The 144,179-nt window shown below is 38.9% G+C and overlaps 1 protein-coding gene across 2 annotated transcripts; it reads right to left on the bottom strand.

Annotated features, from left to right (window-relative positions):
• Positions 1-70,154: 70,154 nt before the first annotated feature.
• LOC306846373 (pre-B-cell leukemia transcription factor 1) lies at positions 70,155-142,555 on the bottom strand. 2 transcript variants are annotated; one of them, XM_079379706.1, is made up of 9 exons: positions 141,925-142,555; positions 140,649-140,722; positions 84,940-85,184; positions 84,564-84,754; positions 83,743-83,878; positions 83,426-83,585; positions 80,653-80,762; positions 78,893-78,982; positions 70,155-72,964 (listed from the first exon to the last, which is right to left on the bottom strand). In XM_079379706.1, the coding sequence occupies exons 1-9, from the start codon at positions 142,110-142,112 to the stop codon at positions 72,872-72,874; spliced, it is 1,287 nt and encodes a 428-aa protein (XP_079235832.1). In that variant the 5' UTR covers positions 142,113-142,555; the 3' UTR covers positions 70,155-72,871. The 2 variants fall into 2 exon arrangements, with proteins under 2 accessions (XP_079235832.1, XP_079235833.1); XM_079379707.1 differs by lacking the exon at positions 80,653-80,762 and having other exon boundaries at positions 70,161-72,964.
• Between the last annotated feature and the right edge of the window lie 1,624 nt (positions 142,556-144,179).

Raw genomic sequence — 144,179 nt, 5'->3', positions numbered from 1 at the left:
TCCAGGGAAATACCACGCTACTCAAAGAAACACAGGTTCGGGTCTACTAAAGGAGCAAGAGACATGACTTGCCAAAATAACATTTTTATTTTGCACAAAAATCATTGAGTCTACAACATTCTAAATAATGGTCTCGTCAACAGTTTACCAATTAAATACCCAGTTTTACGAAGAGGCCATAATAAATCTAGCTTTACAGAAGGGACAAACCACACAGCAAATCAGTCCATAAATTACTAAAGCAAGTGACGCACAAAAAAAAAAAAAAAAAAAAAAAAAAAAAAAAAAAAAGACAAATACACTCTTCCCTTCTGTTAAGCTTCATTATCACTGCTCGAACGTTCACACTCAAAGGAGCAGCGGTCCAGCTGCTGATGGCCACAGTGTCAGCTGCATGCACAGGGCAATGAAACCGTAGGATCTGACAGTATACGAAAACAGCCGTATGACCAGCCATAGATGAAACCAGTGTAAGAAACAGCCATAGATATAGGATTATGAAACAACAGCTAGCGCTCTCAGGCCACACCTAAAAGACAAATAAAAACACGAATAGACATTCACTTTAAACAATTTCTCCCCCTTCAAAAGAAAGGAAACCCACAATAAAGTTTCTTACCTCATTCTTAGACAACAGTAAGCTTTACGCTACCTGTGCTTGTCACTTTGGAAACACACACATCCCTAATAACAAACACATATTTAAAAAGTGTAAAACTGCGACTGCAAGGAGCAACAAATCAGGCAACTCAGCAGAGGAAAGGGACCGGACATATAAACCCCTAGACCTTTACAACCCACAAAACAGGAACACAGAGCGGAATGACCATGCCACACTTAAGACTTGCTTCTTATAAAGCCACTGGGCCTCCACTAGAACGCGCCTCAATAATTGAGCCGCCAGGTGTGATCAATTACAAGACGCCACTCAATGCCAGTGGGCGTCTTCCCGTTTGAAATACGCAAAGGTTAAAATGGAAACTGATTCTAATGAATCCACAAACCATAATAAAACTAATTCGGTCACACATACATTGTGTGAAGCCGCTGTTGTGTTTTGTGTGTTCCCTGTGTTGGATTACTCCCTTCTTTGTCTTGCTGGTAATATCTCTTTTGATAACTGAAATAAATCTTACTGCTTATAAATAGATCCTTGCCTCAACGGCTCTCTGGAACAAACATGACACTTGGAGTAAAAAAATAGATATTGTGAGAAAGTTTACTATTTTTATCTTGTTTAATTAAATACATATCATATAAGAGTAAAAATATTCAGAAAATATATATTTTTTTCATGAACAATGCATGATGAATAAATAAAGGCCAATGACATAAGGAGGACTTGATTCATTACCTTATTTTTTCTAGTAAAAAGATGAGCCGGGGGTAATAAATGAGTCTTAAAAAGGGCAAGCTTTGAGATATTAATCTTCTAAGACATCTAAACGGCTGAAACGAAGGAGTCACTCTATTAGAGCTAAAGGAGACGTCCACTCTCCTACACTTTATGTAAGCCACCAAGGAAACATTGCTACTACCCTGAGGCAATTATTTCATCCCTGTGTCCACACAGCTGGATGGCAGAAAATAGAGATAGGGGTTAAAACTTTCTCATTTAGTGAGGCTGACTTCATACTTGGGGTCTGGAACAGTGAGAAAAGAAAAATCGAAATGCGTGACCTTTAAGAGGTGGTGGCATGTAACAACAATGGCTGACAAATAGCAATGAGGATTAGTGATGGGGTGACCTTCTGCGGTTAAGGTCAAAACTAATCGGCTAAACCAAGAGAATGCCATGAAGTGCTCGACAATTGCCAGAACTGCAGGGAAAGATCACAGAAGATGACTTCAGATGCAAATATGCCTGGAATTCCTATAAAATAACAGATAAACATACAAATATTGATGAACATGACTTGTTTAACAGTAGGGGTGTGCTCAAAATATCGATTCTTAGATACATACCGATATAATAAAAAAAGATACAGTATCGATATTCTAGCCCTTAGTATCGATACTCCGCCCAGCCATTAGGGGGCGCAGCGGCGCCCGCGAGTTTCAAAAAAACTCATGGAAAATGTTAAAGCAAGATGTAGCATTTAAAGGTGCCATAGAATGAAAAACTGTCTTTACCCTGGCATATTTAAATAATAACAGTTCTGTACATGGAAATGACATACAGTGAGCCTCAACCACCATAGTTTTCTCCTTCATATGTAAATCTCGTGATTAAAAAAGACCACTGAAAAACAGGCGAATCAGAACATAACACCGACTGTGACGCAACAGTCGGGATCACTACGCCCCCAACATTTGCATAAACCCGCCCTTGTTCTAAGCCGGCCGAACCATCAGAAGCTCTGCAGGTATTGTAAATAAACAAGCGCGGACAACAGCGAAAATAACAAAATAAATGTTATGTTCCAGGCCGTGCAGGGGGTGTGAAGTGCAGGGATGGGTTCGTGTCTGTATTCAGAAAGGCACAGAAAGCAAATAACGCGAGCCACTAAAGGGACATGGTTAGCTCCTTGCTAGCGGTAGCCTGTTACAGTACATAAGATTTCACTCTCAGTAAGGAGAGATGAGGATGATGGCGAATGACTTACAGATCCTGAGCACCACTGACAAGCATCTGATCTTATGAAATATGTGGTAAGTACTGTTGCTCCATAATGTAAACATAGTTTGTGTGATCGCGTCTCTTGAAAGTGAACTATAACGCGATCGATGGATCGTTCAAAAGCAGTTTCAATGCCTCGCATATTAATAACGGCTCCCTGATGCCCGCGTTTTATATACAGTATAATTACCCGACGATATAACTGCGAGAGAAAGTATTTAAATATATATTTTCCTCCCTGTGCTTCCTTGCTGATGAGCTGTACTGTGAAACAGCCAATCAGAGCAGAGCTCATTATTATTCATGACCCTGCCAAATAAGCCAATAACAGACCGTTTCATTCTAGGGAGAAATCCTAGGGTTGTAAATGCACATGTAAAATCGTTTCTGGAGATTTTTTGCCCTTACCTAAGCCACATACCTTCTGTGTAGATATCAGAGAACAATTTAAAATACTGTATCAATGCATTCCATGGCACCTTTAAGTGATTTCATAGTGAAATATGTTATGGCAGTACATGGTGTCACAAAAAAGAATTATAAGAAGATTTAATAAGAAGTTAAGAATAATAAGAAGAAGATTTTGTGCTTGTGTGAGCTCAGACTGTACCCTTGGAAAGTTAAATGTTGACGTGGTAATTTCCAGATTAATACAATTTGTGTACAATTAATCAGAGCACTTAAAGTTGCAAATATTTAAGCAAAATGCACTTTGTTATAATGCACTTTTGTCTTCATTAAATTGAAGAAAAATGCAGAGTTCTGTTTGTTGAGTAAATGTGTTCAGCATTAACTAATTGGCTCTGGCCCATGTATTTTTATTGAATCGTATCGAATCGTGTCACATTGTATCAAATCGTATCGAGACAGCTCTGTATCGAGGTACATATCGAATCGTGACCTGTGTATCGAGGTATGTATCGTATCGCCAGGTTCTCCAAGGTATACAGCCCTATTTAACAGTATCTATGAACATAACTGGGTTTCTGTGATCTTTCCATGCAGATCTTCAAAGCATTTGACGTTAGATGAAGCTACATCTGAATTTCCCCTTTCTTCTCAGATGAGATATATTTCACATGGTGTCAGTCTCTCAGCTTGTCAGCCAGCCTGCAGTGTCTGAATCTGCTCCTGAAGTCTGTGGAAGTGCAATTAGGGAGCTGGGGTCCACCCTTATTACTTTAGGATACAACCCTGTCAGTCTGCTGCTATGTTAACTAATGAGTCTGGCTTCTCTCTGCAGATTAAATGGGCAGTATAATCTCCTGACCTTCACGTCCATCTCCACAGTCTTCCCACACAATAATTAATTAACACTTCTATCTTTCAGACGGCCATGATATAGGTAAACCTGACTTGAAATGTATATTTGACAGATGAGTAATGGGTTCTTACAAAGGGGATGATTATTCACATTACATAAGTATATACTTAGGATGCTAAAATAATCAATCATAATCAAAGGTGTTTGTATGATTGTTTCAGAGGCATAGCACATTTTTGTCTTTCACCGGTTTCCAAAAAATAGTCATGCTTTGTTCACAAATGGCAGAAGATTTGCAAGTAAGAAAGATAGATGTGTGTAAAATGAGTTAAATTGGGTCTATTATTATTTTTAGACTGTGCTTTAGAACGTGGTAAAAGCATTACCATGGGAATTAATCACTCTAGAATCTGAGCCTCTACCTGTTTAATAACAAATTTAATCACTTCCTCCAGAGGTTCATTAGCTCAAAAAGGGAAAGTGTGAGGTTTTATTAGCTGACAGAGCCTTCATTAAGAGCCAATTATATAATGAACACAGCATACCTTTGTCTTGTAAAGGGGTAGACTTGCTGTGAGTTCTCTCTTTTCCTCCACTGCAGAGTACATGTAGTAAACACAGGGAACAATAACAGGAGCAGACAAACTTTGCGTGATGTGATGCTCTAGAGAGCAAAGGTTTGAAAAAAGGTTGCAAAAACAGAAAGATAAATACACAACACAAACCTTCCCTAAATCCTATAAATTGCATGATACAAAATTGTGCCTTCGGGGGTATTGTAGGATAAACATGTACCTTCTTGAATGTTACGGCGGGGATCAGGACAATCACAGTTAAGACCTTGAGCGTGTCTCAGAACCAGTGATTTCCTGGACAGAAACAAAGTAAATACCTGTTTTATTGATTTTGACGATTAAAACTAGTTGCACATCAATGAACTTCTGATTTTGCTTCTGCCCAAAAACATTTTGTGCACAAGAAAGACTCTATCTAGAGGTCTAGAGATTTCTTGTATCAGAGCTAAATAAATTGTAAGCTTCAAATGTTTGATGTTATTCATTATCAAACATTACATAATTCATATAATATATATGTAATGATAATGAATACTCAAATTTATATGCAAAATGGTGCATATATTTTTATTAAAAAAATGTTTCCATATAAATATTGTGACACGTGTCCCGGGCACCTATCAGCGTCGCCCTGGAAACGGAGGAGATTCACCTGCTCCCAATCACTGTGGGCTGGTTGGTCCCAGCTGATGCGGCTTAGAAGAGGGATACAAAAGCCGCGACACAACACACTCCGGGAGAGAAACGACTCCTGAGAGAAGCCGACTAATGTTGTGTTTTTTGTCCCCACATACAGCAGTTGACCGACCAGCCCGCCACCCGAGCACAGGACACAGAGCACCCTGCACTCAGCCGGCCGGCGAACAGGATCACCTTGCGCTGAAGATGGACACGAGACACGTTGGCGTTTTCACAGACTCTTACTCGTTTAATAAACACACCCTCCGGGGACTTTGTTGCACTTCCACCTGTCGTGTGATTCTTCAGCCCGCCACAATATGCATATTTCAAAATGTATAAATGTTTCATGCATATTTTACATAGGCCCATTTTTATACACATTTCAAGTCTGCATTTATTTGATAAAAGGGGTCATTGGATGCCCATTTTCCACAAGTTGATAAGATTCTTTAGGGTTTTAATGAAAAGTCTATTATATACTTTGGTTAAAATTTAAATCTTCTGACCTGCCCCCTCTTCCGTGGGGTGAAGATATATTTCCGTTCTCTGAGACTGTGAAGTTTAGCCGCATTCATCGTGCAACTCATTAGCACATTATTAGGAAAAGCGACTTGCAAAGATTCGTTAAAAAAACTGATACTTCTTTTGTAGGTGAAGCAGATTCACAAATAATATGTGCAAACATTTAGGTAGATCGGGGGGTGCATTTCCTTCAAAAACCAAAGTAAGCCACTGTGTCTTCAGCAGCTCAGATGTCGGGAGTAAATGATGAATGCTATGTTCATTATTACATCCAACAACAAGAACACCTCAATCACTAGGAGCCATTCTTGTCTATACCTGCTCCGGCGACGAAACAATGGCGGACTGTGCTATAATGCCAGTGTCGGTCAACAATCGTGGGAGGAGCTTGCCTGTGTGATGTCACACTGCCAAGAATTGGTGAACGTCTTGTTTTGAGAAAAGGGTTATTTTTGGGGATTACAAAAAAAACACAAAAACACTGGATATATTTTTTTTCATTATAGGTTGGTTGTGTACACACACTGCCAACACACATTTCAGTTCAAACAATATGTAAAAGTTAATTTTGCATCTGATGACCCCTTAAAAAAATGTAGTAAAATAATAACTCCAAATTTAAAATAAATAAGTAGGATCAAGACTAAAACATAAATGACCAAATAAAAGTAACTTCATAAAGGAACACACATGGGCTAAAAATGTGTATGTAAGAAAAACTAGCAATGAAGAAGCTGAAGATAGGATGGAGTTAAGATGTTTTGCCAGAATTGACAGCTTAATGTGTTTTCTATGAGTTGTGTTGATGGCTGAGGGCTGATGTGAGGCCGCATGGAGCACAATAGCCTGCCTTACATCCAAACAGGATAGAGTGAATGACACCACACCTGTTATTCCAAGCAATCTTTCAGCCTGCTGTTTGTTTTCCATACACATTGGCCCACAATGTTGCCAATGCATTCAGACAGCTATTATGTGCTCAATGTTTATAAAGTGCTCTCCAGCAAGGACATTAAGGACTATGAAACCCACTGTAATTACTTATCAGAACAAAAGCCCAAAGGACAGGAGAGCTCCTGGCTGGCCGGGAAATACGCAGACATATGGGATCTTATTCAGCGTTATTGCTGCCATCAAGGGCTCATGCTGTATCTCCATTTCTATTTCAGCACTGAGAGCTATAGTCATAAACAAACTGAGCAGAGTGAAATGGCCTTTTACGTCCAGATAAACAGATTCTGGACAGGTATAGAAAAGGTTTCTGAGATGACATTATGAAACCACCTATATCTAATAATAGAGCCATGGCTGTATGCAAGGAGAAAACAGGCTCATGGTAATCAGTGATAAGTTGCTGAAGTGCCAGTGATGTAAAGATTGAGAACGTCAGACAGGCGAACAGGAGGGACGGACCCCACAGAGCCCAACTCATCTGTGAATCCATAATGACGTGGGTCTCACCGATTTATAAATAGAATCCCTTTCCAATTTAAACTCAGTCATTGGAATGAACGCTATAGAAAAAAAAGGTGTTTGGATGTGCTGTACATTTGCTGGGGTAGGAACTGGGAATCAAGGGTGCTAAGGATTCATATACACTCAAGGATGTTTCATCAGAGAAATCACAGCTGATTATATCCTTTCGCATACATAGTTGATGTAAAATGAACAGTTTACTGTCAAATGAGAGGAATGGTACATCCACAGCCAGATACCTGGGTCATCATATAGTTAGTGCACACCAACTTATAATTTCCTACAAGGAAGAGATTGAGGATCGAGTGAATCATGCTGTAATTACACTAAAGAAGACTCCTCATAGTCCCTTTCCAATCAAGACTCTATCTGAAGTCATTTAACCTATTATTGACTGATAGCAGAAGGGAGACCAAGTCGCACCTTATGAGCTTCGTGTTCACCCCCTGCTTAATTTAGCAGTGTAACTGTTAGCGCGCAAAGCGTTATAATTACCATGTTCAGCAAGCTCTTTATGGAGTGGAACTAAAGTTCATCCTCGTGGAGAGTTCAATGAAATGTAGCATATCAAAACCATATCTATCCCATATTTAAGATGTAATGTATAAAATGCCCTGAAAATACTACATAATCTGTGGTGTTTGCAAAGGCAAACATCAATACTATGACTTTGAATTTGAACATATTTGAGGTTTGTTGACGAGAGGGTGTTTTAATTAATTTTATAAACATATGAACTTTAGATTTTTCATTTGATGAGGATGAAAAAATAATTCATAAAGACTATCAATGGAATTCCCTCATAAATAGAAAATAAGGAATATCTACTGCAGAAAGTGCAATATTATAGCCACTTCACCCCAAAATTAATATTACGTCAAAAGATATAATCTGAAAAACATGTTTGTTTGTTTTTTGTTGGTTTTTTTTTTTCTCCATACAGTTGAAAGTTAATGGGGTTCAAAACAGTGGTAAATTCAGTATCATTGAGATACGATTAGTTTTTTTATTAATATTTTATTTTTAATGAACACACATACACAAAGCATCCTTTTGAGATCTTCTTTTAAGCTCCACAGAACAAATAGTCAGATGGAACGAGAGGAGAGTGAGTAGTTTTTGGCAAACTACCCTTCATGTCAGTATTCATCAATATGCAGTTGCTACAGCATGTTGTTGCTTATTGACTTGAACACCGTGGTGACCATCCACAACACAAGTCTTGACTGAACAAATACCACTCACATTTTCCTCAGAAATTTAAATCTAGCTTTAATCTGATTTTCCACAACGCCTGCAGCAAGACAGACTGTCAAATAGGTGCCAAACAGAAATATAATATTGTACAGTACCGTCTAATAAAAGATACAGGGCTTACTGTAGTTATAGTGAATCTGAACACTCAAATTCCTTCTTATGACTTTACTATCAGAAAACCAACATACACACTAAAGCAAACACAAACATCGGTTTGCAATGAGTTATTGTGCACTGATTTCTCATCTCCCGTTATGTTGTTTTCCTTTGAGTCTGGTCATCATGCCATCTCAGAGTAATATTCTTTACTAACAGCCAGGCGCACAACACTCAGAGGACCTCCTACATTATCAGCATGATACAGAAAGGTCTAGCCCCGTGAAGAGATTTATAGCCAATCTGAACATGTAGCTGTTCGTTTAATATGTTGTAGATATCATAAACAATACTGTAACTATTACTTGGCACCCTAAAATACTTTGATTGGTTAATAGTGTTTATGTGTCACTTTTTAGAAAATGATATATAAATATATATTGCTTTTACATTGTAATAAAAAAATCAATTTCAAATAAATGTTCTTTTGAAAAAAAATCAATGTTCTTACAAAAATAATAAAATAAAAGATTAAATATATATATATATATATATATATATATATATATATATATATACACACATACATACATACATACATACAGTGCCCTCCATAAGTATTGAAACAGTAAAGACAAAATTGCTCTGTTGGCTGTGGAGTCAAGACATTTACAAATATGATTAAAAGATTAATATGAGACAATACTACAGATTGTCACATTTTATTATTAGCCGTTTAAATACATACATGTTTTACCAAATAAAAAGAACAGCACTTTTAGAGTTCATCCCACTCATTAATGTGAGCATAAGTATTGGGACAGTTGAATATAAGGCAGATATAAAAGGTTAAAAACTATTATTTAGTTGCAGATCCCTTGCGCACAATCACAGCAGTGAGTCTGTGACCCATAGACATCACCAGACTCTTGGTCTCATCCTTTAAAATACTTTTCCCAGCCTTTGATGCAGCTAATTCCTATTGTTGCTTGTTTTGGGGAGTTTCTGCCTTTACTCTCCTCTTCAGCTGGTGAAATTCATGTTCAATCAGATTTAATTCTGGAGATTGACTTGGGCAATCTAAGACTTTCAATTTCTTTGCCCTTATAAATTCCTTGACTGAACTGGCAGGGTGTTTTGGGTCATTGTCCTGATGCAATATGAAGCACTTCCCAATGAATCTGGTGGCATTTTCTTGAATATTGGTAGGCAAGATGGTTTTGTATCCTTCCAAATTCATTCTGCTACTGTCATCATACATTAAGTCATCAGTAAAGTTGAGAGGGCCTGTTCCAGAGGCAGTCATGCATGCCCATGCCATGACACCACCTCCACCATGCTTTACAGATGAGGCTGTATGCTTAGGATTATTTGCAGTTCCCTTTTTTCGCCACATTTTTGCTTTCCCACATCACTTAGATAAAGGTTCATCTTTGTCTCATCGGTCCATAAACACAGTTCCAAATCTCTTCTGGCTCACCTTTGTGCTTTTTTGCAAACTCTAATCTTGCCTTTTTCTATTCTTGGTGTTGGTCAGAGGTTTGCATCTTGCTGTGTAGCATCTATAATTCTGTGTCAAAGTCTCCTGAGGACAGTAGATTGTCAGAGCATCACCCCAGCTTTCTGGAAGTTGTTGGTGATTTTACAGACACGTCTTTTAGGATTCATTTTAACAGCTTTTATGATTTGTCTGTCATCAACTACTGTTGTTTTCTCAGCCGATCAGGTTGTTGTTGGTTGCTGATATCGCTGGTGGTTTCCAAACTCTTGATTTCTCCATGCCCATTGTTTTTGCTATAGCTTTAATTGACTTCCTCTTTTCTTTTAGCATCCAAATTGCTTACTTTTCTCTTGAAGTCTCATCCCTCATTCTCATCTCAAAATTCAGAATGCAGAAGTAATGGATATAACTGATACGAAACATTCCCTGCTTTTAATATCTGAAGAATTAATGCAACAGGACACAGCTGATCACTTAGAAAGACCTGTGAGGCAACTGTTCCAATACTTATGCTCACATCAGATGCAGGGATGAAACTCTAAAAGTGCTGAACTTCTTAGTTGGTAAAACATATATGTGTTGAATCACCCAATAATAAAATGTGAAATTCTGGGCCCGTATTCATGAAGAATCTTAGTGCTAAGAGTTGGTCCTAGTAACAAAATTCTAAGAAAATTCTTAGAAATGTGGGTGTTTCCTCTTAAAATTAAAGAAAAGATCCTATTAAAGAAAAAAGTAATTCAGAAAGCATCTTAACCCTTAAAAGAGGTCTTAAGGTCCAAAATTGTTAGGAGTACGGACGAGGACTTTTAAGGGGCTTAAGAGTTTCTTTAGCAGCGGAGAAAATGGACGAAACATGAAGAGGGAGAAGAAATGTGTTGCACACAATGCATGACAGTGAGTTAATAAGACACTACACATTAGATCGTGCAGCAGGGATCATGTTTGTGACCGATCTTATTAGAGACACGCTAACAACTACGCGCTGAACAAACGTAATCACTACATTAACATATTTGGCAACTGGAAAAATGCAACTATACAGCAGTGATGATTTGGGTCTGTTACAACACTTATTAGGCTATGTCTCTGTTCATTTCCTATAAAACACGGTATGCAGCATGGTAAATAAAAAAATAAAGAATATATATACATATATAATGTGTGTGTGTGTGTGTGTGTGTGTGAGAAAGAGAGAGAGGAAAAATTACGCCTGTAATTTCAAAGTGAAGACTTATAATATACCTTACTCTTAAAAGCGCTCTTTTATTTCCTTCTTGACAACCAACCAATCACAGTCTTCAAAAGACTGTGTCATTCCTAGCAACGGGGTCAGCCCTGCCTCCTCACTAAGATAAAAGTTTTTGTCTTTTCCTCGCTCAGAGTTGCTCTCAGATTGGTCCTGAATCACTCTTAAGCTAAGAGTCCTAGTTAGAAATTTTTAAGCTAAAATAGGAGCTCTCTGAGAAGATTTTTAGAATCTTTATGAATATGGGCCCTGTAGTTTTGTCTCATATTCATCTTTTAATCATATTCGTAAATGTCTTGACTCCACAGCCAACAGAGCAATTTTGTCATTACTGTTCCAATACTTTTGGAGGGCACTGTACATATTGTAACAGGGTGGAAGAATCACGCAACAAGGAGAGCTCAAATAAATGCCCCGGAGGGTGGATTTATTAAACAAAAGGTTTAACAGTGGGGAAAAGGTGGTGCTCCGGTGAAAGGGTGCTCTTCGGAAAGGGTCCAGTTGTGGTGGGTCCGTGTGGTGCTCGTAGCGGCTGTGTGGTCACACACTGCTCTCTGGAACGGAATCGAGAGAAAAGGTTAGTTCTCTGCTTCGTGGAGAAATATCTCCCCATCATTGGAGCTCACGCGGCTTATCTGGCCATGGGCTGATTAATGGCAGCTGTGGCCGATCACTTTGTGATGAGCGTGTGCAGGTGCTCCGTGTTTGTTTCCAGAGCAACGCTGATGAGAACTCGGGACGCTCATCACAATATATATATATATATATATATATATATATATATATATATATATATATATATATATTACCAGCAATAAGAAATGTTAATTTTGAGAACCCAACCAGTATATTACAGTCATTTCTGAAGGATCATGTGACACTTGATTGGAGTAATGGCTACTGGAAATTGCCATCACTGGAATACATTTTAATTTATATTAAATATATTAAAACAGAAAACAGATTATATTAAAATAATTTCACAGTGTTATTGCTGTTTTTTACTTCATACATTTGACTGTAGATATTATTAGTCAAGCTGTAAAAAAATGTATCAACTATCAGTTAAACATTATTGATGGTTTATAGATTTACTTCACTGAGCACTCTGTAGCAGTTTGTTGCAAGGATGTTTCCAAATATAAACATCTCTGGAGCACCGAAGGCCTGTATGTGGGCTGATGAGAGCCTGACGTTACATGAGCATCAATGACTAATCATCTCATATCTGAATTAACTAGGAAGCCTGGGCCTGTATTCCTGAAAAATCTTAGTGCTAAGAGTTGCTCCTAGTAAAAAAATTCTAAGAAAACTTTTAGAAATGTGGGTGTTTCCTCTTAAAATTAAAGAAAAGATCCTAGTAAAGAAAAAAGTAATTCAGAACGCATCTTAACCCTTAAAAGAGGTCTTAAGGTCCTAAATTGTTAGGAGTACTTTTAAGAGTCTTAAGAATTTCTTTAGCTGTAGAGAAAATGGACGAAACATGAAGAGGGAGAAGAAATGTCTGTGTAACATCTCCAACACCGTGCAGAAATCCCATAGCGCCAGAAATGGAAGTAATCACTACATTAACTACATGAAAATACTGTATTTGGCAACTGGAAAATTTTAACTATGCAGCAGTGATGATTTGGGTCTGTCACAACCCTCTATAAGCAAAGTGATCATACAAACAATAACAGCACTTTCAGAACCTTATTGTGTAGCTGTTCATTTCCTATAAAATATGCTAAGTATGACAGCATGGTAAATAAAAAATAATATATATAGGCCACATATATTGTGTGTGTGTGTGTGTGTGTGTGTGTGAGAGAGAGAGAGAGAGAGTACGGTATGGTTAAACACCTGGGCCTGTATTCATGAAGAATTTTAATGCAAAAAGTAGCTCCTATAGTGACAAAATTCTAAGAAAATTCTTAGAAATGTGGGCGTTTACTCTTAGAATTAAAGAAAAAATCCTAGTAAAGAAAAAAGTAATTCAGAAAGCATCTTAACCCTTAAAAGAGGTCTTAAAGTCAAACTTGTTAGGAGTACGGACGAGGACTTTTAAGGAGCTTAAGAGTTTCTTTAACAGCGGAGAAAATGGACGAAAATGAAGAGGGAGAAGAAATGTGTTGCACACAATGCATGACAGTGAGTTAATAAGACACTACACATTAGTTCGTGCAGGGATCATGTTTGTGACTGAGCTTATTAAAGACATGCTAACATCTCAGACACCGCGCAGAATTGCCATAGCGCCAGAAATCACTACATTAAAATATTTGGCAACTGGAAAAATGCAACTATGCAGCAGCGATGATTTGGGTCTGTTACAGCACTTATTAGGCTTATATGTCTCTGTTCATTGCCTATAAAACACAGTAAATATGCAGGGCCGGCGCCAATAAGGTGCGTCGCGGGCCGTGCACCCCCCCCCCCCCAAACGAGTTACACAGATTGCAGACCCCCCCCGACACACACACACACACACACAACGTGATTTGTGCCCCACCTAGAAATTTAAATGCCCCCCGATGGAGGTGCCCTGGCGCCGGCTCTGTAAGTATGACAACATGGTAAATAAAAAATTAAGAATATATATACACATATATAATGTGTGTGTGTGTGTGTGTGTGAGAAAGAGAGAGAGGAAAAATTACGCCTGTAATTTCAAAGTGAAGACTTATAATATACCTTACTCTTAAAAGCACTCTTTTATTTCCTTCTTGACAACCAACCAATCACAGTCTTCAAAAGATTGTGTCATACATAGCAACGGGGTCAGCCCCGCCTCCTCACTAAGATGAAAGTTTTTGTCTTTTCCTTACTCAGAGTTGCTCTCATATCGGTCCAGAATCGCTCTTAAGCTAAGACTCCTACGTAAAAGTTTTTAAGCTAAATTAACAGTTTTCTGAGAGGATTCTTAGAATCTTTATGAATACGGGCCCTGTAATTTATTTCCTTCTTGGACAACCAATCAATCACAGTCTCCAAAAGACTGTGTCATAGCTAGCAACGGGGTCAGCCCCGCCTACTCACTAAGATAAAAGTTTTTGTCTTTTCCTGAGTTGCTCTCAGATTGGTCCTGAATAACTTTTAAGCTAAGACTCCTAGTTAGAAATGTTTAAGCTAAATTAGGAGCTCTCTGAGGGGATTCTTGGAATTTTTAAGAATACGGTCCCTGTTTAGTACAGTGAATCCTTCTCCTAAGATGGCATAGTGTTACTAAAAAAATGTGGAAATATTGATAATATTTATTTATTTATTTATCCATTTATATGTGATAAACAGACATGTTGCTCTGGTTGACTCAGAAAAGACGCCCAAGGTGAACTTTAGTTTCCTGTTTACACTGCACGTCAAGAAAATTTAACTTCAGTAAATATAGCTTCACCTCATGTTCAGGACAGTAAAGGTATGATTGTAAACTGACAGCGATTTCAGACTTTAAATATATCTTTTGCCAGTAAAATGCAAACTCGGCAGTTTTCCCCATTGTTGCTCCATTAATACAACTGTGCATCAGATTCAGATCACACACACATACACAGAAAAAAAACCTTGACAGTTTATTCCCAAGAGCTGTTAAAAATGGCAGGCAGACCTTTTTTAGAAAAACATTCCTGAAAAATTTGACATCTTTCTGATTTAATGAACGTTAAATATTGACCCAAATTAGTTTAGGCATTCTGTACACTGTTGCATGGTGAAACACATCCAGTACCTCAAGTAAATTGCTATTAAATTTAAATAATTGATTTTGTGCTATTGATGGAGCTTTGAAAATTGCCTCATCCCTCAGTTATAGAAAAAAAAGTCTGTTTTCCTCTCCTGGCAGTCAGGTTGCTTTCTCTCCTTGGCACTGATAAGTTGATACAGTCATACAACACTGCACCCAACTTCAGTGCTTCCATTCTGTGTGCTGACAGCCTGGTAATTAATGCCTACCTGACTCCTCCAGCAGGCATCTCCCAAGGCTGCTGATTAGGACTCAGGCTCTGCAAAGTATGACACCTGTGTAGATGTTTTACCAGGAGCCCAAACAAAAAGAATATAGCTGAGCACATTACTAATTTGCAGCAATGAATTCCAGCCTGTTTGGATTTGTCTCCACGAGCGTTGTTTTATCATTCCGGTCAATGAGTCGGATGAAAATTGCATTTGCTAATGAAATGACTCCGGGTACAAGTGAACGTATGTTAAATGGAAACATTAAAGCAGCTCACCTGTTTTGCCTTCATCCAAACAAGAATTAGCACCAGCGGTATGACAGATTTTTCCATAGGTTCCATTCTTGCCCTTCCTAGACCACAAGGCCGTGTTCGGCCTCATAAAGAGAAATGACCAAAGAGAACTGAATCCTTTCATGTTGCCTTTTTCCCCTCTACTACACTTGTGATTATAAAATTGATTTTCTTCTTCTCCCCTCTTTTCACTGAAGGAGAAAATTTCTGCTGGGTTATTATTGTACCGCAGTGCTGTAATAACAATTTATCTTCGCTGCTTGTACGATTACTGTACAGCGCTTCAGAAAGGAGGACAGAGGTGCCAAGTCTTTGATTTATAGGAGCAATTTGACTGCTGCTTATTAGAGTGATCCACTAAGGTGATCCAGGTGGTGGAAGACCTCCACAGCATCTTAACGCTGTTCACGAGCACAGGGGCAAAACAATTCAAGACTGTACTTTTGACCAGAATTATGATGCTAACCTCAGGGTTGCTCATGCCAAGACAGTAATAAAACACTTGGAAAATGATCACAGAAAAGCAATTTGTTCTATCACAGTCTGATTTGGTTTAGTACGTACAGAGAGCATAGGGTTGCCACCCGTCCCTTAAAATACGTAATCGTCCCGTATTTAAAGGTAAAATGATGCGTCCCGTATCAAATCAATACGGGATGTGATTTTTTTCACCGTATTTTACAAATGCCAACATATAGTTGAATCAACAAATAAGTATTTTGCCCTGTTTATAATACTAATAGCAATTATAATTAAATCAATTTCATACGAGGTATTAGAGAAGCTCATTTGCGCATGATTGCATTTTGGCATATTTCTTTTCATTGCTATGGAGTCTCCAGAACGCGCACCTTAAAGCCCTTTCACGTGAGCGCAGCATGCACTAAACAAACCTGTGCAGTTTTAAAACATTTAGGAGCTCACATCCGCCCTTTGAACACAAGGCTCTCCAGATGTAGGGCTGAATGGGACAGTTATCAATGGGTCTGCCCAGTAACTAATGATGAACACGCAGTTTGCAGAGAAGCATTTCAGTTGCTCACGGTGAACTGTCTGACTTAAAGGGATAGTTCATCCAAAAATGAAACTTTTGTCATCGTTTACAAACCCACAAGTTGTTCCAAACCTTAATAATTTATTTTTTCTGTTGAACATAAAAGATAATACTTAGAATGTGGGTAACCAAAGAGTTTATGGTCCCCAGTGACTCTGATAATATTTTTTATTTTATTTTTTTAAACTTTGAAGTTACTGAGGACCAGAAGCTGTCTTCTTTTGTGTTCAACAGAAGAAATAACTTTATGCAGGTTTAGAACAACCTGTTAAATTATGACAGAATTTTCATTTTTGGGTGAACCATAAACAGACAGACACATCTGTGTTTCAAGGTATAGGCCTATTGTTTTATTAAAATTTGGATAGTTTGTTAATATAATATTCCATACATTATCAGAGCTTGGTAGACAAAATTATTATATTTTTAGACATTATTAGACAGATGAATTAATGTAATTATAGTATATTATTTATAGTATAATTAATGTTAGAACCTATTTATTATAATTTATATTAATTATACATATATACATGTCATATGTCATATACAATTTGGTATTTAATAATTTTTTATGCTAAATTATTTAGATGAAAATGGGACAAATAAATGTAGCCCTAATTTGAGCAAATTAATATAAATAAATAAATAAATAAATAAAAATTTATCCCATCCAGGTAACAGCTGCAGAACTGTCAAAAAAAGATTAATAATAATTAATAGTAATAAATAATCAAATTTAAAATAACAATATTAATATGTTCTGTTGAAAGTTTATTTATTTATTTATTTTTGTGGGGGGGTCGTGAATGGGTGGCCCTTATTTTGCCGCTGAAGGTGGCAACCCTAAGAGAGCATATTGTTGAAAGAGAGATGCATTGTTACAAAACTTAGAGAGCTTCTTGCTGTCTATGGTCTGCATAAACATGAGAGACTTTTGATTTTAATAGAGTTTGGCTGAAGCCATTTCCTCTAGAACAGAGGTCGGCAACTTTTTTGTTATGAAGTGCCATTTTTAATTTTTCTAGCTAATCACTGTCATACCGATGATATATTACCAAATTCATAACCATTTTAAAAGTTCAAATAAGTTTAATTGAAACATTAACCAATTTTATAATTGAAAACTGATGATCTATGTTGCCCTGCATGTCATGTATTTTGTGACGTGCTTTTAATTCATGGACTTTTACTTTGTTCAGTGCAAACTGCAGATGAGTCCTATGTTATGGTTTGGTTATGTCAAGTCACGTTAATGTAAACGCATAGTTTGTTTAAGTTCAAGTCAAGTCAAACTGCACTGTGGTTCAGTCAGAACTCTCTTCCAGTGGACTTGACATGGCATCCCAGCTTAACATGTTTACGAACTTGTTTATTTTATTAGTTTCTTACACATGTAGAATATAGCACATAGAGTTTATTCTTCAACAAATGAGTTTTAAACCTTTCAAAATCCTGAAAGTTTATTTCCAGGTTTGAACTGCACTTCAATCACAGATTTCCAATGTGACCCTACTGAAACTCACTGTGTGTGAGAAAGAGAAAGTCATAGCTTGCACATCACTGTCATTGCAATTTTTTGTGGGGAATACAACTATGCATACCGACTTGAAAATCTCGGTTCGCAATAGACCAAGATGGCGGCGCGAACACATCGCGAGGCTCAGCGTCTCACCAGTTTTTGCAATTTTGCAGTATTTTTCCTGCTCATCTCGGGTCTGTTCTCACTGAACAGCTTTGCCTTAACATCATACACCCGACAGGAGCTTTTGGATATCGGTCTGCTCTTTTCCAACAATCTTATAACCAATCATCGACTCATCCCGGAGATCTCCAGAACACCCGAGGCAACGCACTCTGCTCGGCCGGGCGGAAGTGCTCACAGGCGGCGCCGAGATCGTAAACAAAGGCGGGGGAAGCGTGGAGGACTAAGAGCTAAGCTAAAGCTAACACCGCACCGGCTCTCTTTACCCAGCATTTTCCTCGCTAATGTGCGGTCATTGGTGAACAAAATGGATGAGATACGACTTCGCATCACCCATAGTAAGAAACTTTTGGACTGCAATGTCATGGTTTTCACTGAAACATGGCTACATAGCGACATACCCAATAATGCTATTGATCTAACCGGACGCTACACGCTCCGAGCAGATAGAACGGCAGATGACTCCGGCAAGACCAGAGGCGGAGGATTGTGCATTTATGTAAACAAAGCTTGGTGTACGAAATCTGACATTGTTGGAAAACACTGCTCACCTAACCTAGAGTTTCTCATGGTTAAGTGTAGACCTTTCTATCTGCCGCGGGAGTTCACTTCCACCATCATAACTGCAGCCTATATTCCCCCGGATGCTAATGCCAAGCTTGCTATGAACGAACTGCATGCGGCCATTAGTAAACAACAGACTGTACACCCGGAAGCTGCATTTATTGTTGCGGGTGATTTTAATCACTCCAACTTAAAGACAGTGCTCCCCAAATTCCATCAGCATGTCTCCTGCCACACTAGAGGAGAAAAAACTTTGGATCATGTTTACACAAACATCGCAGGAGCTTACATCGCGACTCCCCTCCCCCACCTCGGACAGTCTGATCACCTTTCTTTGTTTCTCACCCCCAAGTATTCACCCCTCATCAACCGTGTGAAGCCATCAGTGAAGACCATCAAAGTGTGGCCAATGGGAGCAGAGTCTGTACTTCAGGACAAGTTTCAACACACAGACTGGAGTATGTTTGCTTCTCAGGCTGCCAGTGGCTCTCACACGGACATTGAAATCTATACCACCTCTGTACTGGACTACATCAATACCTCCATTGACAGTGTCACAACAGAGAAACAGATCACAACGTACCATAATCAGAAGCCATGGATGAACAAGGAAGTGCGGCTCTTGCTGAAAGCCCGCAACACTGCTTTCAGATCAGATGACGCTCAGGCCTACAGCATATCCAGGGCTAACCTGAAGAGGGGCATCAAGAAGGCCAAGCACGGCTACAAGCTAAAGGTAGAGGAGCATTTTTCCAACTCTGACCCCCGGCGCATGTGGCAGGGCATCCAGGTCATCAGTGACTACAAGCCATGCAACTCCACTCCAATGGTCACAGACGTCTCCTTCCTTAACGAGCTAAATGACTTTTATGCTCGCTTTGACAACAACAACAAGGAGACAGCCACAAAGATCACACTCTCAGGAGACCATCAGACCCTCAAACTCACCTCCACAGATGTCTGCACAGCATTGAGCCGGATCAACGCATACAAGGCTGCTGGCCCCGACGACATTCCTGGACGTGTGCTCAGGACATGTGCAGAGCAGCTCGCAGGGGTCTTCACAGACATTTTCAACCTGTCACTCACCCAAGCAATGGTGCCAACATGCTTTAAGTCGACATCCATTGTGCCAGTGCCGAAACACTCCTCCCCAACGTGCCTGAATTACTACCGCCCCGTAGCACTCACACCCATTGTTATGAAGTGCTTTGAGCGACTGGTCCTGGCACACCTCAAGAACTGCCTCCCACCCACACTGGACCCACACCAATTTGCCTATAGAAGCAATAGAAGCACTGAGGATGCAGTAGGCACAGTACTGCACTCGGTACTCACACACCTGGAAAACAACAACACATATGCACGGATATTATTTGTTGATTTCAGCTCAGCATTCAACACCGTCATTCCCTCCAAGCTGACCACTAAACTTGGAGACTTGGGTGTTAACACCTCCCTTTGCAGCTGGATTATGGACTTTCTGACCAACAGACCTCAGCATGTTAGGTCAGGCCTCACCTGCTCCACCACCATCACACTCAACACCGGCGTACCACAGGGCTGTGTGCTGAGCCCATTTCTCTACTCCCTCTACACCCATGACTGCAGGCCTGTGCATGGATCCAACTCCATCATCAAGTTTGCTGACGACACCACAGTGATTGGCCTCATCAGAGACAACGATGAGACTGCCTACAGGGAGGAGGTACAGCACCTGGCTGCATGGTGTGCTGACAATAGCCTGCTCCTCAACACCAGCAAGACAAAGGAACTTATTGTGGACTTCAGGAAGAAGAAAAGTGGAACGCATGACCCCATCCACATTAACGGGATGGTTGTTGAACGTGTCTCCAGCTTCAAGTTCCTGGGAACCCACATCTCGGAGGACCTGACCTGGACCACCAACACATCCAGCCTAGTCAAGAAGGCTCACCAACGCCTCTTCTTCCTTAGGACACTGAAGAAGAACCACCTGTCTCCAATCATCCAGCGGAACTTCTACCGGTGTGCAATTGAAAGCATCCTGACCAACTGCATCACAGTCTGGTATGGGAACTGCTCAGCTGCTGACCGCAAGGCACTACAGAGGGTGGTGAAAACCGCCCAACGCATCACAGGGACACCACTCCCTGCCATTGAGGACGTCCAGAGAAAACGCTGTTTACGTCGAGCTTGCGGCATTCTTAAGGACTCCTCTCACCCTGACCATAGACTGTTTAACTTACTGCCCTCTGGGAGGCGCTTCAGGAGCCTCCGAACAAGGACAAGCAGACTCAGGAACAGCTTTTTCCCTACAGCTGTTTCCCTACTAAACTCTGCCCAATGATACCCCCCTCACACACCACTACAAACTCTTCACCCCTCCCCATCATTAAATCGATTAAAAAAACAAAAAACAAAAAAAACAACCAATCTACACTGAGTACTATGTACTGTAAATTTTTATTTCTATGCACTTTCAATGTTCATTGCACTAGTGTTTATATATCTTAATTTATAGCTTATTCATATCCATTTGTAATTATTTTCATAGTTTTTGCTCATAGTGTACATACATTTACTGCACAACCCATCTGTATAGTATGTTCATATCACCCATCTGTATATCATACTGATAGTATTTAAAAACTTGTAAATTATGTCCATAGTACTACTGCCTTATCTGTATATTTCTGTACATATGTAACATATTGTAGGCACTGTATATCCTGTACCTCTGCTTATTGCACTTCTGGTTAGATGCTAACTGCATTTCGTTGCCCTGTACCTTACATGTGCAATGACAATAAAGTTGAATCTAATCTAATCTAATCTAATCTAAATAGTTTATTTCTGAAAGCTAAGCTCAACATATACAGCTTTGAGGAATGACCTCAAAATGTACATCAGTTATTATGCCTCCCTGTACCATAGGTTGCCAACCCATGCTCTAGGGTTTTAGCGATCTTGTGATGTTTACAGGTCACTATACTCCTACTGATTTTTAATAATTATATTTTCATTGCAAAACAACATAATTCAAGAACCCTTTAAAAAAGTAATCATGCATTTACTATGAAAACCATAGTTCAATTATGGAATTTGTAATAAAACCACAAATTTACCATTGTTTTACTACAGTAACCATGTTTTAGGGGAGACCGGGTATGGTTGTAACCCTTTTTGTTTCAGCATCTGTAACTCGCTGAAAATTTGACCTAGAGTGCTCAAACTTTTATACAAAGCACCCACATTTTTTCACTACAAAAGGCACCAATTCAAACCTCTGCAAGAATATCACAGACCTTATAAATTGATGTTGAATACATGGAGTGTCTCTGTTACAATCTACCCCGCTGCCTGGGTAGGATGTAACACTTGCTGGGGTAAGTTGTTACAGTTAGACAAAAGAAGCAAAAACAGCAGCCACCTCATAAAGTTTGCTTCAAAAACAGGTTTATTGAAACAATCTAAAAGAAGAATACAAAACAATGTCTCACTTTCTACGAATGACTACATCTCCAATCCACTTTCTGTTCAATGCAGGAGTGTTGTGTCTGTGTGTAAATTAGACTACTAGAACAAACCTCCTTAACAGTATTTATGCTTACTGAACACTCAACTCCAGTGTACCGAGGTAAAGAACATGTAGATCTAACAAAAAAACTGTGTAAATTTGTGTGTGAAATTGTGTCTATGTATGAATTTTCTCATTCAGATTCACAATGGTGACAAATCAATGTTTTTAACCCTAAAGTGCAGGCTTGGTGGATCCAGAAACTGCATAGGGCACATTTTACCCACACTTCCTTTGGCTTTGAGCTGCCAAAAAAGCTCCATATGGACAACATGAAAGTTCTCAGTTCTATGTAAGGGAATGCTAAAATGTGCTCCAACTTACCCCACCCCTGTCATCCAATGTTTAGTTCGCTGTATTAGCATAAGTGTTCGAAATTATCCGCTTAAAAATGCATCACATTTTGCCTGAGAATCTACAATTTATTCAAATGTAAGTTATATGATTTTATCTGCAACAGTTTAAGTACTAAGCAAAATATAGTTTTGGTAAAAAAATTCTTACACCAAAATCTATTTTTTTCTTTATAAAATCTGCATATATTTATTTACAGCCTTGACAACCATTCATATAAGATCTTGGAGGAAGTGGGTAAATAATGAAATTATCATATAGGACTCCTAGCTTATACCTGATAGGTGGAAATGGTTCTGTTACAAATCTCCCCATGTTACAACCATACCCGGTCTCCTTACCATACCATAATATTCAACCTAGGCTCATTGGAAACATTTCTGCAAAATGCAAAATATTCAGTAAGTGGGGATGAACGTGACTCTGGAATTTTTTTATTATTTTGGTTGTTGTATCACAGCAGTTTGGAAATGAAATGTTTGCTAAGTGGTGTTAAAAGGTTAAGTTTGGAAAATAGCATAACAAAAGCAAACTTGAGATAAAAACACATTTTCACAAGCAACCATACTATTTCATATGTGACCTCTAATATAAAAGCTGTTTTATCAAGTTGCAGTTATTTAATAAAAACATTCTGAATGGACTTGCATGTTGCAAAATATTTTCAGCATAAAAATACATGATACACACAATTTTGGGGTAAATTCAACTACTTTTAACTACACTGACATGTTTTTCTCATCTAATTTCTGCCATATTGGATTTAGGTTTCCAGTGCATTCTGGGATTGCCTTATCTGTAAAGGACGATACAGTATGTAATGCTGTCTTATTTGGCTAAGATAAGGTAAGTTGCCTAGCTTTTAGAAAAGTCTTGGTCCTGGGATTGTGTTTATGTTTCCCTAAAATTTAGCTGATTTTTGACTGATTCACAAAGACTGGCATTTATAGAGCCATTTTACAACTTCACCTGTCTTTTCTAGTTCTGCAACGCTTTCTCCTGTGGTTTACGATAACATTTAACAGCTGACCTTATCTCCGGGTGCCATCGTCTTCTTTCTTCCCACATGCATGTTACAACCACATTTCTGTCCTGATTAGAGATGACTATCTCATACACATTATGTGGCTGCCACATAATGCTGATGACCCCATGACGATCCTAAACTGCACTGAGAATTGTGTCACGGCTGTACTAAGGTCATCAGTACATATCAAACATCAGCAAACCTGTATTCATCTCCAGTGAGACTTTTGTACCAGTGACATAAGTAGTGAGCTGTTTGTTTGCTGGCTACAAGATAATGAGTGTCAATGAATTCACAGTTAAACTGTTGCAAATTGACTGGAGGTCAATTTTTCAGCTGCAGATGTGGTACAAAGTGTCTATATGGCAAAGCCATGGCTTTGGTTTTCATGCTGTGTCCCATCAGTGTCTGTCAGAAGCATGGTCAATGGGCCATGAAACACAGGTCACACAGTCACACTGAATGGGTTTTATGGCACAGCTGGTGGTTGTTTAGAGCTGGGCCACTCTCCACTTCCATTGCATTCACCTACTGTACATCTTCAAAAAAAAAAAAAAAAAAAGCTGAATTGCTCCTGGAAAAGTTAACCTTAAACAATGACCATGAGTCCGTCTAGGGCCTGTCCAGAAAAATGTGACAACAGTGGTGGAAAAGGTCCTTGCTGAGGCTGCATAAATACAAACAACTCAGAAATGTGCAGGACATTTTTAAACTTGCTCAAAAGAGGAAGGTTCGTGGCCTATTTTTCCCAGTGGACCATGAACACATTAATTATTTTGAGTTTCAGGGCCACAGTAGCTATAATATCTCATGAGAAAACCTTCCCACCTCCTGCTGCCTCAAACCTAAAAGCTTCAGGCCTGCCAAGACGCTTTGCTTTAGCATAGACAGAATACTAATAACCCCTTATCAGTCCAACGTCCCCATTACTCAAGCAACATGCCAAAAATGTACAAATGCCACATACAGGCACCAAATTGGGTTCACCACTTCCTTTGTCTAGACACATTGAATAAAGTAATATTCAGAGCGGAGAACAACTATATTGCAAACTATGACTACAAAACTACAATACATAGATCCTCTATCGAGGAAAGTGTCAAAAACCATGTGGGAAGTATAGAAGTTATTTCAACTATTTTTTCAAGACACATAAAAGCCTAAAAATTTACGATTGAGGTATTACTAATGTATGTTGCAAAATAAAACATGAAAATATCTTGCGTTTGTGTTAACTACAGACCTTATTTCATGCAATTAAAAAAAAAACTGTACGATTAAGCCAGAAGTGCTAAACGCGTTTTTCGGTTTTATGCAAAAATACCTCTTAATTGTAACAGGACAAACTGAAGTGGTATGAGAGTGAAAAGTGTATATTTGAGAGAAATGTGAGGTGCACCATACTCTATATAGTATGTCTGAATTAATGGCTGCAGTGCATGCTTGATGCTTCAAACATAATCAAGCAAATTGGAAAAAAGTTTGAGTTCTTTCAGAGCTACAGAACAGTCCTACTGAATTTCCTCATTTATGAATGTATTTGGTATGTGACAGGACAGGTGGATCGACAATGGGGTCTGCGTTCAACAAAAAGGTTTAAACAAAGTGTGTTAACATTCATTGAGCATGTCTAGACAGTGAAATGAATGATGTGTCAATACAGCTGCCTTAAAGCTTACTAGCTAGCTTTCACCGAAGACGGTCATTTAGCAACTTTAATCCCTTTGTGGTGAAAACTGCCTTTTCAGAGTACAGACTTTAAAATCTGAATGGCTGATTGAGTCTTGCTTAAACCATTAAATAACCTAAAACCCTAACCAGCCTATAGTTTGCAGGGTTGCAGAGAGTTGTCAGGTATATTTTATGGCCCAAAAATATTTTTTTCCGAAGCAGCTAGTAATGAAAAAATAAAGCATGATTGAGACCAATTTTGCATTTTTGAGCTTGTCTGTATTCTTGTTCGGGAGGTTTTTTTTGTTGTTGTTGTTTTTTTTTATAAAATAAAAGAATATGTGTAAAAGAAAATGCTAAGCATATTTATTCACATGAACAAAATCCACATTTATTTATTTAAAAAAAAATCCTAACTACTGTACATGTATTTTTTTATATTTAATTTTGCACAACAAATGCAAAAAAAGAACCACTTATTTTTTTCCTCTTAGACCAAAGGGTTAACAAACTCTTAAAGATTACCATCTTTAAGGAGGAAATAATAGGTGTGTTGACACCTCAAGACATGTAGCAACCATACTGACAAAAAGGTGTTGCTTTGTTAAAATAGAAGCTAAGAATGTATGATCCCTTAACACTCCAGAATGTTCACAGATAGATTCTAATGATCTGTCAGTTTCATCCTGCAAATATCAAATGCAATTATTGTCTAAGCGCTTTAATAACAGTGTTATTTTCAGAGCGCTGATACAAGATTAAGAACTTAACCTTATCAGAAGCTATGGATTTGCAGCTTAATGAGGATTCTTGCCCCTTGAATCAATGGCGTATGGTGTGAGCAAGGTGCAGCTGAAATGCTTAGAAGAGCTTGATAACTTCACAGAATCTCAGCGAGGGCGGCATATTATTCTGCTGCTTTGTGTTTGAGAATAAGGAACACAACATAAAGGGCGGCAATCGTTCTCCTTTCATCATCGACTCCCAGCGATATCATCTCAGAAAGCTGAGAGACTTATCACCGAGCCATAAAGTTTCATGAAGCCACAATAAATGATTTCCTCCTTATTTCAGCGGCCCTAATTTCCATAAACCATGCTTTTGCTTTCCCCTCTTGCCCTCCTTCCCAGCTATAATGGCAGAAAGGGAGCAGAACATATTCAGAGATCTGTTTTCATTCAGCGTTATTAGAAATTCAATTCTGTATAAATGACTTTGGAATATCATGGCAGTCGCTTTAGCTGTTCAGTGTGACCCATTTTCGAGTTGCTAGTCATGCTCTGGGTGCCGTACCTGCGGATTCAGCTCTGGCCTGGAACAATGGGTACAATGGTTTCATTTAAAATGATCCATATAATACTCTTTCACTTTCAAGCCCACTCAAAGTAGATCTTAATGGTCAACCAAAGATAATGTCAGCCATGTGTTTGATTAAGGTAGGCGACTACAATGAATTCACAGTGGTACTGTGTGTGTATGGTTGAGGAGGGGGCTTATTTTAGCAGTATTTATATGCATTAATATTTTGAATCAGCTTTTATTTTCATATTTTGGATTTAAAATAAAAGTAATAATAATAATAATAATAATAATAATAATAATAATAATCTTTTGTCATTTTTATTTATTTATTTTGCTAGCTATTTAGCTTTGTTTTTATTTATTTATTTATCTAGCTAGCTATTTAGCTTTTTTATGTATTTATTTATTTATTACTTATTTTAATTTTATTTGATTTGTTCAATTAGTTGTCAAGAGAGTATTCTAACTTTTTCATCTATTATGAATGCTTTATTTTATTTCCACCTTATTTCAGTTAACAAAAATATTTTTTTATAGTTTTAATTTACAATAGCAACACTGAACACAACATATCTAAAGGAAAACTACATAGTAAAATGTACTCGGTTACGAACGTTCCCGTATCTCAGGGAACCGAGGTTACCTTCGTAACCGAGTACGTTCCCTTTCGATACTTCTGCATACTGCATCTTGCTAAAGATGCTTTGGGAACACAGTACAATCACGCCGTGCTAAAGTAGAGGAACGACCACATATATAATCTTTTCCTAGACACCTCAGGGTCCAAGGGAACAAGAACAGCAAACACCTAGCCAAGCGGGTTAAGCTCACAGAGGTTACACCCGACCTTGGATGATCGTTCAAAAAGACTTGCACAGCCTCAGCACCCATGGGGCCAAGACAATCCTCTGATGGGCTAGTAGAATAGCGTCAACTTCGAGGTGTGTGAACTTGCAAGTACGATGTCAGACACTGTAATATGCTCTGGTCCGCTCCCTGCTTACCGTGGTGATGAGATTCATAGCAGACTGTCGTCACTCAATAGCTGGATGTCTAAGTGGTGCCCGCAGAATAACATAGACTTTATAGACAATTGGACGAGTTTTTGGGGCAGACCTGACCTGTTGAAAAGAGATGGTGTTCATCCCTCCTGGGGGGTGCCGCTCTTCTCTCTAGAAATATGGCACATAGTCTTACTTGACTAGTTTGTACTTGACTAACTGGGGCCCAGGTCAGGAAGCAGACAGACTGGCTAAACCGACCGTCTGCTGGCCGCCCCACATCACAGAAGTCAGTTAATTCACAGCACATAGAGACTCTTTCACCTAGATATCACATTATAGAGACTGTGTCTGTTCCCCGAACTAGAAAATACAGAAAACGTCCAAACCAAATTAAGAGTAACAATTTAATTGATGTTCAACAAATAAAAAATGTTTACAATTCAGAGAAACAATTGATAAAGCTTGGCTTACTGAATATCAGGTCCCTTTCTACAAAAGCACTTTTTGTAAATTATTTGATTAATGATAATAATCTAGATTTGCTCTGTTTGACAGAAACATGGCTAAAACCAGATGAATACATTACTTTAAATGAGTCCACTCCCCAAGATTGCTGCTATAAAAATGAGCCACGTCCAAAAGGTAAAGGGGGAGGTGTTGCTACAATTTATAGCAATATTCTGGCTGCAGATAAAGTCTTAATTGTTGGCGATTTTAATATCCATGTCGATAATGAAAAAGATGCATTAGGATCAGCATTCATAGACATTCTGAACTCTATTGGGTTTAGACAACACGTTTCCGGACCTAATCATTGACGAAATCCTACTCTAGATTTAATACTGTCACATGGTATTGATGTTAGTGGTGTTGAAATTCTGCAGCAAAGCGATCATATCTCAGATTATTATCTAGTCTTGTGTAAACTCCATATAGTTAAAACTGTAAATTCTACTCCTTGTTACAAGTATGGTAGAACCAGCTGTTCTGAGGTCCTAAAGCTCTGAGTTCTATCCACGTAGTGTCGCAGTGCGCGTACAGGACAGAGCAAAGCTAGGGCTGGGTCTGCCTCCTCCAGGGGCAGCGCTTGCAAGTTCACTACCTGGTCCCTGAAGGGAGTGATAGGAACCTTGGGCACATAGCCGGGCCGGGGCCTCAGTGTTGCACTGGAGTCAGCCGGCCCAAACTCAAGGCTATGCCTCGAAAATGCCTGCAGGTCCCACACCCTCTTGATCGAGGCCAATGCAGTCAGGAGTAGGGTTTTCATAGAGAGAAGCTTCAACTCGACTGACTGCAAAGGCGCAAAGGGGGCAGTTTGTAGGGCTCTTAGCACCAATGCCAAATCCCAAGAGGGTAGGGAGGGCCCCCCTAAGAAACCTGACAACTGGATCGTGCTTCCCCACCGACCTCCCCTCCACGGGGTGGTGGTGAGCGGAAATGGCGGCAACATAAACCTTAAGGGTGGAGGGGGACAGCCTACGCTCCAACCCTTGTTGCAAAAAGGAAAGCACGGCTCTGATCGAACATCTCCGGGGTCCTCATGGTGAGAGGAACACCAATCGACGAACAGGTTCCACTTCAGAGCATAGGCCTGTCTTGTGGACGGTGCACGTGCTGAAGCGATAGTCAGTGCTACCTCCTGGGGTAGGTCACCTAGAACCTCCATGTCCCATCCAGGGACCATACGTGGAGTTTCCACAGGTCCGGACACGGGTGCCAGAGGGTGCCCCGTCTCTGAGAAAGCAGATCCTTCCTCAGAGGAATCGGCCAGGGAGGGGCTGTCGCGCCTCGTCCTCCCTGACCTTGCACAATGTCTGTGCTAGTAGGCTCACTGGGGGGAATGCATATTTGCGCAGGCCCTAGGGCCAGCTGTGTGTCAGTGCATCCGTGCCGAGATGTCTTGGTTAGGGAGTAGAACCACTGGCAGTGAGTGGTTTCCGGAGATGCAAACAGGTCTACCTGAGCAACTCCGAACCGACTCAATCAGCTGGACCACCTGGGGATGGAGTCTCCACTCACCTGGACGTGCTGCTCGAGACAGCTCGTCGGCTGCCCGATTGAACACTCCTGGGATATGGATGGCCCGAAGGGACCTCAGATGCTTCTGACTCCAGAGAAGGAGGTAGCAGGCGAGTTGCGACATGCAACGGGAGCGTAAACCGCCTTGCCGGTTGATATACGTAACGGTCGCAGTGTTGTCCGTATGGACCAGAACGTCCTTGCCCTGAAGGCGCCCTCTGAGGCGGCTCAAGGCAAGGCGTACTGCCAGCAGCTCGAGGCAATTGATATGCCAACGCAGTTGGGGACCCGTCCAAACCCCTGACACTGCGTGCCCATTGTACGTGGCTCCCCAGTCGGTGGCCGAGGCATCCGTGAATACCACAGCATGCCTGGATACCTGCTCCAGGGGCACTCCTGCCCAAAGGTACGAGGGATCTGACCACGGGCTGAAGGTTTTGCGGCAGGCTGGTGTAATCTGAACCCGGTGAGTACCGCATTTCCATGCCCACTTCGGGATTCGGCCATGAAGCCAGTGCTGAAGCGGTCTCATATGGAGCAGACCGAGCGGAACTATGGCTGCAGCTGCAGCCATATGCCCCAAGAGCCTCTGAAAGAGTTTCAGTGGGACCGCTGTCCTGCCTGATAAAGTCTTGAGGCAGTTCAGCACCGACTGAGCACGTTCCTGGGTGAGGCGTGCAGTCTGGTTGACCGAATCCAACTCCATGCCAAGAAAAGAGATCCCCTGCGTTGGCACGAGTTTGCTCTTTCTCCAGATAGTTGAGGATGTGCACACCCCGTTCTCTCAGGGGAACAAGGGCCACCTCTGCGACTTTGGTGAAGACGCGAGGCGAAAGGGCCAGCCCGAAGAGCAGGACCTTGTACTGATATGCCCGACCCTCGAACGCGAACCGCAGGAATGGCCTGTGTCGCGGGAGAATCGAGACATGAATGTACGCGTCCTTCAGGTCGATCGCTGCAAACCAATCTAGGGGACGGACAATGCGTTTCTACGTCAACATCTTGAATGGCATCTTGTGAAGTGTACGGTTCAAAACTCGCAGATCCAAGATCGGTCGTAACCCACCGCTTTTCTTGGGCACAATGAAGTAAGTGCTATATAACCCCGACCTCATATCGGCTGAAGGGACCGGCTCTATCGCGTCCTTCGCCAGCAGGACTGCGATTTCCACACGCAAGACAGGGGCCTTGACTGAAGTAAACCGCATGCCCCTGAACTTGGGCGGACGCCGGGGGGAACTGAATCGCGTAGCCAAGTCTGATGGTCCGCAGGAGCCACCGAGACGGACTGGGGAGCGCTAGCCAGGCTCCGAGAGACCGTGCCAGTGGGACCAGCGGGGCCACCGACGTATCCGCGGAGGGACAGCGAGGTGGAACACAGGGACCCGCCCTGGGGCCTGTGACGGCAGGGGGTGGGGTCTGGGTGTGCAGTGTAACACTCACCTGATTCCTCCTCGTGCGGGAGGAAACACAGGAACCCGGCTTGAGGCTTGTGACAGCCTGGCGTTTGACGACCTGATGCGGGGACTCGAGTGCAACCACCCATACCTGGTTCCACGAATGGGCAGGAGGGGTGCTCTTGGGCAACCACCCACTGCCTGGAGAGAGAGGAGAAGGGAAGCGATCCTGTGATGCACGGTTCATCACTCTCCTCCTCTTGAGATGGATGTTTTGGATACTGTTGGCTGCTGGGCCAGCGGCAGAACAAAAACAAAACAAAACAAAAGATTCTCCACCCGGCCCTCCTCCTGGGGAGGGAGTGGTGCGGTCACCATCTCCCGACGAGCAGTCCATCTCTGGGTCTCTGGGTCATCTCCACCTCTTACACCGGCTCCACGACGCTGCCTGGTGGAAGGCTGCTGCGCGGGAGCGGGGGCGGCCGCTGGGGTGCTCACACAGCGACGAACAGGCTGAGGGGCTGCAGCTGGGGTGGAAGCAGCAGGTTTCCTCCAGCGCATGATGTGTTTGATCGCCTCAGTCTGCTTCTGTGCTGCCTAGAACTGCTGGGGAAAAAAGAGGCCAGTCTGTGACACAGGAGCATTCAGGAACTGTACCTTTTCCTGCTCCTTCATGTCAGCGAGACACAGCCAAAGATAGCGCTCCTGGACCACTAGCGTAGACTGTGCGGTCACCTTCGTCGCTCGAAGCGCGTGGTCCGTCGCAGCACGCAGCTCATGTAGAACCGCCAGGTCGTGACCACCCTCGTGCAGGTCTTTCAGGACTTTGACCTGGTGGACCTGCAGTAATGCCATGGCATGGAGGGCAGAAGCCACCTCCCCACAGGCTCTATTAGCACTGCCAGTTAGACCTGACGAATACTTACAGGCCCGTGAGGGGAGACACGGGTCACCCCGCAGGGTGGTAGCGGCTGTTGGACATAGTTGCATGGCCACAGACCGCTCCACCGAGGGGATGCCTGCGTACCCCAAAGTGGCCCCACCATCGAGGGTGGTGAGGGAGGAGGAGCCACAAGATTTGTTTCGGGCAGTAAAAGGTGCCTTCCACGATCTTGTAAGCCCCTCATGCACTTCCGAAAAGAATGGCACCGGAGGGGGGCGCTGAGAACCAGCGCGACCCCCCCCCCGAGAAACCACTCGTCCAACATTCTCGGCAGCCCGGGAAAGCATAGCCGTCATCTCTGGGTCTGGCTCGGACAACGCTACCACATCCAAAGGGGGCAACGCAGCCGAGTCGTCATCCCCAGAGAGAGAGGGCTCGCCCTCCGATGCAGCGATCGACATCTGGTCGTCAGAGGGGGCACCGAAGGAAACGCGTGGTGCACCCCGTCCAGCAGAGGGCCCAGCACGCTACTTCGGCAGCTCCACCAGCTGCGGAGTGCTTGAGGGGTGAGGAGCAGTGAGGAGCTCCACTTGGGGAAGCCCTCACTGTGATCCTCAAGTCACCTCTGACTCCACCCGACGCAGTGTCACCCCGGGTGCCAGGACGAACGCTGGATCGCGGCAGAGGGACTCCGCCATGTTTGACATAACGGAGTCTATTACGCAACTCCGAGATGGTCATGTCCCCACATGAAGAACACGAACCATCCACGAAAGCTTCCTCAGCGTGCTGAATGCCCAGGAAGAATTGTATAAATTTGTTAAATCATCTAAACCAACAACATGTATGTTAGACCCTATTCCATCTAAACTATTAAAAGAGCTGCTTCCAGAAGTCATAGATCCTCTTTTGGCTATTATTAATTCATCACTGTCATTAGGATATGTCCCCAAAACCTTCAAATTGGCTGTTATTAAGCCTCTCATTAAAAAACCACAACTTGACCCCAAAGATCGAGTTAATTACAGACTGATCTCAAATCTCCCTTTTCTGTCAAAGATACTAGAAAAGGTAGTATCCTCGCAATTATATTCCTTCTTAGAGAAAAATAGTATTTGTGAGGAATTCCAGTCAGGATTTAGACCATATCATAGTACTGAGACTGCTCTCATTAGAGTTACAAATGACCTGCTTCTATCATCTGATCGTGGTTGTATCTCTTTATTAGTTCTACTGGATCATAGCGCTGCGTTCGACACTATCGACCACAACATTCTTTTAAATACACTAGAACACTTTGTTGGCATTAGTGGAAGTGCATTGGCATTGTTCAAATCGTACCTATCTGAACGCCATCAGTTCGTAGCAGTGAATGAAGAGGTATCATATCGATCACAAGTGCAGTATGGAGTACCTCAAGGCTCAGTACTAGGGCCGTTACTTTTCACACTTTACACGTTACCCTTGGGAGATATTATCAGGAGACGTGGTGTTAGCTTTCACTGTTATGCTGATGATACTCAGCTCTATATTTCTTTGCGGCCCAGTGAAACACACCAAATTGAGAAACTAATAGAATGCATAGTCGATATAAAAAACTGGATGACGAGTAACTTCTTACTGCTAACTTCTGAAAAAACAGAGGTGTTAATTATCAGATCTAAAAACCCCACATGTAATAACCTAGAACACTAACACTTGACGGCTGCTCTGTCAATTCTTCTTCATCAGTTAGGAACCTAGGTGTGTTGTTTGATAGCAATTTTTCATTTGAAAGCCATGTTTCTAGCATCTGTAAAACTGTGTTTTTCCATCTCAAAAACATATCTATATTGCGACCTATGCTCTCAACATCAAATGCAGAAATACTAATTCATGCGTTTATGACCTCAAGGTTAGACTATTGTAATGCTTTATTGGGTGGTTGTTCTGCACGCTTGATCAACAAATTACAGTTGGTCCAAAATGCAGCAACTAGAGTCCTTACTAGAACCAGGAAGTACCATATTAGCCCAGTTCTGTCAACACTGCATTGGCTCCCTATCAAACATCATATAGATTTAAAAATCTTGTTGATTACTTATAAGTACTTGAGTGAGCTCTTATTACATTATAGTCCTCCACGTCTGCTGCGTTCTCAAAACTCTGGCCATTTGATAATACCTAGAATTTCAAAATCGACTGCAGGCGGCAGATCCTTTTCCTATTTAGCACCCAAACTCTGGAACAATCTACCTAATACTGTTCGGGAGGCAGACACTCTCTGTCAGTTTAAATCTAGATTAAAGACACATTTCTTTAACCTAGCTTACACATAACACACTAATACACTTATTTTATTCAAATCCATTAAAGGATTGTTAGGCTGCATTAATTAGATCAACCGGAACCGGGGACACTCCCCATAACACATGATGTACACGTTACATCATAAGAAGAATGGCACCTACGCTAATATTTGTCTGTTTCTATTCTGTTTCACAGTCCGTGTCCGGATCAGATGGTGGATCGGCGCCGGGAGATGATGTATGTGGCCCTGATCGTCGGCGGAGGCCGGACACCTGGATGAGCCCCAGGGACATATCCCCAGTGAAGACCTCAATACAATAAAATAAATACAATAAAACTTAAAATTTAACAAATAACTAAAAATATAATAAAACACCGAACTACATAATACTATTATTGTTAGAAATTGCAACAATATAAAAATAGAAATATAATATATTTATACATTTAAAATTTTAGTTAAAACAATAAGTAAACAATAAATAAACAATAATATCCTGGCCAGAGGAGAACTGGCCCCCCGACTGAGCCTGGTTTCCCCCAAGGTTTTTTTTTTCTCCATTCTGTCACAGAGGGAGTTTTGGTTCCTTGCCACTGTCGCCTCTGGCTTGCTCAGTTGGGGTCCCTTAATTTCTAGCGATTATCGTCAATTTGATTTCACATATACTATTTAAACTAAACTGAGCTAGACAATGACATCTCTGAATTCAATAATGAAATGCCTTTAACTGAAAATTGAATGTTTAATCTTATTATTATACATTACTGACACTCTATCCTCCAATTTGATACTGCTTTACAATCTGTATTGTTAAAAGCGCTATATAAATAAAGGTGACTTGACTTGACTTGACTTGACTATGTAACCATGCCTTGGTTTCAGGATGACCTTAGAGTCACCAGGCCTGAACTTCAGGCAATTAGGGCTCACCGAGAGCACTTTTAAGTCTCCCATACATTTTACCGATACTAGCGCCAGTGGCAGAGCAGTTTTTAACGACAGGGACCGGAGGCCCACAGACTGAAGAGGCTTGAAGGGGGGGTCCCTTAGGGCCCTTAGAACAGTGGGCAGGGCCCACATAGGGACAGTGAGGGGGCGGGGCGGCTTCCGCCTTCTGGCCCCTCTCAGAAAACTGACAACAAGTTTGTCTCTGCCCACCGACTGGCCCGCTATAGAGGCGTGAGAAGCTACTATAGCCACTACATAGACCTTGAGCATGGATGGGGAGCGCCCCTTATCCATCAGCTCCTGCAGGAAGGACAGTATCACTGATACGTTACAGATGGACGGGTCCTCACCGCTGTCTGAGCACCAGGTGGAGAACACTGACCATTTAATGGTGTAGAGGCGTCTTGTAGCCAGAGCTCTAGCCTGAGAAATGGTGTTTAGAACACACTCTGGGAGGCATGCAGGCTCCCGTCGAGTGGCCAAAGATGCAGAGCCCACAGCTCTGGCCAGGAGTGCCAAATCATCCTGTTCACCTGAGAGAGAAGATCCTCTCTCAGGGCAATGGGCCATGGGGCTGCTACAAGCAGCTGTGATAGCTCAGCCAACTAATGCTGGTTCCTCCAGAGTGGGGCCACCAGGAGAACTCTGCGTTCCTTTTCCTGTGTACTACTCTCAGCAAGTGCATTTTGAGCTGAGCCCATTCCAGGAATTCTTTCTCTGCACCGAAGTGGGGACCACTCGTTGAAGCACGAGGGTCTCCGAGCAATTTGAAGTGAACAGCCTTGTTTTATTACCCCCAAAACCCACTCTGACACCCTGGGGATGGCTTGCCACACCTTGGCCTGGGAAGACAGGGGTTGGATTGGTTCGAGTGCCTGGCCACTGCAAGGGGACACAGTACTCGTGAGAAATGGAAGAGGAAAACTGCTCTCTTTTTGAAATTGTTTGTTTTATTTTGGTCGCTATAACAGCGTATCACCACTTGGGCACTTGAACGGGCCCAGAGTTTGCAGCAAACACATCTCCGAATGCACCCGGAACTGGACGGAGTGACTGGCGGGTCACGAGAGGCAGTTTGGGGGGTGGTTCGGCTCCAGTGAGACATGGCCCCCTCCTTTTTCTAACCTTTGGATCAGGACGATGCTGGTGGCTCGGGATCCAGCGCTATCTTGGGCCGGGGTCAAGGTCAGCCATAAGTGCCACTAGACTGGCCACAGAGCATCCAATGGCCTGAGCCATGGCCTTGGTGGTGCCTAAAGCCAGGTGTGTCACACTCCTCAGCTCCCTGAGTGTCGTGGGATCGGGCCAGACCTGTCCGTGCTGGTGAGGAGTTTGACCTGGAAGACCTGGAGAGCCGCCATCGAATGGAGTGCCGAGGCCGCTGGCCTAGCCGAAGAGTAGGTGCATCCAGCGAGAGCTGAAGTCATCTTACACGGCTTGGATGGATGGGCAGCCTTTGCCTTCCAGCCAATTGCAGTGGCCGGGCAGAGGTGCGCGGTCACTGACTCGTCCAGCGGAGGCAGCTTCTCCTATCCCTTATCTTCAGCGCCGTCGACAGAAGTGAGAGTATGGGACGCGCCATGACCTGGTGAGCTCGTCATGACCTCCGGGACAAAAGGAGGGGATCTCTGACGAGGGGCTTGACGGTGCCCCAGCAGGAACCACTCGTCCAGATGGCTGCGGGAGGGTTCTTCAGGAGGAGACCACTCCAAACCCAGATCCTTGACGGCTTTCGAGAGAACGCGGAGTAATTCGCCATCCAGCGAAACTGAAACAGATCCTCTCGCAAATGGGGAAGTCGTGGCCTAATGGTTAGAGAATCGGACTTGTAATCCAAAGGTTGCGGGTTCGAGTCTCGGGCCGGCAGGAATTGTAGGTGGGGGGAGTGAATGTCCAGCGCTCTCTCCACCCTCAATACCATGACTGAGGTGCCCTTGAGCAAGGCACCGAACCCCCAACTGCTCCCCATGCGAGGCAGCATAAAATGGCTGCCCACTGCTCCGGGTGTATGTTCACGGTGTGTGTGTGTTCACTGCTGTGTGTGTGCACGTTGGATGGGTTAAATGCAGAGCACGAATTCCGAGTATGGGTCACCATACTTGGCTGAATGTCACTTCACTTCACTTCACTTCACTTCATCCATCCTGGGCTTAACGTCACTAGGCTTGGACGGCGTCAAGGGGGGGCTGTGTCGGCAGTCAAGCACGACAGCTCCTCAGCGTCCGAGGCTGGTAATGACATGCTGTCATCCAGCAGCTCGTCATCATTTCCCCCCAAACGAGACCAGATCGCTCGCGATGGCAGAGGGACGCTGGTCAGGCTGGGTGAAGTGGACAGGAGAAACCTCTCTGTGTGGAGAGAGCGAGGCATGCGGGGCCTGAGCCGACGTAAGTTCGTTCGCATCCGAGCGCTGTGATCCTCTGCCCTGCTGTTTTTTCCTCACAGACTCCTAGGAGGAAGAAAACTGGAGGGCGCAAGGGGTGGAGTCGCTTTCTGAAAAAAAAGCTATCTGTGATTGCAGAGAGGGGAGACTCATATTCTTGCAATGAAAACATTCCATCTCGGTAAGCACGGATTGCTCGTGGGATTTCCCCAAGCAGGAAACGCAGAGGTGCCCTGGGCATGGACTGATTATAGGCCCCCCTCAGTTGAAATTGCGATAATTTTTCTTAAGTTCAAATAGCAATTGATTTTATCTACACTAAGTGAAAACAGCAGTATTTATAGCAATATGTTATTTACACCAAGTGCAAATAGCTATAGATTATATTTACACTATGTTAAAATAGCAGGATTTTCTGCTATTTATACTACTTGTTGCAAAATAGTGGCAATTATCTGCACTTCAGTATTGTATTACATTATAAAACAGTATGCAATAACATATTGAGTATAAATTATAATTTTAATTCAGATTATTAAATGGATGCCACCTTATTTTATTTTAAATTTTTTGGTTATTTCTTTAATTTTTATAAAAAATAAATGCCTTTACGATGTGATATGAGATTTGAAAAGGGAGAAATGAAGTTCGGCAAAAGGCCAATTTTCACGTCATAGTTCAGACGGGGGCCGGGCCTCGGGGCTGTTTTAGGTTTCTCCTTATTTTTATATTGTAGACATCCATCAAATAGTGATGATAAAAACAACACAAGACCGTGCCGCGACTGAGAGCAGCTCGATGGTGTTTAGTGTCCCGCAGCAGCAGCAGGTGCTCAAGTGACTTCAGCGCAGCTGAATAGTTCTGCGTTCAAATGCACGCAATAGGCTAAAGCTTGCTGAAAAACCCCAGCAAACATAATAACCATGAATGTGTCTGCGCGAAATAGTAAGGAGATATTTGAATTATTTACTAATAAACTAATGTTTTCTGAGTCTGTGTCGCAAGGATGAAGTTGCTGATCCTGACTCGCCGTCTCCTCATTGGAAGCGCCTTTAGAGAGAAATGCATCTGTATTGATTATGACTAAGATTATAATAAAAGAGTTTTTGTTTTAAATTTTTTTATTTTGTCAAGTGGTAATTTAAAGCTTTCTATAGATACACTCACCTAAAGGATTATTAGGAACACCATACTAATACTGTTTGACCCCCTTTCGCCTTCAGAACTGCCTTAATTCTACGTTGCATTGATTCAACAAGGTGCTGAAAGCATTCTTTAGAAATGTTGGCCCATATTGATAGGATAGCATTTTGCAGTTGATGGCGATTTGTGGGATGCACATCCAGGGCACGAAGCTCCCGTTCCATCACATCCCAAAGATGCTCTATTGGGTTGAGATCTGGTGACTGTGGGGGCCATTTTAGTACAGTGAACTCATTGTCATGTTCAAGAAACCAATTTGAAATGATTTGAGCTTTGTGACATGGTGCATTATCCTGCTGGAAGTAGCCATCGGAGGATGGTACATGGTGGTCATAAAGGGATGGACATGGTCAGAAACAATGCTCAGGTAGGCCGTGGCATTTAAACGATGCCCAATTGGCACTAAGGGGCCTAAAGTGTGCCAAGAAAACATCCCCCACACCATTACACCACCACCACCAGCCTGCACAGTGGTAACAAGGCATGATGGATCCATGTTCTCATTCTGTTTACGCCAAATTCTGACTCTACCATCTGAATGTCTCAACAGAAATCGAGACTCATCAGACCAGGCAACATTTTTCCAGTCTTCAACCGTCCAATTTCAAATCAAATCAAATCAAATCACTTTTATTGTCACATCACCACAGCACGTGTGCCTTCGTGAGTGAAATTCTTGAGAGCATGCTCCAGACACTGCAAAAACAATTTACATATAGACATTACCATACATACGTACAGACTTATACAGATGACAATGTGTAATATACACATACATATACTCAGTACACACAGTGTACTATTAGACAGACATACAGTTACCGATACACATTATACACAGTATGTAGTACACATTCTACGTTATATACACAGTAATATGCGAAGATGCAGCAGATTATATATAAACCGGATGTGCAAATGTCATGGATGTGCATTGGATGGTATCCAGTGCTGGCAAAAAGATTGTTGTATTTGTGCAGTAGTGTACTGGTAGTCCAGTTTGAACTGTATGGGATTAAAGTGCAGTGCGTATACTGTAAAGTGGGATTATGCTGTAGGTATATTAGTTTTGACTGTTCATTAGCCTGATAGCCTGAGGAAAAAAGCTATCCCTCAGTCGGCTAGTGCGGGATCGGATGCTGCGGAGACGTCTTCCTGAGGGCAGCAGAGAGAGCAGTCTGTGGGACGGGTGGCTGGAGTCACTGATGATCCTCCGGGCTTTCTTTATACACCGCCTGGTGTAGATGTCCTGGAGGGAGGGAAGCTCACCTCCAACAATGTGACGGGCAGTTCGCACGACCCTTTGCAGAGCTTTGCGGTTGCCAGCAGTGCTGTTTCCAAACCAGGCGTTGATGCAGCCGGTCAGGATGCTCTCCACAGTGCAGGTGTAGAATGATCTGAGGATGCTGGGGTTCATTCCAAACTTCCTCAGCCGTCTCAGGAAGAAGAGGCGTTGGTGTGTCTTCTTCAGCACTGCATCTGTGTGAGCGGACCATGTGAGATCCTCAGTGATGTGAACACCGAGGAATTTGAAGCTGTTTACTCGCTCCACAGGTGTCATGTCGATGGTGATGGGTGTGTGTTCTCTGCTCTGTCTCCTGAAGTCCACCACCAGCTCCTTGGTCTTGTCAATGTTGAGTGAGAGGTGGTTCTCTTGACACCATTTAGTCAGGGTTCTCACCTCCTCTCTGTAGGCCGTCTCATCGTTGTCAGTGATCAGGCCTATCACCGTTGTGTCGTCAGCAAATTTGACGATGACGTTGGAGCTGTGTGTTGCTGTACAGTCGTGTGTGTACAGGGAGTACAGGAGTGGGCTGAGGACGCAGCCCTGAGGAGCACCAGTGTTGAGGGTCAGCGGGGATGAAGTGTTGTTGCCCATTCTGACCACCTGACATCTGCCTGTCAGGAAGTCCAGGATCCAGCTGCACAGAGATCCGTTTAGTCCCAGAGTCTGGAGCTTCTCAACCAGTGTGGCAGGCACTATGGTATTGAATGCTGAGCTGTAGTCCACAAACAGCATTCTCACATAGGTGTTCTTATTTTCCAGGTGGGAGAGAGCAGTGTGCAGGGTGAAGGCAATAGCATCGTCTGTGGAACGGTTTCTGCGATATGCAAATTGTAGGGGATCCAGTGAGTCAGGCAGCACAGAGCAGATGTAGTCTCTGATGAGTTTCTCAAAGCACTTGCTGAAGATGGGTGTCAGAGCAATGGGCCTCCAGTCATTCAAGCATGTGATTTTATTTTTCTTTGGTATGGGCACAATGGTGGATTTTTTGAAGCATGCGGGAACCACAGACAGAGAGAGGGAAAGGTTAAAAATGTCTGTGAAAACCCCGGCCAGTTGGAATGCGCATGCTCGGAGCACACGGCCTGGGATGCCATCGGGACCCACAGCCTTGCGGATGTTCACCCGTCGGAAGGATCGGGTTACATCTGCGACAGAAAAGGAAAGTGCGCTCGCCTCTTCTGCTACAGCCGCGGGAGCGCGCTCTGTGTGGGCGGTGTTGTGAGCCTCGAAACGAGCATAAAAGTTATTAAGTTCGTCCGGTACAGAGGCGGCAATGTTCACAGTAGCTGGTTTATTCCCTCTGAAATCTGTGATGTTGTTGATACCCTGCCACATGCTTCTTGCGTTGTTGGTTTTGAATTGTTCTTCAACTTTGTTTTTATATTGTCGTTTGGCAGCTTTGATTGATTTCCTGAGATCGTAACTGGCTTGTTTGCGATCGTCAGAGTTTCCGGATTTAAAGGCAGATGTCCGCGCTGACAAGGCTGCTCGAACATCGCTGTTAATCCACGGTTTTTGGTTGGGGTAGATGCGGATTGTTTTTGTCGGTACTACATCCTCTACACACTTCCTGATGAAACACGTTACAGTATCTGAGTACGCCTCTATGTCGTCATCAGACGCTGCCCGGAACATGTCCCAGTCCACGTGATCAAAACAGTCCTGTAGTATAGCGTCTGATTGGTCCGTCCAGCATTGAATTGTCCTGAGGGCGGGTGCTTCTCGTTTCAGTTTCTGCCTATAAGCAGGCAGGAGCAGAACGGAAGTGTGGTCCGATTTGCCGAAAGGTGGGCGGGGGAGCGATTTGTAGGCGTCCCGGAATGGAGAGTAGCAGTGGTCCAGTACACGATCACCACGCGTGTTGATGGTGATGTGTTGAAAGTATTTTGGAGCTATTGTTCTGAAGTTGGCTTTGTTGAAGTCCCCCGTAACAATAAACGCTGCATCTGGGTACGCGGTTTCCTGCTCGCTTATATTCCCGTACAGTTCCTTAAGTGCCTGGTCTGTGTTGGCTTGAGGGGGAATGTAAACAGCTGTGATTATGATCGCTGTAAATTCCCTCGGTAGCCAGAATGGTCGACACAGAAGCATATGAAATTCCAGATCAGGGGAGCAGGAGGATTTAATAGAGTGTAGGTTCCTTTCATCACACCACGAGTTGTTGATAAAGAAACAGACGCCCCCGCCTCTGCTTTTCCCTGTGAGCTCTTTCGTTCTGTCCGAGCGGTGCACGGAGAACCCCGTGAGCTCGATGGCTGAGTCTGGAACCACTGCCGACATCCAGGTTTCTGTGAGGCAAATAATGCAGCAGTCCCTTGTTTCCCGTTGGTATGAGATGCGTGCCCGCAGTTCACAGAGTTTGTTGTCCAGTGACTGAACGTTAGCCAGCAAAATAGTTGGGAGAGGAGGTCGGAGGGGACGGCGTCTGAGTCTGACAAGGACGCCGGCTCTCTTCCCCCTTTTCCGGCGGCGTTTCTTCGGTCGCGATCGTGCAGCCCAGACAAAGGGCTCTGATGCGGTGTCTGTAAACAAGGCGCCGGCGTTCAGGAACTCAAAGTCCGGTTTGCGTTGCGCGACGAAGGAACCAATGTTTAAAAGCGTGTATCTATCGTAGACAGTTATACTGACAACATCTAACACGTGAAACAACAAAATAACAAATAAAACATAAAAAACATAAGAAAAACTGCAGAGTTTTCTTGGAGCTCGCAACACGGCTGCCATGCTCGGCGCCATCTTGGTTCATACCTAAATATGTCAGAGGTCGCACACCTCTGGAGCAACTAGGGGTTAAGTGTCTTGCTCAGGGACACATTGGTGTCTCACAGTGGATTCGAACCCGGGTCTCTCACACCAAAGGCATGTGTCTTATCCACTGCGCCATCACCACCCATCACCACCCATTTTGGTGAGCTCGTGCAAATAGTAGCCTCTTTTTCCTATTTGTAGTGGAGATGAGTGGTACCCGGTGGGGTCTTCTGCTGTTGTAGCCCATCCGCCTCAAGGTTGTGCGTGTTGTGGCTTCACAAATGCTTTGCTGCATACCTCGGTTGTAACGAGTGGTTATTTCAGTCAAAGTTGCTCTTCTATCAGCTTGAATCAGTCGGCCCATTCTCCTCTGACCTCTAGCATCAACAAGGCATTTTCGCCCACAGGACTGCCGCATACTGGATGTTTTTCCCATTTCACACCATTCTTTGTAAACCCTAGAAATGGTTGTGCGTGAAAATCCCAGTAACTGAGCAGATTGTGAAATACTCAGACCGGCCCGTCTGGCACCAACAACCATGCCACGCTCAAAATTGCTTAAATCACCTTTCTTTCCCATTCTGACATTCAGTTTGGAGTTCAGGAGATTGTCTTGACCAGGACCACACCCCTAAATGCATTGAAGCAACTGCCATGTGATTGGTTGATTAGATAATTGCATTAATGAGAAATTGAACAGGTGTTCCTAATAATCCTTTAGGTGAGTGTATATTTATCATGTCTGTGAGGCATGTATTCGCTCAGCTTCGGTTAATTTTTGTGACGCGCTCCTGTTCAAGACGCAGAAAGCGCATCATGTTTGTTTTCTTTGTTTTATAAAAGCACGTTTTGTTGGTATTGTGAGTGCCCACAAATAAAAGTAGACCCTTTATAGTTCCGAATGATGTATTACTCTTACCTTTATCAGAAAAAATGACGGCGTAGGCTATTTTAATTTGTTTCCACTGAAAACAATCCATGTGTTTGCGCTGGTGCCTCCATGTCCTGCAGAGCGTGCTTTAGCTTCCACTCTCCGCACAAACTTAGATATAGGCTAGCGCGCATTATTATTATAGCGCAGGTTTAACATTTAAACATTGTTATATGCTTGAACTGTTTTAGTATATCTATAGATTTTATTTTAGGCAAGTCGTGATGATTTGAGGAGGCTAAATTGATCAAACATAGGCTATGATCAGCTCACTGTCTGCCTCTGGCCGCTTGGTCGTTACTTTAAAAAACATAAACTTAGAACTTGTTACTATTTAACAAACAAAAATGCTGCAAATGTTTCACTAAATTAACTTAGTTAAAAAAACTAAACGAAATATAATAATTTTGCCATTACATAGAAAACTGAACTGTTTTAATAGCCAAAATAGACGGGCTCGGGTCGTTAATTCTGATAAGCTGTTGGACGTGGGCCTGGCTAGAGCCTAAATTTGAGGCCCGTGCAGGGCTCTAGTCTCTGGCTGCCAGCCAGCGAAGTTGAGCGAACGCAGATTATATTTAATAATCGCAGATTTTAATTTAGCAGCTAATGATGTGCCGCACTGAATGATCTAATCACACCGGTGTGATCGTTTATTAAATATAAAAAATATTATTCGGCTATTTTTTGTCTTTTGGATGCTGCATTCAAAATCCACTTGCCTCAAAAATCTGAGGGGGCACGGTTGAAATCGCGTTCTGGGAGTAGGGGTATTTCGGCTGGGCCCCCCTCTGGTCCAGTGCCCTGGGCACGTGCCCGTTAGGCCCGTGCGTTAATCCGTCCCTGATTAAGATTTGTACTCATGGAAATTACTAAAGTAGTCAAATCTGTTCATTACAAGGGGATGACCCAATACTTTTGGCAATATAGAAAATTCATACATATACAGTAGCTCAACAGGCAAGGTTTTAAACAACACTGACAATAAATAAAGCCTGCTAAAATATACATTTGCATTTGACAAACACTTTCATGTGAATCGCGATTCTTGTCTTCTAACAATTTTAATGGATTCACAAGTTTCAAAATCCAAAATTCAAAATGTTCTAAAGCAGTGCTTCTCAATCCTGTTCCTCGCATCCCCCTGCTCTGCTCTGCATCCCTCTCTCCAAATATACGCTTATTTTCACATAGCAATGAGAGGCGTTATGCATGGACGCGTGTGCGGTTGCTGTACTGTATTAAAGCTTTAATCAGGATAAAACCATATATTAAAAGCTAACAGAAGCAGCACTTACAAATGACAGTGTATCTAATAGTATGAACCAACAACAAACCAAACAAATCATACTATTAAGAGCTATAGCTTGCACAGGTTCTGCACGATCCTCTTCACTAATCTTCTCTGGTTCTGAATCAGGCTCATATTGATAAGCAATATAGATGTCACCATTGTTTACAATACAACCAGAGCACATGCTCCTGAGGTGAGGGGCGGGACGTTTAGACGCGCACTAGAGGTGGTTTATCCAATCACACTGGACCAGATAGCCAATCTGAGCCCATCGCATGTTTCTGAGGGAGGGGCTTCATAAAACCAAGAAATAATCGTGGAATTTATCAGAGAAGGGACAGAGCTGTGTAGAATAGAGGCAAATTATGTGAAAAATAATGCTTTTTTTTTTTTAAACGAAGCATGAACACGTTTGACTGCACCCAATAAACACAATCAACCCTAGAAAAAAAAAACAGTCAACCACCCCTTTAATGTGTTAATTGCATTACCACAGAATATCTCAAATAGCATTAGCATTTTATCATTTATGCATTTGCCTTCCATTGTATTTGTTTGTGAATGTGTCATAATACTTCACATCAATGCTTCATTAACAATTTAGAAAACAATTTCTTATACACAGGTAGGCCTAATCGTTCATCCATTGCGCATCTTACATACCGAGGTGTTTCTGCAAGTTTTACCGCCAACTACAGCATTTACCAGCCAGACAGTGAAGGTGCTTCAGTGCCCACCGCCTGTATCTGTCCTTTTAAGTCCTTTTAAGATTGATTTCACACACTATAAATTAATCAATATGCTTAGAAAGTAAACATGATTTTTTTCAGTATGTACTGTACTGTGAAAAAGTAATACAAATAAAATTGACTTGACTTCACATGTACTGTATTCCAGAGTGAGATTATTTGACTTCAGAGCAGTAAGCAGTCTTTTCTTTTTTTCATGGTTCCTTTCAGCACCTTGAGCTTCAGACATTCGTTAAGCAGGTCCAGGTAACAGTAGCGATCTAAATCTTAAGCGTGAAATTGATGTGTGCACTCTCCTGTCTTCACAAACAAGGCTTATTAGCAGTGACGTGCTAGATCTGCTGTCACTCCCCTTTTCAATTTCCTGCCTCGCTGCACATCCCACAACAGCAAAAACGGCACTCTAATATGCCTGTACTGTACACAAAGTGGCATCAATAGCTGCTTCCATAAAAAATACAGGAGGGTATGAGTCGAGAAAATGAGGGACTGCAAAACTGCTTGTTGAAGACTCAATTTCCTGCTTAGGCAGTAATAAGAACAGGAGTTTTATAACTCCTATTTGCATTTGCTTGAGTAGTTCTCCAATTAATTCTCTCTGCTTTTTCTTACTTTCCAATATATAATGCCCCTCAGAACCCCACAGTTATGCATTTAAGAATGAGGCCATAAAGCGGGGAAAAAGTCACCTCGACTTCGTATTTAAAAGGTGGTCTTTCATTTTGCATGTCCAGTGACACTGTCAATCAAAGGAGAACATAAGTTATTAGGATCACTCCTTACTATGCAGAAAAGGGCAGCCACACAGCATGTTCATACAGTAGCTTATTAGCTCTGACCTATGTCACCCTAACACCTTGTTACATTCTAGTTAAAATCACCTCAGGCAAAATAGCTCATCTCAGCTGGTCTGCTGAAAACCAATGGGGTATTATGAGATAGTTACTCACTGGTTTTAACTGGCCATAAACTGGCTTCACTTGTTTATCAACAGAAACAACGTACCATACAATCTCTGCTACTCAGATATAATTGTTTTGGAGTGTGTCAGTATCTGCTGGCTTCCATTCCACAAGCAAGCTGTATAAAAATAGTGAGTGATTTTCCATTGAAAGTTCATGATCTTTATTGTTTTAGTATCTTTGATATATTATAGTTTATTTTTATTAGTTTTTGGTTTATATAACTCTGTACAGTTTGTATTTTGATTTAGTAGTTTTAACATATTTGGTTTTAGTAGTATTTCTCGTTAAAAAAAAATAAATAAAAAAAAACCTATAGAAATACTGCCTTGACAGATAGCTGAAATAAAATAAGTTGACTTTTTATATTTTATTTTACTCAGTTAAGGTTTTAGTTATCTATAATAACCCTGATCATGATTAAACTACTGTAGAAGCAAGGCTTTCAATACAAAGCATCAGTTCATCTTTCCTTCATTGTTATAAGGTGTTTCAGAGCAGGGCAGTCGTGCAGCTGGCATTTACTCCACAGGCATCTGACCTTTGACCCTTGTTTCATTACTCATGTATGCTCTCTCAACCTTCCTCTATGTCCAGCCTTTTTAAAGGACACACTTCAAAGAGTTTGTCTCATACTGTTACTCGCTGATAATCCAAACTCACAAAGCATGGATGAATATTTCAGAGCTCAACAATAGATTCAAGATTCAAGAGTTTTATTCGTCACATACACAATTATACAGAGTATAACCAGCAGTGAAATGTAGGTCAGGTCCGCTCCAAGGACAGTGCAATTATAAAGTATACAAATATTAAGAGAAGAAAAGTAGAAAAAAATAAAAAAAATAAAATAAAATAAAAAGAATAAAATAAAAAGATAGATAAAAAATATAAATATAAATGTGCAGGTCAGTATGTTGTTGACTTAAATAGTACTAAGAGGAATGTGCAAAATAATGTGCAAAAAAGTTGTACAGGGTATATAATAGCAGCAATATGAGGTAGAGAAAAATTATGAATAGCTTATTGATATGGTGATATTTACATGGAGTCAAGTGATGTTATGACACAGAGTTAGAGTTTAGGAGCCTGATGGCCTGGGGGAAGAAGCTCCTCCTAAGTCTCTCAGTTTTTGCCATCAGGCTACGGAAGCGCTTACCAGATGGAAGCAAAGTGAATAGCTGGTTACCAGGGTGATTTGAGTCCTTGATTATTTTGACAGCTCTATTTTTGCAGCGTTTGAGGTAGATGTCCTGCAGAGAGGGGAGAGCAGACCCTGAGATGCGCTCAGCTAAGCGCACAACTCTCTGTAGTGCTTTGCAGTCCTGATTGGAGCTGTTTCCATACCACACTGAGATGCACTGAGTCAATACACTTTCTATGGTCCCTGAATAGAAAGTTTTCAGGATTGCTGGTGAGACCCTGAATTTCCTCAGCTGTCGCAGATGGTACAGTCTTTGCCTGGCTTTCTTTACCTGAGTTTGGATGTGTGTAGTCCAAGTCAGGTTCTCGGAGATGTTTACACCGAGGTACTTGAAGCTACTCACCCTCTCCACAGGGGTCCCACTGATCATAAGAGGTGTGTAGGGCTGCTGCTGTCTCTTCCTGAAGTCCATGATCAGCTCTTTAGTTTTGCTCACATTCAGAGAGAGACAGTTGTCCTGGCACCATGATGTGAGTCTCTCTACCTCGTCCAAGTATGCGGTCTCATCGTTGTTGGAGATGAGGCCCAGAACCACAGTATCATCAGCGAATTTGACAATAACGATGGGCCAGTGCCCAGGGCCAGTTTGAGAGAGTTTCAAGCCAGTTGACTGAATTGTCACCTGAACTAATGGCAGTCCAAGTTAAATTTACAGCTCAGCTGCTTAACTAAAGAATGTAAGTAAATATTACACATTAAAAATGAAAAAGTGGGCCCAGGTTAAAAAATGTACACTTCTATAATATACTTAAAGTGTACTTACTTTCGCACACTAATTTTGTACTTTTTTTTAACCTGGGGGATTATATGGTAAAGGGATGCCAAAACAAATATCAACGATGTGCTTCTTATATGTGTTGTGATTGACAAGACTGGATAAAACTTTTGTTTAAAACATTAAAAGTCAAGGCAAGTACAAAACTAAACTACTGGCCTGATCTACAACCAGAGTGTGTTGATTTGTAATATTTGTCTACGTTCAGGGCTCAACAAAAAAAGTTTTTCTTCTGCTAGTACATCAGGACATTAGCTTAGATTTTTACTTGCATTGCCATCATTTTCGGAAATCTGTGACATACAGTGCAAAACATCGCTGATTGGTTTGTAGTTTTCCATATGTTTTTACTGATGCATTCAAGTTAATTGTTTTTTTTTTTTTTTTCAATGTAGACAGAGCCTCGCCTACAATGTTAACTTAGCTGCTTTTCTGAGGGAAGGCTGACAGAAATAGAGATTGAGATCTATTAAAAAGCTCTAGATGGTGAAGCACTAGAGTAGTAACAGAAACAATACTTCAGTTCCTTGTGGATTTTCAGCCAACACCCTGAAGAGTACTGAAAAATGCATGAGGGATAAAAATATATCACACATTGTCCCATCTATGAAAAATTTAGTGATGGAAAAACAAACATATTATTCCAAGCATAATATACATCTAATGAAAGATTGTGAAGGCCTCTGAACCAACTAGGGATTTAACATGTGTTTTCTTTGCTGATAAAACCAGATTGACTGATGCATTATGGAGGAGCAACATGTGACAGCGGGGGCAATCTCTGCACAAGCTCTGTCTTTACAACAAAAAACAAAACCGCTTATCTGACAGAGAGGCAGCTGGGATTTAAACTAACTAGGCAGGTGCAATGTGCTTATAGGCTCTGAATACTTAACATGCACATAATAATGAACTCTCATGAAGATATTATCACAGAGATAATTGGTATATTTAATATTTACCTAGAAAAGGAAAGGTGGTTGTGGATACATGGTTACATGGCCATTTTTTTTATCTTTAAATGTTGTCTTCAATTACATTGGATCTTAGTGATTTTATAAGACTTAAGAAAATTTGGTTCAGCTGTGCTTTACTGATTTGTACAGTCTGTTATGGGCTCTACAAGTGAACCCGGGGATAGGAATGAACAATAATTTGAATAATAATAAGATAATAATAAAAAAGATGCAAGCAGTAAGAAATAAGTTAAATAAACAAGTTAAATAAAAAAGTTAGTCTGTACAAATATGTAATTTATAGAATAAGGTTAATTTTCAATGTAACCACACATGTAAGATATTTCAAAACTGGCCTGTGTTATCTTTTTTTTTTCTAAATGTGATAACATTTTGAACATTTCCATAAACTAACGTACCCCTAATGTTCTGCATATCAATATAATTATAATACAGTAACTAATCCTGATTCATCCTCATGCTTGGGATCCATGAATATTTACTATCAAGATCCCTGAGGTACAGAACATAACTGCATGATGGAAATTTAACAAGCCATGTTGATTAGTTAACATATACAGCATATTTTCATATTCCAAATTGTATGTTTGATTTTAAACTGAAGAAATTTGTTTGTTTGGGGAAATCAATACAATCTTACATCCTTGTTACATGATAGTAATGACCTTATATCCTACATAAAGATGGAGATACTATTGAAGATTTTGAAAAATGTATCTCCAGGGACAACAAAAGCCAAATAGATGCATTAATAAATAATTAAGGATTTACAGAGGAGTCAACCATAAGTGTTCTCATTTCAGCATGGCACACTGTGAGCAGGCAATCCACTGTACACAAACAGCTTCAAGCAACATAACCTTCATGCCCTCAATAAAACAAACCAACAGCCATTCAGCCTGCCAGCAGGAAGTGAATGCTTGAATTTGTAGGCTGATGATGGAACTGATTATTATTTTTTGTGATCTTAAAGGTATAGTTAATACAAAAAGAAAAATGTCATCATTTCCTCATCTTCATGTCATTCCAGTCTTGACTTTATTGTATTAAAAACATTTTAAAGTTGCCATAGAATGGAAAACTGGAAAATTGGCATAGTTGAATAATAAGAGTTCTGTACATGGAAATGACATACCGTAAGCCTCAAACACCATTGTTTCCTCCTTCTTATGTAAATCTTGTGAATAAAAAGACAACTGAAAAATAGGTGAATCAGAACATAACACCGACTGTGACGTAACAGTTGGGGACACTAATAGTTACGCCCGCAACATTTGCATATACCCACCCATCTTCTAGGCCAGTCAGAAGTTCTGCAGGTATTGTGAAGAAACAAGCGAGGACAACAGTGAAAATGGCAGATCATGGAAATAAATGTTATGTTCCAGGCTGTGCAGGGGATGCGAAGTGCAGGGATGGGTTGGTGTCTGTATCAAAAAGGCACGGAATGCAAATAATGAAATAAGCGAGCCACTAAAGGAGCATGGTTAGCTCCTTGCTAGCGGTAGCCTGTCACATTACAGTACATAAGATTTCACTTACCACATAAACAGAGTGAGGAGCGATGACTGAGGATGATGGCGAATGATTTACAGATCCTGAGCACCACTGATAAGCATCTGATCTTGTAAAATGTGTGGTAAGTACTGCCACTCCATAGTATAAACAGAGTACGTGTGATCGCGAATCTCGAAAGTGAAAGTAAAAAGCGATCTTGCATTTGAAAGCAGTTTCAGTGCCCCATATATTAACAGTGGCTCCCTAATGCCTGTACTTTACCATACTTACTCAAAACCATACTTACTCAAGTATGGTTTTCGGGTAGTCTTTACACCTCTGTGCTGCCTCGTGGTTTGAGATTCATCTGAGTGTACAGAGAGAGCATTGATACATTCACATAATAAAATGAGGTCAATTGGCTCAATCTTGCATGTAGAGTGGGTCAAATCTTGCTGTCCTTCATTTTATCCCACATATCTTCACATTCTGTGTAGCTCTTACCACCATCAATATCCATGAGCACTTCAAAAGAAATTCCATCCCCTGGTCTGACTCTATAAATACACAGTGTGCCATCAGTGGGGCATCACGCTTGGTTAGTCCTGCCATCTGTCAGGAAGGAGCAGGCAGTGCAAAGCGCAGGCCAGACAGACCACCAGGAGCAGTAGGGTCTGCTCACTGGAGAACCGCATGGCTTGGCCTTGTCCCTCAGCCCTGCTTTTGGGTTGCTCAAACTCACAGGCATAAGGACAAAGATGCTGTGTTTAGACCATCACTGATAACTGGACTTGGTTGGTAGCCTCTGAGGTCTTTGGTCCCTTAAAACCAGCCTGCTATTAATGTGGGGGACAGATGAGAGTGGATCCCACTTTTAGGAATAGTGGGATAATGGGTCCACCATGGGCCATGGTATTTATATCACTATGTAGGGCAGTTTCACTTCCCTTTATTTTGAAACTTTGAGAAACTGTAGGTGGATTGCTAGATAAAATTATTCAGAGATATCATTAATATCTCAACTGTTTCTGCTAGTCAGCAACGGTATTAAACGTAGTGGCTTTTGCCATAGTTATAGATAGCTCACTCAAAACCATTTTGTCATCATGTCTGACCCTCATATTGTTCCAAGACGTAGGTTTTTCTCTGGAACTGAGGAACATTTGGCTCCAAACAACATTGGACCCGAATGACTTTCAGTGTGTGAAGGGAAAAAAAAAACTTGTTGTTTTGTTTTGTTTTTCCCACAGAAGACTGTAATTTATATAGATTTGGAAAAACATAACTTTGGGTCTCCTACTCTTAAATGTTCTGCTTGGCTAAAAAACATTTTGATGGAAAAATGTCCACCAATATGCAAAGAAGTCGTGGCCTAATGGTTAGAGAGTCGGACTCGTAATCCAAAGGTTGCGGGTTTGAGTCTTGGGCCGGCAGGGATTGTAGGTGGGGGGAGTGAATGTCCAGCGCTCTCTCCACCCTCAATACCACGACTGAGGTGCCCTTGAGCAAGGCACCGAACCCCCAACTGCTCCCCAGGCGCCGCAGCATAAATGGCTGCCCACTGCTCCGGTTGTGCGTGCATGTTGGATGGGTTAAATGCAGAGCACGAATTCTGAGTATGGGTCACCATACTTGGCAGTAAAAAAAAAAAAAAAAAAGTTGAAGATGTGCAAATTGCACCCATTTATTTTAGTAGACAATTGTTAGATTCAAACAATGTATTATTTTGAATTTCTTTTAAGATACATGCCAGTTGGCCAGTAACTAGTTTATTTACCCACAAAAGCCAGTTGGCGTCTGGATTTTAGACACTGTGTCTTCTCCAGAGTGCCAGAAGAGATCTCATTATTGGCTTCACTTGAATTTTTTAAAGTTTGCAATCAAAAGTCAGTTTACTTTTTAACACAACCTCAACATTTCATTTTGTTCTTTCAAATTAAAATTCTTCCTGGCTAAATTATCTGAGCTAATGTATGCAGTTTGCTTTCATTGTATAGCTGTATACCCATTCTCTTTTAATTTCTCCAAAAAAATGTTCCACGAAGCTAAGATACATCTAGATGTATATACATGTATATATGTTTTGCTGTTCACTGAGCCACCCAACTTCATAACCACTGAAATCAAAGGTTTCAAATTACATTTCATTTTAACAGGCACTAAATTCAGCTTCACAAATTGGATTAAGAAAGACTAAGTTGACCAAATTCTTCATAAACAGCTCTTTCTCTATCAAAGAGCTCTCTCAAAGAAGTAATGACTGCATGAACAGCAACATCAGCCACTGACTCCACCCCCAAATTAACTATGTGCATAAATATGCAAATGTCACTGCTTATTTTGGTCTCGCCTGCTTAATTACTTCTCATGTGAATATTGAGTAAGATCATAGCCACGGCAAATTTACTGATAACTCAGGCATTAGGAGCAGTCAGAGCAAGAGTGGCCTGAAACAGCTTAATGAAGTGCTCTTGCCAAAGGGCCCCATCGCACTCTGTTTATCTCCCCACTTCTGTTATCAGGAGTGTTTACACTGGCGCTCCGCTCATAGGCTGATTAATTAACCACTGCCTCTGCCCCGCCACACAAGTCACATTGGGAAGAGTTTCACAGTGTGAAAGTGCAGTCCAACTCCTCCCTCCCTTTAAATAGCAAATTGATGGATGTGGTCTGTCCTTTTGCTGACTCCATTTCCTAAGTCACCAGCATTTTTTTTTCACGCTATAATGCAAGACAATCTTTCCTGATGACATCTAAATTGCAAGCATGGTTGAATAAACGGTGCTACATGTCAGCGTTACCCTTGCCCGCATGAAAGAGGAACGCCGCTTTTGCAGATCATTCCCATCAATATCCCTCCGTTTTTCTATCTTTGCATGGAGTTATCAGAACATTTTTAGCATAACCTTTCTTTCCAGATTTTCTTATGAATAATGTGGAGCAGCTGCTGTATTCTGAGCCCAGCCACTGCCCAATGGAATAGTTGTTACAAAAGCCAGTAAAATCAAACAACTGTACAAAATATAAGCACTTGAGAACCTGTAACACCAGGTATTAACATGCTCCTCAGGTTATCAGATCACCAGTAAACAACACCAAATTCAGAAGTAAACAGTTCAAAACATGTTATGATGACAGGTAATTGAAACATATTCAACCACATTGCCTTCGTAGCATGAACGCTATATCCTTATAATGTGTCCAAGACAGCAGTGAAGGACAAACAGGATTTAAATCCAGTTAAAAAATGTCCAATTAAATAATAAAAAAGTGCATTTACAATATGCAAATACATGTATCTTCAGTAGGTAAGTGTGCAATTTTTATTATTTTATTGTTCTTTATTCACACATATTGTGTGATTTATATACATTACTATTCAAACTACTGGGATCAGTAAGGTGTTATATTCTTTCTTTCTTTTTAAAAGAAAGTAATACGTTAATTCAGCAAGTGCCCATTAAATTTATCAAAATTAACTTAATACAAATTTAAACAAATAAGCACCACAACCATTTCATCAATACAACAGTTATTATTAACATTGATATTATTCACTTTCATTATCAGGAGACATTATAAGTGGATTATACTGTTTAGATTTGAGTTTTCATTAATAATAATAATGAATGAAATTATTCTTGAGCACCAAATCAGCATATTAGAATGATTTCTGAAGGAAGGATCATTTGACACTGAAGACTTGAGAAGTGGCAGCTGAATATTCAGCAGTGCCATCATGGGAATAAATTAAGTTTTAAAATATATTTAAAAAACAGCTATATTATATTATGTTGTATACTGTATACTGCCATGGTTTGGTTTCTGTTTAGTTCCTGTTTGTCCTTATTTGGTCAGTTTCCTGTCATTAGTTAATCATCGTTTATTCCATTCACCTGTCTTGTATTAATCATCTTGTTTCCTCATTAGTTTGTGTTCTTTATAAGCCTTGAGTTCAGTAGTTGTCTTCGTCGTGTCTTAAAGTTATGTATGTTGTATGGATGTTTGATTTCTTGTATTCTGAAACCCTCGATTCATTAAAAGCCTGTTTTCCGTTTACCCACTGTTTCCCGTATCCCTTGGAGGAGCATTCGTAACACATACAGCATACAGTAAGAAACTTACTTAAAAAAATAAATAAATAAAAACCCACCCGAAACGTTTGAATGATATAGTATAAAAATATGAAATCAGAGACCTTCCCTTTGAGATCGGATCACAAGCGGTTACTTGAGACGCATGTCAGTCCAAGTTCAAGCAGGGCCTATGATGGAGTCAAAGACAGAAAGACTTATATCGGGACAAACTTTTCAAGGCATTGCATCAATTTCTAAGGGAAAAAATTTATAAAACAAGCTCTGAACATTTGAGGGCAAGGCAATGTGGAGAAAACCGCTGAAAAACTGCAGTAAAACCAGAAAGAAAGATGTTTGTATTGTACACTGGGTTCAAGTTGACATGCTTAAACATACCTTGTTTAGACCCGAAGATTTGCTACAGTGTCTTAAACAATCTCAAACCTCCACTGTTATACAATCAAGAAAATGTTACTTTGTCACAACAGAAACAGAAATAACCTCATGAGCCCCCACAGCAGAGTCCTCAAGTCCCACAATCATATCTATCCAGATGGCTTAATAGTAGCGGTACATTTATGCCTTCAGACATTATAGGCTCAAGGGGAAGGCTAGTTGAAAGAGTAAACTCGCCATGAATCATCTTTGCAAATGTACATGCTCCAGAACAAAGTATTGAAAGCAAAAGGTCACCTAAATGTCGCCTTACCCAATGTTTTTAACTCCTGCTCAAAAAAAATAAAAAATAAATCTACAACGCATTAAAGATCCTTCAGAATATCTTTGGCAGGGCTCACTGTCGTTTGGTGTCGCTTTCAGACTAGTTTGTAATTTTTAGATTTTATCTGTATAAAAGCTGTGAATACCAAACAGGTCTCACTAACAGCTATTTCCAAAAGCTATTGCATTTAAGTGCACTTTCAGGGCAAGTGAAGTGTTACCTGATGTCATGTTCCTCCAGCCAGACTTTTTAATAGAATCACTCCTGCGGATAAAGACCAGTCAGGACAAACTACTGCATACAGAGTAACACCTAAGAGCACTAAAATCTAAACAGTATAATCCGTTTACAATGTCCCCTGACATACATGTACCCATCCATTTCAAGTTCAAAGAAAGTTCATATTGAAAGAAATTTTAATACTTTTTTTACCTGACCGACAAAATTTAAATTCAGAAGTGTGAGAAAGGAAGTCTGAAAGTCTTTTATATTGCGTGACCGAAACAGGCTTCCATAGTATCGGCGAATTTGCACCACTCAATTCTAAGCTTAAATCTCACAATTCTGAGAGCATTTTTTTTTTCAAAATTATGAGATATAACTTCGGAATTGTGAGACAAAAAGTCACAATTACCATTTTATATTTTATTTCTTTATCCCATGGCAGAAGTTTTCATGATGCATGCTACTATCATTCAATTTATTTTGTCTCATATATATGACAAAATAAATAAATAATCATGTAATAAATACATTTTTATTATGTAACCTTGATGAAATTTCTCTAAACCTTAATCTAAACCGTTTTTGTCCCATTATAATTTAGTCTTCAAAAAGTCCTGAAGCCCAAGACTGCCATCTGGTGGTTGTGTTCGATACTGCACAGTCCTGTATTAACACAGCCCTGCATTATGCGATGTAAGGAAATCAATCAGGCCTGTTTCTGCTACCACCCATAATCCTGCTGGGTAGCTCATTAAGCATCTCTTAGGTGGAAGCACATAGACATTCTAATTCACCGCAGAAGCACCACTGACTCGTTTTATCACCACACATCACCTTCCACTGCTGCCTTTTTATACCTCCCCCTCTACCCCATCCCTCCTGCCAGCCTTTCATCTCAAAACATCCCGCCACCTTACCTGAAGCACAGAGAGGAAATAAAAAAGAAACAGAGGGGGGAAGGCAGCAAGAAGACCCAGACAGGGAGGGACCAAGGAAGAGAAACGAAAGAGGTACAGATAGATGGAGAGGGACATGGCAAATCTTACACTGAAGTCTTGTCCTTGGAAGATCATCTTTGATGGCTGTCTCCACGGAGGTGTTGGCAGAGTATAAGAGAGAACACCAGTGAGTTTTACCTCATGTCTTATTCTTTTGGAAAGGTTCAGCCTGCTGGCTTCAGGAAACAAGATTGTGGGACTCAAGTTGGTTTGGACCTGGAAGAGCCATTCGTAAGCCTCTGCTGGCAGAGAGCTTGTCATCTGTTCATTAACATGTGACTGAATGTAATAAGTAGCCACTAGGGTTAGGCAAAATACTGAATACACATATTTACATAATAAGGCACACTTGCATGAGACAAAGATTAGATATATCCAGAAACATCGGTCATCAAAAAAGCAGTTTTAATGAACTGAGTTGCCCCTTCATAGCCGCTGCCAACTATCGATAAAGACACTGTTGACAAGTACATTCGAGATGAAAACTCTAGCTAAAACAATGTTTTTGGATTCTCTCATCTTTAGTAGAAGAACTGATTTATATGCATTGTTAATAATAAAACTATTAGTAACAATATTATAATTGTTTGAGTTATTTATATATATTTTTTTCATTCCTGCATAAAATACCATGCAACATCCATGAACATTTCTGAGTGACAACACACAATTTTTTTTAGTTCAGACAGTTTGAACTTATTTCCAAAACAAAGCAATTTCCAATAATTGCCCTTTTGCTATCTATCTAACATTTTTTTATTAAATTAAATTAAAATAAATTAAATTAAATTAAAAATTAATTTAGTAATCAATAATTAAAAATACATATTAACAGATTCAAATACATATTATACATATTAAAATACATATTAAAAATTAATTAAAATAGTTATATTTGTGTTGTTCTATTTCTTTTAATCAATTTGTTGATAGATAGATAGATAGATAGATAGATAGATAGATAGATAGATAGATAGATAGATAGATAGATAGATAGATAGATAGATAGATAGATAGATAGATAGATTAGAAGTTGACTAAACTAAAAATGTTAAGTTTATAACAAGAGAATCTCGTACAAAAATAAGTTGAGAGAACTCAAAAATCTGCAAAAAGCTGGTTGCCTTAAAATTTTAAGTTCAACATTTTTTTTTTTTTTTTTTACAGTGTAGATAGATACTTTTATTTTTAGTAATACACGTCTTGACTTTAAAGAAACCACAACGTTCAGAAGGGGTTGTCTGATTATTGCCATGTGTAAAGGTTTTCACAAACACAGAGATAATGAGACTTTTTTTAAAGAATGTTTTACTTTTTGTGAAGCATGCAAAGATGATGATGAGCAACATCAGACATTGCATTTTAGCATTTGCTGACCGATGACCTCATCGCCGGTGGTTATGTTATTGTGTTCAAGAGTGTTATTTTCGTGAGTGTGATAGAATGCTCTCAAAAGCTGGAACAGAAAAGCTCCAATCGCCACACGCTGATTTGGGGTCACCCCAGACTGCTTCTTTGAAGGAAATGGTGTGTAATGGGAGGAGGGCTGTAATTTTGCTTGTGTGACAGCACAGTTGAAAGGGGATGACTACGAATCCATCAGCATGTCACACAAGTGGATCGCTTAACCTGCATATCCTCCCTAACATATCATTCCTACAGCAGGACAAAAAGTCTGCAATATTAGTCCTCTGCACTCTATATCACAGCAATATACAATGATTAATGTCTTGTGGGGTTTTTATCGTTTAGGGTTGTAAGAGAACAAAAACCTTTGTAATCCAAGGTCATTTGGACAACCACCCTTTTAGTTTGTAATACGAATTACGTTAGTTCTTGTCTCTCTCGGGATCAAGAACATTATAAGTGTCTTAAAAGCAAGATTTGGCAGGGTCATACAGTACTGTTTGTCTTCTGTACAATAAAATCAGATTAAATCTGTGCCAACACTCCAAATAATATGGGTCAATGTCTCCCTCTTGTGGTAGAAGTACAAAGTGCTGTGACAAAGACAAAAAAATGTGAGCTTGTAATAATTTTGTAGTAGTAAGAAAAAAATGGGAAAGGGCATGAACTTAAACATTTTTTTAATCAAATAGAACATAAAAAAAAATCTGACAAAGTGCATGTGTGTGGATGTATAATTGAACATGTAATGTCTGACCTACTTGACAGTTTTTTTTATTATCATTTGCCTGGATGTCTGTTGCTTTCTGCTCTTGTATGAGTAAAAATATGCCGTGTTTATTTTATAACTTTCCTTTAACTTGGTGTTTAACACTGTGCCCTAATATACCTCATGTGTTGATTGCAGATGGGGGAAATGAATCGTGAAACTTGTACAGGCTAATGTAATCTGCTACAGCAATTTTCACACCATGGTGCCTTCATAAGATTTGGTCTGTTTTTATAAGATATCAAAATTCCACATCACTTTTAGAGACAAAATTATGCTTCTTTTTTCACTGTCACATGATGATGAGACTATCCTTGTTGTACCCAATTTATATCTGACTTATTTTAAAAGACACACACACACACACACACACACACACACGCACACACACATCTATCTATATATCTATCTATCTATTGGTTTCATACAGTAATCAAGGTGCTTTATAAATCATAAACATAAAAGAAATCTAAACAAAAGAGCAAACATATATATATATATATATATATATATATATATATATATATATATATGTGTGTGTGTGTGTGTGTGTGTGTGTATCTAATGTAATTTATAACTGTAATTCCTAGACCTGTCCAGTTAGTGGCGAGTGTGTTCCAGTGAGGCAGCAGAGCGCGCGATCGTCTCCAGAACAAAAAAAAAAAAAGTATTTTGCTATACCTTTGATTTCGCACAGGTGATTATTAGTAAATATTGATCTGAGGTGTCTACATCGATCTATCACGCCACATTAAAGAGCACCAAAACGGTATTTGTTGCTTGAATTTCCTAAATAAAATGGACAGAATTTGAAATCTGAGACTGTATTTCATATCAAAAGTAACACAAAGCATCGATTGGGAGTTAAGAAACGATATTGATTCATAAAAATAATCTATTTAAACAGATATTTTTTTTTACCCAGCACTAGGGTAATTATTTGCTTTAGAGGTGTTGAACTGAACATGAAAAGGAATCTTGTCTTCATAAATAAATGCCTATATGCTCGCCCTTTAGGTACATTATTAAAAAATTAAAACGTGAACAAAAATAAAGGCAATTAATTGGGTTATTATAATTAAAATATGAAAATATAAATGACGGCTAATAATAGATTATGACGGAATTTTTACGACTCTGTCCAAGACGGACAAAATTAAAGTCTAACGCAACCTCTGATATATATATATATATATATATATATATATATATATATATATATATATTAGTGCTGTCAATCGATTAATTGCGATTAATCGCATCCAGACTAAAAGTTTTTGTTTGGCAAATATAGACTTAATCAGGCTACTAGCCTCTATTATTCTCTATTATTGGTTACTGAGACTTGATGCCAAACACCTGTCAAAATGAAGACAAAAATTATACCATGCAGACGTACATAAAAATCTACAACACAATGGTACATGTTTGAACAATATTTTCAAATGAAAGCACATCTAATGTTACCGAACAACTACCCTGTCACTGTGACTTAATGAATATTAACATGTCAAATCTGTGAGGCCATTTCTGTGTCTTTTCAGTTTACTCATTTAGCCCCGAGGGACTCTAAGAAAAGAGCTCCTCAAGTTGAATCCTTTTGATTTCCCTGCATGTTGAGAGTTGGCCCGTTACCCATCAGCCCGCGGCTAGTGAGGGGTCCGGTGCCATTTCGCCATTGTTCAGTGGCCAGCCACAGTGGCCATCCCTAGCCTGTTTGCCCGCTAGTCTTCGCTTTGGCTGACTATATTTAGTCGATTATGAATATGCAATAGTGCTGAGAGTAATGTGGCCAGACACGCCACTGTCCGGCCCAATAATGTCAAAGTCATTAGCAGCAGGAAACAGGATCCACATGTGGGGGGATAGGGCCTTCAAAAAAATGTGGCCTGTCCACTCCACTGCCTGTCTTATATGGATGTAGAACAATGACCAGAGCCAGTGATATGCACCGCTGACTGACCTACATATAAAACATTGGCCACATTCGCACACACGCATTGCCGTCCGACAGAATCATGGGAGAAATGCTATAGATCTGTCGGGATGGATGCAGAATTGCGCTCAAGGTCTTATGGTCCTTCCCTGAGATTATGAATCTATATAACTGTCAACATATAATGCCATAATACAATTAAGATCTCATTTACCCTTTATCATCATCAGAACCTCTCAGTATGTCCAGCGTTATTTTAAGTGCGTTAGCATGGTTACCGCAAAATATTACATGTTAGACACAATAATGGACAGGAACGAAATGCCTCATTAATGCTTAATTATATTCTGAAGTTAAACAATGAAACCAGTAGGCCACGTTCTAGTTAAAGGGATAGTGAACCAAAAATGAAATGTTGTAGAATTGTTGTTTCAAACCTGTGTGACTTTCTTTCCTGCGTGTAACGAAAAAGTAGATATTTATAGAAAATGTCCAAGCCGCTGATTTTCATACAATGAAAGTGAATGGTGACCATGGCTGTCTTTAATTTTACACAAAGTTATTGTATGCAGTGTTATTTTAATATGACTGATATACTATTATATTTTTTGTTAATGTTTTCATTTAGATTTTATCTTTTTAAAAATGTCTTTTTTTTCTGTTTAGTTTTATTTGTTGTATGTTTTAGCAATGTTTATTCCTTTTTGTTTTTGAAATCATTTATGAAGTTTTAGTTTAGGAGTAGTTGATTCATTTCTAGTTATTTTAGTAATAAATTGAAACTAAATGAAAAAGATAATTTTTGCTTTGTCAGCTAGCTGAAATAAAATAAGTTTAAGTTTTTATATTTTATTTCAGTTAATGTTTATTTATTTAATGAAACACATTTGTATGGTTTTAATATTTGTTTGATAGTTTTTTTGATGTTCATCCGTTTGTTTGTTTGTTTGTTTGTTTGTTTGTTTGTTTGTTTGTTTGTTTGTGCTTGACAACCCTATATAAGGAAAGAGCAGCTTGGAGAATCTGCTAAAAAAAATCAAACAGGTTTTTTGTTAACATAAGGGTAAGTCAGTGATGTGAGAATTTCCATTTTTGTGTGAAATTAATCTCATAAAACTAATAGATGAGACTCTCTATCTGTCTTTATATTAATAGTGTCATCATCAAAGTGAGAGCACACATGTTTAGGTCAGATTCTGCTGCTGTGAAGGAGATGCTCCTCATAATCACTCTTTGTGTCTGTAAGAAAAGGGCAGCAGATGATATGAGGGTCAGGTGTCAACCCTTGTCCACCTCGGATGATTCCTACAGGAAATGACGGTACGAGACTGTATTCTTCCTGGCTGCCACACCCCATCCCATCACCCATCTGGGGTCCATCTGCAAGAGTGGTAATCTAGCAATATGCTGAGCTCCCAACAAATAATCTGCCAAAATTTCTATGGATGATTAGTCTTTGTGGTCTGTGATTAACTCATATACAATGTAGCCTCTGGCTAAATGTTCTGCACAATGTTCACCCAAATAAATGTTCCATTATAGCAGCAGGTTCCTGGAGCAAAAGAAAAAAAAAATAGTTTTTTATTTCTGGTTTGCCAATTGCATTGCTCAAAACATCTCACAAAATCAGTTTAAATGTAATTATTATAATACAAACAGCATCACAATTTATTTAGAATTTGGTTTAATGCATGATATAATAATAGGCTATATTAAATATATTATATAGCGTTAAATAATACATATACTACTTTTCAAAAGTTTGGGGTTGGTAATATTTTTTAATGATTTTGAAAGTAGTATCTTATATTAACCAAGGCAGCATTTATTTGAAAAGACAGAAAATTCCGTGAATTATATTTACAATTTAAAATAACTGTTTTCAGTATTTTAAAATGCAAGTTATTTCTTTGACTCCAACACTGAATTTTCAGCAGCTATTGGTCTGGTATTCAGAAATCATTCTAATATGATGATTTAAATAAAACTAAACTATGATTTAAATAAAATGAAAACTAAAAGAATTTCAAATCACATGAGCCAATATTTTATTCACAAAAGAACATAGATAACATAACAAATGTTTAAACTGAGAAATTGTACAATTTTATGCACAAAATGAGCTCATTTAAAATTTGATGCCTGCTACAGGTCTCAAAATAGTTGGGACGGGGGCATGTTTACCATAGTGTAGCATCTCCTCTTCTTTTCAAAACAGTTGGAAGACGTCTGGGCATTGAGGTTATGAGTTTCTCGAGTTTTGTTGTTGAAATTTGGTCCCATTCTTGCCTGATATAGGGTTCCAGCTGCTGAAGAGTTTGTGGTCGTCTTTGACGTATTTTCCATTTAATTATGTGCCGAATGTTCTCTATAGGTGAAAGATCTGGACTGCAGCCAGGCCAATTCAGCACCCGGACTCTTCTACTACGAAGCCATGCTGTTGTAATAGCTGCAGCATGTGGTTTTGCATTGTCCTGCTGAAATACAGAAGGCCTTCCCTGAAATAGACATCATCTGGAGGGGAGCATATGTTGCTCTAAAACCTTTATATACCTTTCAGCATTCATAGTGCCTTCCAATACATGCAAGCTGCCCATACCGTATGCACTTAAGCTCCCCATACCATCAGAGATGCTGGCCTTTGAACTGAACGCTGATAACACACTGGAAGGTCTCCCTCCTCTTTAGCCCAGAGAACACGGTGTCTGTGATTTTCAACAAGAATGTCAAATTTGGACTTGTCTGACCATAGAACACTTTTCCATGTTCCATGTTCTCTATGTTCTATTGTGAAAAGAAATATTGGCTCATGTGATTTGAAAGTCTTTTCATTTTAATTTTATTCAAATTTAAAAAACATCCCAACATTTACGGAATTCAGGTTGTAAATAAATAAATAAATCTTATTATCAGTGTTGAATATAGATGTGATGCTTAAATTAATTTTGTGGAAACATGACACATTTATTTCACAATTCTTTGATGAAAAAAATCAAAAGAAGTTACGATATAGACGTCAATTTTAGTTACGATATAGACGTCTTTACTGTCACTTTTTTATCAATTTATTGTGTCCTTGTTGAATGAAAGTATTCATTTATTTAAAAAAAAAAAAGTCTTACTGAACCAACTTTTGAACGGTACTGTAAATACATATTGGATTTTACATATTATAATAAATATAATATAATGAACTCTTTAATAAATGTAACATTAATGCAGTGTTCATATATACTGAATAAACTTGGGTTTCACAGTAAAATATGTCTTGCACATTGAGAAGTATAATGCATAATGTGGTTTTTGTGACTGGTGAGAGTGGAATGTACATGAGCATGTTATTGTGTATGTGTGCACTGTGTGCTTGTGACCCCACTGATGGGAGAGTGAGGGTGAGATGTTGATCAGGCCTGACAGGGTGTGATCATTACCGGCCTGGCCAGCGAGGTCTCAGCCCTGCCACTGTAATGAGATCAGCGGGAGTCATGGCCGCTGCCACACTGCATGACCCCGCTCATGTTACAGCAGTGCGCTGAGATGGCTAATTTAACGCCGGTCATCCAGGCACCCACCACCCCACACTGAGCTACTGCTTGTGTGGTGGGACCTCAAGCATGTGGAAGGCACATTCATAGGAAATTGACATTTGAGTGACTGTAGTCTAACAAGTAAGAAACACTTTAATTGAATTCCATCTCAAGCTCCCCCCCCCCCCCCCCCCCCCCTTTAAAATGCCATGTCAAGGACATAAAATGAACAGTCGATATCTATTCAGTCAACATTTCTGTAGGCCAAAACCTGAAAACTAGTTAGCATTTTAGCACTTCTGATTTCATCATCCAGAAGTCATTGTGTTTTATGAATGAACTTCTTTTGGTTAAATACCTGAAATAAGGTCTGTGGTTTTCATAAACTCAAGATATTTTCACATTTCATTCTACATCATATCATACATCAGTAAAACCCTTGTGATTTTTAAAAGCTTTTACTTGTCGGTTGCTAACAAGTGGCTAAATGGGCCTACAGAAGTTGTCTGTGACATTAACCATCATGTTGAACCAAAGTCTGAAACAGTCTAACTGTACAGCCCCATTGTGCTCGCAACCAATTCTAACTTAAACTTTCAGTATTTTTTTTTTTAAATAAAGATTGAAAGTGCTCTCAGAAACTTAATAGTGGTGACGTTGAAGTCATATGACCATTGAGTAGTTTATTTACAGCCTACATTTAGCTTTTGTCTTTTATTTAGGCTTCAAAATTCATGAAATCTGTGTTAATTTGTGAAGACTGTCAACTTATTTTCCCAATGATCCAAAAGTCAATGGAACAATCCTTTTGGGATTTATTTATTTTTTTTGTCAAAGGAACAAGGTAGATGCATTAGTGTCAACAAATGAAACCGCAAGAACAATTATTGGTTTCATACGTTTCCCAAATACTCCCCCATCCATCACTGGTTAAACAAACACTCCCACCCTGAATTCACAGCATTGCTTGAGCCAATGTTGCTGTCGTTCTGCTGTGTTTATTCTGAAATGTGAAATTAAAAATGCATCAACCTTTAACTTTTCCAGTTAAAATGGTTTAAATATTAAAAATGAACTTACATTTTAATGAAGCAATTAAACTTAAAGTTAAAACTTTCTTGGACCTAGGAATTTTAATAAAACTTTTATGATCTCAAATACTATGAAAAAGCATTCACTGGTCCTACATCCCCGTCTCCCCAGTTTTGTTAGGAGGAAAGACATGGACTCAATATAATTTAAAGTTGGCTGGAAGCTGCTCAATATTTGACTGGCACCAAAGCTTATGTGTGCAGAGCTCAGATAATTTAGCTGGTTTCACAAAGAAAGCCTTTGCGAGTGTCAGGAAGGGGATTTCTCATCCCTCCTGTGAGTGGCTGATATGCAGAGGCTGTGCGTCTGGACCAGACGGCCTATCTCTGGGATTTGTCCTGTCCTTTCAAACCTGAGAAGATCAGTCGTGAGATGGAATGCCAAATGACACACAGGCGACCGGGGAGGCTCCAACAGCGCCAAACAGATAAAGAGAATTAAACGGAACTGGCCACAGATGTTCCTATTGCCCTTTTTAATTTCCCAATACACAGTGCTGGATACGCTGTCAATGCCATTGAATCTGTTCTCCTGGTATATGGATGCAGGAAAACAAAATAGCACACAATATCAATGGTCACATGAGTCAACAGTATTTATTTCAGTCACAAGTCCTTGCCTGACTTTTCAACACATAATTGTAATAAGGTGAGTGTGCGATTTATAAATTAAAATGAGGGGGAAAATCTTATTATGATATTTTTTTCTCTCAAATACACGTTGGCCACAATTAATGGCACTCTTTTATTCAATACTTTAAGACTCCATAAAGACTCCACTTTTGCCAAGACAACATCTCTGAATCTTCACCTGCCTCATATGCCTGATGATTTTGGAGATCATCTGACAAGAGATAAGAGACTATTCCTTCATACAGAATCACTAGGCCCTTCAGATTCTCCATGTTGTTGCTTCTCCTCTTCTGTTTGCCCTACTCATTTTCTACAAGGTTCAGGTCAGGGACTAGGTTGGCCATGGCAGGACCTTAATTTTGTGCTCAGTGACCTATTTGTGTTTTGATTTTGATGTCTGTTTTTGGATCATTGTCCTGTTGGAACAAGCCGGTCTCATCCCAAGTCGTCACATATTGACACTTTGGTTTTGGCGTCGCTTTTTGGCGCTCAAGGAACCCCTTTAGCGTCACTTTTCGACGTGAAGGGAAGCGTAATTTTTCGGCGTCGATATGCTAACGCGTTATTGGGAATTTTATCGTCATAATAAGGTTGCCATTATTGCATATATGTAGAGGTGTGATTTTTGAATGTAAACAGTCAAAATAGTGACTTACCCAACCCCTGCCCCTAAACCTACCATCTGTGAAGAAAACGCAAGATATAGGAGGCAGATGCAAGTACTGGCATAATTTATTTAAAAATGATTAATATACGCTAAGTGTTTCCTATTTAAAAAAATTACCTTCCCTTCACGTCGAAAAGTGACGCGAAAGGGGTACCTTGAGCGTCAAAAAGCGACGCAAAAACCAAGCGTCAATATGTGACGAGTTGGGATGAGACTGTGTTAGTTGGAACATCCAAACATGGACAGTTATAAGATTTCTAGCAGGGAGAGTTTTTTTTCTGTTGGTATTTGATATAATCCATGATGCCATGTATCTCAACAAGATGTCCATGACTTCTGGCAGAAAAATATACCCACAACATTGAAGATACAGCAATATATTTAATTGTTATTGGGACACTTTTTATCCCTGAGTCCACCAAACCCATCTTGAGTGTTTGTTGCCAAAAAGCTATTTTTTTAGTTTCGTCTGACCATTGAAGCCAGTCCTGTTTGAAGATGCTGTGTTTGTTTTTGGATGAGAGCAGAGAATAAAAAAACAACAAAAAAAACCTCCCTATATGTGTGGTGATGTAGGTGCTCTTTGATCATTTTTTTAGGCTTACTGACCCCGAGACTGGACTGTACTCTGGAATTCTCAAGGTGTGATCCTTGGAGAGTCTTTGGCCACTCAAACTATTCTTCTTGCCTTCATTTAAGACAATATAGTCACACATCCTCTTAGACAGATTCAAAATATCTCCTGTTGATTGGAATTTATTAATTATTATATATAAATACACATTTCCAAACATTCCTTTTGCAACGTCTTCACAACGTTTGAAGAAACTTCTGTTAACTTGATCAAATAAATAGTGCCCTTCGCGTTTTTCTCCCCCCTACAGCTTTGTAGGGAAGGTTTCTTCAGATGTCTTGGAGATAGTCCCACAGTTCTTCTGGATTTAATCGGTCTCATTTTTTTCTGATTCTTCATGTAATTCCAGATGGATGGTGTGGAGCACTGGCTGTTGTCAGACTCATGCACATACAAAAATCTCACTCATTGGATTATTACAATTAATAGCAAAAGGAATGTCTTAAAATGTAAACTGATACTTCCTACCAACACACTGCAGCAAAAGATAAACATAACTAGCTTAAAACATTTCTCACAGTGTTGTATTAATTATAATCAGTATTTTAATCAACATCTGTGTAAATCTCCTCTATGTGATCTAGAGATTCTGCGGCTTTTTTCAGCAACAATATTCTCCCATGTGGAAGCAAAATAAGACCTGACATTACAGAGGACAATTTCACATTTCATTTCTGTTAGCGTTCACATCTCTCTCTCATGTGTTGACAAGTGGAAGATGTGGATGAGCGGGATTCAGGATGTTTAGGGTGAAAGATTTGGAGGTGGGAGTCTGGGTCAGTATGGGCCTGTGGAGGTGGGAGACATGTTAAAACCCTCATCCCCCTCACACCCCTCAGCCCCCCTCATGGAAGGCAGTGAGAAATGGCTGCCAGAATATGTATATATAAAACAAACTGCCAGTAATCCTGAGGCTGAGTAGCTTAAAGCTGTTAAGAGTCCAGAGGCATGAGACCCTGCGACAGACCTGTGAAGTCTAGGCCTGACCTTGGCCCACTTTCACTCTTAGGCATGAGGGAATGACAGAACTCAGAGCAAGAACACGATGACATTCAGGAAGGTCTGTGTAACTAATATCACAGCCCTTAGATTTTCAGCCCAGGATGGGTTGATGGTAAAGCTGAATTTTCAGCAGTAGTCAAGTCAAGTCAAGTGACCTTTATTTATATAGCGCTTTTAACAATACAGATTGTGTCAAAGCACTTAACAGTATCAAACTGGAGGATAGAGTGTCAGTAATGTATAATAATAAGATTAAACACACAATTTTCAGTTAAAGGCATTTCATTATTGAATTCAGTGATGTCATTGTCTAGCTCAGTTTAGTTTAAATAGTATCCGTGCAATCAAATCGATGATAATTGCTAGAAATTAAGTGTTCCCAACTGAGCAAGCCAGTACTGCATTCCTTAATGTCACATGATCATTCAGAAACCATTTTAAAATGCTAATTTGATGTTCAAGAATGTTTTATTATTATTATTATTTATAAAACAGTATTACTGCTTTGTACGGTTTATTATTTTTGTGGAAACCAAGATGCATTTCAGTTTTTTTTTTTGATGAATATAAAGTTTAAAAGAACAGCATTTGTTTAGAATAGAAATGTTTCGTAAGATCATAAATGCTATTACTGACACTTTTAGTTCTTTCTGAATAAAAATATTTATTTCATGAAAAAAAAAAAACTACTGACCCCAAACTTTTGAATGGTTTAAGTTATACACAAATTGAAATGTTTCAAAAATGATGATAAATTTGTGATTGGAGAAATTACAAAAAGTTTTATATAAAAAATGTATAAATTATAAAATGATTATAAAATGTATAACACTGGTATAATAATATATTAATATAATAATATATGATTTTTTGTCAAATAAATAAAAATTATTTCTTGATTTGTTTTATGATTACTAAAATTATAATTTAACCTTATGCACAACAATTCATATTTATTGTTACTAAAACACTTGCTTAGGAGACACATAAGCAGATAGATGACTGTTATACAATAATTTACAAATAATATTTATTTGACTGCATTTGTGACTCTCACTGTGACTCCATCTCCTAAACCCAAGTATAAACAAACACAGAAAACAGGCTATTTTAAATTATATTAATATTTCACAATCTTACCAACCTCAAACATTTAAACGGTATTGTATATTTGCAGACAAAGTAAAATCGTGGAATAAATACATCAGGATTTACTCAAAACACTGCAGTATTTTATTGTAAGCGAAACACATGCAACAAAGTAAAATGAGATCATTTGTTAAGGGCTGACTTTAAAATCTCAGGCTAAGAAATATCGTGATTTTGGACCAGAAGTGTGCAAAATCTAAGTCATGGACTGAGTTATCTAATGCCAAATTACACGTGCCCTTTATAGATGTGTATCCATAATTCCTTTACCGTATTACTAAAATGGTCCCTAAACATGAACTGAAGAACAAGAAAAGCATTAAACCCTGTAAAACCTTTATAAAAAATAATAACAAAACAGAATCTCACAAAATACATACTGATGTGTATCAATACTGTTCAGTGAGCAATACAACATTTATTGATGATAATCATGTCAATTTTGAGACAAAGTTTGTGGGAATTGTGGGGGGAACCCAAACACAATAGTCTGGACTTCAATGCTTCATATGGTACATAATCGTGAAGTCTAATAATGCATTTATAACAGGTGCGGTCAAGTCTATTTCACAAAATATATATACATTTTCACAATGGCAACCATCAGCAAACTAGAGTGTGTTCATAAACGTATGTCATTCAAATAACAGATGACGTATGTTTGTATTTTCATATGGATTAGCATGATCATCTTCAAACTATTACAAAAAATATTAACTGGTGTTTCAGAATGTCTTGATAATGAGAGCTAAACAAAAGCAAAAAAAACAAGAAACATTGAAGAAAGAGAGAAAACGAATTTTCAAAGCCATTATTGAAGGCAAAGGCAATGAAATATCTGTGACATATTTCTGTTTGTTATACATACATAAGCTACTTTCAGTTTTTACATTTTTGGTTTTGACAGTGAATAGCGATGAACATTCCCAAACATTTCCCCCCAAAATCCATTAAAGAGGCAGAGCGTCTTCCTTTTTGGCAATTGTTCAAAAAGATGTTTTTGGTAGAACGTGTCAGAGAGCACAAATTAATAGGGGATAATATGATATTAGACACTAAAGTCATATTAGCGATCGACTTAGCGATCATCCCAAGTCAGTGTTCGAAAGCCGTTGAATTGGATTTCTGGGTTCAGGGCAAAGGGTCCATAAAGATTAAGCGCTTGTATGACGCTTTACCTGCATAAACGCAGCTAAGAGTGACCGTCGAAATGTCCAAATCTTATTAACTTAATGACTTCCCCATTTAAATGGATTCTGATTCAATGTACTGCTAAACAAACTTCATTACCCGGAGCCCTGACAGACAGGGATATATTTTCAACAAAAATTAGTTAACTATTGGATTTTTCAAGATAATATTTTCAATTAGGAAGAAGAGCTGCATCCGTCATGATTTCACAATGGAAACAGTGGCATCAGCAATACCAATTGGCTTTCTGGCAGGGACACGCTTGTGTGTTGTACGTCCTTACAAATGCTACAGAAAACTGAGAAAAAGCTCATTATGTTTGAACAGCTATGAGCATGATATTTCATATTCTTTTACAGCATTTACACAAAGGATTTTGGTTACCAGCAACACTCAGCTGTAAAGTACATTGCTTGTTTCTAAAACTGTACACTCACAGTTGAAATTACAGAAAAAACAAGATGTCAGGTTCGCATTTGCTAAGGCATGGCCTTTTGATGAAACCCTCAAGGTTTTCGCGGGTGAACATAAGATAATAAGGAATACAATTTTTAAAAAGGGACGATGGTAAAACTAATTCAATTCAAAACAATAAAAAGCATTACTGCTTGTTTTTAAGGATTTGGGGTAGTAAAGGGCATCCGTCTGTATAAACCAAACAAATATATTGCTCTTTATGTCAAATTCCTTCACTTAAGGGAGAAAGGGAATAAGGGAGTGTTTGATAGCAATCTGAAGTGAAAGCGGGGAGGAAATATCATTACAGACCGTAATGACTTGATGCTTCCGCCATTTCCGGAATCAGTTACATTTTCATCGACTCGCAGACAGTGTCCTCAAAAACAAACAGAGTGAGGAAATGACTCCAAATGAAATCTACGACAACAGAGTTGTTTGGACTGCTCTCTATGATAAACGCAAGCATGTTCCTTTATCTAATGGACAGCTTTTGATGGCCTGTATGGGGAAAATATGATAATCAGCTTTGAAATGGTATGATTGACCTCCACACATCCTAGTTAAGAAAAATGGGTTTTATCGGGCAAAGGAAATACTTGAATGTAGCTGAACTGATCTTTTGAAAAATGATAAAGGAGAAACAGTAATAGTCAATATATCACTATGAACGAACAAAAGAGGCAATAATAATTGACCGTACCGATAAGGAGAGCTTCCTCTCAAGAATTATATCAAGTGTTCAAATTTTTTTTTCTTTTTTTTTAGAAAACAAGGACTGTTCTTTCATGTTTTTTTTTTTTCATTTTGCTGAGAGGTAGAATGAAGCATTTAAATTGAAACACAACATCTGGTTATTCCATCATTAACAATTGCCTCATAAGACTGAAACAGTCACAGGTTTTTGTTAGTCGCCCTGTGCCACCTAAAATACACTGTGAAAACTGTACAAACACATCTTTTTTTAAATTTTTTAATTCATAATTGTTTTCTAAAATCTTGTAAAGTATCCCAAATGTTCCATGGTAGGATGGCGTGATTGTGTATGACCATGTAGGATGTTAATCCAAATCTGAGGAGGGTGGATCCGGCTTAGTCTGAAGATCCACGTGCTGTGAGGATGGATGGTGCTGATCAGTTGGAGGTGTCAGAATGGACGCTCCCGGGTCCTTCCGTGGGTGAGGTCACTGAGGAGGGTGTCGGGGCATCTGGCCAGCCACCGTTCGCCTTTTTGTGAGAAAAAAAATAAAAATGAAAGACAATATTATAAAGTGCGCATTTCAACACTCATCTGAATGCAAAGATGCAGGCGACCGGCTACAAACCCTGTCGTGAAATCTAAACGAGAGCAACCATGATGAATTTCCTCACTATAAACACGCTTTTGCAAGAAGTGAGTCACAAAGTGAGGCAGTAAAAAGGAACGACATTATGCTGCATATTACGAGTCATAGCGAGTCATTTCCAGAACATGATTTTCAAAAGACAGATGATGGAGGAATCAATTATTGCAAATTATCACATAGGCTAAATGAATGAAAGTATAATGGGCACCTAAAATGGAGGCCATTTCATGTCCGGGAGACAGGTTGCCTAAAGAGCATTTGAGGCATTAATAGCAATTTCCATGCCATCAGAAAAATGACTAGAAATGGGCTTTGGCAGCCTCTTATTTTCCCAGCCTGTTATTTTAGATAGAAGCAGTCTGTAATCAAAAAAGAAAGAGCAGAGCGAGGAGAGAAAAAAACTTTTCAAATCTTCAGCTTTGGTGACACCCCATGTCTATTTCAAAGGCGTAATTACAGCGCATGGGCGAGAGGAAAGCTCCCCCACATAAATGCTTTATGTCTCAGGCCGTCATTATCCACAGCCGAAAAAAAGACGAATAACTTATCTGGGTGGAGAAGGAAAAACATCATGTTATTTAAGACAGTGAATTTGTTGGAAGATTGAGACACTTTCTCTGGCTGCATTATCACGGCGTTATGATGCAAATGTTTGGGCTGCCGCTTTCTTCTTTGTTATTTATGGTTACAGGTGTTCAGCCATAAAATATTGGTGATTGAATTCTTGATACGAACATGAAATCAGTTGAAATCAAAGATTTTTGAGATTTATTTATTAGAAATGACAGCAAGAGTATGTCAATGAAAAATAATTAAATATAATAATTAAAAATTAAAGATTTTTAAGTGACAACGTTTGAAGATAGTGATTAAATTCAAAATATATGTGAATAAAACAAAAATTCAGCTAAACTATATAATGTTGAAATTTTTATATTTAGGATTTATGTGAATGTAAAAAAAAAAATCTTTGTGAATAATAAGAAGAGTTCAGATAATATATATTTTCTGATCTTTATTTAGACTTATTTAATTCACAACAATTCAACATTAATTCAGACATATTTGCATTCAAAATCTGTGTTTTTTTAATAAAAAGTCTTCGTAGATTTTAATTCAGAAATTTACATTTAAAAATATATGTGAATAAAGGAAATTTTCAGATGAAATGTCTATTGAGATTTTTATTCAGAACTGTTTACATTTAAAAACTGATGTGAATTAAATGTTTTTTTTTTCAGATAATATGTCTTTTGAGACTTTATTGAATTGAATAATGAATTTGATTGAATATTGAATATTTTATTCTAATGACCTCAAAGATTAATTTACATCACTATAAGCTGTCCTGACAAAAACATGCTCTCCATCAGCCATAGGTGGCACAGAAGCGCTGGGCCACTTCCACAGGACACATTCGGCTCTGCTTCAGAGCGGCTATTTAGAGAGACCGTGTTAGTGTGTTTGTCTTTTTTTCCTCCTCACACTTTGCTGGCTCCCTGTCAGTGCTGTTAAGGTGGCAGATGTATGATATGACCAATACACTTGGATTGCTGTCCCAAATCTCTACTCAGCCCTCCCTTGAGACTGTCTGATCAATTTCCTCTGCTGGCGACACGGCTTGTCGCTGTGGATTTTACATGCTGGCCTCTGCCGTTTGTGTTCCCTTTCTCCCTCTCCCTCTCTTTTAAACACTCCCCCAGTACAAAACTGATGGTTGGAGCTGCTCGTCTGCTCTGGTTAACACAATTCTTTTAATGTGTGCTCAGAGCTGTGGTGGAGGACACCATCTCAGGCTCTGAATGAGTTTGATGGCCTAAATACACCTGCGTCTGGGCTTCTTTGATGTTGTTGGTGTTTATGTGGCTGAAGGAGCCATGGTAACGCTAACACTGATCAGCAGTCACATTTTCTGTCGCCTTGGTGACTGTTGCAAGTGTGCATATTGCAGCTGGCACCACTAGATTGGGGTGAGTATAACTGTATATATCCAGTACACATATACAGTACACACACACACACAAATATATATATATGTATGTATGTATATATGTGTGTGTGTGTGTGTGTGTGTGTACTGTATATGTGTACTGTATATGTGACCCTGGAACACAAAACCAGTCTTAAGTCGCTGGGGTATATTTGTAGCAATAGCCAAAAATACATTGTTTGGGTCAAAATGATCATTTTTCCTTTTATGCCAAAAATCATTAGGATATTAAGTAAAGATCATGTTCCATGAAGATATTTTGTAAATTTCCTACCGTAAATATATTAAAACTTAATTTTTGATTAGTAATATGCATTGCTAAGAACTTAATTTGGACAACTTTAAAGGCAATTTTCCCAGTATTTAGATTTTTTTGCACCCTCAGATTCCAGTTTTTCAAATAGTTGTATCTTGGCCAAATATTGTCTGATCCTAACAAACCATACATCGATGGAAAACTTATTTATTCAGCTTTCAGATGATGTATAAATCTCAATTTCGAAAAATTGACTTATGACTTATTTGTGGTCCAGGGTCACATATACACATGTTTGTACACACACATATCTGTTCCATCCTATAAATTACTCACATATACATGTATACTATTGGATGTTCAAAATATATATATGAAATACACGTTCACACTAATATGAAATCCATACCAATACATATTATGTTAGTAATGAATGCATATACACTTGTGAATAACTTGCGTATACATATAAACTTGACGCATGCATAAACCTATAGACACTCGCTAATACATATAAACACGATCCATGCACATATACCCACAACAACACACGCACATATATATAAACTCACTGCATGCATACACACCTATACCTACTCGCATATACATATAAACTTGATCCATGCACACACCCATAAAACACTCGCGCGAACATACAAAATAAAATTCACAAACGTATACAATTCTGATAAGAAAGACGCATGCTTTAGTTGTGTATATATGTATATGCGAGTGATTTCATATGTGGATGTGCGTGAACATTTCAGTGTAAAAGGAAGCAGAGGCACATTTGAAAATGCTTAACGTGGCTTAATGCATTAAAACAGTGTTTTTAACAGACCAAACTCAATAAACACATTATTAATAAAGCATACGATGTATAGACAAGCAGATGAGTCCAGAATAAGAACGTAACGCGTTTAATTACTCGTAAAGCGTTTTCCTCCCATAAGGAATACGCTTAACCTGGCTTAATGCATCATTTATGGGCGTCTGAAGCAAAATAAATGTGGGTGGGTCCTCCCCCAGAAAAAAAAAATACTGGAGTATATTTTCTGTAGTCTGGTACCTTTTAATTAACGCAGTGTCTATTTACACAAAGTGCAAATAGGCCGCCTTGTTGGCACGGGTTATTTACTTCTGACCACTAACGTCACAATATGACAAAAGATGGCTATATCTCTGTATTTCCAGTGGCGTAAGAAATAAAGCGTGTACCACAGTGTTTTTGACGCGAGAGACCCGAGTTTGCGTCCGACTTTGGTGCAACTGCAATAGAATTGAGGAAGCAGCAGTGTGGAATTCAAGGCTGTAGCTAAAGGAAGTTTAATTTATTAGGGCATTCTTCATGTCGTATGGAATGGATTTGACTGACGGCTCTGAAAAGTGCACAGATATTCGCTGAATTAGAGATGGTAAAAGTGGGTGGGGCCAATAGCATTGGTCTTCAAAAGTGGGTGGGTCCTGTCCCACCCACATACAATGGTTCCGACGCCCATATACACATTATTAATAAAATCAAACTATGTACAGTATAGCATGGTTTATTAATAACGTGTTTATTGCGTTTGGTATTTTAAAAACACTGTTTTAATGCAATAAGCCACAGCGTTTTAAAATGTCCTGGCATCTGGAGATTTTCCTAGTAGGCAAACTGACTGAATATATTGGAATATATTTAGACAATATCTCGCCTTAGACAATACTTCTAATATTTCCCTTACTGTACGTACAGTACACAAGAATTTTACATGAAAAATTGGACTTAGGCTACATTTATTATTTAAATAATTGTGTACAAGGGATGTATTGGAAAAAAACACACCTCACTGTAAATCACTATATATGTAATACAAGCTTTACAGTATGACAATGTGTTATTTTTAAAGTAATTTTAATAAAAAATACATCAGACGTTTTAACCCAGTCGGTGGAATTGTCAGACGGTCCCTTACCAATCAAGCACATATAGCGCTTCAAAACTTTCTCCAGTTTAAATTTACTGCTATAATATACGTTCTTAAATATTTTTTTTCATGTCAATATGCAACCACTTTATATCGACATTATTTTTTTTCCAAAACCGTCGAGCTCAATAAAAAAATTAATAAATCATACTATACTGTACATAGTTTGATTTTAATTAATAATGTGTTTACTGAGTTTTTTTTTGCTTCAAATTGTGTGCTTCAAATTTTATAGCAAAAGTTTGGACAGGACCCTTTTCTATTCTAAACTTGGCTTTCTGCAGACCAGTCAAGTTCTTTCACACTGACTGAATCAATCATGTCTTTTTGAACCGTGCCTTATACACAGATTCACTGTCATGCTAGAATAGAAAAGGGTCCTGTCCAAACTGTTGCTATAAAATTAGAAGCACACAATTCCCTAGAATATCATTATATGTTTTAACATTAAGATTTGTACTCATAGAAATTACTAAAGTAGTTAAACATGTTCATTAGAAGGGGGTGACCCAATACTTTTGGCAATATAGTGTATAACAATTATAATTCAACTTTATTGCAGTACTACCTGTGCACAATGCACATTTCTAAATATTAAACTTAAAATGTGACGCTGGACCACAAAACCAGTCATAAGGGTCAATTTTTCAAAATTGAGATTTATACATCATCTGAAAGTTGAATAAATAAGCTTTCAATTGATGCATAGTTTGTTAGGATAGGACAATATCTAGCCGAGATACAACTATTTGAAAATCGGGAATTTGAAGGTGCCTTTAAAGTCTTTAAAGTTGTCCAAATAAAGTTCTTAGCAATGCATATTACTAATGAAAAATTTAGTTTTGATATATTTACAGTAGGAAATTTACAAAATATCTTCATGGAACATGAAATGTGTTTTAATGTCACAACTGATGAGGATTGTATGATTTTTGAATAATACTGGTCTTTAAATGCAAGAAATTTCGTATTCTTGCAATAGTTCTGCTTTAGCACAATCAAATATACTTCAGAATATCTTTAGTTGGATTTCAGCACTACTTCCGCACAATGAAAGTGCATTAAGCACAAAATTAGTTGCTCCAATTAAGCAGACTTTAAGTATACCAGTTTAGTATGCCAAGATTACAATTGCAGGGTATTTTTATTAAGTACATAAACATGTAAATGTATTCGGGACAACTTCTTTATGTTTACAGACGTGACGTAATGACACAGTGCCATGCTCGAATTTCCCACGAAAACCTACCTGTACCACTCAAATTAGAAAACATTATTATAAGCTAATCGTTGTGAATCGAGCTAAAGTAAGGCGGTAGTTTTGAACACTAGCTGGTTATGCACTTGCTCAAATATTGATTTTGGATCATTTTTAACCAAAAAAAGTTACGGACTGCAGATTTAAGTTGTAATTACATTCCACAATATTACTCTTGTACTGTATTTATGATCAAATAAATGCAGACTACCTTCAAAAAACATTTAAAAAAAATCTTACCAACCCCAAACTTTTAAATATCATGCTAATGACATTGGTCTTGAGAATCGGGTACAAGAGCAAAAGTCAAAGAGTGAAGAATCTAAGTTTGGACTCACATTGATGCCCTGTGGACTGTATATCTGACTGGCAGCAAGGCTTTCACTGTATCCGCCTGTCTGACTGATAACATGGCGAAGAGTATCCACCTGCAGACAGAAGAACACAACACAAACAAAAGACAGGGTCAGACAATACAGATACAAAACAAAGACGTTTGTTCTGAGAAAAGGTCACCCAGATATCAAAAGGATATTGGCAACTAAAAAGGTCATCAAATGTTTAATGAAATGTTTGTGCTGCAGATATCAAACAAAGAACGTCATTTGTTTCTGAATTGATATGAAAAAATAAATCAACATTTACAGTGTAATTATTGGAGTGGATTTATATAATTAAATGTCATAAAATAAACAAACCACAAATATACAAATTATAATACAGTTATTTACAATAAAGCAGAATAACATAAATAAAATTTAGTGCTGTCAAACTATTAATTGCATTCAAGTTTTTGTTTACAGAATATATGTGTGTGCTGTGTATATTTATTATGTATATTGAAATACACACACATGCATGTATATTTTTAAGAAAAATATGATATATTTGTATATTAAATATATTTTGATATAATATAAATTATATAAATATATACAAGTATTTTCAAAGTATATACTGTATAAGTGTGTTTATATATGCATAATAAATATACACAGTGCACACACATATTATGTAAACAAAAACTTTTATTTTGGATGTGATTAATTGCGATTAATCCTTTGACAGCACTAATAAAATTACATTTAAATATATGCATGCATATTAGATTACATGCATTTTATATGCTATCCATTGCACTACAGAGCCGATACTTGCATTTTATAAAAGATTTTAAATATTTTGTTACCCAGCACGTTCGTAATACACGAGAGAGAAAAAAACCACATGTAATTCTTGCACCACATGAACTAATTTCAGAAGATTTCCTCTGGGATTCCAGCACTGAATATTCATGAAGCACCCCAAGCCTTTGGAGAAGTTACTTCATTATGGGAGGAAAACATTCCGAACGTCAAAAGGGGACAAACTGAAGCACCCTGTGTTTGGATGCTAGTGTGCCGGGCAAGGTCAGGCTGCCACGGTGGCGGATGTGACAGCATGACAGATACACAAACCCGCTGACAAGAGCTGTATTGTTTCCAAGGCTGTCTTTGATGGACTATTCATTTGGAAGTTGACAATGGCCACGGAGCAGTGTACAACTGCTGGAGGCAAACTGTAACCCCAGTCCGTCCTCAAGGTCAGGAGGCCCGTCATGTCAGCAACGACTGAACAGAAATGTACATGCGCCGGACACTATGATGAGCAGGCTGGCGATGAGAGATGAACTTTGTTGTGACAAGGATATATAACAAGATGATGACTATTTGATCAGTTATGACATAGCAATGCCATTCAGTACTAACGGGGAAAGTTCCTATGAAAATATGGGCAATCACAAGAACAAAGCAGAATAGCATGTGCTTGCTGGTAAAGGGGGTTCAGCGAAAATCAAAGCTCAGTTGACGAAAGTACCCCGTAAAAAGGCAGCAGCACAATTCTAAGAATCCTTTCTTAGAAATTCAATAAATAGAAGCAGAAAAAATAATTGGATTACTAATGGATCCTGGCCGACTGTGTGAACTGCAGCTACCCAGATGTGATTTTGTGAGCGGGGTAATCGGGGCCACCATTATGACAGCCCAATGTGTGATTAGGTTTAACTGAATGAAATTAGTTCCGGTCATCTGCCCTCTCTCTTAGTAGTACTCCCTACCTGTGACTGAATGTTGGCCCCCACTTGGGCCCCCTGGTATGAGTCCCCATTCAGAGACTGCACACTCATGAACAAGTCCCCGGAGTTCATGTTAAAAGAGCCAGCAGAACCTAAGAGGAAGAGAGGCCGAGAGAAAGAGAGAGAAAGACAAGGATAGATAAAGACAAGAAATAGTCATGCAACAGTAAGATTGAAGTAAGGAGGGTTAGTAGTGCAGAGCTGGTACTGTAAGTGAGGTTATGTGCTGAAAACCACACAAGCTCGATACCGAGTTCCAAATCCTAAATCCAAGGTTAGAATGAGCTGAGAGAAATTATATTTAATATATTTATAGTTCATTCAATGCAAAAGTATCTAATATTTCTGTTTGCTAGGGATATTTATGCCTATTATAGGACTGCACTGTTAGCTTAGCAACATGCCAATGCCAAAATCTATTGGAATCAATTTCTAGACTAGGCGATAAGGCCAGAAATATCTTTTTTCAATATCATTTGATGTTATTTTTTAATCACAATATTAATTTCAAACCATTAATGGGGAAATACATGCATTCCACATGTTTATCAGAATGCAAATATCATTTGATTGTTTACAAGTAAACTTAACTTAATTGAGGGCCAAATCATTTACAAAAAAACATTGCATTTTTATTTTTGTCAAAGAAAGTGCTGGACAACAAACTTTGTGTACTGTGAGATAAAACATGGATGAAAAATATATTTGTATGGTTGTATGATATTCCTTAAAAAATATTATTATAATTACTTGGAAAAGTACATTTTACTCTAGACTAGTAATATATTACTGTCACAATTTCTTCAAGTTAAACCAAACTTTTATTTTGGCAGATTGAGTTTCGACACACATCTGAACATCTAAATACAGGCTAAATATAAAAAAATACTCAAAAGTTTATTATCGAAATTGTAGATTTTTTTTTCAATAAATATTATGTATTGATTGGTGCTGCCAAACGATTAATTGCGATTAATCACATTCAAAATAAAAGTTTTTTTTTATATAATATATGTGTGTGTTCTGTGTATATTTAATATGCATATATAAATACACACACACACAGTATATATTTTGAAAATATTTACATGTATTTGCATGTCTATATTTATATTCATATCATTTATATTATAAATAAATACATTTAATATATAAAAATTTAATTTTTCTTAAATATATACATGCATGTGTGTGTGTATATACATAATACATGTGCACAGTACACATGCATATACAGTATTATGTAAACAAAAACTTTTATTTTGGATGCGATTAATCACGATTAATCGTTTGACAGCACCAGTACTGATATAATACCCAGAACTAAATATATTTTCCATTCTAGTCTCCAGTGCGCCTCACATGAGAAGCACTATACTTTTTTTAATGCTAGAGAGTATAATAAATCAGTAATTTTTCAGGTTCCTTTTCAGTTAGAATTAGACAGCAAGGCAGTTCAATAGGTTTAGGAACAGCCCTGCTGACCTGCCAAAGGTTATTTACTCTTCAAAGCTGTTTTTTTTTCAGTCTGGACATGCTGGTCTTTAGCTGGTTGGCCAGTTCCCAAATCCCTCTAAAACCATCAAAACAGACCGGCCTGAACATCTTGGCAAGGCTGGATGACTAGCTAACTGCCCTAGGCAAGTTTAAGCTGTTTTGTTTCAGCGGGGAGAGTTTTATTGTAGTTAAATGCCACAAACATACATATGAAGTCTTAAGATGCAGCAACATTTAGTTTTTCAGCTAATTTTGTGCAAGTAAAACCTTGTCAGTTCGATAGGAATTAATGTGTTCTTGAATTTAGCGTGAGGGCGAAAAAATTCCCTATACAGATTTTGCATCGGGTTGGTAACACAGAAAGCTGCTTGGTTTGGAAGTGACTTCTATGTGAGCTGTGCTTCATACATTGCTACATTATTGACAATTTGGCCCACAAACCTTCACCTAATGTCACTGCACCTTTAGCCTATCACTAAAAAAACTACAATAGCTATTAAAGTGTTTCAGGGATAACAATGGGTGAAGAAGAACCAAAACAGACTTTTATTAATTCTACAGTGACATCTAAGATGGACAGTACGGTTACTCTGCCACAGCCAAGTCATTCAGGATGTGCTAATTGAGTCACAGAAGGAATCAAAGAATGCTATTTGTCTTTTAATGGAGGAGAACTCCCTAGATGTTTAAGAGAGAGCAGGGCTTAACTTAATTTCCGCTTTAAAAGCTGCAGGGCACTAATCAAATGTACATGGACCTCTAATCACTTCAAGGCTATATGACAAAAGGCTTGACCATCTCATCATAATGACATTCAGGAGGTCAACCAGACAACAGCGACCGAGCAGGCTAATAGCTTAGGTGTGTTCACACCAGATAAAACAAAATATAATTTGAGCAAAACAACTATTAAGTCAATATTAAATAAAAGCAGAGTATTGGTGAGTACAAGCTGAATTATTGGTTGTGGAAAGAGAAAGTCTTATATGAGCTATGCTGCAGGCCAAGCTGCTGATGTAGATAAAGAAGAGGCGGTTTTGTATGTCATAAAGAGAGGTATTATGGGAATGCTACAGTAAAGGGAGGACATTAAAGGCAGGCAATTGTTGAATTTTCAAAACATTACCATGGCGAAGTACTTATTTTGCCAAATTTGCTGTTTCTGCGCCACTAGCAGGGCTATATTCTAAAACTTACTGAAGACCAGTGAAAAACAAACACATCTGTTGTTTGTGTGTTGATTTATTGCAATACTCACCGGCTGAATTTGGTGTGGAAGGCGAGTTGGCTTGGCTGCCATGGGTGGAGACATTGGTTGCGGTCGCGGCGGTTTTGGCAGCGTACATGTTGGCTTCTTCTTGGAATTTTCCAATATTTTTCTTGTATCTGATCCTCTTGTTTCCAAACCAGTTGGATACCTGAGAAGACAAGTGTTAATGAATAAATCAGAAAGAACATAAATTCATTTCAACTTCAAGGTTATCTGAGAGCTGTTTAGCGTCTTTGGACCACAAATCTCTAAGCATTCATATATATTCTACATCTCTGTGTGGGGTATAGGTTGGTGTGTCTCACCTGTGAGATTGTAATGGAGCATTTCTTTGCCAGCTCCTCCTTGGCCTCCTCGCTGGGGTACGGGTTGCTGAGGTGGGAGTAGAAGTATTCATTCAGGATCTCTGTGGCCTGTTTATTGAAGTTTCTTCTTTTTCGTCTAATGGGAAATGACAGAACAGAAAGAACAAGAGAAAATGGGAATAGAGAGTGAGAACGGGAAAAAGCAAAGCCAGCTTGATTCAGAAGCTACAGTGTTTATAAAGTCTTTCACATTTGAACCTGCTGTGTAAATACAGTGACTCTAAATAGTGTTTGGACATTTCATTCACTTAAAAATATAATTGAATTCCATTAAAATATCAAACTAACTGGTACACCTTTTAACCTAAACTTTTCATAAAAAGGTTGTTGGGTTTCAAACATATAATATATACTACCATGCTTTTTTTCTTTTATTCAGCAAGAACACATTAAACAGTGACAATGAAGACATTTCTATTTCTATTTCAAATAAATGCCATTTCATTGAATTTTCTATTTATCAAAGATAAATAGTTACTTTAAATGTTAAAAATATTTCACAGTATTACTGTTTTTACTGTATTGTCGATAAAATAAATGAAGCCTTTAAAAGATTTCTTTCAAAAACACAAAATCTCACAGACCCCAAACCTTTGAACAGTAGGGTATATATTTGGACTCTTTGCTAAAAAATCATCTTGGTTCAATTTTTGGTGCATTTGGTGGTCTGATGATATTTTACCAGTTTGTCTTTTTACTTCATGTTTGCTATGAAATTAGATAGAGACATATTAGATGTAGTATTAGATACACATACAGACCTGGCATCTAGGAAGCGGGAGCGCAGGATCATGACCGCCTCGCAGGTGCTCTGTTTGAGCTGCATCTGGATGGAGCTGAACTTGCGATGGATGATGCCCACCATGCGCTCGATCTCTTTAGGGGAGATGGGCCGAGTGCGAGACTGCTCCCTCAGCAGGTTCATCACATGGGTGGTGAACTCATTACATGCCTGAACATGCACAGAGGGGCGGCACATGCATCAATCTCTGTGCATGTAAACATAACTACAGGAGCTGCTCAAATATCCTATCCTGAGGACTTTTTGGTGTGCTACAACATTTTGTTTCAAAACATTTGAGTTTACATAGGTCAGATCTAAGAGTCTTTTCTGGAGACCAAACACTGTGCTCTCACCTGCTCATACTTCTCCAGTTCTGTATGGTAGATCTGACGGATCTGGGACAGCTTGGCCCGGTAATCTGAGTGTTCAGTCGAGTTATCGGACCCGCCACCGCCAGCCGCAGCAGCTGCGGCCGCAGCTGCAGCCGAACCGCCTCCCTTCTCAGGTCCGGACACACCCTCGGCTAGCAGCATGTTGTCCAATCGCATAAGTTGAGCATCTGGTGGCTCCTCCTCCTGAGCTCCACGGATACTGAGTACTGTCAAGAAAGGAAGAGAGAATAAACACTTGAGTAATTTTGTAGGTTCAACTGAAAATCCTGAAATTTTTCAGACATATTATGTTGTCTTTGACTATGTAGTAGATTATTTCTGTTTAAATGTGTACTCAGAATAATATTTATAATATTAGTAAAGCTAAGAACTGCAATGTATCAATATGACACTTAAAAATGAGAAGCACATATATATCTATCATTTGCGTGACCTCTATAACAGTCAAGTTAAAGTAAATGTCTGTAATAAAATTAACATAATAACATCACATTGTCTCCTTATGAGACGTTACAGAGCTTGAGAAGTAATATATGGCCTTCATTTTAATTGCTCTCTTCTTTGTGATAAAAATGTGGAACTATACACTGATCTTGGCAGGGTATGAGATAATAAAACAGTAATTTCATTGATTTGCACAATAATTTAGTATAAATTATTATATCTGCTCATTTTTAGTTCTTGATCTTGTGATATTTGCCCACTAAAGAGTAAAAGCATCAAATTATTATTGAAAACGTTAAACTCAACAATTACTAAGATATAGAAATGTCAGAGAAATGCCTTTTTTTCATTTTTGCCCACTATCCGCTGATTATTTTCCATAGTCGTTCAACTGTCAGGTTCTCTGGAAAGCTTTCCTTTTTTCTACTTAAATTAATATACAGATTAAGTGTATATGCCGTGAACCTCTGCTCTTTGATTTTAGGACTGTACATGTATCACTGTTTATACTGGCTGTGTTACAGAGGTGCTTTAAACATCTACCTTACTGCAAAGTTTAGCTCCAATGCAGCTCTGATATGCATGTACTGTTCAAAATATTCCAAACCTCCTGTTCACCTGATTCAAATGTAAAAATGATTTAGTAGAATGTGATAAACAGAGCTAAGAGTGCTACTTTCTTACTGGTAGCAGAAAGTATTATCAAATTAGCAGGAAAAAAACATGCAAATTGTGGAGGATGTTTAAGATTCGGTGTGGGGTTGGTTATTACTACACTATGAAGGAAAAGAAGATTATATAAGGACTCTCAAAGGAGTTTTGTCTGTTTGTGCAGTGTTATTAGAACATTATAAACTGTGGCTTCTTCGTGTGCCACTAGATGTCTCTCCTTCTGTTCGGTTCAGTGAAGGCAGACTGACGGCAGACAGCACCCGCAGCAGCCATTCCACCAGTAACAAAGAGCACACAAATCCAGATTTACCAAGTATTTGACAAACAAGCAGCAATACATTTCTGTAGAAGATCCACAGCGATCACAGAATACAAATAAAACCAATACTCACCGTATAATGCAAAGATTTGTTTTGGTTGCAATTACAGCGCATGTCAAGTGGTGACCAAACATATCAATATTTCTTATTCTAATAAAAATTTTCGATAAAAAATATTTACATTAGATTTCAAAAATCTGGGTTCAGTAAAGATGTTATTTTAAAGAAATTAATATCTGTATTTAGCAAAGATGCATACAATTTATCAAAATGATTACCAAGAGAGCAATTACTATACCAGCCGGTGTAAATACAGGCTGTAACACTCCCGCTTTAATTGTTAATGAGTCATTTTATTCAGCTATTCCAACTATATAGTTACATGATTAGTTACAGTTTTATTTCTTTATTTTTTGGATTAAGCGCTATTTTTCCCTCTGTGTTTTCCGACCCAAACAGAACAGATAAAAGAGCCCACCACCAGTTAAAAGCTGCTGATATAGGCCTAACTGTAACACATATGGCTTATTACATATGTAAACCTGCAAAAACAACCAATGTCTACCGCAGTAGACGCAATGCAAACGTTCCTGTGACATCATTCTGAAGATGACAGCAGAGGGTAACCAGAGGCAACCAGCGTGCTGCAATCTGTTACCACAACCCCGAACCCAATCAGCCCACTCCCACTGAAATGTCAGGGGCTGTCAGAGGCCTCCAGAGGTCAAGAGTTCAGAGCATGGGTTGAGGGACACCGGTGAGGTCAGATTTCTCTAGAGACTCCTAGCAGTAGAGCGAACATCCTGCTAATTTAGCGTGTCGTTTGGTGCGTGTGCGTTTGTGCGCAAGTGTGTTTCGCAAAATGATTATTTTCGTACCGCCGTAATCCTAAACTCCTCGCTTCTACTCTTTGACGATGACTTCAAGCATTGCTCTGTTTTCAGAAAACTCTGACTGTCCAATTTCAGGCTCGTCTCAACTGTCTGCCCACCCAGCTATTTCACAGCGAATAAAAAACACAAGTGTATATCAATAGCACAACACAAGAGAAAAAGAGCAAGTCTTTTATGCCTTTATAATAGAAAGAGACAGCAACAGTGGAACGTGACTGGTGTACGGCATCTACTAAAGAAACCCAAGCCCAGAAGTGCGCAACGTTCATCTGGAGAGGAAATCTAATGAGGCAAATAATGATTTATTCATTCCAACCATATCCTCCAGTGCACAATTAAATGCATGAAATATATTAAATAAATACAATGAATGCGGATAATCATACAATTCACTTTGCTGTTGCTTAATTACCCCAAACCGACGCAATGCACTTTATTTATTCTGATTCAGTAATGGCATGACAATCGATTAGGCTGTAATGCTGCCGGCCCTGCGTGCGTGTGTGAGAGTGTGTGTGTGTGTGTGTGTGTGAGTGGTCCGTGCCCAATGCGCTGCTGATGTGAACTGAGCTGAACTCAACCACCCGCAGACAAACATTAACAGTTTTCTGAGGAGCAGATCATTCTCTCTTTCTATCTTTCTTTGGTTTCTTCCTTCTGTCTCTGTCTGTAGGGGAAGATGGGGTAAGACAACCTCTTTAAAAACAATGTGTTTTGACTGATATAGTAATATTTCCCTGAAATAGTAACATTTAAGTTTAACGTGTATAAAATAATAATGTATCAGCCATCATATAATTGGGGGAAAAATAGATAGCATATTAAGATACCATAATATAAATAGCATTTGCATTTGTTCTAAAATCATCTTATGCCTATTATTTTGCAGTTAATTTGGACAGTTACAACAAAGAAAAAAGGATGTCACAATAATAAATAACATATGTGACCCTGGGCCACAAAACCAGTCATAAGGGTCAAGATACATCATCTGAAACATGAATAAATAAGCTTTCCATTGATGCATGGTTTGTTAGGATAGGATAATATTTGGCTGAGATACAACTATTTCAAAGTCTGTAATCTGAGGGTGCAAAATATTGAGAAAATCGCCTTTGAAGTCGTCCAAATGAAGTTCTTAGCAACGCATATAACTAATCAAAAATTAAGTTTTGATATATTTACAGTAGGAAATTTAAAAAATATCTTCATGGAACATGATCTTTACTTAATATCCTAATGATTTTTGGGATAAAAGGAAAATGGATAATTTTGACCCAAACAATGTATTGTTGGCTATTGCTACAAATATACCCTCCTTTTGTGCTCCAGGGTCACATATATAACCGAGTTATTCCTTTCATTTGCAAGACAATAACAATAACATAGATGTTTGAAATAATTGGGGGTGGGGAACTCTTTTTTAACTCAATTTTTAACTCAATAATCAATGCAAATGTTAATTTTCTGATGGCATGTCAGCATTTATATCAGCATAAGCATTCAATGAATGTGTTCAGATGAAATTTAATGTCAAAAAGAAAATTAAAGGTGGGGGTGGAACATTACCCCATCTTACCCTATTTTCTCTTTTTCATTTTAATTTTTTCTTTCTTTCTTTCTTTTTTGCATATGCTATTTAGCATCATGAACGGCAGCCGTTTTTAGAAGTCTCTAATGGACCATTTAACTTTTGGAGGCTTTTCCTTAGACAAGTCTTAATTTCACCCTCCCACCAGTCGCTTTCCTGAGTGTTTCCCTTTTCACAGCTGATTTGCCAAACTAGAACCCACACACCTGATAGCAAGACCTAATTTCACTCTCTTCACTTCAACAACAAGGCCAAGCAGGTCTGGTATTCCCCGTGATAATCCCCAGAAAAACTCACATCTTCCTCATGTTTGTTAAATTGTAATCTTTTTAAAATGTATGCTCGATCACAAGGTTGCAGAGTCTTGTAATCCTCCTTTGGAGCAATAAAAATGTCTTTAGTTTAGGCGAAACGAGGCGCTAACGCAGTCAGGGGCTTCGAGCTAGGTTTAGTAAGGGGGGTTTATCTTTTCAGTGTCTAAACCAAGGCTGGTATAAACTTCAGGGAATTAAGTTGGGAGTCAAAGAGTGGAATGGATTACTGTTGAGACAGGAGGATTTGGCCTGATTTTGTATCAGAAAGACAGACATATGGCACACAGCAGACTTGTGGCTCTTTAGTTCTCTGCGAAACCTCCTTGGAGTAGAACGTGTGAACATTTTTCTGTAATGTTCAGCATTTCTAAAAGTCAAGCTACCATTTTAAAAAATGCTTTAAATAAGCAATAAGGAATGTTTCCACATTGTAAATATTTACCAATGGCCTCTGTTAGGCTAAGATGACCAGAAATAACTATTGTAATGGGGGTACTTCTCTCTCTTTTTTTTTTTTCAAAACTAAAATCTAATATGCAAGATATTGCACACACATATGCATTACATTCTCGCATAGTTTATAAATTAAATTTCATCTTAATTATCAATTAAATAAAAGAATAAATGTCACTGAACAGATGGCAATTAAAATTGATTGCCTTTATTGCAGTGTCCAAAGTTCATTGTGGCTGTTATAACATAATGATGACAGGAGAAAGTACTAAAATCTGGAATTATTCCCCCTTTTTAAAATCATAATTTACAATATGTAAAAAAATAAAATAAATCAGTACTAGTCTTTCATGACTACATATTAATACACAGCAGTGCCTTGATAAATCAGTGAATTTATAAATTGGTTACTGCAAATATATATTTGGACATACACCACCACTGAAAAGTCTGGGGTTGGTAAAAACTGTAATATTGTGAAATATTATTACAATTTCTGTTTATTCTATTTTCTTTTACATTTTAAAATGTAATTTATTTCTGTGATCAATGTAATGCATTCTTACTGACCCCGCATTTTTAAATTTAACTTGTATTTAAATTCGCAGTCTCTGTTTTGCAGTTATTGCATTTAATATATTACCTTGTAATATTACCAAAGAAACCTTTGGGCATTGAAGGACTCATGTTTGTCTGGGAATGCAAACATTCTGTGCAGAAGTTGGTTGATTATTGTATTCACAAGAAAGCAACAACGTAGCCAGCTTCAAAGTTAAAATGCATCAAAAAATCAGCATGTTAAAAATCTCTTGTTTTTGCAGCTTTGCTAAGGATTCATTTCTTTCAAAAGAAAAAACCTTACCCCAAACCTTTGACTGGTTGCGTAAATTCATTATTTTACTAAGCCAATTCATTTACTTCCTTCTACTAGAGCATCTAACCACACATACAGTGTAAGTCACTGAGGAGAAGTTTATTTGTTTGTAAATGAGAATGACTGCTGTGGCTAGTATGACAATATAAAGACAGAGATGAAGTAATCGTCCCTCTCTGGCATGTTTTAATTGAACGGTGACAGAAGACAAATCCCACCTCTCTCTGTACTCATCTATAATTAATCTGTGAATGGAGGAGGCCCTATCAATGACATTACAGTAATAGCACCAGAACGAATGCACACACACACACACAAGATACACTGTCATATACGGAACCTTCTGATGCTACGTTCTTACTGTGAAAGCCTCTTAGAAACCACTTCATTTTGTCATTTGGTGCTGACACTAACACAACCACCATCCCATAAAAACTAGACAGAGACACAACCACAAAGCCAGCCAGTCAAAACAAAAAATAAAGGAAAAATAGCAAATGCAAACAAGCCGCCCCTGCGCTGCTGTATTTTCATACAGTGATACTGCCCAGCCCCCTCCCTGCATGGCCTCAACTCCCTGTGAGCGTCTTAAATGAAAGCATGTTTAATTAATGATGTTGAAGTATTCTGTCACAATTAGGAAGATGTATGGTCAAACAAGGCGCTTGTGATGGCCCTGACAAGGATGATGAAAGTTTGCCTTCCTGGACTGGCACTGGCAGCCAGCGCTGGGCCCTGGAGCCTCTCCAGATGCAGTCAATACGGTAACCTGAGACTTGAGATCTCCAAGCAGACTCATGCCGTCAGCCAACAAGCATCTAATGCACCTCACTACATCACACACTTTACTGGTGCTTCACACATGCCTGGAGAGAATATAAAGTTAAGCAATAGAGGTACACCTTCTAAAAAAAATCAGGGTTGATATTTCATGCATTTGAAAGACAATTTACATGCAATTTTAAGTTTAAGTAACAAAAAATTACCATTGCAACCATAATTTTGGCCTTATGCCTTAATTACTAACAGGGATGCACTGATATAAATATTATTGCCAATAGTTTTTTTTGTTTTTTTATAAATCCATGAATAAATTACAAGTATTATTTTTTTAAAAACAATGTTTTTTCATATTATTTTTTATTTTATTTTGTTTTGTTTTGTTTTGTTTTTTCGTTTTTCCCTTGGCATAAAGGTCTAACCAATTTGATAATTCAACAAAACTAATACTGCCTAATATAAAAATGCTGACAAATAAATTGTGCATCAATGATTCCATTTTTAACTGCAAAACTTATATAATTAAATTTTATATTTTATAATTCTAATTGCAATTTTATTTATATTGGCAGTGGCTAACACTAAGAAATAAAAACTATTGAACGCATAATAATGTATAATATTAGTAGTGTATTAGGCTGCATAGCAAAGATAATACAAAACATCAAAGCTTTCTAAATCTCTGGAGCAATCTATTCAGTTTTTCTCTATTTCTGAATTTCTTTATCTTGTCTGTGTCATGGTGGGCCTGTCACCAACTCGTCCATGAGACCAAAAGAGGGACAGCAACATCCAAATGTAACATTGCCGTCATTCATTACACAGCCTGAATACAGTGAGAGAGACAGAGAGTGAGAGAGAGAGACTATCTGTGGAACAGCCAGCAAAATAATAACATCCACAGTCATTCAGTACAGCTCTGTTCTTCACTCTTTGTCTGTGCTGCAGGGACTCTGAATGTGTTTTGCTGATCTACTGCATTCCGTGTTACTGCCACATGCTGAAAATCTCATCCCACTACAGAAATAAAACATGTCTCGCTGGTCCTGTATGAAACATTTACTCATGTTTTGGTTTAGGGTAATATCAACATAGTCTTATGTAAGTCGAGTGTCAAGTTAGGTTTATACTATGGGGCTGTTGAATGCTTGAATCTGATTGGTTGACAAACATTCTAAGGTGTGCAATTATTTGCAGGGAAACGCACGACTAATGTAGTTGCTCTCTCAGTGATCAATAAAACCGTCAGTCAAGCTGAGAGACAGGCTTAATAGTTCAGTTTAATTGTTTAATCAACAACTGTTCCAAACCAATTTGGCAACAAATATCAGTATCATGTACAGGGCCAGATTTACATTCTATTGTGATATAGGCAAAATAAATGTTTGCTGTCGGCCAGAAACCTCCTATTGGTAGTTGGTATTGTGGCTTTACTGTATACAGATACATTTATATAAATGGTAACACTTCACAATAAGGTTCATTAGTTAACTAGTGTAGTTAACATGAACTAAGAATGGACAATACTTCTGCAGCATTTATTAATGTTAATTTCAACATTTACTAATGCATTATTACAGTTTATCTCAATCGCTTTGGTGCATTTCTCAGATCAGAAAGGAAATTCTCAAAGCTACTTGTGTTGTGGTCCTACTCGCCCCGCTCCAAGCGGGATTCGAACCAGACTTCGCGGTCTCTGGCGTGGGAGGCGGGCACTCTAACAAGGAGGCTAAAGGCCACGGCCTCTAGCGTCTGTCGGTAGAGCGCCACTTGAGATCGGGGAGTGAGGTTTTACCTGCACAGCACTTACCCGCTGGCCTCTGCTACACTCACCCCCCTAAACCTCACTCCCATCTGGGTCACGGCACCAATGTTGTGGTCCTACTCGCCCAACAACGAGCGGGATTCGAACCGCGGTCTCCGGCGTGGGAGGTGGGCACTCTAACAAGGAGGCTAAAGGCCACGGCCTCTAGCGTCTGTCGCTAGAGCACCACTTGAGATTGGGGAGTGAGGTTTTACCTGCACAGCACTTACCCGCTGGCCTCTGCTACACTTGTTCAACCTCCACATCATCTAGTCACCTGTGCACATGTTGGAAGCAGTTTCTCATTCTTAGTTTTGAACAAGTTGCAATTGCTTTGGTACATTCATGCAATCGCGGTTTCCTTCATTATCAGTTGCTAATGTCATGTTGCTCAAAATGTATTATATAGTTCTCTGTGCAATAGTCTTACCTCTCAAAACATTGAGTCATTAGTTCATCGTATAAGTCATTAAATGCAAAATGTATCTAGTTGTCAAACTGTCAAGCATATTTTCTACACATTTCTATTAGTCTTTTTGTAAATTTGCCATGGATTGTGCAGGTGAATGTAGATCAACCAATGATAAACCAGTTCTCTGAAATTCCTCATACAGTGCTGCATGCTAAAGCAAAAATCTGCCTGTGTTTGCCTTTCTAATTTTGTATTTTCACCTTTGTGCCCATATTTCTTTTTCTTTTCTATATCACAATGATGTTGTAATGTTTTTTTTTTTTTTTTTTGTCAGATCACTAGTAAATGTGTAACTGTGAATCCTATCCAGTCTCTTTCAATCAATATCCCCACATACAGTAATGGGTTAATTTGTACTTTTGAAATGGATATATGGCATCCAAAAGAAATGTTTCTTTATTTACCTTCAGACAGCAAACAAGCTGAGATGCTCCAAACTGAGCGCCACATTTCATTGACGAGAGAGGCGGAAGGAATAATGAGGTTTGACTGACAGTTTGAGGAGCCAATGGCATTACGAGTTTTAGTGGCAGCGATGCTACCAACACGCTACTGAGAAATGTAGTAGGGACGCTACTGCCCATCACTGACTATAAACAGCTCAAGCCTCCATTACTAGGTTTAAAATTATGTTTTGGAATTAGCAATGCTAATTCCAATTAGCAATTAGCACAATAAAAGTTATGCATTCTGAATATTTTTTTTTCTGACCCCAAACTTTTGAATGGTAACTATTAAAGCAAATGTTCTTATTTTAAAGGAATAGTTACAAAAAAAAAAAAAAAACATATACATGTACGATTTGAAACAACAAGTAGGTGAGTAATTATGAGATGATTTTTAATAAATTTAAGTCAGTTCAGAGTCTATTTGGGAAAACTCAAAATTGTCTAGTGGACTCTCCAAATGAATAAAAAAGGCTCAAGGAATCAGAGGGTGACAGAATGAATGCTGAAGATACAGAGGAGGAGGGGAAAGGAACTGAATCGGAATGGTAAAGTACGGTGTCAATTAAAAAAATGAACTGGAGTACATTGCCGTGATGACAGCTGGTGGGAGTCGAGATGACAGGCGTTACATTACGCAGCTTTGGTGGCTCCCGTTGTTCCCGCTCTTGCCCCCTTCCCCCTCCCCGCGAACGGTGGTCAGCGAGACGGAGGAGAGTAGAGAGCTGGGATGCCACAGGCCCCCAAGCTACAGCTAATAACCGTGATTAGCATTAGCAAGCCTCCACCAGGCAGTCTGGTGCACACCACAAGACAATTTAGAGCTACGCACTTCTACTTAAAGACCTTCATTAAAAGAATTTGTTATTCAAAACAGGCGACGCAAAGTGTCCTCAGGCTATCAAAGTCCTGTCTTTTAAGGTGTCTCGGAAACGTACCTCACTAGATCTAATCAGACTTCAGCTTGGCGCATTAAGCTAGCCGAGTTTTTATAGCCTTTGGGCTAAATTAGATATCTTTCGCTTGGGTATGTTGCCAGGACAGATCACAGGGACAAGGATACATGAGAATGGCTCATTTAGTTAACTGTGTTTGACACGTAAACCATAAAACAACATCTGAACTTACAAAAAACACTAAAAGTTCACACAACTTCTGGCTCTTTGTCAATAAAACTTCAATTTGACACTTTGCATTGGCTTCTAACGGATACGTATCGAGTTTCCAGAGTTGCTCTATAATGTCTGTCTCTTAAAGAGCTGAAGATGGGAAATGATCCCTTTGAAAGACAGCGACAGTGATCAAAGTCAGAATTAATTATGCACGCTTGTCTCTCTCCCCCCTCCTCCTCTCCCAGTGAATTTTGCTAATCTAATCGAGCCGGAGCGGAATGGTTTCCTCTCTGTCATCCCTTGCATGCGTGTGGTGCCTGTTTACTAAAGGGAGAGGTGCGTATGACTTAATCTCTGTTCCTTAGGGAATCCGCCAGCTCTCTGTATATTGCTTCCTTTATGAGGATTGCATGTTAGAGAGGAATTTCTCTGTAACAATCAACCGCAAAGGAAATCAAGTCATCTTTCTCCTCGAATAAATACCTCCAGAGTTGCACTTGAAGGCTAACACACATAAAGCAGCCAAGATAGCTTTGTAAGGATTGTTCACCCAAAAATGAAAGTCATTTACTCAGCCTTACTGTATGTTGTTCTAAACCAGTATTTTTTTTTTCCAAGAACACAAAAGCAGATGTTTTGAAGAATGGTTACAATGCTCTTTACCTTATAATGAAAGTGGTTTATATATATATTATGTATTAGTGGTTTATATATATATATATATATATATATATATATATATATATATATATACTGTATACACATACATACATAGATACATACATACATACATACATAATACTATAATAATACATTTTGTGACAGGAAAAATAAAATCACTTTATGACTTTAATAGCTCTATTTGGAAATATTCACCTGCAAAGAAAATAATGTACCATAGCATAGAAAAAAGAAAAAAAAAATCTGAAAAATTACTTTTTATCGAATTGTTTTTTTTTTTTGAGTGCAAACCATCCTTTTATGGTTATTATATAATAAAAATATTAAGCAAAATATGAAACAATTTGTAACAATACCAGTGTACTAGTATTAAAAATTATATTAGTGTACTAGTATTCAGAAAAATAATATTTAAATTTATTATTTAATTAAAAACACTTTTACAATACAAATTTATCTTAGAATTTCATTTTCAAACATTAAGCCATCAAGCTTTTATTGTGGCGGTTAGCCGGCAAATAAATCTATGCAAATGAACACAACGCCACACTCCTCAAGGAAACCTGCTGTGCTTATATTTTTTTAATTAAATTGCAGCCTTTGAGATTTGATAATCACACTAAGATATATTGCGATATTGATTTTATTATGATATATTGTTCAATTCTAAGAGGAACAGACTGAAACTAATCTTTCATGATATCTGTGGTCACAATTCACTTTCAAGTGTGAACATTCTTCAAAACGTCTCTTTTAGATTTTCATATAAGAAATAAAGTCATATAAGTCATACGTGAAATATATAACTAAATATATGAATAAATATTGACAGATCCATGTTTGGGCACATCTATGGTAATATTCCCAAAAAAGCAGCTTTGGTGATGTGTCTAATGAGTGAACTCTTTAAAAATGATGAGGTAGCAGGACTGAGTGTGGTTTTACTTTAATGTGCATCTGTGCAGGTGGGCTTGAGAGCAGAGGTGAACGTGTGAGAGCAGTAACCTCGCTCTGTTGTGGCCCTAAAGAGGGTCTCTATACGAGCGACAGCATGTAAAGGGACCCCTGCACGCTCGCCGAGGTCCCCGTGGTGTGTTTGCACGCGTGGCACATTTCATAAGGCTTCGCTCTTTGACTGGTGATGAGTTTATGCGAAAGTAATTAACAGTAATTAATCCTTAATTACCATAATTAGCCAAGTCGCAGTAAATTAAACCACATCTGGAGGCAGATGAAAGGAGCTCGGCAACTGAAGCGGTCTGTTTTCTGCTTTTTACTTTTTTTTTAGAGGACTAGGGGCGAAACCAAAGCCATCTGACAGCATTTGGTGGCAGCTACCTGTTTGATCAAGACTCCTTTGTTTTTTTCTCTGGATCCCATGAGAATGACTGAGTGAGTGAAGCTGAGGGGGATGGAGCATGATGGGAAAGGGGGAGGAATGAGGGATTCATTTCAAACTACAATAACCTCTCATCTCTAGGGGAGCATCTCCCTTAAGCTACGACACAAGGACGTGCAACATATGGCCACTTGCAGACACAGACAATTGCCTGTGGTGTCTGGCTCCTCTGGAACATGGATGTCTGCATTTCACACATGACACCAGGTTCCCAGAGATAGCAGCCTTCTTCATCAGATAAATCCATCTTTGTGTGATCCCGAGTCATTTCAATCCCTCTATGGATAAATGCAAACACTGGAGTGTTTTATCAAATATAGCTCTATTCGGATGGGACTCGTTTTCCCTGAGGACCTCAGATAAATTTGTTTTACAGACGTACCTTGTGGTTTTAATCCAGTCCAAATCAACATAGCAGTTGTTTTCTTTTCACAACCAAAATTACAGAGTCAGTTGACCTACTGATTTTCAACTCGGGCATCCTTTGGAAAATCCAGTTCAATCCGGACAGTGATTGTGGTGCATTATAATTTCAGTGATTGTGGTGCAATATTATAGCATTCTTTTTTTTTTTATTATTATTATCATTTATTTTACTGTATCTAAATCAAATTTTCTTGAAGTATGCAGAACAAAAAACACAAAATAAGAACAGATATCATAGATAGGACCCCTGCAAACCCTCATGACTGTGTGTCAAGGTCAATAAATGTCTTAAAATATCAGATAATTTGACCTTAGGGTAGGAAAATGTACAGTTCTAAAAAGTGATGTGGTGTGACTCAAAATACTCAATATTCATGAAATAATAATTCATGATATTTGTACAAAATAACTTGAAATAATTAAGTGTACAGTATATAATGTAAGAAAATATGTTATTACAATTTTTTTTTACCAGTGTTAACTAAAACTATTACAAAATGTTTAAATTCGAAAAATCTAAAATAAAATAAAAATATTAGATTTAATTAAACTTAAGTGAAAATAAGACAATACATTGGCAACTATCTGAAATAAAATAAGCTGAAGTTGAAATGCTAAAAATACTAAAACTAAAACAACGCTAAAAATACATGAAATATAACAATAAAAACGACAACAAAACTACTAAAACGGAATTTAAAAATATAAAATAAAAGCTCAATCAAAACAAATACCATAATAGTATATAAATAATACTAAAATAATACTGTTGTTTACTTGATGGTTGCACCACAAGACAGAAGTCATTCAATTTGAACTTTTCTTGAAAGCAATATAAAGTTTTTCAAAACCATTGAAACCAATATTAATACAATGAATATATGTGTAAGATTTTTAAACACTCTTATCTGTCATTGTCCCATATAACTTTGTTTATTTCAGTGGGTTTTGTAATGGATGTATCCAGAACACATGGCCTTTTGTAACACCCACAGCCAAAAAAATAATTTAAAAAAAACTTCCATCTTAATAAAACTACAAAGATCTCAATCCTGTCAAATCAGTGCATGGAATAATAGACATCCTAGGTTAATAATTAACTCAAACATCGTTGAGAAAGCTAATCTCATCCCAATAATACTTAAGTGATGCACCAATATACTAAAGTAAAGTAAAGTAAAGTTGTGACGTATTGTCAAGTATGGTGACCCATACTCGAAATTGGTGCTCTGCGTTTAACCCATCCAAGTGCACACACACAGCAGTGAGTAGTGAACAAATGCACACACACACACACACACACACACACACACACACACACACACACACACACACACACACACACACACACACACACACACACACACACACACACACACCCGGAGCAGTGGGCAGCCATGCTGCGGCGCCCGGGGAGCAGTTGGGGGTTCGATCAAGACTCGATCAATACCACGACTCAGTCGTGGTATTGAGGGTGGAGAGAGAGCTGTACATTCACTCCCCCCACCTACAATACCTGCCGGCCGGGGACTCGAACCCGCAACCTTTCGATTACGAGTCCGACTCTCTAACCATTAGGCCACGACTTCCCCTACTACTACTAAACACTCAAACAGAGAAATGAAAGTGCTGTGGGCTGTGGGTGCTCGGCAAGTGTGTGTCACTCTCTAATCAGTTATTTACACAGAGTGTGAGCAGATTAAAGTGGGATTAGGCTATTTGCCACACCCGCAGGCAGCCTATGCATCCATGTGCCTTCCCAGCCGCCCACTAAACCACAAAACCCCTCCACAGCTTTACATAGCATCCCTATCAAACAGCTCCAACTCTGGCACAACATCCTGCAGATAAGCACTTATCTGCAGAACATATTCACAAACATGCCATTCGTCAACACCGCAGCAACATTCAACATTCAAATCATACCAATGTTCCACATTCAATCACAACTCCCCAGAATTCAGTGTTTCTGATGTGTCAGTAAAAAGCGTAAAAGAAGCATAAAAGAGTCCTTACGACTTGTGAGTTATATTCAGAGTCTTTTGAAGCCATATGATAGATTTGAGACTAGGGTTGGGAATCATTTTTACCATGTTTAATGAATCAAACACATTAGTGTTCAAAAGTCTTTTTAAAAGGCTCTTTTCCTCACTGAGGCTTAATTTATTTGAAATATCTAAATTATTGATGAAATTATTATTATTATTTCAATTTAAAGCAACTGTTTTCTATTTTAATATTTTGCTAAATGTAATTTATACCTGAATTTACACCAGCCATTACTCTAGTCTTCAGTGCCACATGATCTTTCAGAAATCATTCTAATATGCTGATTTCTTTATTTCTTCAGGGAATCATTAAATTAAACTTCTTCATTTTTGACAGGAATTAAATTGGTTGCTGTGGAAGAGATTTTATTTTTTAATAAAAAATAAAAATTATCTTCTTTTTGTTGCACATAAAAAAAACTAACAGCTTTGAAATGACACAAGGGTGATTGAATAAAGTAAATACTTTTCGGATGAACTCATCGTTTAATTATCAAGAGAATCCTGAAATCTTGTATTCTGTGAGCCCATCCTATTTGAAACAAATGGTCTGCGTGTCTCTGCAGGATTGGCCCGCAGTTGAGGTGTAAATTAGAGCACTGGTAGAAGGCGAGAAAAGTCTATTAGCGCACACGCTTGGACCCGATTCTAGCGAAGAAACTGGATCTTAAATGAGCCCAAGGTACAGAGCTGTGACGGAGGGCAGGTTCAAGGCACGGTTGTACACGTAAAGCTGTTACTTCAATAACACGTTGCTAACGTGATCTCACTGTAAGTGCAAGCTGGAGAGGAGATCTCACACTGTGTACCGGACTTGACACGTCTTATGTAAACAAGAAAAATGAGAGGGCCTGCCAACACTGACACAAGCACCATCTCTAATTGGACTATAGCCTATAAGCTATTTTTCTTGGTTAACATAGTTTCCCCATACACTATAAATGTCTTGTAGAAACAGGCGTGTTAGTGTTTTTGAATCCGACTACTTAAAGTAGTAACAGTTCTGGAATCTGTGGAAGAAAATGTCAAGTTACCTTGCGAACGAAAGAATATTTGGCCACACACTTTATATCCCCTCACAGATTTTGTTATTGTGATGTGTCTGTCTCTCGCTGGAATTTTCCATTTGCAAGCTGTGGTGTGTTGGCTTTGCTGAGGCTGCCTTGTTCAGTAAGCAAGAGTAAAACTACATGAGACATCAAACTTCATAACAACTCCCATCCACAAGACACCAGGCCGCTAGAGACCAATGTTTTGTGTGTGGTAAGCAGTATAAGCAGCAGGCCCTGGAGAATAGAGGTCTGTTTGCTTCAGTTACTGCCAGTCATAATTTTCCCTACTCAAACATAACTAATGCCTTGCTTAGGAAAACTGGTCAATACCAACTTAAGTTGCATTGAAAAAAAATGAATATAAGATTCTGTGAATAACTTTTAGGTGAAAGTCAACATGAAATCAAAATGAACTATTCTTATTTTTTTAATGGAATATTGCAGTGATTATTTATTATGTATCTGTGCACATTGTTATTTGTGCCCTCGTAATCTTGAAATCATACACATTAGATCCCCTCCCCTCAACAACAACAATCCAATTGTCTTAATGTAAATTGCTAGAGGACAAAATCAAAACCAGTCCTACTGTACATTTGAAAAGCCATTACATTATAGAGAAGAAAAGATATTTGCAATTTCCATTGCATGCCCAATTCTTAAATAATACATAAGCCCATGACCACTAACCATTAGTAAGGTTGATTAGGTTATACAAATGTAAAAATAATTGAAATTCCAAAAATTTCATTCCAAACCTGTACGATTTTCTTTAGTTTGCGGAACACAAAAGATGATATTTTGAAAAATGTTGGTGTCCAAACAATTTTGGACCCCACTGACGTTTAATGTATGGACAACAAAACAACAACACAGGGATATTTTTCAAAGTATCTTCTGTTGTATTTCACAGAAGAAAGAAAATCATACAAGTTTGGAACGTCATTGTATGAAATTACAGACTTTTTATTATTTTGTTGAAATAGGCTATCCCGTTAAAAAAAACCCAAAACACAAGTTGACTATACAGCTTGACTAGACTAATATGCAATAACGCACAGAATAATTGATTTTAAAACAATCTCAAATTATATCAGTTGCCACACCCAAAACTACTTTAGTAAAACCAATCTTTTCTCAGAAGCAGACAGCATTCCTAGATTTCCCAAATGTCACATCACTGAGAGAAAACAGAATGAAATCTAAAAAAAAAAAAAATGTGATCCAATTTTTCACATATTCAAAGATAATTGTCACAACATGGGATTTTCTGTTCTGATTGTTTTGGGTTTGAGATTAGCGGCGCAGCTAATCTTGCTAATTAGTGCTAACAGCGTTACTCACTTGACTCCCCAGTGAGACGGGGACTCCTGCAGACTCTGTGCGTTAAGAAACGAATGTGGCTGAACATGCAAATGAGCTCAAAGCGGACCGGGCTTTGCAGAAAAGCCGGGCCGGACAAAAACCGACTCGCCCCGAGGTTCACAACGCTTCAATCATTTCATTTTCCTGGCTTATGTGGGTCGCATAACAGATGCACATGTGGGTCAAAGGGAACCCCCGTTGTCAATCAAGAGACAAAAGTAGATAGAGGGAGGTCATTTGTATATGAACTCATTAGAGAAAGTAGCGGGGGGTCATTTTTACATCTCCTTCTGTCCTTGAGGCGATATGTATGAAAAATGAGAGGCAAGTCTCGGAAGGCAGCGGCCACGCTTGACCCCAAAAAGGCACTGCGGTCTGACGCTACAGCTAAATGGAGAGGTGATGACAGAGCTACAATACAGGGCGCTTCACATGTTATACAAACACAAAACAAAAAGGATAGAGAATCCTGTTTCGTCTGAAAACGCCTCGACGCGAAAACCAGTGAAGTGCATAACTGTCAAGGGGAATCGGAGGCTCGGCTCAGGGGCCGGTCGATTGCGCTAAGATCGCATAAAGCATCCTCATTCTCTCTCTCTCTCTCCTTCGCTCTCTCCATTTGTCATTCTCCTTCCTCACCCGGCTGGCTCGGAAGCTTTTTCCCCAACCCATCCCTCACCGAAATGCCCACCACAAATAAGCTATGCATGAGTCAACACAAAAGGAAATTGAGCAAACGCTAGGCGTGTTTGCGCGGCATCTGCTTTGAGGGATTGCAGTGTGACTAAATAGGCAGCTTTCTGTCGGTCAGCCCATCCACACCTGCCTCCCCAGCTGGACTGCCGCGCTCTCCTCTGCATACAGCCCATTCCAAATAACTCCCAGCTGCTGACTGTATTTTTAGCCTCGGCTTTTATTTTCACACCTGCGGGGAGTGTTTTCACAGTCGACTTTGGGCTTTCCCCCCTCTGGCTGCAGGCAGGTACAGTAAATGGAAACACATGTTGTTTACTCATCAACTTTCATCAGGCTGTTTGCGTGAAGAACAGGCCTGTATCTGGCGAGGGCCTGGTTTCGAAGCACTACGTGACGATCCGTCCTTTGAATGTGTAGCCCTGAAGAGATCGCACCTGCATATTGGCTTGTTGTAAAAGCTAGGTACGTGATCATCTTTTGTTTATGTTGTACTGACAGGATTTACACTGACTCCTAGAGGTGTGGATGTAGGACCATGCAAAAGCAATAGTTTTCAATATCAATCCCATGGCAGTAAGCTATGATCTATTTATTCCAAGAGCGAAAGTGTGCAGTAATAAGCAGGTCTTCAGTTGGTCATGTGATCAAAAAATGGTGGCCCGCATGAGGCGACCCACTGTAAAATAAATCAGCTTCTATTAGGCTACTGATATGACTGGAGATTTCTTATTATGATTAGATTATTTTCTTAGCTATGATTAATTTATTCAACAGCGAAAGTGTGCAGTAAAAAGCAGGTTACAGTCTCCAGTTAGTCATGTGATATAAAAATGGTGGCCACAATGAAGCGACACACTCCATGTACAAATAAATCAGCTTTTACCAGGCTACTAATCACTGGAGTGTTCTCATTATCTGTTTTCATGTTTTCATCATATCTGAGTGTATATTATTTGTATTATTTTATATAGTAGGTTATTATTTCTTTTTTATATTATTTATTATATTTGTAAATAATTTTATTGTATTTATTTATAATTATTATTTTTATTTTTAGCAAAAAAAGCACAAGAATGACAATATATAATCCATCTCAAACAACTGAGGAAAATGTAAAAGATATGTAAACAATTTAGCCTTATTTTCAAAGGCTTTTTCAATTTCAAGTTTTAAAGATATACAACAAATGTTTAAAAACACTTATTATTTCTGCATTTCACTTTAACTTCTTTATACTTTTATCATCTTTACAAAAACTGGTATTACAATGTAAATGTCTCATTTAAATGTACTCAATTTGACACATTTGAATTGTATTTTTTTAGTCGTAAAACATTTTTAATGAAGAAAAAGAGACTGAGAGCACCTTTAATGTATGCGAAACCTGAGCCATCTCTGGCACACAGCAAACAGCGAACTTGACAAAATGATTTAAGCGTGCCACAGTGGCACTTGGTATGATCTGGGCCAGCGCCGACATTAGCATGATAATGAATGCCGATTTCGACACTTGGAAACATAGAAATAGGATTTTTGTAAGAGTGCTGCAGGCGAGAAGCTGAAATATGCTGGGGGAGTGGGAGGTTTCGCTTCATCTTCTCCATCCTCAAGTACAGCTGGTTAAGGGTAGAGATGGTGGGATTACATTATGAGTCTGACCTAGTTGGGAGTTGCCTCCAGAGACTCAGATACTTGCCTCAGTGGCTGGGACTGGCTGTAATTTCTCCCTGCTGGTGAAGAAGAGAGAGAAAAAGAGAGATGGCCAGACAGGCCTTCGCTCAGAGTCTCAGTGTTGACTCTGGGGCTCTCCGGGACATTGGTGTGTGGGGGCGGTGGTTACAAAGCATGACTGTGCTTTGGCTCAGGGGCTTTATGAGCGCCATCTCTCTCAAACACTGAGCTCTGTGAACCTGCACTTCTTAATTTGAGTCCGTCTATGTTAAACTCACATGGGCTTCTACCAAGGTTGGGCTTTAACCTTCTCTAAACAGTGGTGGTGTAGTAAACATAAGCACAGGAGAGGGCTATTTGAAGTGTTTTGGACCTGCTTATGTGACCGCATATTGTAGCTACAAAAGAATTAAAAATAAAGGTCTGACAGTAAATTAAAAATTACATACAGTGGTGTCCAAAACTCTGAGGCCATTAATGAAGTCATATGAAGTCGCTAAACAGAACATTATTTTGTCTATTTGGTGTAATGCAATGTGTTTATGCAGTTTAAGGTTCAAAAAACACATTATTTTCCACATACTATACATTATTGTTGCTCCTCTATGCTCTGCCTTTCTGAAACGCGTCGATTTTTACAAAGCGAGGCATGCTCTGATTGGCCAGCTATCCAGTGCATTGTGATTGGCTGAATACCTCAAGCGTGAGACGGAAATGTTACGCCCCTTACCGTATTATGATGCTGTGTCCTGGCGGGACGACAAAAACAATAAAACCCATTATAAACGAGACATTTGTTGCATCCAGTGGGGACATAATTACTGATTATAATGACTTATATGCATAAAAAGACTAATACTGTCTTTTTACGTTTCGCGTTGCATCGCGCTGCGTAAACATTACCATGTCTGCATTTGTGATCGGAGAAATGACAAGAAGCACTACTCTACATTGCTCAAAACCCACATTTGAATCGTCAGTGGCAAATTCTTTAAATAAGAAAACATACTTACAGTCAGAAGTGCGTCAGAAGTGCCAGACTGTCCTTGCAAAGTTGGAATTGCCCCACTTTATAAAAACAGCCTTTGTGCATAGCTGGCAGGCTACTCCCAGGTTCAGGAAATAGTCCTCCGTAAAATGTGCTGCACACACTCTAATATTTGGGTTGAACTGTTCAGGAACTGTGTTATAAATACTACTTAACCACTGATTTCTAGTTGTGTCGTCTTTTGGAAGCCCAATCAAAGTACTTTCGCTTTCACAACGAAACACACAATGTCTCCACGACATGGCACCGGCAGTAGCAACAATACACATCGAGAATAATAGTTCCGCCTTCTTTCATTGCGTTTGGGCGGTGTTTTGGAAATCTTTCCACACAGTGACGTAGACATGTGGGGGGCGTGTTTAAATAGGCCATTTTTGGAGGGCCTAAGTCTTAACTTTTATAGAGAATATTTGATTTTGAGACTTCAGTCTTTGCAACTTTTTTGCAACTCCAAAGAGAAAGGAAAACTTGAAATTGCATCATATGACCCCTCTCAAACAATATTTTTCCAGTACATATTATACATACTATATACATATATACATATTATCAGCACAATTATTTATTTACAAATATAAAAGTAAAAAAAAAATGTATTTAGTATTTTACAAAATTCTGAAGTGTTCTTTGTATTTATTTATTCATTCATTCATTTAGGGAAATTACACTTTAACCCTCTGGGGTCGACAAATGCAGATACACATTTTGTGGCATCTTCTCCTGATAACGCCGAAAAGAACTTAAATTACACTTTCAGTTTTGATCGTACAGATAAGAGCAATACATCAATCGAATCTGTAAAGGGTCTACTTTTATTTGTATACACTCATAATAACAACAAAAGTATAATGCAAATAAATGTAAAACGTTTCATCTGTAGTCTATCTGTAGTTTATTTATTATTTTGGATTTTAATAACATTATTTTACTTATATTACAACATTAACAATTTACTTTAATTATTTGATTACTTTGACTTATTTTGTTTTAATTTGTTACTGTGATTATGACATACAGTGCAAAAGTTTATTTATTAAGTTAATTTATTTATTTTTATTTTACCTCAAAATGTAATAGTAAAGCTATAAGCCATAGTATACAGTAATTTTAGAACACTTATATTCCTGTAAAGGAAAAATAAACAAAAACAAATAATAAATTATTGATAACAAATAATAACTTTTCTGCATAGCAATGCAGTTCTTCATTAAATATTTAGCAGAATAGCTGTCAAGCAACACAGACGCAGTAACACAGATGCAGTGGCACAGGAATACTCGTGTAATGAGGTCACAGGTACAGTATATGGTTTATGAAGAATTTTACAACGGCTTTGAATATGGCTCAGCCAATCATATTCAAGGACTAGAACTCTCCTTCTTAGAATAATACTTTTATTATATAAAATATTATTATTACTGTTGATGTTATTATTATTTTATTTAATAATATTGAATATTGGATAATATTATTCAATAATGTTTAAATTATGCTTTCAATCAGTTTCTCAATATGGACTTTTGTATCTGAGAAAGCTAGCAGTTTGCAATACAATCGTTTTTCTGTTCTTGTTTTGCTGTACCATCTTAAAATGTCGTTTAATATCTGTTAAAAACAAAACCAATTCATGTTGAGTTTCAGTCGATATCTAAGGTAGATGCTGACAAACAGGTGCAGAATAATGACAGGGAAAATGGAAAAAGAGATGCCATTCTAAAATATAAAAAGTCACTTTATATTCAGTTTCAGTGTACTCTAAAGGTACTAAACTCTAAACACATTTTGAATTAGTATTTGAATGAGTAAAAAAATATGAACAAAAGAATCAATCAAGAAATAAGTCAAAACAGATATAGCTTTTTTTCCTGCAGGTGTGTGCTTCTTTCTCTCTCCATCTCCTGTGTCAGAGCCAGCTAGCCTTTATCAGAGGGGTTGAGGGGAAATGTGCTCTAGCCAGATTAGCCTCTGCTCTGTGCCAAGGTTATAAACAGCCTGTTATCGGCCTCCCAAACAGAGTAATCCGCACTGTATCAGCACCCAAACATATGGGGCCACACAAAGACAGATAGGCCCTGATGGACACCTCATTTTAATTGCAATGAAAACAGCGTTTGAACATCTTTCAGGAGACTAGGGAGTATATATTTCCCAGCGTCCCTACCTCCTTGTGTCTGAGATGTACATACACCGTGTTTAAAGATGAGGGTTTTTGTGTCGTCTCTGAAGGTCATTATTCATTTTCCTTGTTTAACTTCTATCACATTTATTCAGCTTAATTGATCTTTGTTCAGCGCTCAATCTGGTCCCAAGGCTTTCATCTGTGAGCGCAGCTCCAATATTCAATAGCTATGTTATCTGAGACACTTCTTACTTCATTTTAAGCAGCGATGTGATTAATATTCATTGGGCAGCAGTTAATTCAGTTCAGAAACATAAAGGAGGACTACACAAACGCGTACACGTTATGGGACACTTCATGTGCGATACAACACCTTTTTAAATAATACAGCGCTAATTGAAACCACGTTCTCGCAAATTCGGAAACGGAGGTAATATTAAGCCTTTCTGAAAGAGTGCAGATTATTTTGAGTGAGTTTGGTCTACGGTTTATAATAGCTTTCTAAGCTATTACGGAGGACAGCCAGATTGAGCGGTAATGGCCTTGGTAGCCATGGAAACATTATCAGGGTAGTAAAATGCTACATGACATCAAGAGCACTGCGAATCGATGAAAATAAACAGCATTATGTCTGATCCACCATGAAATCCCAGTGTTTAGAAGACAAATTTATGAATGAATTACCTGACCGTCGGGTTTAGCGAGACTCTCGCTTGACAGAAGTGCAGTGCTGACGCCCCCGGTATGCCCTGTGCCTGGGAAACTCATCCACAGGAGAAAGCAATAAATTCCTAAATTTTTATATACTGCCCACAGATTTAAAAGTCTTGTTCAATAAAGTTTAAAATGTCACAGAGGGGCAATAACCCAGATCACATAAAAGCTTGAAGCTCTGAAAGCTATGCAAAAATGGCAGAGTCCTTTTCCTCGAATGCAATAAACTTTTATATGTTTCAATCGGCCATAAAAAAATGGTTTTGCAGGTTGTCAACGGGGGAATAATTGGTACATTTTATTAATATTAGCACACCATCCAACAGGCTTTTTTTTGCCACGTCAATCTTCAGTGTGTATGTGAAAGGACTCACAAAACAGTATTCACTCAGAATTGAATGGATATCCATTTATATTATAGTTCTGTGAACTAATAGTACTCAGGAAAATAACAGGCTGAAATGGTGATACACACGGGGACAATGTAAAAAAAAATCATGTCAGGATATTATAAAAGATTATCATAAAGCATGACAGGGGAAACACCAGTTATATTTAGACAAACACTAACAGTCTAAAATTTGGACATATGAATTTATGCTTCTTAATAAATGCTGTTCTATTGAACTATCTATTCATCAATAATACTGAAAGAAAAAATAAGCAGCATAACAATTTTGATTAATGATAATAAGAAATGTTGCCTGAGCATCAAATTAGCATATTAGAATGACTTCTGGAGGATCATGTGACACTGAAGACCGGAGTAATGGCTGCTGAATGTTCAGATTTGTCCTCACCTAAATAAATTCCATTTTAATACATGTAAAATAGAAAAGAGAATTAAATAATTTGTCACAATATTATATTATTTACTGTATTTTTGATAAAAAAAAAATGCAGCCTTGTTGAGCATAAGAAACTTCTTTCTAAACATTAAAAACAAAATCTTACTGACTTCAGAATGTTTGAAGGGTAGTGTATACATTTCTTTACAAACCAAAACTTTTTTTTTCCAGAAAAAAAGAAAATAGTATCCAACCTACAAAGGAGCTCTTTCAACTGATTTAAAAAGCATGCATTTTACATTGATATGTCAATTATTTTTAAAGCACTTTTTACAATATCCAGACAATATTTGCTTACTAAAAAAAAAAAAAAAAAAATCTGTTCTTGAAAGTACTTGGTTCAAAGAAGAAGATAGCTTTAATTTCTTAAATATATGTTTGTAGAGACTACATTATTCGCACACTACCATTTGAGGTTTTTTCATAATCTTGATGACTTTGTACTATTTTAACGTGGAAATTAGGTAATTAACTACGACCAAGATGGCGGCGCGAACACATCGCGAGGCTCAGCGTCTCACCAGTTTTTGCAATTTTGCAGTATTTTTCCTGCTCATCTCGGGTCTGTTCTCACTGAACAGCTTTGCCTTAACATCATACACCCGACAGGAGCTTTTGGATATCGGTCTGCTCTTTTCCAACAATCTTATAACCAATCATCGACTCATCCCGGAGATCTCCAGAACACCCGAGGCAACGCACTCTGCTCGGCCGGGCGGAAGTGCTCACAGGCGGCGCCGAGATCGTAAACAAAGGCGGGGGAAGCGTGGAGGACTAAGAGCTAAGCTAAAGCTAACACCGCACCGGCTCTCTTTACCCAGCATTTTCCTCGCTAATGTGCGGTCATTGGTGAACAAAATGGATGAGATACGACTTCGCATCACCCATAGTAAGAAACTTTTGGACTGCAATGTCATGGTTTTCACTGAAACATGGCTACATAGCGACATACCCAATAATGCTATTGATCTAACCGGACGCTACACGCTCCGAGCAGATAGAACGGCAGATGACTCCGGCAAGACCAGAGGCGGAGGATTGTGCATTTATGTAAACAAAGCTTGGTGTACGAACTCTGACATTGTTGGAAAACACTGCTCACCTAACCTAGAGTTTCTCATGGTGAAGTGTAGACCTTTCTATCTGCCGCGGGAGTTCACTTCCACCATCATAACTGCAGCCTATATTCCCCCGGATGCTAATGCCAAGCTTGCTATGAACGAACTGCATGCGGCCATTAGTAAACAACAGACTGTACACCTGGAAGCTGCATTTATTGTTGCGGGTGATTTTAATCACTCCAACTTAAAGACAGTGCTCCCCAAATTCCATCAGCATGTCTCCTGCCACACTAGAGGAGAAAAAACTTTGGATCATGTTTACACAAACATCGCAGGAGCTTACATCGCGACTCCCCTCCCCCACCTCGGACAGTCTGATCACCTTTCTTTGTTTCTCACCCCCAAGTATTCACCCCTCATCAACCGTGTGAAGCCATCAGTGAAGACCATCAAAGTGTGGCCAATGGGAGCAGAGTCTGTACTTCAGGACAAGTTTCAACACACAGACTGGAGTATGTTTGCTTCTCAGGCTGCCAGTGGCTCTCACACGGACATTGACATCTATACCACCTCTGTACTGGACTACATCAATACCTCCATTGACAGTGTCACAACAGAGAAACAGATCACAACGTACCCTAATCAGAAGCCATGGATGAACAAGGAAGTGCGGCTCTTGCTGAAAGCCCGCAACACTGCTTTCAGATCAGATGACGCTCAGGCCTACAGCATATCCAGGGCTAACCTGAAGAGGGGCATCAAGAAGGCCAAGCACTGCTACAAGCTAAAGGTAGAGGAGCATTTTTCCAACTCTGACCCCCGGCGCATGTGGCAGGGCATCCAGGTCATCAGTGACTACAAGCCATGCAACTCCACTCCAACGGTCACAGACGTCTCCTTCCTTAACGAGCTAAATGACTTTTATGCTCGCTTTGACAACAACAACAAGGAGACAGCCACCAAGATCACACTCTCAGGAGACCATCAGACCCTCAAACTCACCTCCACAGATGTCTGCACAGCATTGAGCCGGATCAACGCATACAAGGCTGCTGGCCCCGACGGCATTCCTGGACGTGTGCTCAGGACATGTGCAGAGCAGCTCGCAGGGGTCTTCACAGACATTTTCAACCTGTCACTCACCCAAGCAATGGTGCCAACATGCTTTAAGTCGACATCCATTGTGCCAGTGCCGAAACACTCCTCCCCAACGTGCCTGAATGACTACCGCCCCGTAGCACTCACACCCATTGTTATGAAGTGCTTTGAGCGACTGGTCCTGGCACACCTCAAGAACTGCCTCCCACCCACACTGGACCCACACCAATTTGCCTATAGAAGCAATAGAAGCACTGAGGATGCAGTAGGCACAGTACTGCACTCGGTACTCACACACCTGGAAAACAACAACACATATGCACGGATATTATTTGTTGATTTCAGCTCAGCATTCAACACCGTCATTCCCTCCAAGCTGACCACTAAACTTGGAGACTTGGGTGTTAACACCTCCCTTTGCAGCTGGATTATGGACTTTCTGACCAACAGACCTCAGCATGTTAGGTCAGGCCTCACCTGCTCCACCACCATCACACTCAACACCGGCGTACCACAGGGCTGTGTGCTGAGCCCATTTCTCTACTCCCTCTACACCCATGACTGCAGGCCTGTGCATGGATCCAACTCCATCATCAAGTTTGCTGACGACACCACAGTGATTGGCCTCATCAGAGACAACGATGAGACTGCCTACAGGGAGGAGGTACAGCACCTGGCTGCATGGTGTGCTGACAATAGCCTGCTCCTCAACACCAGCAAGACAAAGGAACTCATTGTGGACTTCAGGAAGAAGAAAAGTGGAACGCATGACCCCATCCACATTAACGGGATGGTTGTTGAACGTGTCTCCAGCTTCAAGTTCCTGGGAACCCACATCTCGGAGGACCTGACCTGGACCACCAACACATCCAACCTAGTCAAGAAGGCTCACCAACGCCTCTTCTTCCTTAGGACACTGAAGAAGAACCACCTGTCTCCAATCATCCAGCGGAACTTCTACCGGTGTGCAATTGAAAGCATCCTGACCAACTGCATCACAGTCTGGTATGGGAACTGCTCAGCTGCTGACCGCAAGGCACTACAGAGGGTGGTGAAAACCGCCCAACGCATCACAGGGACACCACTCCCTGCCATTGAGGACGTCCAGAGAAAACGCTGTTTACGTCGAGCTCGCGGCATTCTTAAGGACTCCTCTCACCCTGACCATAGACTGTTTAACTTGCTGCCCTCTGGGAGGCGCTTCAGGAGCCTCCGATCAAGGACAAGCAGACTCAGGAACAGCTTTTTCCCTACAGCTGTTTCCCTACTAAACTCTGCCCAATGATACCCCCCTCACACACCACTACAAACTCTTCACCCCTCCCCATCATTAAATCGATTAAAAAAACGAAACAAAAAAACAACCAATCTACACTGATTACTATGTACTGTAAATTTTTATTTCTATGCACTTTCAATGTTCATTGCACTAGTGTTTATATATCTTAATTTATAGCTTATTCATATCCATTTGTAATTATTTTCATAGTTTTTGCTCATAGTGTACATACATTTACTGCACAACCCATCTGTATAGTATGTTCATATCACCCATCTGTATATCATACTGATAGTATTTAAAAACTTGTAAATTATGTCCATAGTACTACTGTACATACATTTACTGCACAACCCATCTGTATAGTATGTTCATATCACCCATCTGTATATCATACTGATAGTATTTAAAAACTTGTAAATTATGTCCATAGTACTACTGCCTTATCTGTATATTTCTGTACATATGTAACATATTGTAGGCACTGTATATCCTGTACCTCTGCTTATTGCACTTCTGGTTAGATGCTAACTGCATTTCGTTGCCTTGTACCTTACATGTGCAATGACAATAAAGTTGAATCTAATCTAATCTAAAAAAAATTAGTAATAATTAGGGCTGTGCGATATGACGATATATATTGGATGGATGAAATAAAAAATCATTCATATTTCATATTATACTCTATCGTTTATTTCGTGGTGTCGCAAAACACATTGTTTTCGGGAATACTTTTCCATCATTTGTATGACAGCAATCTTACATGCGACCACTGGGTGTGAAGAGGAGACAGAAGCAGGTGACACCGAGCAGGCGAACGACCAGCCAGGACAAAACGAGGAGCTCGTTCCTAAACGAGGGACTACGTCTGTAGCATGGACACACATTTTTTAAGCACTGCAGTTTTAAAGCAACTGATTTTAAGCTGTTGAAATACAAACAACAGAGTTATATGCGTGCGCCGTCTCTGTTTCTGTGTGAAAGGAGCGTGCATTTTTTGCCACTTTATTGGCTTTTAACGATTACATAAACACACTTATATGCGTCATAATGGGGTCTTAAAGGGGAAGCTGTCCAATATTCGTCCTGTCTGCCATTCATATTAATCAAACAACAGTGAGAAAAAATCTCTCACTGCTCTTGATTAAATCACTTTTGTCATTTTAATAAGAAATGAAAAAAATAACAATAATGATAAATTATATATATATATATAATACATGTGTTCATTATATCTATATAGATATAATTAACACAGTTAAGACTAATTTACACAATGTATGTAGCGTTTCTTATTTATTGTAGTTTTTTGTGTCCTATTGCTTGCAATTAGTTTCTTATCCTTATTTCATCACTGACTGTTTCATCACTGACTATCTTCAGTGAGCTTGAGGTTTTATTTTTTGTTTGTTTGTTTGTTTGTCTCTTTTTAGGCTTGTATTAGTTTGATATTGCCATTGGTGACAAGGATTATGAAATTCCATGGTTTTCCCAAAGATTTTAATATCTTAAAAACTTTTTAAAATAAAAATAAATAAATATATATATATATATATATATATATATATCGTTATCATGATATAAAATCACTCATATCGCTATATAAGATTTTGGTCATATAGCCCACCTCTAGTAATAATAAAGAATTAGTAGGTATGTCCACACTTTTGACTATTACTACCACTACAAACGAGGGATTAAAATCCACCATCTGCTCACCTCTTCTAACATGCAGACTTCCAGCCTAGAGTATAATCTAGTAAATGTCAATGCACTTTTTTTAAACATCACTTCTTAAGCAGGTGATGAATCGCGACCACATGCATCCCTCTGTTTGCGTAAATGTCAGTGTATCAAGCATTTGCGCGGCTGAGTTGGAGTGCTAGTCTGGGCAGACATCTTGGAGCATCCTAGGCTCTCATTAGATCAGTGGCTGCTGTCAGGACGCCTGCCCGCCCGCTGATGTGCTTCTGCTCTGGCTGGCTGGCACACAAACACTTCTGGTGTCTGTGCATCTTCAGCCACACGTGAAAAGGGAACAGTATTGAGGGGTTAATGTCGGCTCTTTTCCATGTGCGTGCTCAAACGTTCTGTTCCAGGAGGCTGCTTTAAGCCATTACCTCTCACCACATTGCCGTGCCAGCTCATATGCTGGATGCCCTCGCTCTCCCATGAGCACCTTGCTCCAGACCGTTACACAACCCAACAACCACCCCACGCACGCGCACACACCTCTTCCAACACCCCCCAGGTCTATATATCACATTTAACACTCTGACAGTAACAGTCTATAATGTTTCAATTCTACAAAATCACTCTGCCAACTCCAGGATAGCTGAGCGCAGAGTGAGGAAAATAAATAACCCCCTCGGCCAGCCACAGTCCATTTCAGAGAGGGAAGAAAGAAAAGAAAGGGAGGGCAATTTTAGCCCTCATAGACTTTTCCATTTCCTGTATGAATGATTACAGCATGCTGGCAAAATGAAATGGGGTAATTAATTTGTCACTCGGTTTGTTTCGGCAAGATTTGGCAACTAAAGTCAAGCAGGTTCCTGAGTGAGTGACGCAGGAAGGATTCGAAAAGTGCAAAGCGAGTAACTGGCTAAATACACATTGAAAGGTTGAATGAATCAATAAAGGCTCGCTGAGGTGGTGAAAACAGATTTTGTTACACAAAGGTTTCCATTCATAAAAAATCCCCACAAGCTCACGAGGACTTTGATATCCTTTCAAAATATCAACAGTTGGATTGGTGATGTTAAAGACTGTTTAACCGCTAGCCTTTTAACTAAGTCGTAGATTTGCGTAGATCAGGCGACATGCTGTTACGTGTTTTTGTTTTTCTCGTCGCAAACCTTGGAAGATTTACCTCGGCCAGATTCAATCATTGCAGCTGTACACAAGCTTCCTGTGTTTCACATCTAAACCCAAAGATTTGTTTTGCTCCACAGGAGTATTAACATAGACATATTGTCAACTGCTTCTGCTCTTAGGAGCCATTCATTTAAATTCGCCCATTTGAAACACTTCAGTTTGTCACCATTATTCATCCCTAGCACACCACCAAGTCAACAGCAACAATGGCCCTATTTTTCAAGCTAATGGTAGGGCTTGCCTGCCATTAGCTAAAAAGGCTTCTGCTTTTGAATAAGCCTCTCCAAATGTGACTTCTGTTTAAGAACGAATTTGAATAATTAATTACACGATAAACCAGGCACGAGCAACAGTAACGGAGCTTCAGGGCTCAGACGGTGAGTTTGGACTCTTTTTTCCAGCCCCAAGGCCAAAGGGATTTCTCATTTGAGAGCTAATCTTCAAGGATAGCAATCTCAGCCGAATTTAATGAAACAGAAGTAAAAGATAACATCACATTCGATCACGTCAACTCTCGAGCGCTTCCTGTGCTGTGCTTTTGAGGTGGCACTCATCCATAATGGGCAGAAATGTGTGATTTCACCGTAAAGAGATGAATTTGCCTGGAGTCCTGGTTCTCCGCTTCAGTCCAGGGGGTTATTTGTTGACTCCTGACCCGAGGTCATAACCTGCACTCCAGCTGTCAAATCAAAGACCGGTCAAATCACAATTATGAGGGCTACACTCCAATGATTCATATTCTCAATGAGAAATCCAATAACTAGCCAACAGTCATCTCTACATATGCATGTTTACAAAGTGTTTGAAAAATACTACTTAATGTAGAATTTTTATTTATTTATATATCATTATATTAATCATACTGCCACCACTAAAATATACATTTAAAAATGTATACATAAATGCAATTAATGAAAAAATAAGTAATACTTTGAAATATCAATACAATTTGAAATAATAGATCTGATAACTATACTAATATATTTTAAAATGTTATTTATTCCTGTGATGCAAAGCTGAATCTTCAGCAGTCATTACTCCAGACTTCTGCGTCACATGATCCTTTAAAAATAATTTTAATATGTTGATTTTGTGGTCAAGAAACATTCCTTTAGATTTTATGTGGATTTTGTCATACTTTTTTTTTCTGGGTGTTTTGATGAAGACAGCTCAGGACAGCTTTGAAATAGAAATAATTTTTAACATTATAAAGGTCTTCATTTTCACTATTGATTAACTGAAGGTGTCCTTGCTGAATAAAAATATAAAATAAAAAAATATATGAAAATGCTACATACAATGGATTTTATGTTAAAGCCTTCTAAGAAACGTGTCCGATTGAAATCAGGTGAACTTGAACCAGCATTATTACACAATGCTTCCTTGAAACAGATTAGTCAACAACTAGTTGAGCCAACCCACTGACTAGCTGTGCACATCCCTATTCTTAAACACAAATCTGTTTGGAGCCATTCTGTAATCGTATTCCAGCACTCCCGCCACATATTAATGCATAAAACAATTTCACCACCATAACACATTCATATCTCTCGCCCCCTCCAGCACTCAGCATATCGACCAGACCCAAGTTTGTTTAAACCGAAGCTAATATCCATTTATACCTTGAGCGTGTATTTATTTAATAAATCATTCAGCTCTTCGGAGGCTAACAACCCGCCAGTACCAGACTTCAGGTCATCCCGCAAGCTTTTATTTGTTTACCCCCTTCTCTTTATTCTTGCACAGGGCCGTATCTGCGGGTGCCGGTGCTCCATTATACATGAGCCATCCTTGTTCCATTCCTTTGCAGGGCCACACTGTCTTTATTATTTAATTAAGTCGCAGAGTCGTTACATTAATAATTGAGTGCGAGGGGACCCAGTGCAGCCCGCGGCTGTGGCGGATGGGCCTTTCCTGGTGTGGAGTGTATTAAAAAATGTGTGTATTTATGTCCTCGGGGAGTCTGTCCTGGCTGCATAAAATTGAATTGGTTATATCTAATATATCCACCCCCGAAGGGAAGGGGGGAGATCGAGCGAGAGAAAGGAGAGAGAGAGAGAGAAAGAGGATGAGAACGAATGGTGGAAGCAAGGAGGGAGGGCTGGATGAGTAGATGAGGTGCTTGAATCCAGCCATTGGGGAATAGAAAGCTTGGCTTGGCTCTTGGATTTGGCAAGATGCACAGGGCCTTGACGTTAATGTCCCTGAATCAAATCAATGGATGTCCAAATCCTGAGTGTGTGGTGTGTATCGCCTTAAGGCTGAGAAGGAGAGAAAGACAGGGCAGAGAGACAGACAAGACGGACAGAGAGAGAGAAAGAATCAAGAGAGCAAGACAGATTAAGCGCATTCGTCGCCGGGCCTCTTTGTTCTTCCGGGATGTGTGGATACAAGGACTGCTTTGTGCGAATCAATAAGACCAAGAGGTGGATCGGGTCTTAAAAAGGATTAGCGGCAAAACAAAGCTCCTATAAATGCGTTAAAGACTCCTCGGTAGGAGCGTGTTGAGGAGCACAATGCTGACATATACGATAATGTGTGGCTGAATTTGAATATACCAATAGAGCGGCACACTTCCGAGGGAGCGCGGCTCAAACAAGCCATTCAAAAACACATTTGAAAGGAAAACGTCTCGCGTTCGTCCTTTTGAAGGGTTTTACGTCAAAGTCCATTCGTTCTGCGCTGCACCTTTAAGCAGCCTAGCCTGCGGGCTTCCAGACGTATGAGCTTTTAACGCTACCATTAAGGCCAAGGCCTAAATTATTGATCCGCTGCCTCCATCAGCATAACGGTCACGTCCCCGGTATCACAACCTAACCAGGCCGTGCCGGGCCATTCCGCAGCCGCAGTCTCTGATCTCTGGAATAATTAGGGGGGTCGGACAGAGAAGTCTTGTGGTCTGATGGGGGTGGGGTGTTTAATCCCCCCCACCCCACACACACACACACAGGCCTGCGATATCTCCCCATCAAATGTGCCGGCAGAGCCTAAAGATGGCAGGTCTCATCCAGGCCCAAATACAGCAGATAAGGCGGCGGTAAAGAAATAATAAAAGAATAATGTGAAAGCAGAGAAAGAGGAGCGGAGAGTGCCGAGCAGGGGCATAAATAAAGATGTGGCGCAGTGGTGTAATGAATTCTGAAGGCCGGGATCAATAATATCAGCACTCTGACTCTACCTTATACATACACAAAGAAGAGTGAGAGCGAGAGAAGGGCTGCTCACATACAGTCAAAGAGATAAGACTCCACTGGATGACTGTTCACTGAAAGAAATGCTACGAAAGAGAGTATTTGAAATCACTACTGAAAAGAAGAGGATGGTTAGAATCGTCGACTAGCAAACAACCAGAATCGCTGGAAGTGATTTTATTTCAATTAAAAGTTTGATTTCTATCAGCCTGGCAACAAGATGTGGATTTGACCAAGTAAAGAGAAGTTGAATGCAATCTGATCCCAATACTTTACTTCTTATTGCAGATAAGCTGATTATTATTTCTATATAGTTGATTAAATGGATAAGTATGTACTAGCAAAAAAGAAAAATGAAACTAAAAGTATGCATGCTTCAAGTAAATATAGCCATCACAACATTGTTATGTATAGAACGCCAGATATAAAATATTTATTTTATTATATACATTTGTTATACACCACTTGAATTAAAAACAAAAGGAATGCTCACCCAGGATTCATTTATTTAAAAATACAGTAAAAACAGTAATGTTGTATTATTACAACTGAAAAATACTGTTTTCTATTTTAATCAATTTTAAAAATGTAATTTATTTGTATGATGGCAAAGCTGAATCACTGAATACTCAAGTACTGAAGTGCTCAAGACACATTACTTTCTATTGTCATTGTTGAAAACAGGTGTCCCAGTACATTATTTGCCAGTACATAATATTTTTGTGGAAACTTTTTTTTCAAGATTCAATAGAAAGTTCAAAATAACATTTATTTGAAATAGAAGTATTTTGTTAACATTCTAATTGTCTTTACTATCACTTTCGATCAAATAAATACACCCTTGCTGAATAAAAATATCCCAAAATAAAAATAAAAATCTTACTGACCCCACTCATTCATATACACACATACAAACACACTTATCACACATATTGGCCTAAACCAATATGGCCAATACATACTGATATTATAATCAAGTCTATGCAAAAAGTTACTGTGAATGATTTCACAGTGATTTCAATGATTTCATACATGATTTGTCTCTAATGCATGCAAAAACCATGTCAAAAACTACACTCATTCTGGATGAGTTTGATTCATTAATTGTTAGTTTAATTAATTGTTATTTGTAGAACACCCTTTAACCAACACATCTGATGGTTTATTCTGAACGTAAACCTGTACAATCATAGAGGGCTTCTGCATGACCAACTAGTCATTCAGACAACCCACTGACTAGTCAATTAAAAAAATGTAGTGGTGAAAATAAAAGAAGGTGTGTGATTTGCTATAGTGACTTTTTCACAGCAGGAACAGACAATACTGCTTAATATTGAGTATTGAGGCGATGGAGAAAGAGTCAGGCAGCCTGCGACAGTGACACACACACACACACACACACACTGCTGATGAAGTGAACCGTTGTGGGGGTGGGGTGCTCTTATCTGCAGCGGTGAGATCAGAAAGAGAAAGACCAAATGAGCAGTCAGCACTGATGGTCTCCACTGTAGAGAAAGGCAGACAGAGCCAGGGTTGTCAACGAAAACCAGTACTAGAAAAATTACATGATTCTTGACGGCAATTCTGATATCACAGCAAAAACAAAAATGCTAATTATTGGTAGAAATTGGAACTATTCTGTTTGGGATAGTTCACTCAAAAATGTAATGCTATCATCAGTTATTTACCCTCATGTCATTCCAAACCTGTATGCCCTTAATTTTTCTGTGGAACAATGGAAAACTATTCTGAAAAATGTGTTTTTTGTCCATACAATGGAAGTTAATGGGGTCCAATATTGATTTGGATGCATTGGCTTTCATGATATGGACAAAAACTTTTCTGTTTCTGGAGAAGACCAGTTATACAGGCCTGAAGGGTGAGTAAATGATAGAAATTTCCCTGATCCACACAGAAACTCCACTGAAAAGGATTTTCCTTGTATCCAAATGATTGAAGTTTGCAATGGCCAAAGTCATTCATCTGAATATGAACATAACCCAATATTTAACTAGTTAATGATGGGGCTATAGTTCACTCTGCCCCAACAAACAGCAACAAACACCTATAAATATAGAATTTTAGCAGTTGTTGAATTCCTTTGGGTCAGTGTGATACCCTTTTGGTGTTTGTTACGGTAGTGTGAAATGTTTTCCAACCAAGTAACAACCAAGTATCCTACAGTGAACTTCAGAAAGTGCTGTCGTTTGATTGGACAATGTGACGCAGCCTTAAATAAATAGTTCACCCAAAAATTGTCATTATTTACTTACCCCCATGCCGTTTCAAACCGGTTTGTTTCTTGATTATGTTGAACACAAAAGAAGATATTTTGAAGAATTTTGAAGAACTAAACAGTTGTTGGTCCCCATTGACTTCCGCAGTAAGGAAAGTAATACTATGGAAGTCAATGCTGTTTGATTACCATTCTTCAAATTATCTTCCTGTATGTTCAACATAAGAAACTCATACAGGTTTGTAATGACATGAGGGTAAGTAAATGATGAAAACGTTTCACTTTTGGGTGAACTATCCCTTTAAGTCTGCTTCTTAAAGACTGAATGGATTTCTGTGGACAGTAGTTTAGTGACAGACTTATGTTCAATTATATGGAAATTACACAAACCATATATTGATTTCTTAAGCAACTTTTTGTCATGCCTATTCAATGCTTTCTTCTGCCACATCAATCTAATGTCTTTGAATTATAGTAATTTCACAGCTCTTCTCAGCAAATATTGATGCAATTAACTGAGAATAATTCGATGAATTACCAGTCAATAGGTTAAGAAAAATATTTCCTGAAATTATGCAACAACAACATAGTTTACTAAATAAAATTTGTCAAGTAAATTAAATATTTTGTACTCAAAATCACATAGACATACAAATGCATATATATGCATATTGTAATGAGGGGTCTGAGGCAGAGGGATCCATTTGCAGCTTTATTGATAAGACAGTGTCAAACAGGCGGAGATCAGTCAACAGCGACAGGGGTGTCAGAGATAAATCAGAATCCATAAACGATATCCAGGCTAGAGTCGGGGCAGGCGGCAGACAGGGGAAGTAAACAACAGTCCAGAGATCAGGTCACAAAGGCAGGTAGCAGGGAATCACAGAATCGGATAAACAGTCCAAGGTCGTAAACGGGAGATCAATAAACAAGGAATAACGCTTAGTAGTGTAGCCAGGGCAATACAAGACTTTGCGGTGAGTTGTTGGAGATTGCAGCTTATATGGGTAACAGTGATGGGAAACACCTGTGCCGCAATCAGTCTCAGGTACAGGGCATTGTGGGAAATGCAGTTTGGTTAATATTCCGGTGATGGTGCCCTCCGGTGGTGTTCAGGGAGGGCCACAGAGGCCGAGTTTGTGACACATATACATATCGATATGAGTATGCCCATTTGTGTCACATATGCATCTCACTATCACCATCTCCAGCCCACGGTTCAGTCACGAATGGGAACAATGAGCGTGGAGGGATTTTCAGCAGGCCTCTGGTAATAACAGACCTCATTATGTCCTCATTATACCGGCAAGCCAACGTTATGATGATGTTTCAGAAATGCTATGAACCACTCCTATAAAACTCCCTCAGTAGGCCTCTGCTTCGGGTTGCGCTCCCATCTGGCTACAGGAGCAGACATCATGTCCGATGCCTGTCGCGTGCACGTCAAAGCCATGTAGCGGAGCGTCACCTGGCCCGTGCAAATTCCTCCCTGCGTCGTGGAAACGGGGTGATGCTTTTGCCAGTGGGAGGGGTTATGCTATGCAAATTAAGGTGCTGGAGCTGTATCAAGGAGGCCCGGAGGCTGTGATCATTTTCTCCCACCATGCCAGCTCGGCTCCCCGATCGCTCATACAGCACCACAGCCTAATGGCAGGCCATTAACATAATTGCCAACACAACTAGTGTTCCGTGTCTGAGAGTCATTCCCTATCCTTCAGGAGAAAAATACGGAGCAAGAGAGAGAGAAAGAGAGACAGAGAGAGGGAGAGTACAGAAAGGGGGGAATAAATGGATGCAGGGATGGAAGGTGAGTCATACTGCTAACCAGTTAAACCATTACCATACAATAATTGCCTATTGTCTCATTCAGTGGGGTGAGAGTTCGTATTGAAAGCTTACAGAAGATCTGGATGAGTGTTTGGATGAGATATGAAGAAACAGAGAGAAAGAAAAAGATTTGAGAGAAGACTAAACAGATAAGTGTAAAAAAGAAAGAAAGAAGAAAGCAGAGAAAAGACCTTTAAGAGTAGAAGAGAGAGAAAGGAAGCCGATTGGAGGTGGGAGGCCGTTATTCAGTCAGGCGAATGTGCCAGACGCATACTAGAGCACAAACCAACCTGCCAGGCAAAATGAAATTCCCATTATTTTTAATTAATCCCTAATTAAAATATATTACTCCACAGATTCTGCAAATCTCTCTTAATATGCAAATGCAGCCCACTGAAAGATATTTACATATCATTAATTAAAGTAGTGCATTCTTTTAGTCTAACGAGCTGTGGTCCAAGTCTGCCAAAGAAAACCCCAACCTACACAGCAGAGAAAAAGAGGAGAGAGAGGGAGAGAGAGAGAGAGAGAGCAACAGCGTGCTGGACGCCAACTGAAGCAGGAGACTGGCAATATGGCTGCCACCTCACTAACAAAATAGAGCTAAATATTAGGGCTTGACATTATAGCTAAACGAATCATATCTCAAAACTCTTCAACCTTTTGACAATGTGTGATAAATATGGTGGAATCTAAAGGGCTGTTATTTACAAGTAGCCAAACAGCCATTGTAGCCAGTTAGATAAAAAAAAAAAAAAAAAACAATAATAACATTAATAATAATAATAAAAATAAGTGTTTTATATACTTAATATAAATCATAATTAATTAACAATAATAATAATAATATTTTACTAAATGAACACACAAATTCAATTAAAATGCATCAATAACACATTTACTAAAACATTTTGGTCACACTTTAGTCCAAGTCCAATTCTCGCTATGAACAAGCATTAACTATGAATTTTGCCTCAATAAACTCCTAATTACTGCTTATTAATAGTTAGTAAGATAGTTGTTAAGTTTAGGTATTGTGTAGGATAGGGATGTAGAATATGGTCATGATGCAGAACATGTGCTTCATAAATACTAATAAACAGCCAATATGTTAATAATAGGCACGCTAATAAGCAATTAGTTAATAGTGAGAATCGGTCCCTGTAAAATGTTACCAACATTTTAATATACAATACTGACAATTCTGGGAACAGCAAACAAATCTTTGTTTTTTATTCACTGAAACTGACAGTTTGAACTGATTTATGTAAATTATTAGAACCTATCAACTCTAATACTTTTGTTTCTTTAGTTAAAGTCACAGACACTTTATAAAGTCACAAAACACCTCCATCTTAAAGCTTTCACACAAGAACAGAAAAATTAATCTAATGACACAGTCTAGGAAATTTACCAACCACTTAAAATCTAGCCTACCTTAAAATGGTTGCAATACTCACAATGATGAATTATTTGTATTTATTTATTTTTAGTGAATCATAGTGAATCTAACATGAATATTCATTATATATCACCCAGCCCTGCTATACATTTATCATAGTGTCAGATAAATCCATTAAAATCCCTATGGAATATCACCGGATGTTAAAAACTATGTTTCTGCTACAAAGAAAACTGTTCCGAGAACCCACAGATGACATTTCCCTTAAAACACGGACATGGTCAGGGTGGTTCCTTGGTTTATATTGCGCAAATGTGCAGCTAAATTCAACATACACACAATGTAACTTGCATTTGAGAGGGGGCACAATAAATGGAGGCGACTGGGCAGAATTCATTAAGTTGATAACCGCGGGCTCCATTACACAACTCCACAGCACTGTAATGACTTCTGAGGATTGGGGGAATGAGAAACACGGCAAAAAGAATAACATGTAGAAAAAGAAAATGAAAGGTTTGACTGAAAAAGAGAAAATGAGGGAGAGAGAAGGGATGGTTGGCGGGTTTCTCTTTTGAACCAAAAGTCATGACAGCAAAAAAGCTTTGCTAACTGCATATATTGTGATAACATACAGCTTCCTGGTAACTGAACTCAGTAGCAGCAGAATGCTGGTTGACCCACAGAAACATAAAAAAGTGCTTCAGTTCACAAGCATAACCTCCGCTCACCAAACAGTCATCTGATACCAGCAGGTTAATAGCTAAAACAGACATAACGTGCAGAGGAAGCGCTAGCATAAAGCATAGGAAAAATAATTGTGACACTTGCAAGACTGATTTATAGAGTACTGTCAGGGCTGTCCATGACATATTATGATGCTCGTGAACCTGTTCAGCATGTGAAATCATGCATCCTTCCTGTCTCAATCAAAGGGTATTATGCTCTTAACTTATCATTCCACGTTCATTTATTATTTATAACAGTGATGAAATGCTTATGTTGAAAGTAAAGCCATAATTACCATTGGGGAAACTCCAAATTTTGTTTAAGCCCCAGGTTTATCATTAAGTTTAGTGTCAATTAAAGAATAACGGCAAAAGCACATTGGTATTGAACATACGTTGATGTACATTGTAGTTAAAAATTGTTATTTTTATGGTACAAAACCAGCTGTGGTTGCCAGAAATTAACTGTAAAAAATATAATAACAGTGTTTAAAGTATTACAAGATGGCATATTGGTGACTATGTTTTACAACATATAACTGTATATTTTAATAAGTGAGATAATATTACTATACTACTCGAACTATCAAAATCTGCTTACACCTAAACATTGACTGATAACCACTGTAAAAATACAGGTGGTAAAATAGAAAGCCACATCATGAACTTAAAGTTCATTGTAAGCGGTCTGTCTATAAAACGGTCAATACTCATACAGTATATATGACACACTGGGTCACATACCATATATAAATGCATGAAATGTGATTTTACGGCTTTTCTCTATAAATAATATGATCATTCATAGTTTTTACTTGCAAAAAAATCATAAATTTAACAATTGCATATACTGTAATGCAATTTAAATCATTTACAGTGTTTGGTAGATTGTAACTTGCAATTAACAAATGAAAACGTTTTTATTGTAGCTGTTCTGTAACGATTACAACATTAAAACATTTTTTACAGTGATTAATAAAGAACAGTGATAAAACATGCCAGAAAACACTTCAAATATAGCTGGTTTATGAGAAGACATGCCCATCAAGACACTTTCCATAAGTCACTGTGCCATGAAAATGATAGAATATACATATAAAGCATTAATTACACACCAAATGTTCATCCTTTGTTGTATTAGCGCTAAAACAGCCCATCGCTTCAAAAAATCACTTCAACATACATCATGCAACAATTAAAACTTTCAAATTCATAAGTAGGATCTTTCCAGAAGGTCTTTAGCACAGCATACAAAACTACTGCAGGAAACAACTTAAAATATTCCCATTGATGAGACTCATCTATCTGAGTATTGGTAGAGAAAGACTGGCATTCATAGTCTTTTGAATGATCCCTCGCCAATCTATCGTGTGGACCTGGCTAATGATAATCATGATTCTTAAAGGCAGGCCATTCATTTCATAAAAGCTTGATTGCTGAAGAAGCTTTAAAAACCATCCTTCATTAATGTTAATGGGCTTTTTCAGTGGAGGCCAGTTGTGGTTAGGTCTACATGGCAGGTTTCCCAGGCTTGTTACATTGATTCCCTCCACACCCAACCCTGATTGGCACAGAGATCCATCAGTCATGACTAAGATCCGCCCCATTGGTTTATTTCGGTCCTCCTTGGGCAATACAGCGAGTGGATGGTTGACAGTTCGTGAAGCGGAGAAGCTAACAGCTCTCAAGATTCATTGTTTTGAACGCTTGCTTATTGAAATCACACAATGGATCGTAATAGCTGCTATAAACTATAAGCTCCTATAAAAAGAAATTTCGGTGACATCCCAGAGGAAGCCAAAATTACAAAGAGTAGAAATTTACTCCCACTTTCTGATTACACGGCAATTACAAAGGAACAAGGCAGATGCTTTTTTAGGACCAAATTCAAGAGCCACCACAGTGAAAATGTCAACATACCTCAGGATCATCATGAGTATCATAAGAATCGTAAGAAATGATTGAGATGCTACACTCAATTAGCATAGTATAAAAGTGCCCCATAAAAACGTGCAGTAACAGATATGAGCAAAACAGAAAAAAATAGCTCAGAAATAACAAACCCTGAACCCTGACTTGAAAAGATCTCAGCGTTTACTTCTAGTAAAACTATTCGCTATGTGCAGATTGTTTCACAGATAACCAATTTAATTTGTTTTTCATTACTCCCTTTAGCAAACTGCAAGTAAACAAAGATTCAAGAGGTGTCAGATTAATGTCAGATATGCAATAAAAACACATTGTTTTCACACTTTATTTTCTTGTGACCATGGTATTCTGGGACATTAAGCATTATAATTATAACATCTCCTCACTCCCTAATTAACTTAAACATCCATATTTAACAAACAGTTAATAATACTTACATTCGTTACAACCCACTAACATAAATAAATGACTTAATTTGGCATGGGAATAACAGTATTGCTTGGAAATGTTCTTGTTATTGTTGTCAGAACATCCGCTCGCATTTTATACACACCGGACACACATGAAAACGCATGTGTCTCCTCTCACACTTTATGCTGACACATTTGAATATGAACAATGTGGCAGGCACGAGAAAAAGGACGTTATTAATATTTTATAAGTCAACATGCTACTAGCATTCTGCTGAGAGTAATGTGGGGTTAGTCTGGGTGTGTGTGTGTGTGGAGGGGGATATGTGTGAAGACACACTAAATTTGGACAGTAAGGAGTATCACCCTGTCAGCACGGTACACTGCACATTTGAAACGGCCCATTTAACGGCAGCACGCGCCTATCCGCTGTGCTCATTTGCATACTTCAGTGAGGCCCTGATGGATGAAGATGGATGAGAGAAAATCAACCTCGCTGAAACAACTGTTATATCAAGGTTAAACTATCCACAAAGCTCTTAACCTGTGCAGCTTTATCTCCCTGCTGCCTCCACCGATATCAATTCATCAATAGCGCCTTATCGGGGAGGATTTCCGAAAGACGCGCACTATGAGGTGTGGTAATAGGAAATCAAATGAAGGCGAAGTGTATGCAGACATAAGGAGGCACCTGCTTACGATGCTGTCAGGGGATATTACCTAGAAAAAAAACAGCGGACAGCAGCAACAGGAGATGCCAGACAGCTGCTTCAGCTCTGGGTTTAAAGCTAAAAAGGTGTTTTTTTTTTTTTGTTTGTTTGTTTGTTTGTTTTTTTGTGTGGTTTTTTTTGGTCAGATAGTAAAGCACAAAAAGGACAAGAAATGACTATGAAAGAGTGGAGGAACAGGATCAGGTAATGTTGCAAGCCAAACTCGAACATGTTTACCTGCTTGAACAACATAGCTAAAAGTGTCAGAGCATTAGTACTTCTTTACCTAGTCTATCCAAAAAAAGTTGTTTTGTTAAATCAATTGCACCTTTTATAAAGCGTTCATTATGTTGATTAATATGGAAAATATTTGAAATAAGGCTGCACCAAATAAATAAATAAATGTATTCTAATATATATAAATAAAAAATTCCAGTACAGTTCATATTATATTATATTATGTTATTATATTATTATAAAATTAAAACATAACTATATTAATTTTGTAAAACTGCTATTATAAAAAAAGTAATATAATATAATAAAATATATATAGTATTCTTAAATGTGAATGTACACACACCATACTCTTACGCATATTTAAAATGATTAGTTTTACAATGTGAAGAAATTAGGACAAAAATACATTAATTTTGTATTACTATAATATAATATAATATAATAATCAGTGTGAGATGTTATATGTTTATCATAATATGATCTTTTTGTCCAAATCAAGCAGCCCTACTTTGAATTGGACGTACATTCTGGGAAAAGACAATCACGTCAGAGTGAGTTCCTGTTCAAAGCCATCAAGTCTTTCGTAATGGCACTCAGAGCTTCATCCTCTAAAAAACATAGTCAGTGGGGTAGAGAACACAATGTCACCAGCTGGCCTGACGACACAAGCCTCCGATGAGAGTTCTCCAGTTGATAAGGCTTCGATGGCAGAGGTTTGGCTTCAGGTCGAGGTAAACTCTACTGCACATGCCTTGACATCTCACTGTTCCTTTTTCTGGCAGGAAGCTTGAAATGCAATATATCACTAGAACAGCCTTCTTCCTCCCCTACTCCCAAATGCACACACACACACACACACACCTGCCACCCATGTTTCCGTCTGTGCTCTCAGCAACGGAAGACCTAGACAAGAGCTGCTAAAAGCAGCTATGTAGGACAGCGGAGCACAATGCTGATTATGCAAAAGGCAAAAAGGGAAAATGACAGTCATTAATAGGATTCCAGGAGTTAACTGTCCATAACTAACACTGCCAAAGGCGATCTGGCAAACAGAGACAATCTGGAGTGTGTGTGTGTGTGTGTGTGTGTGTGTGTGTGTGTGTGTGTCTTCAGGGACAGTGAGCATACACTGTACAAACAGTCCTCAGTTTAGAAACGAACTATAATAGCAAACACGCAATTAACTGAAAGATGCGAGACCTGCGTCCTCAAGGTCAGACGCTATTGAATTTTTTGTGTTTAGCATACAGGAAGTAATTACCACCCACATAATTATAGAAGGTGACTTGTGTTGCAATTCACAAACGCACCATATTGCCTTCGAATCATTTCATTCTTCATCTAGCGCATTTTCGAGGGGAAGCCCACTGAGCTATTGCAAGACCTTGAATTCCTTGCTACATGAGGGGCTCTTTGTTTCCCCTCGATTAAGCTTGCCTGAGTGTTCAGGGCAGAGTGTGTCACGGTTCCTCAGTGTGTGTGGTGTTGCCAGGCGGCCATGGTGAGCGCTGACCCCTGCTAAAGCTCCTGCTCCTCACCCCGCTGTGCTAAAAGCTACCTACGCGCTCACTGGCCACCATGTTGGGAAGTGATCCAAATCCACCTCCTCGTGCTCCCCTTGCACGCTCTGCTCCTCCGCAGCCGGGCCTGCATTCGGTCGCATCTGCTGTGTGTTAAAACATTTTCTCCTATCACAACTTAAAGTATATGGAAGTTGATCGTTTTCTCCCAAAAATTGAAACATTCTGGCGCTATTAAACATTTCTCGACCTGCCTGCCATGCCAACACTGGACGAATAGCCTTTGATTATGAACGCGATATTGCCTAGCTTGTTAGTGAGCTATGGGGCTGTATAGTAAATACTGCTCCATCTGAAAGCAGGTGATGGCAATTTACTACTAATCAAGAAACCGGCTTTACTGACTGACTAGATGGGCATGATAATCAAATTCGCTTAATTGCACAGCCTATATATATATATATATATATATATATATATATATATATATATTAGCGGTGTAACGGTACACATATATACTGATTGAGCAATTACATGAGTCATGATATGTTCAGTTATGTTTATTCGCGTTAAAATTAGTAGTACAGAGGAATGAATGAGAGTGAACGCGATCATTCCTTCCTCTGTACTACTAATTTTAACGCGAATAAACATGACTGAACATATCATGACTCATGTAATTGCTCAATCAGTGTTTCAACCACGGAAAGACATCAACAAAACAGCATGGAAATAAAATGTCACATAACATTTCATTTACCTCAGCAAGTCATCAGTGTCCACAGCTCGTTAGTTCACTAGAGAAATGAAGTCTAGCGATGAGCATTTTGAGAAATATTATACCATATACTCATTATATTTTACTAAACCTGTAAGTCTTAATTATTTAATGTCTGTTTAAATTCATCTGTTATGAAACATATGTGTGTATATATATATATATATATATATATATATATATATATATATATATATATATACAGTGCTTCTTTGATGAACAGAAAAGTCAAAAGAACAGCACTTATTTGAAATAGAAATCTTTTGTAACATTATTGATTTCTTTATAGTGTATATACACATTACATCAGCTTTTAGTCTGAATAAATCAGAATAAAACATAAAAATATATTGAATGAAATTTTGTTCAGAAAAATAGTACATATACATTTACTCTACATGAACTTTATTAAAGCTGTAACGTTTCCATTTAGAAATATATATTAAAACGCATTAATAAAATGAAGTATACACTGTATATACCAACCTAAAGATATTATGCACGTTTTCATGATATTTCCTTTATGAAAATACACCTCATGAAAATCCACATGAACAAGTTTTTCATGAAAAAAGTGTGGTAATTCACAGTTCATCATTCACCCACAAAATTCTATCTATAACCAGACCTTTAAAGTGTCTTTAAAGTGTTGCCAATCAGATAGGAACACCACCGAGGACGGTGGCTTAATTCATCATTTCTCTCCTTCCCTCTCACAGAGAGAAAATATGTACACTCATGTATGTGTTCACGGAGGGGGTTACGCAGGCTCAAAGCCAGCCCTTTTGTTTCTCAAGGCAGCGCCAGCTTCATTAGCATAAATTAGAATATTTCACGGCAAGAGAGCGACTCATAGCTATGCGTTACCTTCACATAACGACACACGTCCTCCCGCACCCCTCGACTCTATCTCCTCGCCCGCTGTAACATCTAACCCCCTGCTGATTAAAGAGAGTGGAGGGGATCTTTAGCACAGCCACACCATGCCAATAGCATTACATTAATCTACATTAGAAACATTCATTACATGCTAAACCACTCAGGCAACATGCCTCTTCCCCAGCACACTCTGTATATCATATCATTAGCTTAAAGTATATGGAATGAATATGAAAATACACTTCCCTGTTGAGACATTCCCTCAAGTAAAATACTAAGACGTGGCTGAGGCAACACTATAATTGTATGGTGAAATCTAACAAAGGTAGACGATATCAGTGTCATTTTATTACTCTAATACACACTATCTATGAAATGAAAACGTGTGTAAAAGTCATTTTTGGGTTGTGAATAGAGTCTACAGGATGTTTTAGGTCACACAGCTACTCAGTGCGAGTGTATGTGTGTGTGCAGGTCCTCAATCTCTCCACGTTTCCCTGAACACAGGATACGACAGCGAATAAATGTTGATCAGTGTTGATTCCGTCCAATGAGCGTGTGTCGACTGACAGTGTTCCTAAACTGCGGCGAAAGGCGGCCATTAATCTTGGTCTGGTTTAAGTAGCATATATTAATTTGTGTCAATTTTACTAAGTCGAGACAGGAAGGGGCGCTCGCCAGTCCGTGTTTGACTGCTCACAGCAGCGGGAGAAGGGGGGGAACTGATGGCTGGGGGGAATATAGGGGGTTCTTTTATGTATTGCGCCGCTACCGCCGCCACTGCTGTCGTCAAAATCAAACAGCGGGACGCAGGAGAGCGGCAATCGCCGGCCTTTGAATTAAACTAAATGAACTCCTGGGGTGTTGGTATGGCAACCGTAGCTGGAAACGGCACCGCCTTTTACACTTAAGGCACGTAAGAAAATGAATGAATTGAAATGTGTTTGTAACAATGAGGATTTGGTGGCAGAGAGAGCCCTAATGCTGTTATATGGATCACGGCCATTGACTGCACCGCTGAGGGGCTGAGTCTGACTCCACAGAGACAATAATAGCATCTGCAGAGCCTTTTACTGTAATTCGCTTTTTTACATTGAGCTACAAACTGCACCACAGACTAATATCAGACAGAAAAAAAAGAGCTCTGTCGCATCTGCAAGCAAATTTCCTCTCTAAAGCAATTTTTAATCCAATAAGTGAGTAGATGTTTTCGCTGTAATAGCTCTGAATATGATATCTGTCAGACAACTATGAACAAAGCTCAGTTTGCAGAATGGTGCTGTAGATATCCAAACCGGCCAGCACTGCCATGCTTTTATGCACTTTAGCTGCATTCAAATCTTTTGAAAGGAAATATTAAATGACCATTATGATTATTGTGCCTTACACTAAAACAAACAATGACTAACAGTTTGTATTGTTAGCCAATCCATGCAAAAATGAGAAATGGAGTATTCTTTGTTTAAAATATATGTGGTGCATGTTTAGTTTATAGCGTGGCACTGTGTTCTTTTAACACGAGCAGCTCGTGTTTTCAGTGTCTCAAAGTGGCTTGAATCCAGTAAATGCTGCTTCACACAAACTCCATCTCTGCATCCGCTCTGAGTTTGGATCGCTTATAATGTTAGGAAGACAACATATGCCAACCATCTTCCCAAACTTGTGATGAGAAGCGCTTATAAACCAGTTTTGGTCAACAAAATAGAAGCTTTAAGGGCCTCCCTGTGATTTTCTGCCAAAATAAAAACTTGAGAGTTTAACATTTCAAAATGAAGATATTAAGACAGCCATAAAGAATTACTATTGTAATATTACTAGTGCTGTCAAATGATCCATCACGATTAATCACATCCAAAATAAAAGTTTTTGTTTAGATAATAAATATATGTGTACTTTGTATATTTATTATGTATATATAAATACATACACATGCATATATATCTTTCAGAAAAATATGTTCTTTTTATATACTTATTTATATTATATGAATATATGTAAACACATGTAAGTATTTTCAAAATATATACTGTAAGTGTGTATTTATATATACATAATAAATATACACAGAACACACACATATATTATTCAAACTAAAACTTTTATTCTGTAAGCAATTAATCGCGATTAATCGTTTGACAGCACTAAATTTTACATTTGTACTTATTTTTTTAATTTTAGAGAAATATGAAAAATAGTCATATTTCTTGTTTTGTTTTGTATTGTATTTAGTAACAATAATTAATAATAATATTAATGCTATATAAACACAAATTGTGCAGTCCTATGAAAATATGCGACACAGCAAATATGAAAAAATGCGATTTAAATCGCAATCACAATTTTTATCACATAAGCCACGATTAGACTTTTTCTCCAAATCGTGCAGCCCTACTTCAGTGCGAAATCCAACAATAAGGCTTGAATAAGGCTCAGTTTGCCACAAATTAGAGTGCTGATGATTAATTTCATGTGCTGTGATGCCTTTCATACAGGAAAGGAGGAGGGGTGGGTTTAAATAAAGGTTTTGATCCTAAAGCAATGTGAAATAATATTAACAAGATGTCGTCAGCCAAGACTCTGTACCGAATGCAAGTACGAAATGCAACAGTTTCAAACAGGCCCAGCGTAACCTTAAGCCATGTCAATAATTATTCCATAAAATGAGTGTTTGGGTTCCTTTATTGACCATCCGCAGGAGGAAAACACCTCCCACACGAAAAGCGCTTCTTCACTATTCACACGGGCAACCTGTTATCAGAGCTAATTAGAGACTCCCACCTCCGTTATACATTTCTGTAATTAGGCTCTTAAAACATGATTAACATGTCTCAATTACGCCAGTCATCATTTGCATAATTTATAAAGGAGCTCTAATTGCGAGTGAGTTTAGACTTGAAGCTGGGTAATAACAGAAACACACAGGAAACATTATGCTGCTACTGAGGCATGTCCGTTCCAACGGCCTTAAGTATGATTAGCAATCACGTTCCAAATAAAACAGGAGGAGGAGAGACTCCCCTCATGTAGCTGTAGCAAACACAATATTTCTCCACAATTCACCACGATGGTCGTTAGATATCTTGCCAGCTCTAAAATTACGTGGCGCACGAAGAACAAATGAGTTAAGGAATGGAGCCCAAACTTTATTAAGCGTGGTGTTGCAAGCACCGCTACAATAAAGGTAAAAGAACACTGTGAATAAATATGTGAATATTACTAGAGTAATACATCAAAATACAACCTTTACAAAATGTACCCTGTTTACTAGTGTTTTCTCATCTCATCGTATTATGGCTATATTAATATATGAAAGAAAGACATTTATTTGAAGTTGAAAGATATTTGGTAAGAATTTTGCAGGTGAATCTTGTGTTAAAGGTAAATGAATCAGTTCTCTTAGACAAGTGTGAGATATGTATGAAGTTCTATCGCTCATTTGACATCAGATGCAAGTAAGGACAAGCTTGTTAGTGTGTGTACGTGTCAGGTTAGATGATCACAGTGCATCAAATATCTCCATATTGCTTTTAGCATCGTGCACATGCCAGAAAGCATCATTTGTTGAATGTCACCTTAAATGAACTCTTGCAGTATTTTGATTTGGAAAAATGTATATTTTCGAAACATGTGTTTTTGATCTCATTGTAAACAGTTCATCCATGCATATGTATTTTTATTTTTTTTTATCTTCCCGTGAAACAACTCTCTCTGGTGATGGATGCCAAACCTCTCCAATCACTTAGTTTGCATAAACCCCACCTCTTTCTCCCAATCGACTGTAAGCTTGCATTCAGATCTACCTCCAGCCAATCAACAACCAATGAATAGAACCCAAAAAGTCCCCACCCTATGTTTTTTTTTCTTTTTCAATAATCTGTTTCACTCAGATGTTTGTCACAATATGTAAGAAAATATCTCTCGCTACTTCTGTTACAGTTCGACTTAAATCACCATAACTGACACAAAGTTGCCACATTTAACACTCGCCAATAAATTAGAATCATGTCACTCATTTTTGTCTTCCTATTATTGAAATACATTAAAAATACAATTCATAGGTGTAATCAGTGGTGTAGTGGAGGGTATACACAGGTATACGGTGTATACCCACTTCTTTATCAGTCGGCATTCCGTATACCCACTTCTAAATCCCCTCTGATGCGCATCATTCAGTAGTGTCCTGCACTAGCCAAATCATGACAGTCCAGCATATGAGTAACTAGTCTAATCCAATCGCATGTGATTAAATGCAAATATTCCCAAAAAACATCCTGTAAAGACAGTGATGCGGTCAGAAACGAGACATAAACACTCTCATGCAGTGTATGTTTCATTTATAGGCTAATCGAAGCCGGATGGCGCTCTCGCGCAGAAAGTCCGAAACGGCCTCATAGAAGTACTAATTTACGAGTCACGATGTGCAAGAATCCAGCTATTACTGTGGCCAAAGCTATCTCTACTGTAGCTAAGCTGGATAAAAAGAAACGTGAACACAGTAAACACATGATTGTGACTATATGGTTTATGTGTGTTTTTAATTTAAGTAATAAAAAAAACATCTGATTCTGAATAATCCAGTGCTAATTGACAGCATTTATTACACTTGGCAATAGTTAGGCAACTAGGCTATATAATATATCTTCTGCCTTATACTGTGATAAAAATGGGAAAAAATGTAGTATATAGGTTAAACAAATCATACATTTTCATTAGGAAACTACAGGAAAAATATTATAAATTATTGGTTATTGTCCAGCAGTGTATTTGATTTCTCAGCCAATTAAAAGCAAGAGGTAATAATTAATAAATAATAATAATAATAATCGTAATAAAACCTGTCAATTAGACAAAAAAGGTATTATATTTGACATTTCTGTCCCCCTTACTTATGAAATGATTGAGTATCACAAGTGTTTTGTTTGTTTCAAATAGAGATCACAATTCTTCCACAATTCTGAACAGACAACTAAACAAAATAGCATGTAATTTACTAGAGGTTCTGACAAAATGTCAGTTGCTGCAGTCCATTTATAGATTTATTTATTTTAATTATTTATTGCAAAATCTGCACCTCTTCTGTGGATAATATTATTTTCATAATAATCCTTACTCAAGCAGCAGAAGATAAGTGACAGTGTGCTAATATTACTGGCCCATTTTGGAGTGAACTAAGTATGCAAGACTAGTTTTACATATCGCTGTTTATGACACAGGTCGTTCATCCTTTGCCGGGCCGTTTAAAAAAAAAATTGGGGGCATAAATTAAGAGTATACCCACTTCTCCAGGCACCACTACACCACTGGGTATAATGACTTGAATACATGTATACTATGAGAAGAATGTTTTTAATTTCCCAATTAAAATTCATTATAAATATTTTAGGGCATAAACCCCCAGCAGACCCAGACGACTGTGTATACAGGCCAATACATTATTTCAAATATCAGATCATGTTTATGACAAGGCAACGTTAGTTCTAGCTGTAAAATGTCATGTGGTCCAACTGAAAACTCAAAATCGTAATGTTATTTATTAATAAAACATCACAATATCTGGAATAAAATCTTTTACCTTGAAAAATATATTTTTTTGAAAATGTGTGTACTTACATGTATTGATTTTTTTAAGGAAAATGTTTTACTTGTTAGTTACAACACATGACATTTTTAGAAGGGAAAAAAATAGTTTTTTTTTTTAGATTGCATGAAACCAGCTTGAACTAACCCTAACCCTAACATGATTTTAAAAAGATTTTTCCTTTCCTTTTTGATGGACGTTTTTTTATGTCATCAACCCATACGGTTCAGCGAGTTCAAGCTTAGTTTAAGTTTATTTTTCAAAGCTCTGTTCATGATCGGGCAAATGTATGTCCATGTGAAACAGGCCTGATGAAAGCCCCAAGGGTAAAAGGAGCTGAAACCCGATACCAACAAACATCCAAGTTAATGTCAACATTTCCATACGTGACCATCTATATGTGCCAATCACCCAATTCAAAAACATACACGGCGGCCTTGCATTTCCAAGAGCATGCAATACTCATAAATACACGAAGGCTTTAAATAATCCGAAACACTTGTGGCGTTAAAGCAGCCTTGTTTAAAAGCCCCCACCCTGCATCACATCCTGTTCCGTGAGCCGCAATACTTGTTTATACTCGCACGCCGGCCTGTGCCATGTTAGCTCAGTCAGGCCCTGTGTAAAAATACACGGCAAGGTCAGGAGTTCAGGCCGGCTCTGTCTGCTGCTGGCACACAGTACTGCCCTGCTTGTCAGCTGCTTGCCAGAGGAGGGCTCATCACCACGGCATCCCCCGCACGGCTGTCAACACCACGACGCCACCAACACCCGCCACGCAACACGTGGTGTGCACCGGGCAACTCGCAGCCGTGTCAATCTTGGCAAGACGGCCGTAGGTTACGAAGAATTACAGGAGCCATGTCATTTCTTGCTCTTGCAACACGTCTGCAGATGAAATATATTAGCGGAGCGAAAATTTATTGTTCCTGTCGAAGAAACTGTGTCGTGTCTGAATAGGAATTACGAGTTGTGCTTAAAGCAGCAGGCTGAGGTGCCTGAGGTGACGACGCAGTTGATCCAAACATTCAAAGTTCTTGTAAATCAAGGTTATTGTGAACACAAAAAGTTCATTTTCTTTAGAACACAGAGTCACTGTTTCATTGAGGCAAGGCTCCATGACCTCCACAGTCTGTTATGAAAGCTAAGACACCACTGTTCTTCAGCACGCTATGCCATTTCAACAAAACAGACCTGCTACGGATTTAATAACCTCGCTTTTCTGGAATCCACCTGGGACTCTATGGCTGCAACAATGTAAAACCATGAACGAGGCTGACTCTTTATTAAAAAAAAAAAATTAAAAAGGCCCTGACAAAAATGGTGGCTGCTCTCGTTTGGGCACTCTGCACTCAGCACATTTGCAGTAAATGCCACGGCGGAGGTTTGAGCCATTTTCTCCGTGCCGGCGCTGGATTTTTAGTGGTGTCTGTCTGTGCAGTGTGAAATTACACCCTCACATTAAAAAGAGACAGAAGTGAACCGAGGTACAGCTCACGGCTAATTCTGTAGGAGAGAGCACAGGGGGGTTTAATGTACAAGGACCTTTCAAATCAACCATCGGGGCTTGAGTTAATTTATTTTCAGTGTTTGCTAAACCATATTCCCAACAGCATTTTCAATAGTATTAGAAACTGACACCTAAAAACACTGAATCTTTTTTTGCTTTCTATTTTCGGAATGTTTTCTTAAGTCACAACCAGGCTACTATCAATAGAATCTACTTTAAAAGCATCAAAAATCCTTTTTTCTCTCTCAATTCCCAGGCCAGGGCTCAAAAAAACTACAGAAATAGTTTGCAAATGATCGTGGCGGAATGTTTGATGGTGTAAATAAAGCAAATATATTTCTATTTTACATTTATACACATATATATATATATATATATATATATATTGCCCTCCTGATCCACTTGACAACATCCTTCCTCCCACTTCCTTTAAAAACTGTAAAGCACCAAACTTTTTTTTCAAAATGAAACAAACAACAAAAAAACGGAAATCAGCTAATGTTCATATTTTTTATACAAACACTGATCAAATGCAAGTAGGATTGATTCTGATGATCTGATGCACCTAATGAAGTCCTGAGAGAGAAAAGCAAGCGCGCCACAACCGAGGAAGCTGAGATGAACCCCCCTTGACAAAAACAACACCAGGGCTGCGTTCAAAAATAAACAAAAGCTCAACATGAGGTGTGTGTGGGGGGGCATCTCACATTGTACACTAAGATAAAAAGAAGACAATATAGACAAAACAAACAACTAATTCACACACTCCTCGTGTTGGGAGCAACATCACAACTATAATTCAACCAAAAAAGCCCCATCTTCATAATCGAATATTTTTTATAGCGTGTTTGGAGTCTAACCGGGTTCATCTCTCCAGTCAAAAGCCCTGCAGGTTCCTGGTTGCCAGGAACTGTGGGAAGAGAAGCAGGAGCAAAATGCCAGGAAGAGGTCCAAGTCACTTTGTTCTTCATCTTGGAAACGAACTTTGAGTGAACTCCGGGTGACGCCAGGCAGTTCAAAAGAGCCAGGCATAACTCTTTCCCTCCTTGGAGAACCTTGCTAAACAAGAGGAGGAAAAAAAGCGAACCTAGTGCCATGAGGCCCCTGTGATTGCTGACACAGTGGCCCTCCGAAACCCTCTTCAGTCGGTCAGAATCTCACTGAGGAAGGGGGAACCTCTCCAATGCAGCGCCTTTTAGACAGTGTGGCAGAGAGCCAAATTCAGCTTCCATGTAATGAAATCTTTGTAAATTACACTTTGGGCTAATTAGAAGGAAGATACGGCAGGGTTTTTTTTTTACATTTGTTTTTGTTTCTCATTGTAGCAATCTGCTTCAGAAAACCTTCACTCAGGGACGATCGCATAATCAAAACAGCATGTTCATTTCACTCTAATGAACAGCACTTCTGGTGGACTTTTTAAACTGATCTTAAAGTGCCTTACTCAACTAGCTACATTTTATGCAGACAAAAACTTCAAAATATATCTATTAACAATTTAGAATCTGCATCTAGCCAGATAGCGCGGCAAAAAAAAAAAAAAAAAAAAAGGTACGTCGCAATAAACCGTTTATAAAACTCAGATGGGCATTATCAAAACCATGAGGCAGAGTAACTTAAAGCTAACAGTCAAAATCGCAATTAAATGAGTAAAATAACAATCCAAAATCCTATTTTCAAACTAAAGCCATTTATATTCTCATATACTGTAGGCTATAAAAGTAAAATAACATGAGAAAAAGCCTCGTCATTAGCACTCAATGCAGCATAACCATACAATGATACAATACAATGCAAAATGCATTAAGTAATACACTTCAGCTCAGCTGCAAAAATTATAATCCTAGCACACAAAATAATAATAGCTATCTATTTGAGGAATCTGAATGCGGTATGAATCACACATTATTTGAATAGCATGAATTTGTGTGTTATTATTGTAATATCAGAACTTTGACATTGTGCAGTCTTGACTCTAACTGCAAATTCTCCTCTATCTAAATATCTAATAATACACATTCTCAAGACACGCAATACATCACTGTATTAAAGAGCTCTGTAGCAAAAAAAAAATCAATATTTCAATATTCAGCTTAATGTGATAACTGGATTTAAACAAAGGGTAGCACTTGCAACTTTTTGCTTTCTGTTCTCTATGCACTGTAAGACAGAAAAACCCACCTGTTTTTTCTTTTATTTCACACAGGACGTTGAATAGAGCCGGCTTCATTCTGTGACAATTCAGTGCATGTTTCCTAAAAACACAAACAGAAAATAAATATCAAGCCGTCACTATGCATGACCTGCCAGAACTGTCAAAACACAGACATTAAGCTTAGAAGAAATGTCTGCTATGTCTGATGGGAATGTGTTTGAGTATTTTACAAATGGTATTTGATAGAAGACAGCTGACAAATGGCTCTAAATTGTGCAGCACTTTTTGGGAGTGATGCATGTGTTAAATGAGCAAAACAAACAAAATATTTCACGTGCATCATAGATGGGCATAAATTGGATTGCAAAGTGAAATTACTATCAAATTCTCATATAAGGGGACTAGCTACATTCCTTTTCCAGAAAATAGCACAGCACAAATTGAATTTATATTAAACCACAAACATAAAGTACAAATCAGCATAAGAGTACTTTAATACGTGTGGTAATTACTACAAATCCCATTTAAAGTATCATTCCAAAAGTAAAATGTATGCAATTTTTTCTAAGTATTTTATAAACACCTGTGTTGACAGTTGCTAAGGCTAATAGGGTCAAGTGAATTATTTTTTTGTCAACACTTCAGTCATATAAATTAGTCTTCAACTAGCTACCTTATTGATTTTAATTACTATTTAATTACTACTAAGTTCATGTGTTTTATTCCATAGAATATTTATATGGAAAGTAACAGATTTAACAACGTTCCTTCAACACACAACAAGCAGACGACAGAAAGACTGTAGCCACTTTGTCATTGTACAGTTATGGACTTTCTTATAAATACGTACGATTAAAAATGTTTAAATATGCATACTTGGTAACATTTATTTCTTTGCTCGGTTCTTAGGTGCTTGCAGTCCAATAAATAAATAAACTAGGACTGAATCCACCCGCAACATGTAGCAAGTCTATATGGCACTGAATCAATGCGCTTTCTCATTTGTAACATGCGAGATCCAGAGCAATTGGAAATCGAAACGATGCATCTGGGAAGAAGCAGAAGACAGCTGAGATTGTGCACAGAAGCACTCGGAGGTGACTGTAACATGTTTGTAATGCAAAATAAAAATTTACGCCAGGATAAAAGTTTGAAAGAAGACGCGAAAAGAAAGTCTGTGCGCTTCGGGTGGCGCGTAAAAAATATAAAGCAGCTGACTTGTTCAACACTGTTGACGTGTTTCAGTAGCTACTATGAAGTTAATAACACAGAGACAGCATGCATACATTCTTGGATATATACCTGGCTTGTGCCTCGTCCAGACTTTGGTCGGTTATGGTCATGATCTGTTGTAATATGTCTCCAATGTCCTGTTTTCTTCCCTCGCCGTCCGCTCCTCCCGTGCCATCCTGCATATGCTGCGCCAGGCCGGGGTGTCCGGCCATGCCCACCCCGTGAGAGGAGTGCATTAACCGGGGTTGATCATCCATCCTCGCCGCTGTTCTCTAGACTCTGGTGACTTTTTCAATTCTCGCCTAGGAGAAGGAAAATTCCTTCAGGAACTCTCTCCGTCACTCCCCCTTTTCTTTCTGGATGTCAGGAGCGCGATTACAACATGGAGAGAGGGAGAGAGGGGAGAAAACGCAAAGCTCCTTCTCACAGCTGGTTTGGGTGAAATCTGATCTGGAGAGCTGCTTTAAGATCAAGCCACTCCTGCTCTTGCCACCAAAGCCAAGACAACAGAGCCCAACTTTGTCTAAGGGCTGCTGTAATCCTGTGTAATCTGCGACTCTGCCGAGTAACTCCTTATTTCCTTTGACAGCTTTACGGCTGAAACAGCTTTAAGACGTGCTTTGAAGGCGTTAAACGTGGTGAGAGAAGTGCTTTTGTTTCGCACAGGTCTGCTGGCAACACTGACACATAACGAGAGGCCCCGCCCACCAACACTGGCACATAGCGATGGGGCGCCGCCCATCGGCCGCGATTGGACGAGAGCGCGCTGTTGGCCCCGCCTTGCTTCTTCCACGATACGTCAATCATATTCCCGAGGAAGGTGGGTCGCCGTAATAAGCTTTAAGATGTGGCGTTAGCGCCGGGACTGGACAGGGTGGTAACACGGTGATGGATAGGGGTTGAACATGAAAATAAATAATGGTGCTTGGCGTAAGCCTCTATGTCCGCACTTTCCTACCGTCAACCAGGACTGGAGCTCCATGTCATCTCATTCTGTAAATGCATGTGATCGTTATTGATATCTTTCATATGAATGTATATAAATATATGACCATATTTTTATTAATTAATTTATTTATTTAGTTTGAAGGGTCTGAGCTGAGTTGTTACTGCATTTTACACATTGCTGTCAAGTCAATAAAAAATTAAAGGCAAATGTCAAATGTGAACAGATACGTGGCTGGTGTAAACATGAGGAGAGCTGTTTAATTCTAGTTCACCCATCTGAAAGATTATGTCTGTGTCAAAACCACATAAATCATGTCATAACACAGATAGGGCTGCCATATTTGATAAGCTACATGTTATATTTACAGGGTCTATTAAAGTATCATGCAGATTGCTCTGTCAAATAAACCATAATCATATTACATGTAAATATGTAGTGTAAAGATGAGGGATATATATATATATATATATATTGAATCCTCCTCCACCATGACCACTCATTGTGTCTTGGAAAAATGATCAGACAGGCAGTTTGCTCAGCCATGTGGTCTATTTAATGGTATTAAATTCACTGGCTATTGACATGGAGCTCAGAATGTGGCAGAAATGTCACGCTCTGGCTGCAGGTGCTGGGAAAAGGACCAATAAAGAGAGTGTTAAAGAGGCCGTTTCTGATGCCCGAGTACCCATCACTGGTGCAAATATTCCAGAAGCACCACTTTCATTCATGTGATGTCTCATCCCCGTGCTCAACATATGAGGTGTGTCACCTTCCATTATGTTCCTTATGAGAAACGACACCACATTAACCTGTCCTACTTAGGAGGTGGCTGCTGACATACTGATCGTATAGGTAATATCGCAACTTTTTATTGCATACAATATCATCAATTTCAGAGAACAAAAAAGATGCGTAACGGATAATGTAGAAATCACTCAATGCATTATGACTATATTCAGAGCTCATGCATTAGATTCATGTATTACACTTTTTTTTATTTTATTTTTTTATTGCAATGATAAATGGTTTATTAAGCAAAAACGTTTACCAACAAAGACAGATAACAAGTGCAAAATGCAAATAAATTGTTTAGTTTTAGTTTGGGGACAAATACTCACTATTAACTATGACTTTTGTCTTAATAAACTCCTTGCTGCTTAGTAATAGTTAGTTGTTAAGTTTAGGAATGGGTAATGGATCTAAAATACTGTCATGCTGAATAAGACATTAATATGTGCTTTATCATTTAAGGGGTTAAGTACTAATAAACAGCCGATATACTATGCATGCTATTAAGCAACTAGCTAATAGTGGGGATTGGTCCCTAAACTAAAGTTTTATCTTCAGTTTCCTAGCCTATAGTCTGTCCTATTTA

The sequence above is a fragment of the Barbus barbus genome, assembly GCF_936440315.1.
Source record: "Barbus barbus genome assembly, chromosome: 26".
Lineage (NCBI taxonomy): Eukaryota > Metazoa > Chordata > Actinopteri > Cypriniformes > Cyprinidae > Barbus > Barbus barbus.
The sequence above is the reverse complement of the archived record's forward strand: the minus strand, read 5'-3'. Positions and strand labels throughout refer to the sequence as shown.

Coding starts and splice junctions, on each gene's coding strand:
- LOC306846373 (XM_079379706.1), bottom strand. CDS start 142,112: ATGGATGATCAACCCCGGTTAATGCACTCCTCTCACGGGGTGGGCATG. Junction 140,723..141,924: donor CTGGACGAGGCACAAGCCAG/GTATATATCCAA, acceptor TTGTGTTTTTAG/GAAACATGCACTGAATTGTC. Junction 83,879..84,563: donor TCCCGCTTCCTAGATGCCAG/GTCTGTATGTGT, acceptor ATTTCCCATTAG/ACGAAAAAGAAGAAACTTCA.